Source organism: Ambystoma mexicanum, chromosome 9 (genome assembly GCF_040938575.1).
Source record: "Ambystoma mexicanum isolate Mex_15411 chromosome 9, UKY_AmexF1_1, whole genome shotgun sequence".
In the NCBI taxonomy this organism is placed as follows: Eukaryota; Metazoa; Chordata; class Amphibia; order Caudata; family Ambystomatidae; genus Ambystoma; species Ambystoma mexicanum.
The window spans coordinates 243,410,421-243,554,599 of NC_090931.1; the positions used below are offsets into that span (position 1 = coordinate 243,410,421).

Sequence of the window (144,179 nt, forward strand, 5' to 3'; positions counted from 1 at the left end):
CTCTATGAAGAGTAAAATGTGCCCCACAACCATTCCATAATGGTGAGCACCCTCTGACAGATGCAGTCTAAATTGCATTGCTGCGGTGGGTGTGGGCCAGACCTAGACTATTGGGTGCATGGCCTACGGCCTATGGCCTTTGGCCATGCACCCAATAGTCTAGGCTTGCCCACACCCAGTACAACGTAATGCAGCCATGCATGGAAACATGTGCCCAAGTACCACACTCCACACACGTACCACAGCCACTGCCACTGCTACCCAAACTCCGCACCTTAATACTGCTATGCATGGAAACATGCAACAGTTAGCAGATTCTACAAACATTCGACAGCCTCTGACCCCCATACCCACTTTCATTCACACATTATGTTGTTACTCCCAACCGAACCAACAAAATGTCTGCAACAGTGGCCCTGCTCCCAGCACTCTATTCACTACACAAAAGCAATACTCATAGTGCAGTATAGTAGTCAGCACTCCGTGCAACGGACACTACACAGTCATATGAAATATGCAATTCACCCCTATCCACTTCTCTGAACACACTATTTGAGTATTGCACCCAATGTCTGCAATGCTGATGAACCACACACAGAAGGCAACAAAGTCAAACCTAATTGCACCCATGGCACATAGTTGGCGGTCCAAGGCCTCCATCCATGCATCAAATGGGCTACAGGCTTACCATAAGCAACACACCGGAGTACACGGTATGTTACAATGTGCAAGTCGTGTGCATTGCACTACCCTTCTGCAATTGAGCTCCCACCTGTCACCATTAAAAGAGGTCTGTCTGCACACCAGCTATTGTGCCGTAACACAGACTGCCTACATTTGGCACACATGGTAGTCGCCTGTGCAGAGTCCCGCAAATTGGCGCTGTACAAATGGATATTGCAGGCACATCAACGTCTTTGTTCACCTATTGACGTTTCTCAGATGAAACACTTCTCACTCCCCCACCCTTTCCATTCCGTCTTCCCACCACCACATGGTGTACTCCATGCAATACACAAAAGTAATACCTCATAGTGCAGTACAGTAGTCAGCACTGCACACAATGGACACTACGCAATCCTATGAAATATGCAGTTCACCCCTATCCACTTCTATGCACACACTATTTAAATATTGCACCCACTTCACACACTGCAGTATCCATGCACATAGAAGATGCACTTCAACCCTACCCTCTTCTATACTGACAGTATTCCAACACTGCACTCAGCGCACACAATGCAGAACTGTTCACTGCATTAGCTGCAGCCATGGAGTGAACACTGTAGGATGTGCTAACAAGCACCACACCCATGGAATCAACAATGTATGCAAAGCTGACGAACCACACACAGAGAAGGCAACAATGTCAAACCTAATTGCAACCACAACACATACTGGTCGGTGCAAAGCCTCCATCCGTACATAGAATGAGCTATGGCCTTACTTCATGCCACAAACCAGAATACACTCTATCTTACAATATGCCTGTCATGTGTAATGCACTCCCCTTCTGCAATTGAGCACCCACCAGTCACCAGAGAAAGAGGTCTCCGCACCAGCTGTCCTGTTGTACCGAAGCCTGCCTGAATTTAGCAAACATTGTAGTGCCCTGTGCAGAGACCCGCAGATTGGATGAAAACTGCCAGCACAACAACGTCCACCTATTGACATATCTCAGATGAATCACTTCTCACTCCCCCGCCATTTCCATCCCTTCTTCCCACCACCACACGGCGTAATACATGTTTTCCAATGCACTCCCCTTCTGCAAATCAGCTGCCATCAGTCACCATGGTAAAAGGTTGCGGCACAAGCTATTGTGCCGTAACGAAGGCTTCCTGCATTCAGCACACATGGAAGTCGCCTGTGCAGGGACTGGTGAATTGGCGCAGTATGCACGGATACTGCAGGCACACCACCGCCTTCGTCCACCTAATAATCACACATCTCAGATGAACCACTTCTTTCTCCCCTGCCCTATCCATCCCTTCTTCCTACCACCACATGCCTTACGTTATATTTCTCAGTCCCTTTCAGCGCTGCACTGTCCTCCGATACACCATGGCGGTGTTTCCCAAAAATGTTGACGCACACCAGGCTTTCCTCCAGCCAAACGCCGGCCGCGTCCTAAGTTCGCCGACATCACGGCCTACTCCAAGCCAATGAGACTTCGGTCCGCGGAGCGAACAGGGAAATGGGTCCGCTGAACAGAACCAGATATCACTAATTTTTTGAGACGTACATTTCAGTTCTTTGCAACTAAAGTACTGGCTGGATTTCCAGCAAACACACAAAAGCACGCTTTCAGAACCAAGCCGCCACTCCTGCCGCAAATTTGGTGAAAATCCATCAGCCATTCGGGCTGTAGCCATGCGCAAAGTTTTTGCCCATTCAATCTATGGGAAAAAAATGTTTGGAACCCCACTTATAACTTCCCCCCGGAACGAAACCTCACCAAACTTGCCAAACAAAATCAGAATGGGCCATATACTTATTTTGCAAAGTTTGGTGAGAATTCCTCCAGGGGGAGCAAAGTTATAAGCCGCCAAAAAAGTGGTCTTCCTATGGGTTTAGCAACTTCACCATAACTATACAGCCGCTACCGCAGGCCCTGTAATATATATATATATATATTTATATATATTTGTGCATGGGCACAAAGGGATCTGAGTTTTCTTTTAACGTTTTCTTGCTGTTTATGTAATAGGGAACAAAGTGTCAAGAGCTGCCTACATCAAGACATTAGAGAGGCACAATGCCTTCTCCATTTTTGTACCAAACTGAAACTTCTACCAGAGAATGCCAACGTTGCTAGTTCCTCTCTCCATCTTATTGCTGCCACCCATCTTCCAATTCTCCTCCGCCTCTACCCAAAGACAATGGCATTGCTATGTAACCAATGCTGTACTATCAACATATCTGCTGCTATTCACCAGCTGATGCATCATCAACATACCCACTGCTATGTACAGCTGATGTGTCATCAATCTATCGATACATACTAGCTGATGGATGCGTCATCAACATATCCGCTGCAATGTAACCAAATCTGCTTCAGCAACATACCTGCTGCTATATACCAGCTGATGCGTCATCAACACATCCGCTGCTATGTATCAGCGGATGTGTCATCAACGTATCCGCTGCTATGTAACCAACGCTGCATCAGCAATATATTTGCTGCTATGGAACAGCTGATACAGCATTGATATATATATGCTATGTACCTGCTGATACTTCAACAACATATCTGTTTATATCCGTTTTTGCATCAGCACCATATCCCCTGCGAAGTACTGTTTAATAAGTCAGCAACTTACCTGCTGTTATGTTATGCAGCAGTACAACATCAGTATCATCTTTAATGACCCACCCTACACATCTCTGATCGTCAGATCTACAACACTCCACGTCATTGCTTAACTAGCTGTTAGAGTCAACATTTACTTGTGGTTACTGTGCAAGCAATAAAAGCAAATACATAAAAAAGTTATTAAGCACACTTTGAGCAAAACTTAATTTTTCACCTCAGGCAGAAATATTCATGTAACATGGATTAGAGAAAAAACGACAGCGTGTGCCATTCCATATTAAACAAGTAGCAAAAGTGGTGCTAAATTAATTTTGTTCTATTTTTTCACCCATGTAATGTGTTTGTCTGTGGTTTACAGACACTTTGCACTAGTGCAAGTGCAAGATTGCACGGTATTAGTAGTTGAACATACTTTTTCATCCTGAAAAGCCCATATTCTTTCAATGACTTTTGGCACCAGGGCAATTTGCCCACATGCTAACACCATGCCATGGACTAATGCAAACATTGCCTTGATGCAAACATGAATTGATAGCGTATGATGTGTGCACTATGGCAATCTTTTCACTAGCGCTACTGACATACGTTGCCTTAATACACTTGTACCAGTGCAAAATGTATGTAATAAGAACCCTTTTTAAATCCCTCCAATTTGCTTCACCGTTTTTTTGCATTGCACATGTCTGCACGGCCGAGCTGGCATATAGGAAGCCTTGTTGATAATTATCCACATTCATACGTCACATTTAGAGTAAAGAGTATAGAAAAGAGTTACAATGAATGTCAAGTTTTTATTAATAGTCACAAAAATGCCAAAAGAAAATTCCTGTTGTTGACTATTGGACCCAGCTCCTTTAAGAACGAGAGGACGTCATAGCGGGGGAGGCGATGGGGAGGGAACGGGAAGGGGAGGGGACAGGGGAAGGGAAGTTAGTATGCACAAGGTTAATAAAAGGATAAGACGTGCGTGCCTGTCTCCCGTCGAGTTATTGAGTGTGTGAGAAAGTGAAGCATGACAATTCCAACACAAGGAGTCACAAAAATGCCCTGTTTCACGATTTAACTTGAACAATGTGCATCTCATCATATGACTTGCATTGACAAAATGCAACGTTGCACAAGTAGGAGATCTGCATGTTTTGAGGGTAGTGGGATGCAGACATACGTGCAGCAACGCATGCGAATGCCAGCAGATGTAAACGTTGGAGCAGGGGCTGGAGCACGCAACATGCCAAAAGAGCATGTCCCTTCACTTTTTCTTTTTGGCTTTCCCACTCAAATTTAGAGGTGTCAATTCAAAGCGCATTCTATGCATTAGCCGTTCTGTACAGGTCAGCCGAGGCAGTCAAGGATTTGAAAACACCTCTGCCTTGTCGAATTACTTGGGTCTGGTTTCTGCCAGACCCAGCCATGGGAAGCCTTGACACGAGGAGCACCTTTCTAAACGCCTTCTTCATGAATTAGGGATGCGTTCGGTAACATGCATCGTGCACCATCCTATTCTGTGGTGTATAGTGTCCAGAGCTGGGAAAGCAGCCCTTAGTCTGCTAGGAAGGAGAACAAGAGTGAAGAAAGTAGAAGGGGAAGTGAGGAAGGAGGTTCCAGGCATAGTTGGGGAGCCACCAGGAGCGGGATATGCTTTGTATTCGTGTGGCTGTTGTTAGTAAACTATTGTGTCTTTTGGACAGGGAAATGCTAGATGTGTTGGGTTATTGTATGCAGTGAGATTCCAAGGAAGCTATGGAAGAATAGCATGCTAGAGTTCAAGAAATGTTAGGTGCACGAGGGGCTTGTTATGCATCCAAAGCTACCGGCATCAACATGAGGGCTCTGGCCCGGCAGTGTGTGAGGGCCCCGGCATGTGCGCTGCACATAATAAATGACACCCAGCCAGCTTGGATGCTCACTCGCGACTGCCAATTCCCTGTGCTGGTGTCTGACGTCACTATGTTTATTTCCTACGTCCTGCTCTAACCCACTGATGTGGTCCCAGATATAACATCCCTCTTCTTCCCCCATAGTAACCATGAAGAAATTTAGCTTAAATGGCCGTCATTCACACAAACAGGCCCCTGTTAACACACTTGTGACTCCTTACGACCTTGCTGGTATCCTGGTGGTACATCCACCAGGATACTGGCAAATGCTATTACTGTTTCCGTTTCCGGTGGCAGTATCGCTGGATTACGAGTGCCGGACTGACGCTGTAAATCCCCGTTCATGGAGTGCCATGGGGGGGATTTGCCATCATTACCAGCACCAGCAATACCGGTGCTGATAATAACATCATTTTTTGCCGGTAAGGCGCCTGCCTTAACTCCGGTGCCCCACCCGTAAACCTGTAGTCATCCGGTCCGGTAAAGTGCCGGTATATGTTAATAATGGATCGGCTGACTTATAAAGTGACTAGTCACTTAACTTCCCTGGGGACACTGAAACCGCCCTCATGTGGTACCGGCTGTGGTAGTAGGCCACCGGTTAATGGAAAGTGCTGGTCAGCCGGTCTTCTCCTGGAGCTGGGATCAGCCTCTCTAATTCAGTTGCCTCTTCAGTTGGGCTGGGGGTGTTCCGCACTCCACTTTTTCAACCCATTTCCGCTTCAATTGTCCCTTCGTTTCCCATGACCTCTTCAGTCGAGTTGATCGAGGTTCTCTCACCACACTGTTGTCGGGATCCACTTGAACCATGATGCGTTCCTCATTATCGTCTTCCCGTCATGGCCAGCTGTGACCATTGTCCCTTTCCATCGGGTCATCATCCAGTGGGTGGTGTTGAAAGGGCTTGCCAGTTTGACTTTTGATGAGTTCTGGAGGACCAACACCTGATCCACTGCTTTGTGGTGGGACCCCCTGACCCGACACTTGTCGCTCATTTGTTCATTTGCCTCGATTCTCTTTGCACGTGTCTTCCATTTGTCCAAAGCCTGCGTCCAGTTCCGTCAGTGGTATTGTATGGCGGAGTGTAGCACCATCCCGAACATGAAGTGTTAACCGATAGTTTATAAGAAATTGGTATAGTTCAAATTGCCAAAGGGCATTCTGGGCCTTTGCAATCCAGAGGACATTGTTGATGGTTTTTATAAACCGTTTGGCATCCCTGTTTGCCTGGAGTCACCACAGTGCGATGAGGTGATGTACTATTTGGAGGTCATCCAGATATTTTGCGAATTCACCCCCTTCGAACGGAAACCCATTGGCACTTTTTATGGACTTGGGTAACCCATGTGTCCCAAACATCTTCACCAGGGCCGGCAACACTGCTTCTGCTGCCGTCGATCAGACTACTTCCTCCTCCGGATACCGGGAGTACTCATTGATGGCCACAAGGAGGTGGTTCTCCTCCTACACCATGCAAAAGTCTATGCTGACTGCCTCCTATCATATGGTGCCTCTATGGGTGGACTTGGTCGGATTGGGTCTCAGTGGTGCCCCCATGGCCTAGCACGAAAGGCATGACATGATTGCTTCTACTCTGGCATCCACCTGTGGGAACCGCATTCAGTGTTTTTTTTTGTGCTTTTGTCCTGACAATGCCTTGATGGCCCTCATGTATGAGGGCAATGACCCTGTTCTGCAGATTGTGTGGCACTACGATGCGTGTTCCCCTCAGTATGAGTCCCTCGGTTGTGATGGACAATTTGTGGCGGACCGTGAACACCCCAGCCAAATAGTATTTCACGGCCGTGGTGCGGATGTGATTATTCTGTAGAAAAGTGTTCCATTCTCCCGCCAGGATTGCATTCTTTATCAGGTTACAGCAGGGGTCACTGTGTGTGGGCTCCTCTATGTCTGACAGACTGACTGCCTTTGGCTTTGTTGATTGGACGACAAGGCAGATGTGTTCCTCTGTTTCTGCAGACTCAGTTATTGTTTCCACTATTGAGGCGCAAGGGTGTTTGGACAGGAAGTTGGCAGGCTTTTTTTGCTCCTACCTGGTAGATGAGGTCAAAGTCATACGGTTGTAGGTGCAACAGCCACTTCCCAATGCGTGCGTGCGGTGGAGCACGATCCAGTGAAGATGGGAGCCAGTGGCTTGTGGTCCATGTAGGTCTTAAACCTCTGTCCCTACAGGTACAGGTGAACGTGGCTGCACCCCCACATGATGGTGATGGCATCTTTCATGATGTGCATGTATCATTGGTCTATGGGGATCAGGGCCTGGGAGGCGCATGCCACTGATTGAATCTCTACTGCCGTGGAGTTTTGTACTAGGATGGCCCCCAACAACACCAGGATTGCTTCAACGTATAGCTCAGTTTGGAGGCGGGTTTCATAGTGTGCCATAGTGGTACTGGCGGGCAGCGATTATTTGATACCATCGAAAGCTTCTTGACATGGCCTTCTCCACTTCCGTTTGGTGCCTGTTTTGGTCAGGGCTTGCGGCGGTTCTGAGAGTGTGGCTAAGTTGTTAATCATCCTTCCGCAGTATGTGGCCATCCTCAGGAAACTGTACACCTCAGTAGGCATGGTGAGTGGAAATTCCCCCTTAATGTCGGCAACCTTGAGAGGGTCTGCTGATACACACTTCCAGTTGAAGACATATCAAAAGAAGGTCAGCTCTTCTTTGAGGCACTCGCACTTGTTCTTGTGGATGGTCAGACCAGATTTGTCTAGCCGGTGTTCCATCCGGTCTTTTTGAAAGGATGAGGATATCATCTCTGACATTCAGGACCCCCGGGAGGCCTTGTAGGGTGGTCTGTATGGTCTTCTGGAAGATGACTGCTGCTGAAGAGATGCCAAAGTTTAACCGTTTGTACCTCGTCAGCCCCATGTTTCTCGAGAACGTTGTGATGTACCCCGAGTCTCTATGCAGTTGATCTGGTGATAGCATGTATTTAAGGCTATCTTTGAGAAGATGTTAGATCATGTGAGGTCTCCAATGATCTCGTCCAGCGTTGGGGTGTTGTGCCTCTCCCAGATGATTGCAGTGTTTGGGAGTCGTATGTCATTGTATATTCGGATCTTTCCTGGTTGTGTGGGCTTCTTAGTCATGGCCATCGGGGAGACACAAGGTGTGGGCTCTGTCACTTCTTCAATTATTCCGGCTCTTTCCAGCTCATGCAGTTCTTTTGTGACCAGATACCTCATTTGGAAAGGTGTTCTCTGATTTTGCGCCGCCTGTGGCTGCATGGTTGTGTCAATGTGGAGCTTGACCACCTTGTCTTTCCGGCACCCGATCCCCTGGAGTAGACTGGGGTGCTTTGCTAACAGGTCACATATGTCATTGATATCCATGATGTCGCAGATGAATTGATCAGCCGTAGGTCCTTCGCTGAGCTCCAGGTGAGCAGACACTCAATGCCTGCATCCACGACATACAACTTGGAGTGTATCATGGGTCCACCTCTCCTGCTGAGCACAGTGCAAAACTGCACCATCACGGGTAGGGGTTTCCTGCTGCCATAGGTGTACAGCTGCATGCTGTTGTTCTTCAGCTGTTCTTCAGAATCACACTGTACTGTCATGCAGAAGTTGAATATCTCATAATCCGGGTTGAGTTGGGGCATAAAATGGTTGGTGGGGGTGTCCTTTGCTGCTTTATATTCATCATCGTCCAATGTACTTGGCAGCAAGTTGAAAATGTGTAGTATGTCGGCCCCCACATTCAGCAACAGGTGAGACTGCCTCTTCCTTGGTGTGGCAACATCCCTGCAATTCATGGTCATCTCAAATTTCTGGATTCACATGGCCCATCTGGGCCCAACAGAAGATGGTTCATAGTATGGTCAAACAGGGCCATCACCATTCCCAAACTGCCATATGCATGTGTTGGGGGCCGAATGGGGGTGCCAGTCTGGCATGGATAAATGGGCCTGGTGTGACTGCCATCATCAAACGCTCTGGCGTGGGGAGATGCCCCCCCCCCCATTTGATATAGACCTGGGGAGTGGATGCCTTGGTTTTGGCCCTTCAATCCGCTTCCACTGCAATGGTGGTGAGACAAGGGCTGGGTACTGAGATGGATTTACTGCTGGTAGTGGTGGTGAGATGCTGACCGTGTACTGAGATGAATTTATTTCTGGTAACTATCACATGCATTTCTTTCTTCCCATTTCAGGCTCTGCATCATTCAGAGGAGATGGTTTCTGCTTGTGTGCCACTCTTGAATGGGCCGTAACTTCCCTTTGTCACCAGCGTTGTAAATCAAAAGCTACCGGCATCAACATGAGCGCTCCGGCCTGGGAGTGTGAGTGGGCTTGAATGCTTGAATGCTTGAATGCTCACTCACGAATGCCGTTCCCCGTGCGGTAGACCGACGTTGCCACGCTTGTTTCCTACGTCCCGCTCTAACATGGTGACGTGGCCCCAGATATAACAGGACTGAAGAGTGCTTCTTGCCAGATATGAAGATTAAAATACCTATTGGCAGGTTTGCATAGGGCACATGGGCAATTTGCCAATTCGGCCATGGGCCAAATAAAAAACAAGGTACAATGGGCTGGTCTGAATACCTTAGAAATGGGCCGTTTCTGTCCAAGTTGTTTATTTTAACACTAGAGTTTTCTCCTCTATGTGCTTAAGAGAGATCAGGAAGAGGTGACTTCTTTGCTCTGTGTAGCCACAGCAGGTTACCTGGCAACTGAGCAGAGCTGAAACTCCTGGGCCTGTTCATTTTCCTGGCTGACAAACTTTACTGAGAGACTTGTCTCTGCCCTCGGAGTCCGACTATGCTAAATGTAAGTTAGAAAAAGAGATGTAACGTGGGTATGATGCTCTTGTCGCGCTCTACCCTGTTAAGCTTATTAATGATTAAATTACTGTACCTGCTAGAAACTCTTAAATAAATCACCAATTCATTCAATTGTATGTATACATTCAGTTAATACAGTTCAATGTTATGATTGTTGATCAGCAAACACGTGTTTCGACAAAGAGTTGTTTTCAAGGCTGACATCATGAGGCAAAGTAAATATTTTTTTGGCATTATATCACAAAATATATCATGTTTGATGCACATCTTAAAAGGAAAATTACACCAAAATTAAAATAAGAAAAGTTAAACATGAGTTATTTACATACCAAAGTTGCATCAAGGTGTACAGAAGGTGTAGAGAGAAGTCCAGGAAAGAGCAAACAGAAAATGTTTTTTGTTGAGAAATGTTAAATAATGTCAATATAACAAATACATATCAAAAGACTCAGGTGTTGGGCTTGTGAGGAGAGCGAGCTTAAGTGACAACAAAACTAACAGCCCCGCCTTAGTGGAATGTTAAATCAATGTGACAGATATAATTGCACAAGTGGAGCGTGTTTTCATGCTGAGCACCCATGGTTGCTAACGAGGTGTATTGAATAAAGTCACTTTTCGTACCCATTGCTGAATAGAATATTAAGCTATGTTCAGATTCAAGACTCACTTATCTTATTTCTAATGCGTTCAAAAGTGGAACGTGTTATCATGATGAGCACCCGTGGTTGTAAATGAGTTGTGTTTAAAAAAAAAGTGACTCTTTGTACCCAATGCTAAATAGACTATGAAGCTGTGTTCAGACTCAAGACTCACCTATCTTATTTCTAATGAGCGCACTAACGTGGAGGCACGATTCACTCAGTTAGATCTTGATGTGGCTGTAGGTAAGGTCAATATTTAATTGTAGATCTATTTCTGATAAAAGTGAAGGAAAATAATCTAAGAATTACTGAATTCAGGGTCTAGTGTTTGGTGTAACATATACGTGTATAGATGGAGCCCGAACTTAATAAAAAAGTGAACTTACCAATGACAGCATTTTGTTGTTAAAACGATGTACTAATGAAGCGACATTATAATGGCTTGGCGTATTGGAACAACTATCGTCAATCCCATCGGGTAGAATGTTGTAGCAGTGAACCTGACAATAAAAATATACTTTTAATCTTAACTATCTGCAGTTTGGTGTGTCTACACTGCTGTTGTGCGCTCAAGTCATTCTTGTATAAAACCACTCACCTGATTTGGAGATTATATAGAAATGGCCAACAACCATCTGGCCACTCCTAATTGCTACAAATCTCTACGAGCAAATCCCACTAAAGAGGCAGTGAAAAATATGCCAGCTATGATCAATGAATGACACACTTTAGGTTTTTTGACTGACAATGAAAAGCAATATCTGAGCATTACTGAACCTACCATGCCCACTGCGTATTTTTTGCCTAAAATTCACAAAACCTATGATAGATTGCCACAAGTCAGACTGATTATGAGTGGGATATGATGGGCATATCCCAATATTAAGACAATGGGCCTCATTACACGGTAGGTGGTAAGGGATTATCGGCACCGTTAAGGTCACCGGTGCCGGTAATCCCTTACCACCCTATTCCGAGGTGCCTTAGCGGGTCCCTTCCTCAATGCCTGGTTTTACCAGGTGTTATGGATGGGACCCGTTAAGGAACTTCAGAGCTAATAACGGTACCGCAATTTGCGGTACTGTTATTAGCTCCATCCCCATTCCCATTGAGCCCTATTATGGTGCTCGAATGGGAATGGGGAATGGTTCCCGGAATGGGGATTTACCGGGTCTTCCAAGGTTGGAATGACCCGGTAAGTCCCTATTTCTGGAACCCGGACCCAGAATGCGGTAAGGGGGTAGCCATGGTGCTAATAGCACCATGCCTACCTCCTACCGTGTAATGAGGCCCAATGCGTTGAAACAGTTTGTCACAAAGATACCTTTGTATATTAAAGACACGACACATGTATTGCACATATTTTTCCAGATCCAATGGCAACAGCATTTCCTGTTGGCCACTCTGGATGTGTGTGCACTATATACCAGCATAGACCATACCTTAGCAGAAGCCACCTTGGATTACACTTATCGCAATGAATCAGCATCACACCACACGCATATTACTATGCTCAAAATGTTCCTTACATTCACATCGGAAAGCAACATTTTTCTGTTTAATGAACAGTAATATGCCCAAGTTAAGGGCGTGGCCATGGGAGCCAAATACGCTCCCTCCTCGCTAATCTTTTTATGGCCCAAATGGAAGAGAGTCACATACTGAACAATACCAAGTACAAGCTTAACATTGCTCTTTGGAAAAGGTTTATAGACGATGTGTTCATGATATGGTCTGGATCAGTCGCAGATTTTGAACAATTCCTTGACTACATTAATAACAACACTTTTGGAATCAAATTCACAGGACATTGCAACACTGATTCCATAGATTTTCTCGACCTTACAATCTTTATAGAGGATGACAAAATCAACACTAAGGGCCTCATTACATGGACGGCGGTGGACCAAGGTGCTATTAGCACCTTGGTCCATGCCGGTAAAATACCGGCACCGTCTTTGTGGAAAGGGGAATTACCGCCCTATTCCAAGGTTGGTGGGGCGGTAATTTCCCCTTCCCCATTGCCCTTCCCCATTCCCATTTTTGCCCCATAGGGCATAATGGGAATGGGGAAGGTGCTAATTACGGCACTGCAAATTGCGGTACTGTAATTAGCTCCCTGGTCCCTTTGCGGGTTGGTTTTTAACGCCTGCAAAAAGCAGGCGTTAAATTCTCCAAACCGTAAAGGGACCTCGTAGTAAGGCGGTAAGGATTTACCGGTACCGGTAAAATACCGTTACCGGTAAACTCTTACCGCCTACCGTGTAATGAGGCCCTAAGACTTTTTGTAAACCAACGGAAGCTAATTCAACTCTCCATTCCACTAGTTGTCATCGTGCATCTACCATACAAAACATTCTGAGAGGAGAGTTTTACAGAGCATGCAGAAACTGCAACAAAGATGAGAACTTTGTTAAAGAATGTGAATCGCTGTGAGAGAGGTTCAAACAAAGGGGTTACTCTAATGAAGACATTAAAAGTAGTCTTACTAGGTATCGAACAATAGACAGAGCTACTACCTTACAACGATCTAAGTCAGAATCCAAATTACACAACACTGTAGACATTATGACCAAGTTCTCAAGGGATTCCAATGATTTGTATAGGCTAGTACAAAAACACTGGGATATCCTTCTATTAGACAATGATATCAGACCTTATTTGACAGACAAACCTAAATTTGTTTATACCATAGCAGCTACAATACGAGACAAAGTCAGTCCTTCATTTTTACAACTCAGTCATAACACACTAAAGAGCAATACCACATGGTTAACCCCAACCAAGGGCTTCCACAAATGTGGAAATTGTTCTATGTGCAGATTTGCACATACTAATACTAACAGATTTACAGATGGCAATGGGCAGGAAATTTTGATAAGAGACTTTATCAATTGTCGCACCAAACAAGTGGTATATGCGCTAAGATGTGTTTGTGATATCATTTATATAGGCTCCACCATAAGGTTACTGCGAATCAGAATACGAGAGCATTTGGCAAGTTTGGGAAGCCAGGACCGAAAAATTTCCCCTGGCTATGCACTGGCAAACTAAACATCAAACCAGCAATAAAGAAGACATTCGCTTCATTGGTCTACAGAAAATAACTAAGTGGAAGAGGGGTGGAGATATAGTTCTCCAATTGAGACGACTGAAAGCTAAATGCATTTGCTTTTTTCGCTGCACACATGATGGTCTAAACTCTGGCAATGAGATGCATGTTTTTCTGTAGAATGTTACATTCCAAGTGCAATTCAGAATTCTCAAACCATGTCTGTACTCACATTATAGTGTTTGGCCTGAAAATTCACCAAAAGATTACGTATAATATGGTCTGGACTGTGTGGTAATCGCTTAACAAATACTGTCTCATTCAAAGTGCAATTTAGAATCTATTACCATGTATACTTGCACATTATAGTGTTTTTGTTGGGCAAATCACCAAAAGAGTATTCAAAACAAGACAGGACTGAGTGGCAAGTGTTCAACAAAGACGGCTATGTTACAAGTGCAATTTAGGATCTGTAACCATACATGCATACACATTACATACACATTACAGTGTTTGGCTTGGGAAATCAGCACCAGACTACTTAAAATATGGTCTGGATCAGGTTGCAATTGTTTAACAAAAACAGTACATCAAGATTGCATCAGTGATTCGTTCAAATACTAGAGCATTTTGTCAAAGACAAAAAGAACAGTATAACACAGAAGTGATTGTCATTTTAATACTGCAAATATTTCAATACTTACAGTTATGGTGAGAGCTAGCAGTGACGAAAGTACAACAAACAGTTTCTAAATAATTAAACACAACACATTGTTAATTATAAAACGTATTTTGAATTTGTATCAACTCGCTATAACTCTTTTATGTGCTCGATAAATATGTGAGGTGTTGCATATATCGATAGGTATAGTGTCCTTCGTGTCACCAAACACGCATGTGCAAGCCGGTAGTGTTCAATGCTACTGGGCATGCGCGATAGATTAGTGACTGACATGCGCAACTGCAGTCAATACGTATGCCAATGAGGGACTTACACGCATAGCATAGACAGCTTTATCAAGAGGAGCCCAACACCCGTGATTGCACTAATAGCATCAAGCACCGATCAGGGATTGAGCCCTCCAAATCAGGTGAGTGGTTTTATACAAGAATGCCTTGAGCGCACGAACGCAGTGTAGACATACTAAACAGCAGATAGTTAAGATAAAAATTATCTTTTTATTGTCAGGTTCACTGCTACAACATTCTACCCGATGGGATTAACGATAGTTGTTCCAATACGCCAAGCCATTATAATGTCGCTTCATTAGTACATCTTCTTAACAACAAAAATGCCGTCATTGGTGAGTTCACTTTTTTATTAAGTTCGGGCTCCATTTATACACGAATATGTTACACCAAACACTAGACCCTGAATTCAGTAATTCTTAGATTATTTTCCTTCACTTTTATCAGAAATGGATCTACAATTGAATATTGACCTTACCTACAGCCACATCAAGATCTAACTGAGTGAATCGTGCCTCCACGTTAGTGCGCTCATTAGAAATACGATAGGTGAGTCTTGATTCTGAACACAGCTTCATATTCTATTTAGCATTGGGTACAAAGAGTCACTTTTTTTTAACACAACTCATTTGCAACCACGGGTGCTCAGCATGATAACACATTCCACTTTTGAACGTATTAGAAATAAGATAAGTGAGTCTTGAATCTGAACATAGCTTAATATTCTATTTAGCAATAGGTATGAATAGTGACTTTATTCAATACACCTCATTAGCAACCATGGGGGCTCAGCATGAAAACACGCTCCACTTTTGCAATTATATCTGTCACATTGATTTAACATTACACTAAGGTGGGGCTGTTAGTTTTGTTGTCACTTTAGCTCGCTCTCCACACAAGCCCAATACCTGAGTCTTTTGAAATGTATATGTTATATTGACATTATATAACAATTCTCAACAAAAAACATTTTTTGTTTGCTCTTTCCTGGACTTCTCTCTACACCTTCTGTACACCTTGATGCAACTTTGATATGTAAATCTCTTAAGTTTAACTTTTCTAATTTTAATTTTGGTGTAATTTTCCTTTTAACGTGTGAATCAAGCATGATATATTTTGTGATACAATGCCAAAAAAATCTTTACTTTGCCTCATGATGTCAGCCTTGAAAACAACTCTTTGTCGAAACACGTGTTTGCTGATCAACAATCATAACATTGAACTGTATTAACTGAATGTATACATACAATTTAATGTATTGGTGATTTATTTAAGAGTTTCTAGCAAGTACAGTAATGTAATCATTAATAAGCTTAACAGGGTAGAGCGCGACAAGAGCATCATACCCACGTTATGTTTTCTTTTTACCAGGTGTCAGTGGGTACACCTGGCCCCTGATGCCAGTAACGCAGCTCAATCCCACACATACTCCAGAGGTTGGCAGAGCGCATACAAAGGCCCCTTACCCACCATCATAGTGTTTACTAAAAAAAGAGATGGGCTCTGTCCCCATCTGTTACCCCAACAAGTGTCAGACCCAGCCCTGGCTGCTGCTGGCTCGATATCTACCTTCTCTTGGCTGTTGCAGAATAAAACTAAAGGTGAGTTCGAAAAAATGTAGTGTTTTTAGAGGTGCTTTGAATTATTATGCAGTTTGATTGTGAATAATTGTTTGTGCGGGTGTATCTTGTGCATATCTGTATGAGTGTGTGAGTGTGACTGAGTGCCTTGTAAGCATTCCTTTTACTAACAGTGTGCACAAGAAAACATTATATATATATGTAGTCTGTTCTGCACTGAGATTGAGGCTATAAGATCATTATCAGCGTGCATTTTTTGGACGCTACAACTTGCATCAAGGTGAGTTATTTTGCTGTTGTGTCCTTGTGTTATTATGTGGGATGGCCGACTCAAGGGACTCTGGAGTGGCTGGCCCACTGTGTACAACTTTACTGTGCTATGACTGATCGGAGAGACCTGTGTATGCAACACTTTGTCCAGGGGAACAGGCCACATGAGGCCTGTACTTTCTCTCATGGCACAGTTAAGTATGTACGCGCGCACCCGCACACACACACACACACACAGTAAAATGGTGCGCTGCCATCATTTATGGCAAAAAATAAAGGAGCCCACACCATCAATGGGCCTGTATATGTGAAAATGTGAAAGCCGCTGGACCAACAGATTATTCTCGTGGTTCCATTACAGGGGCATAAACATTCCTGGAACATGTTTAGCAGCCAGCTTTGTTACTGATTGCAATATTTAGGACTGGGCATTTTGTGCTTGTGTAAACACTCACACACATGGATTGCTAGTGTTTCACGGTTTATAGTCATAATGTCGAAAAAAAAATGTCGACTTACAAAAATCTCGAAAAGAAAATGTTGAAAACAATAATGTCGAAAACTTATACATATAATGAAAAGAGTCAATTTTTAGAAAATAAAATGTCAAAAAAAAAATGTCAATTAGCACTATCCATAAATACATAAACAAGAAGAGTATCATTTACTAGGGGGGGTCCCCCCAATCCCCTTCACCCAACACCCCCCGCTCAGGACCCCCCATACTCAACTCTTGTTTATGTATTTATGGATAGTGATATTGAATTTTTTTTTTGAAATTTCTAAATAATGACTTTTTCATTATAGTTAAATTCGACATTATTGTTTTCGACATTATTGTTTTGTAAACATTTTTTTCGACATTTTGACTTTCGACATTATTGCATTCGACCATTATGACTGACCACCGTGTTTCACTGAGCAGTGAGAAGTACATTGTACCAGTGTATGTCGTAGCCACAGAAGGATAAAAGGCTAGTTTGGCACATGGTTGCATATGACCCTGAAAGCGAATAGAGAGCCAGGTAGCAAGGCATTAACACACTGAGTTATATCACTGAAAAGGGCGTAGCGCGGGCTCTAGGATGGAACCAACCTCGCTGAGCTCTGTTAGTGGGGTTTCTTAGTTGCTAGTGTTGCGGCAAGATCACAGGTTTAGGTTTGAGGTGCAGCCCACACCTCGTATGTTTGGTAGAGAAAATGAAGGAAACATGGATACCTTGGGGTCGATTCATGGAGCAAACGTGTGCCGAAAATCCCAGCGCAAGCAGGCGCAAGGTGGCGCAAGCGTGAGAAACCCAGCGCACGCGCACGCGTGCAATTCAAGGAAGACGCTGTGCGTGTTTCCCGCTCTCTGTGCGCCAAATCCTGCCATGGCGCACACGGGCACACACGGCGTGCGCTACGCGCACAGCAAAAGCGCACATAGCGCAGCGCACACAACCAAAGTGGGTGGAACAGTGGGCGTAACACGTGGAATGGGGAATAACGCGTGAAAAAGAAGGCGTAACTGGGGAAGTACTGCAGAGAACTACACGGAACGCCCACACGCACGCGAACAACCCGTATTCATGGATTTGAATACGGGAAACCCGCGCACGGCAAAAGACGCACACAGGCGTCAACGCGTCCACCAGACGAATGCAGGCGGAAGCGTCCCCGCGCACAGTATAAAAGTGCGTGCAAACAACAAACACGTATATACAGCTACGATGAATGCCCCATTTGTCGCAGCTCTGATCGTGGGACACCGCAGGAGGAGGAGAATAGCCAGGGCACGCATTTTCGCACCACAGACAAGCCTTTTTGGGATGCCTGACGACCAGGTCTATGGCAGGTATAGGTTTCCACCCCATATCATCCTAGACCTGGTCAGGGAGTGGGAAGATGACCTTACATCCCCCACCCTTTGCTCCCAAGCATTGAGCCCCTTGGAGAAGGTGCTCAATGTCCTGCATTTCTTGGCCACTGGGTAATTTCAGGGGACTACTGCCATAGTGGGGGGGTCTCACAGGCCACGCAGTCACGCTGCCTACACCAGATACTGGCAATCATGACAGCGCGCCCCTCAGTCCCGAGCACATATACATGCCCAGACCACCCGCAGAAAGGCAGGCCGTTGTCCTGGATTTTTTCAGGGTGGCACACTTCCCCAAATTGCTCGGTGCCATAGATTGCACCCATGTGGCCCTACGTCCACCTAGGGCCACTGAGCACATCTACCGAAACCGCAAGCACTGGCATTCCATCAATGTACAGGTGGTATGCGATGCAAAGGGAATTATCACCTCTGTCTATGCAAACTACCCTGGCTCCACCCATGACAGTTTCATATACAGAATGTCCGCCCTGAGCCGGGCCCTGGAAGCTGGGCAGCATGGTGACACCTGGCTCGTAGGTGAGTACAAATGCCCTTGCACATGCATGCATGTCACACACACACACACAAATACACAAACCCCAATAATCACAACCATTTACACCTCCCCAGGGGACAGTGCGTACCCTCTGAGCAACCACATGATGACGCCAATCCGGAACCCCACCACACCACCCCAGGTAAGATACAACGCCGCCCATATTGCAACCAGGGCCATAGTGGAGCGCACATTCGGAGTGCTCAAGTCACGTTTCCGCTCCCTTGACCGCTCTGGCGGGCAGCTACTCTATGCACCCCCAGTAGTGTGCAGGATCATAGTGGCAGCATGTGTCCTGCACAATGTTACAACACGGCAGGGCGTACCGGTGGACATGGTGGTGCCCCCACATCCCCAACCACAGGCACAGGCGCTGCCCATGGGAGGGGGCAGGGCACGTGGCAAGGAAGCCCGGACCCAGCTTGTGGCCACATTTTTCACCTAAACTCCCACCCCTGCGGAGTGCACACAGGCCTGGCACATACCAGGTGACAATCGATGATGACAAAGAGACAGTCAACTGTCACAACCCTACCACCCTGAGATAGTTGCCATGGAAGTGCCACATTGTCTGCATCCCTAGCTACTTAAACAAAAGCTATCCTGTGTGACCGAAAGGCACACATATGACATATGACATGACATGATATGGCATTTGTAACGTGCCTATACACAAGTGTTTCAAGGTGCGACGAGGCAGGGAGGGGGGAACCAGGGAAGACAGACAACGATACTACTAGGCCAGGTGTCATTTAGATTGCGCAAGTGCAGGGGTAGGGGGAAGGGAAAAGTGCAAGGGGAAGGGGAGGGGGGGAGTGCAGTACAGGGTAAGTAGAATAAAAAACAAATAAATAGGCCAGCTGGTGGCAACTGCAAAGGTAAGTGCAGACAAGTGCTGGGAAGGGGGGGCTGTAGGGATAGAGAGACAGTCCCGCAGTGCAGGGGTTGCCAGGGAGGCAGTGCGAGTGGAGAGTGGCTGGGCCAGGGACCGAGGTCGGTGAGAGTGGCCCAGTTGCAGATCCAGTGCAGTTCCAGTGAAGAATTTAGCAAGGGAGAGGGAGAGAGAAAGCAGAAGCAAAGAGGAAGGTCCTGAGGTGCTTCCGGAACCGGAGACGGTTCTCCTCAAGTTCCAGTGAGGCAGGAAGGCTGTTCCAGAGGGAGGCCCCTGCGGCGGAGAGAGATCTACCCCCAGCTAGTTGCTTTGAGAAGCGGATGACCCTGACATGCAAGGTGTGAATCACACACACCTGCAAAACAGGCCATGACCATCACTGTTATGTCACTCAAACCCTCCCAAACCACAACATGACATGGCAAGCAATAGCCATACACCAACACAGTACCAATAAGGTACACATTGCCATGTCAAAAATGTACAGTGGCATCAGACAATGATGCCTGACATGGAATCAGATGAAATGACTGACCAACAACCTCCCACCCAAAATAAGTAATTCCCAAATGCATTACAAAAGTTGTAGACGTAACATAACAATGAATGCCTGTCTACATGCTGTGTCCAAATCCTGAAACACACTGCTCAGCGCACAGCACAGTGAACAGCTATTGTGTGTGATGCACACCCTGAGCATCACATCTAAGCGACAAACCACATCAAAAAGCAAATTAGGCATTTACAGGATCCATAATTGGTCACAGAACATGTGCTGCTGGGACACAGTGGGCACCAGAAGGCAAACAGAGTATACACGTGGATATCCAAGGGTGGTTGTACATGTAGTGCATCATAGTGCAAGTGTGTGGGTCAGTAAGTGCAATCAAGTGACCATCAGTGTCCTCTACACATCACATGTGAACATTCACCATGTGTACACCCCAGCATGTCAAACCACAACTATCCCCTCACACCTGAAAGGTAAACACAACACATGAACAGGCATTGATCAGCAGAACACAACATGTACATAGGATACCACAATGTCAGGGTTCCCATCACACTGCAGGGCAAGGCAACTATCAACAACAAAACACCCCCCCTCCCTCACAAATGAGCATGACCCACTGAACAACTGCACCTGGGTCATGGAGCCTTCAACCCTCAATTTCACCTGGCCACAGGATCACCCTTCCCCTTCATCACCATCTCCCACCTTGTGTGTAAAAAGGTGCCTGCACCCTCAGAGTCCATCCTCATTTGCAAAATCACAAAATCCAAGCCAGAAAAACGAACCAGAACACCTTCCAGTAGATGACTTGACGTAGCAGTACCTCACAAAGGCCAAGTACTACCACAATGATGTAACAACCAAGGTAGCACAGTAAAACAATGTCACAACAGGATGTGAACCATGTGTGGTACATAACATAGAATGATGCACCATGAACGGATGTGTACTGTCACAGGTCCCTTGTACAGGCGCAGGAGTGGCACGAAACAACCACCCCCACCGTGCCCCGGGTGCCTGCAAGGTCAAACTCACACAGGCCTCTGAGACCCTGGTGGGGAAGGAGGGTCAGGGATATGCAGTCGGGACAGGTGTTGGCACACTGGATAACTGGAATGAGTGGCAGGAGAGGGGAGGAGGAATGACACATGAAAGTAAGGAATGCACGAAAATGTACTACCTGCATGAACACATACACAATCCGAACAAACTTGGACATCATTGTCATGGCCTTCTGTAGTCCAGGCTTAGGAGTGGCACGAACCAACCACCCCCTCTAGGGTCTTGGCGCCTGCAAGTTTGGGGCTTACACAGGCATCCGCAACCCCAGCGGGGAAAGAGGGTTAGGGAACGTTGCTTGGATAGGTACGGGAAGCAGGAACACCGGGTAGAGGGTATAGGGTTCAAAATTGGATAGGACTCCGGGTGAATAGGGGAAAACAAACATACCAATTTGAATTACACATTCATCCATGCATTAGTGCACCCCCCAGCAAGCCTATGCAGAGCAGTTTGAAAGAAAAACAACAAGACACTTAGCTCTGGCCTCCTGCCTGCGCACTCTCAGGTCCGGTTACAGGAGCACTTCAATGCTGCAAAGAGAGCCACCGTTAATAATCTGTCCGTGCCCATAACACAAAAACACACCACCAAATATGCCCCATAGCAACAAACTACTCTACAAACAGACAATCTGGTGTAGATGCTTCGTACCCATATGTAACATTACCCCTGTGATGGGTCATACACAGTCAATGCAGTAAGTCAGCCGCCGGTGGGTGCGTGGCAAATGGAACACCAATGTGTCACAATTCACACAACATGCAATGTTCCCTGGGTAAGCAGACAGACCCATATAGCAAGGCATGACTTCAGAACAAGTTGTGTTCCACCATGACCAAAACAAAGTAGGCAGTGCATGTTTCAAAATGTACATGGAAATGAAATGCACTGCACCCGAGTATGTCCCTTGCTGTATGTCCCTGTGAGCTGCCCCTTTTCATGTCTCGGAAGGCTACATGGTTGATACAAGTGCCTCAATGGACCTTGGTGTACCGGAGGGTATGTGCCACTGACCCTGCAGATGCCCCAGACAACCTTAAGCAAAAACAAAGAGGTGATGGCTGGAAGGTTTAGACTGAATCTTAACCACTGGCATTGCTCGGGGCAACCCTCCAGACCATCGTTCTTCGCCTGCCAAGCCATTACAGAAGGGGAAAGACCATATGCAAATCAGGCTTGGCACCACCCCAAAAGGGGAAGTCCAGCCCGAACTGCTAGGTCACATCCCTTCTGCACGAGACCACAAGCATCCCCAAACATGTTTCACCCTTGCCCCAGACAACCTTACAATCAACAGCCATCAGTCCACCAACACATCTGAGCTGTATTGTGTGCTTCAACACCAATATTCGTCCAAGCTCACCCTCAGTGCTGTTACTAAGCCTGCATGTGCAACTCACCTGGTGCAAGCTTTGCTGTGTTGTGGCTCACCTTGCCTGGAGTTCCTTGGAACACGTCAGCAGTTCTAGGATGTAGGTCTGCAATCCCTGTGCCTCTGCTTGTGCACACATGTGCATGTGGGCACCAACAAACCTGTCCAGAATTCAGACGTCCAATGGGCCATGTCTGCTGGCAAAGGTGGTCTGGAGGCTCATCCCCCTGCAGAAAGGGCATGAAACACATGATTAATGCTTTAAAGTCATCTGTGTGTGTCTCTTCAGGCATCTCATTACTGGACCATGTCAGAGACTTACATCAGAAATCACACCATCAGTCCGTCTTTCACATCCAAAGTGTGGAGCACACTATCTACGGCATGAATTGCAACAAGCACGTGTACAGTAAAGATAAGAAACATACTACACAATGCATAGCAATGAATGTACACATTAATCATGAAACACCCCATCTAGCAAAAGCTGAACAGTGGACAATAACACCACAATCATCCCCACTAGGGGTGTCAACACAAGTTACACAGCACCAGACATGCCACAGATATGACAGTCCAAAGCCCTTGTGTAATAGGCTGTCACACCGAACCATCCTTGCGAGCCCATGGATAAGGGAGGCAGGAGTGGCATATGTGAGTCAAGGACCCCAAGCAGCAAACACATACACAAGACAAGCCTGAAGGGCCCAGCTGGAACAGACAGTGGATGCCTTCAAAAGCCACAAAGCACCGCACCGTCACATGAAAGCACAATAGACAAGCAATTTTAAACTATATTAACTAATTACACTAACTATGAAAAAACCTACATTACCTAATCAAACTAACTATCAAACAGAAACTTAACTAACTAAACTAAAAGAAAAATCAAAAATGGCCACATACGACCCGGGGGGGAGGGGAGGCACCCAGGAGGGGGGAGGTACAGGGTGCTGCTCAACACCCACATGCGATGATGCTGAGCCCAAAAAAAAAACCTCCATGGGCTCAACGCCTGCACCGCCCAACCTATGTGGGAGATAGATGGTCGTCCGAGTCTGGCGCATCCTGGAAAGGAGGACGTGGCACAGTAGCCTGGCCACGCCTAGCCGCAGCTTGCCCCTCGTCGGCAGCAAGTCTGTTGGACGGGTGAGCCTGGTTCTGTGTGGCGATGTGACGTAGGTCTGCATGCAGAACCTCACGTGATACACGTGCTTCCTCTTGTAAGGTAGCACGTCTAACACAGAGTTCCTCCTGCAAGGCCTGGCTGGACAACCGCTGCACCTCTCGGTAAGCCTATAGCTCAGCCGAGATGGTACGCTCAAGCTGTGCAAACCTCTCCTCTGCCCGCTGCCTCTGGGACATCATAAGGACACCCAGAGTGGATTTGAGGGAAGCATACTCCTCCCTCAGGGCATCCATGTGCGCCTCTGCATGAGCAGCAATTGCTTGACGCAGAGACGACATTTCAGCCTGGCGTCCCCTGTCTGAGGCCGCCATGCCCAGCCTGAGCGAGCGGGCCGTGGACCGTGCCGCCTACTGCTGGAGAATCACCTGCCTAGCAGGGGGGAGCACAGATCGGGCCACACCCTCCATGCTCTCAGCGATGTTCTCCATTGCTGCCCCCTGCCGTTCTGAATTGGCAGTCATGTCTTGCTCCCACTCAGTATACTGCAGTTGCACGCAGCGACCGCGTTGCTGGGCTTGACCCCTGCGGGACCCAAGGACCGGGTGTCCTCGCTGTGTTGGCACCGCCCGCGGCTTCACGACTACATGCCCCCGTCGACGTGATGTCCCAGGCACATCAGTGACTGGTGTGGAGGGTGACCCTGCGTCCCGATCCACCACGGGCGGAGGAACCAAGACTGTCTGATCCCTCAGTGCAGGTGTCACGGACAGAGGAGTGTCCACATCAGAATCACTCACCCCTGACACATGGACTTGATGCTCATCCAACTCGACATGGACATCAGAGTCGTCATCAAGGCTGGACTCATAGGCAGCCAGATACAAGATGGACTGTAGCACTTGGGGGTTTTCGTGGCCTACCAACCCACGACCCCCACTTGTGCCGGGTTGATGTAGTGGTAACAACCCTGTGTCTGGCATGACAACACCATCCTCCGCCTCCATTGCGTCATCACCTGAAAAATAGAGAGAAAAAAGGTCACTACACATGTCAGAAGCACACAACACACACACACACACTGACAACAAATGCATCAGGCAGACATGTGACACACAACATATAACCTGGCATGCATGCTGGGTCAACTTTGAATTGCTTCTGTGATCAGACCTGTTGAAAGGTGGCAGTTTCCATGGATGTGGGTTTATGCAGTGCAGAAAATGTGTACGCCACTCACTACCTACATGTACAAGGACTCCATGGTGTGTGTCAGGAAATGTGAAGGCAGTGCAAGGACAAATTCAGGCATCACGTGCATCGTGCATTCAATGTGTACCATATCTAGAAGCCAAGCGCCCCTCCACTCAAGTACAAAAGCAGGGATGCCTAGCATGGTATCAAAAGGCTGACCATAGACCTGTGTATTGACAGGCAGTGTTGACTGGCATCAACAGCTTAATGTGATTCAAGTGACAACACTGCAAATGATGATGGGACAGTAAGCAGGACACTTGATGAAAACTCTGGAGGCCGCCCACGTGTGAAGAAGACACTACAACAGTTGGACAGAGTCATTGGCCATTAAACAGGCTGAGGCCTGTGAGCCACACAGATTGTCAGACCCTAAACATGTGTGCAACGCAGTACTGACCCACAGTTGACATGGGAAGGCTGATGAGATGCTATGCAAGGTATGTCACCCAGGACTTGTATTACAGTGATCATCCAGTCAAGGACACATAGGGGCATGCGTGCAATGCACATGGAGCATGAATGGGCACTCATGTCCCTGCGGGACATCTGACCTATGCACAGTACAAGTGAGATACCCTGCATCAAGTACTAAGGCTGTACCACACGGCATATGTCTGGCAGATTGTACGCTGGAAGTTAGCACAGGGGTTCTACACAGGACGCATGAACAGGAAAGTACACATTGGCAAGATTGAAGCAGACCAGTGCAAAGGTGGAACTGGGGTGCAGAGTGGCGGAGGAGGGGCAAGGGAGCATGCCTACATGGAGTCCCCGCATGCAGGCAGAGGAGACATGCACGTCAGTCATGCAATGACATTGTGCCTGGGCTGAGAGGAAGGTCACCCCATGCCACATGCAGAAGGGCCAGTGAGCTGGAACATGGACCGGAGGGGCATACTTGTAACCAGCATGTCAGTAGGGTGCAATAGTGGTGATGCGGACAGTCCCCGTCTGCTCCACATGTCCACCATCCAGCAGAGCAGACATGCATCAAGGAAGCATTGCATTACTTACACATCAGAACAATGTGCACGTCACATGTAGTGGCAATCATGCACAACATATCCCACAAGTAAAACACACACGTCCTCAACAAACAAGCATCAACACTCACTGGACTGGGCATCAAAGTCCAGCATCTCTCCCACTCCTTCGACCAATTCAGGTGGTATGAACTCCGCAACGAGTGCCTCATGCGGAGTGAGCTCTTCCTCCTCTGGTGCAGGCCCACCGCCAGTCACCAGAGTCAAGTTGTAATTAGAGTCACGCTTAGCCTTAGTGCTGCGTTTGATGTCATTCCAACACTTTTTGCACTCTTGCGCCGTGCGCACCTCATGGCCGAATGAACTGACATGTTCCGCAACATGCTTCCAGTGGGTGTCACGTTGGGCAGCCGTAGTCTGACTATTGGCACCCACTAGCATGTCACGGCTGTGGCTCCGCACGTAGCCCACGAAGAAGTCCAGTTCCTGCTTGCAGAAAGGCTTCTTCCCCGACGTGCAGGAGGTCGTGGCTGTGTGTGGGGTCCCAGCCTGTGCTGCAGGTGCAACCTTCCTCGTCTTGGACTGTGGCGCAGACCCTGGCTGGCTAATGCCGCCCTGACCAGTATGGCCAGTGGGTTCGGTGGATTGAGCCAAGGGAGTGGCAGGTGGAGGGACGACAAAAGGCCTGACTTGTGTCAGTGGCATCTGGGTGCCCTCTAATGGACCCTGCGCAGCAACATCAGCTGTGGCAGGGTCATTGACCGCAACGGTCCTGGTTGGCAGACTCACAACCGGGGTGTTGTTGGGTGCATCTGCCCCTGCACTTGTCAACACCCGGCTGTTCGGGGCAGCAGATGACATAACTGCCCCAGGGACACGTGTCTTGGTCTGAGCAGCCCTGCCTGCCCCTATGGTTTCCCTCCTGGCTTGTTGGAAATCTACCAAGGGCTCCTCAAGTGCCAACGCAGCCTGCGCTGGCAGACCCTGAGCCTGGGTGGCGGTGTCCACAGCTGCACCTGCAGCTACCACTACCCTTGGGCTCGTGGCAGTCGATGGAACGGACTGCCGGTCACACGGGCTCCAGTGCCAGATGCAGAAGCTGCATCCCCCGGAACCACAGGGGGTGGTGGCATGACTGCACTGACACATGGCACAACATTGTGCTCAAGTGGCGCACCCCTGCCTCTTCCCCCTCTGTGGCCGCCCTGGACACCCTGGAGTCCCCCTACTCCCTGGTCACCACGGCCACATCCCCGACCACGCCCGCCACGAGGAGTACGCCCAGCTGAGGCGCCCCTCACCTTTGGTGTCCTCCCAACCATGGCACAGATGTAGTAGTGCCGGCACAGATGGAGTAGTGCCAATGGGAGGTGTACACCACAATTGACCTGGGCAATTGGGGTAAAGGGGGTGGGAAGCAAGATGTTAACAGCCCCCCTGCACCTGCAAGGCTGTATGTGACCCCTGTGATGTAGTGACGGGTCAAGCAACGCTCAGGCGCCCCAAAACTGCAGTAAAACCGTGCATGCAACCCTACAGCCTACGTGCGTGGAATCAACCTCCCGCAGTACGCGGTGGCACCCAGTAACACGAATAACACGTATGCGTGGGACACGCAGGCTACTATGATATCGAAAATGGGTGCGATGCACAGGGGCACCCGCAGTGGGAAAAATAGCGTGTGCGACTCACCGTCTGACTAGCGCGATGCAGAAAAACACGCGTAGCCAATACCCCCGCCAAAAGAAGAGATACGTCCTTGATAGCTGTGAAGTTGTGATGGCGCGCGAAACAACAGGAAGCAGCAACACACGTCGGTTGCCCCCACTCACCTTTAACCCGTGCTGAGGGAAACGCACACGCGCGTCACGTCACTTACGTGCATGGGCCCTTTCCTCGGATTACACGCATTCGCACGCGGAAGTGCAGTTTTTCACGCGCGCTGAAACGCCCATGCACGCCTGCGCGCATCACGTCACAGAGGCGCTTGCGCTTGAAGGGCCTTCTGTCCAATGAAATCGCGTATGCGTGCAGACGTGCTTACGCGTTAAGGGCCTTTCCTCGAATTACACGCTGACGTGCAGAATTTTCACGTGCCAAATCACTCCGTATCAAGCTGGCCACGCGTAAGCACACGGAAGACCATGCTCCTGCCCAAAAGGCCGAATTATTGCCCCCCCGAGCCCCGAGCAGCCTCCCACGAGCCATCTGCTGCTGCCTGCCTGCCTGCCTGCCTGCTGCCACCGTTCCCTGCCATTTGGTGCCTACACATCAGCCATCTGCAGGGGTCCAGTTGCTGTGTCCACCCCTGCTGGAACAGAAGACACCCGACTGGGATACCATCGCTCCACAGCCCAGCCCCAGGACCCAGTTGCCCACCCACGCCTGCCTCGGGGGTCGCCATGTCGGGGCAAACACCATCCAAGACCACTGGCGACCCCCAGCCAGAGGGGCAGAGGGCCACCAGCTTCAGTCAGAAGGAAGTTGGTGTCCTGGTGGAGCATGTCCTGGGGCATTATGATGCCCTCTTCGGATCATCACGCGCCGACAAGGATGGACGGGACAGGATCTGGACGGACATCGTGACTGCCATCAACGCGGAGGGGGTGGCAGTCCGACTATTACATCATGTCAAGAAGCGCTGGGAGGACTTCAGGTCCAGGACACTCAACAAGGCCCGGCGCCTCTTGAAGGCAGCGGATGCTAAGGGGAGCCGGGGCCACTTGTCTGATGATCAGATGAGGGTCCTGGAACGCATATCCTCAGCGCTCCACGTCCAGGTCCTTGAGAGGCAGACCCGTCTGGAGTCGAGCGGTAAGTGGCCAGGCATTGCTGTGTGAGACGGGGCATGTTGCAGTGTGCTGGTTGTCTGATACTTGCCTGTATGTGTGACATAGGCCATGTACGCGTGTGTGTGTGCAGGGACATCATGGTCATGCATGTGAGACCAGTAATGTATGAAGCACACGGTTGGTGTATGTGTTTAAATGCTACATGGGGAGCCCTATGCGGAATGGACACATGAGAGCATGCCAGTCTCTGTTCCTGGACATGGGTGGGGGTGAGGGATGGGTGATGATGCCATGTACATGTATGGTTTCCATGTCTGTGTGTCTGACCTGCGTGTCTGTGACTTGTTAATGCCATGGATGCATGACACATGTCTGTGTCAATGTTCAGATCCACTGATGCAGCCTAGCCATCCTTGCATTCACTGTGTCTGGGGTGTACGAGTCCAGATGGATGAAAGTACGGTAAAGTGTGTGAATGTGATAGGCATGACCCATGATGCATGTGAGTTCAAAAACAACATTGTATGTTTCAAGAGTCCCTTGGACATGTTTGCTTATGTCCATAGCATACGCCATGCCTGTTACTGCATGTGTTTTGCCTGCACTGACCCATGTGTTGTGGATGGACATGATGGAAGTGATCTTTGACATTGCCACTTATCTGCTATTGCTTCCTGTCTAGGGGACCATTGTACAGTACCCTGATGCTTGTGTTCTATGTCTCCCTCTACACAGCGCAAAGTGAAGAAGAGGGCGGAGACGGCGCTGTGGAGCAAAGCAGCGGGGATGCCCCCACGGCTGCAGCGGAAGGGGTGGGTGAGCCCCCACAGGGGCTTGCAATGGCAGAAGACGGTGTGGAGCCATCCAGGTTGGTGGTTTCCATAGAGGAGGAGGAGGTCGCTACTGAGCCGCACATGGGGCCTGGTGGGGGCATCCCTGCTGGTGCAAGTGGTGCAGTCCAGGGGCAGGGGAAGGAGGCAGCACAGGTCGCCGTGGAGGTGCCTGTGCATGTCACTGTCCCTGACACTGTGACTGCACCACCATGCACCAGCAGGGATGCCCCATCCTAGGCCGGTCCGCAGGTAGGGGGGATGTCCATGTCATCTGACTCCCCTCCACCTGCGGACGAGGGGACCCCTGGCCGTATGGAGAAGGTCCTGATTGGTGTCGCGTTGCGCACGGGTGTCATTCGTGATGAGGTGCGTGCTTCCCGGGGGGAGCATGCACGTCATCACGAAGAGCACCGTGCCAACGTGGCCCAGTTGGGAGCGGTCGTGGTCGGGGGTCTCGTACATGTGTCGGGCACTTTGGCGACCCTCTCCTCCTCTGTGGAGGCTATGCGCCAGTCGTTCTCCATGCCGTCTTCCGGCCCAGATGCCACCAGGGCCCCCTGTGGACCTGCCCCGACCAATGCAGCCAACTCGGTGGGGATCCCATCCCTGCCACAGTCGGGAGTCGGAGGTCCAGCAGGGGTGGACACACCAGCAACTGGACCCCAGCAGATGGAGGATGTGACGGCATCATCGGGCAGGGCACGTGCACGACGGCGTCGGTGGATTCCATCAGCCTGGATGCCGTCGTGCTGGCACAGGCAGTTGCGTCGGAGGCAGCGGCAGGCTCGACGTGGGAGGCATCATGGCTCAGGGCCATCGACATCAGGGGTGCAGGCATCGGCCGGAGGGCAGGAGAACCCTGGAATGGGAGTGGCTTCCGTGTGGGAGCGGTTGGGCCAGCAGATAGGTGCGGAGCGGCAGCGGGCAGAGGAGGAACGGCTCACAATGGTCAGGGCGGAGAACTCCATGCGGAGGGCGCTGAGGCGGGCTGAGTGCCTCGAGGGTCTTCGCAGGGAGTTGGAGCTGGACACTGCTTTATCCCTGCGAGACCTCGGGCCAGGGAACATGCCTGCCTCCAAGCCATTGAACTGGAGTTCGATGATGCCCTGGCCCATGACAACATCCAGTGAGCCGTTGGACTAGCCCGCTGCCCTTGTAAATAGTTATGTAGTTAGTGTTAGGTTTCCTTTGCTTTTTTCTTGATTTTGGACCTTTTGGACAATGGCCAACATTTTTGTATATAGTTTTTTTATTACGTAGTATTTTTAGATAGGTTTCATTTCTTCAGTTGGGATCATGGACCCTGGATTGTTTATCTGTATATAGTTGACTGTTGGATTATGGTTTTTTTTTTTTTGATTTACCCATGGAGAAATGGTTTTTGGTTTTGTTTTTCCCTTGGATGTACTTTTTTGAACTTTGACTTTGGACACCTTTCCTTTGGATTATGATTTGTGGTTTTTCATTATTTTACGGACATGCTGCTTTTTTGTTTTTAATTCCCATTGTCGTTTGTTTATTTTTAATCCCATTTATGTTGCTTTTAATACATTTTTTTCATCAAACTTCAATGTGTAGTATCATATCATTGGTTTCATGCATGTCATGATATGGGTTTTGACATTCACTTACACCCATTGTGTGTATGTGAGGGACATGTGTTCATTTACATACTTGCCATTGGGGTTGTATCATGTAATTGGCAATTCTGAGTGGGTGGATGCAATACTTGGGTGGGTGTTTGCCATGTGGAGGCTGCCCATAAGGGCCAGGGATCTAGATTGTGATGACGTGTTGGCTGGGGGACATGTGTCAGGGCCTACTGGCAGGTGCCTCGCAATGCTGGGGGGTGGGGGTTCAGGGGGACATGAGTGGGACATGAGGGGGGCCTGCTGGCAGGTGCCCCACAGTGCTGGGGGTGGGGGTGCAGGGGGACATGAGTGGGACATGAGTGGGGGCCTGCTGGCAGGTGCCTCGCAATGCTGGGGGGTGGGAGTGCAGGGGGACATGAGTGGGACATGAGTGGGGGCCTGCTGGCAGGTGCCTCGCAATGCTGCGGGGTGGGGGTGCTGGGAGACATGTGTGGGGGCCTGGTGGAGGGTGCCCCTGACTGGTGGGGGTTGGGGGTGCTGGGAGACATGTGTGGGGGCCTGGTGGAGGGTGCCTCGCAATGCTGGGGGGTGGGGATGCTGGAAGACATGTGTGGGGGCCTGGTGGTGGGTGCCCTGCACTGCTGGGGGGTGGGGGTGCTGGGAGACATGTGTGGGGGCCTGGTGGAGGGTGCCCTACACTGCTGGGGGGTGGGGGTGCTGGGAGACATGTGTGGGGGCCTGGTGGAGGGTGCCCTGCACTGCTGGGGGGTGGGGGTGCAGGGGGACATGAGTGGGACATGAGTGGGGGCCTGCTGGCAGGTGCCTCGCAATGCAGGGGAGTGGGAGTGCAGGGGGACATGAGTGGGACATGAGTGGGGGCCTGCTGGCAGGTGCCTCGCAATGCTGGGGGGTGGGGGTGCTGGGAGACATGTGTGGGGGCCTGGTGGAGGGTGCCCCTGACTGGTGGGGGGTGGGGGTGCTGGGAGACATGTGTGGGGGCCTGGTGGAGGGTGCCCTGCACTGCTGGGGCGTGGGGGTGCTGGGAGACATGTGTGGGGGCCTGGTGGAGGGTGCCCTGCACTGCTGGGGGGTGGGGGTGCTGGGAGACATGCGATGTTGATCAGTAGTGCAAGGTGACATGTGGCTTGGCTGGGGGGCATGCCCATGGTGGATGGGCTGCCTGCGGGACATGAGCAGGGGTGATGGGTAGTCCCCGTGGTGTGGGCTGCCTGCAGGGGCCGTGGAGGTTGTAGAGCGAACACCTGGGAGGACCCACACGGCCAATTCACGTGTAGTACTCCCCGGAACCCCTGAAATACACGTACCCTGCTGAAATCGCGTGTGAAACTTCCCACGCACCCCGAAATACACGTACACAGGACATTTGCGTGTGGAACTTCCCGCGCACCCCTGAAATACACGTACCCTGCTGAATTTGCGTGCAAAACTACTCGCGCACCCCGAAATACACGTACACAGGACATTCGCGTGTGGAACTTCCTGCGCACCCCTGAAATACACGTACCCTGATGGAATCGCATGTGGAACTTCCCGGGCACCCCTGAAATACATGTACCCTGCTGAATTTGCGTGTGAAACTTCCCGCGCACCCCGAAATACACGTACACAGGACATTCGCGTGTGGAACTTCCCGCGCACCCCTGAAATACACGTACCCTGCTGAATTCGCGTGTGGAACTTCCCGCGCACCCCTGAAATACACGTACCCTGCTGAATTTGCGTGTGAAACTTCCCTCGCACCCCTGAAATCCACGTACCCTGCTGAATTCGCATGTGAAATTTCCCGCGCACCCCTGAAATACACGTACCCAGCTGAAATCGCATGTGAAACTTCCCGCGCACCCCAGTAATACACGTACCCCGCTCGCACAGGGCCAATCGTGTGTGGAACTTCCCGCGCACCCCAGTAATACACGTACCCTGCTCGCACAGGGCCAATCGCGTGTGGAACTTCCCGCGCACCTCAGTGATACACGTACCCCACTCGCATAGGGCCAATCGCATGTGAAACTTCCCACGCACCCCTGAAATACACGTACCCTGCTGAATTCGCGTGTGAAACTTCCCGCGCACCCTGAAATACACGTTCACAGGACATTCGCGTGTGGAACTTCCCGCGCACCCCTGAAATACACGTACCCTGATGGAATCGCGTGTGGAACTTCCCGCGCACCCCTGAAACACACGTACCCTGCTGAATTTGCGTGCGAAACTTCCCGCGCACCCCGAAATACACATACACAGGACATTCGAGTGTGGAACTTCTCGCGCACCCCTGAAATACCCGTACCCTGCTGAATTTGCGTGTGAAACTTCCCGCGCACCCCTGAAATACACATACCCTGCTGAATTCACGTGTGAAACTTCTCGCGCACCCCTGAAATACACGTACCCAGCTGAAATCGCGTGTGAAACTTCCCGCGCACCCCAGTAATACACGTACCCAGCTGAAATCACGTGTGAAACTTCCCGCGCACCCCAATGATACACGTACCCCGCTTGCCGTGCTGGTACATTGTTAGCGCAGCCCTTTGCGCTGGATTGGGGATTTTGATGGCTTTTCCCTGCGCAAGGGGCGTTCTTGGGGGAGTAACTGGCGCTGCTGCAGGGTCGCTGCGCCACTGTGCGCCACGGCTGGTTTTGGTGGCTGGAATCCATGAATACGCTGTGCGCGGAAATGTATTTTTGCGCACGTGGCTGGCGCAGGGATTCGCTCGCGCACACTGTGCGCCAGCCGCATGCGCCACTTGTGCGCTGAATTCTATGAATTACCCCCCTTGTCTTTGTAATATATTTTCCACACACTTTTGCGTTTTTAAGTGCTGGCTTGTAGCATGGTTTGTTTATTTTCTTAAGTTATAGACACCCTTGGTGGGTACACAAGGGATTCTTAAAGCCCCATGGGGTCAGCCGACCCGTGCTTCGACCCGTAGGTCCTTCTCAAGGCTGATACATATTCAAAATCATTTTTAGTGACAACTAGTGTTTAGTGTATTATTGAGGTGACAGGATATACATTACATTTGTGCATAGTGCATAGGGTGGAGTGGAGAGCAGTGTATGTCAATTTGTCAAGCTATTACACATATACACATATACACGTATTGGTCCCATCATGTTGAGGGATGGGAAAGAAACAGTGAGAGGGAGAAAGGGAAGAGGCAGAAGGTTAGCTAGAGATCCATAGGCCAAGTGGAATTCAGTTGGGGTAGGGTCTCGGTGATCCTTATCTATGTTTTTCGGTCCGGCGCCCCCTGTGGGGTTCTGTTTTCATATAGGTGGTCCTGTGTATACAGTGGCTCTTGTTGGGCCCTGTAATAAACAACGAGAGGTTCCTAGAGTAAGCGTGGTGGGGAGTCTGTGTGACTCCTTGCGGTGGTGCTGCTTTCTTGGGGCAGTGCCTGGACGAGGGGTGGCGACATGGTGCCCTGGTGGTTGGGCTGGTTTCCCATCCCGTGGTGGTGTGTAGGAGTATCTATTTACATGTTGTGCATGCTTCTGTTTGTGATTTGATTAGTGCCTGGTTTGGCGTGCTTGAGCCTACCAGGTTGGGAACCAGGTTCAGTGTGGTCTCTGTTGTACCAATGGCTCAGTATTAGCCTTGGTGTGTTGTCCTGCGTTTCCAACTTGTCTGTGTGGCGTGCTTGAGCCTTTCCACGTGGGGAAACTGGCTCAGTATGGACCAATTATGGGGTCTGTGGCTCGCGGTTTGCTCTTGAGCGTGTGTCCGGGTCCTGCGTTTATTGGTGCCTTAATGGTGTGCTTAGTGCATTTCAGCGTTGGTACGTGGGCTTTGTGCAGGCCAATGTGTACCGTAGGCTCACGGGTCGCCCTTGAGCGTGGTTGCTAGCTCGGGGTTCCGTGCAAATAGGTGGGTTTGTTTGGTCTGTGACGTAGAATGGACTGTGTCTTGCTGGCGGGTTTTGTAATTCCTGCACCAAGTACTGGGAGCGAGTTGGCTTGGTGCGTGTCATGATAAAAGAGTTTGGGGGAAGTGAGTGGCTGGCAAGCTATGAGCGTGAGGACTCCTGCAAGTTCGTGCGTGCTTATCTGGAGTCTGCAGCTCCTTCAAGATCCGCGTTTGGCTTACTGTGGTGGTTTGGCTAGTCAGCTTGTTTAAAGCTGTACGTGCTAGCATGAATGCTCATGTGCGGGAGGCGACTAGTGCGTTGTGTCTTCCTACACATGCGCATTGCAGTTAACGGCTTAATATTGGCATCTGTGCACATCGGTGCTGCATGGTGCTGTGGGAACTGTAGTGCCCATGTGAGCAGGGAGCCAAGGGGACCGGGTCCTATGTGGGGGTTTGGGGGTGGTAAAACCACCCCAGGTGCAATGGGAGTGGCAAGCTGGGCGAACGGTAGTCAATGTTATGAAGGGTGGGGGGTATGCTCCCTCGGGCAGTGTCCCGGGGCCCTGTGGCCCATGGCAATTGTGAAGTTATGCGGTATATTGTTTGACTCTGGAGGGCTTCTCTGTGGGGCGATGCTGGTCGTTTGGTGGTAGGGCTGGGTGGTACTGCACTAGTAATGATGGCTCTTTGTGGTGTCTCGTGGTTTTGTGTGCCAATGGGGACTGGCATTGGTGTGCTGATGTTGTGTTTGTAGTAGTGCTGCGTTGCTGTCTTGTCACTTGGAGACGGGGCTGATTGTTTCATGAGGAGGCAGGTTGGGCCTCTGTGGATGATCCATGTTTATATGTTGGGCACCGAGGTACTGAGTGCCTCATATTGGTCAGGTGCGGTGAGGGTGGGGTAGAGACGGGGCTGGTTGTCTCATGAGGAGGCAGGTTGGGTCTCTGTGGGTGATCCATGTCTATATGTTGGCCACTGTGGTACTGAGTGCCTCATATTGGTCAGCTTGGATTAAGGTGGGGTGGAAGGGTCCTGATGGGAGGAGGGGTGGTGATTTAACAGAAATCATAGAAATACATTGAAGTCATGTTCACTGTTCAGGCAATTTTTCACACATCTATAGCGACAGATGATTCTTGCTTCTTCTTGTAGTAACTTGAGCATTCTGTTTCCTCCTCTTGCTCCCATCTTCACTGTTCATAGTCTGATGAATCGTATTTGTCCTCCATTTGGTGGTTTTTCTGCCAGTGATTGGCCTGGGGAAATTTTGGGTCCTCTGAATGGATGTTGTTCAAATGTTCTCTTATTCTGATCCGGACCTCTCGGATAGTACTCCCTATGTAGATGTTATTGCATACACATATGAGGGCATAAATCACATATTTGGTTTTACAATTCAGGTGTTCGCTGATTTTGAACGGTAGACAGCCTCTAAAAGTTGCACTTTTGGTTTGTGTTGGATATTTGCACATAGAGCATGTGCCACATTTAGTGAATCCAATTGGTGTCTATTTGCTGAGCCAGTCTTTTGCCGTGATATTTTTCTGTGATAGGAATGACGGGCTCAGTATGTTGCATAATGTCGGGGCTCTGCTAAAGGACAGGCTCAGATGTGGTTTTAAGCAGGGTCTAATGTGCTCATCCATCAGTAGTAGGTTCCAGTGTTTGGCTAGTATTCTTTGGATTTTGTAGCTGTCCATGTTATATCTGGTCACGAATCTAATAGATGTCTCTGTACACGTGGCTTTCCTTTTTGGGATCCATAGTGTTTCTCTTGGTATAGCTGATGTTTTCAGTTTGGCTTCTGTGAGGTTTTTGTTGGAATAGCCTCTGTTCCTGAATCTTATATGTAGAAGATCACATTCTTCCTCAAAGAGAGTTCCCGGGTGTTGCAATTACTTTTGGCTCTGATGTATTCGCCTTGTGGGATATTTTATATTACACTTTTCCTGTGGAAACTGTTTGCGTGTAGGACTGAGTAGATCTCTGTTGGTTTTCCGGAAGGTTCTTGTAATGATTTTGTTTTCTTTGATTGTGATTCTTAGATCCAATAAATCGATTTGGTCAGTGCTCATGTGACTGGTTAGTTCTATTCCATAGCTGTTTCGGTTGAGGTAGTCAACATATTGGCTTAGTTCCTCTGGTGTCCCTCTCCATATGAGGATAACATGGTCTATATAGCGTGACCATTGGACGATTAGGTTTGTGAATCTTGTTTCTTACATGGCATGTTGCTGTTCGTATGCATGCATAAAGCAGTTGGCCAATGCTGGAGCATAGCTTGCTCACATTGCGATCCCCCTTGTTTACTTATAGTACTCGCCGTTGAAGATGAATATGTTGTTGGACAGTGAGAATTTGAGAAATTCCTTCGTCATTTCCGCTTGTTCCAACTGTGATGCTGATTTGTTGGTTAGTAGATACCCCAGGCTGGTGGTAGCTAGTTCATGGTCGATGGATAAGGCCTTGATATCTAATGTTGCCAGTAAGAAGTTTGACTCCCATTGTATTTGTGAGAGTATGGCCTAGGTATGCATGGAGTCTCTGATGTATGGTGGTATGCCGGTGACCAGTGGTTCGATGACGTTGTTAAAGTTTCTTGCAAGTGTTTCTGTTAGGCCTCCCATTCCACTCAAAATTGGTTGTTCTTCTGGGATTTCATCAAATTTATTTTGTATTTTTGGCAAGAAATACAGGGTGGGCATAATTGGAATGTCTGTTCTCAGGAAATCATGTTCCTCATCTGTGATGAATCCTTTGGTTTGGTAATGTTTCAATAGTTCTCGATGTTCTGTTAGGATTCTTCGTTGTGGGTTGGTGCCAAGTTTTTCATAGCTGCCCGGTGTCTTAAAGTGGTTTTGCGCCATTCTAATATAGTCAACCTTGCTCATAACAACAATGTTCCCACATTTATATCACCGAAAAGTAGAAAGTACACATAGGCAAAAGATGGATACCATTATTCCACGTCAGTGAACTTCTGATTGGTTGGAAAGTTTTCCACATTTCAAGGCAGGCAGACACACGGTATGGCCTCTATGAAGAATGGAAGATTACTTGACAGGCCAATGGCCTTAAAGGCCTATCAGGCTGTGGAAGAGTATGTTGTTGGAAGTGAGATGGGCTCTTCCCCTTTTAGCACGTTGACTGACCCATAAACTTCTCTATAAATGAGTCCATCTCTCACTGGAGGGACTGCCGGCGTTGATGGGGTCTACCTCACAATGCTAAATATGGCCATGATAATTATCTGTAATGGATTTGTTGGTCATAACACATTGAACCATGGGGTGTTGAAAAACAGTGGGCCTAGTTACGATTCTGGCGGTAACCTTGCTGGTAAAACCGACAGGTTGCCGCCAGACTGTAGGGATTTACCGGCTATGGACTTGCCGGACTTACCGGGGCATTACAGCCCCAGTGGTCTAGGACTCCATGGATTGGGGGCCGTGGAAACACCGGCACCATGTGGTAATGGTGCCAGTGTTTCCCGGTCCGTCTGCAGCCGGTGGCATTAAGCCCACCAGGTTAGACTTGGCGGGTGTAACACCACACGGCCACAGACGTCATAGTTAGCCGGGCCGGAAAATGGTGCCGATATGGTTTTACCAGCACCGTTAAATCCGGACCGGCTAACTTGTAATGAGGCACAGTGTCCATTTCCCTTGGGACATTGCCAGCTAAACGGGTGGATTATTTGATTGAGAACAACCTATTAAACTCTGCCCTTAAAAAGCTGCAGAACTTTCTAGGACACAAAAACTCCCATTTGCTAAATGGCCACTATAGAATTCTATGTGAAGGATCTGAAATCACAGTTTCCAATCCCGGCAGGGCCCGCCTCTGCCATACATCCTTCAAAGGTTGATCAAATTAGTGGTGTTAAATTGGGTATTAAACCTTTTGTAGTGCTTACACGAAGGAGGAACCTCCCATTTATCGAAGTCCTTCCCACGTGTGTAATGCTGAAAGGCTAACCTGTTTACAACATTATTCTAAGCAGTCTGCAGCTGTGTAATTATTTGGACAAGTGTTCTTGTTGCTCTAATTTTATGCCCATAAGCAAGTCTTATTGATATCAAATTTAGCAACCTCACAAATATTTATGGTAAATTAGTTTTTAACTTCCTGATTGTTACATGCACGCAGTTGTTTCCCTTGTTAACATTTGACTTTGGGTTGCAGTATGAAACACAACACAGACCTGTTTTAATTGCGTTTGACAAATTTTATGTATATGGATTTTCTTTTGTGCTCTATCCTCCTTTCAGTGGGCATCATGCATGCTTTGCACTACACATTACTGTAGATGTTTCTTATATCTTGTGTGATTGACAGTTTTGTAAATTAGTTTTCTTTAACACTATATTTTAGAGAAGGCCTGAAAAAACAAACATGCCAAAACCATTACATTTTGCTTAAAATGAGAAGATACACAGGAGGAGTTGTAATCTACTGTGAAATTTCAAAGGGTGACTCCAGAAGAGCTGGGCTCAAATCCCATCTCGCAACTTCACCAAATGATGTGATCCTGGCCAAATTACCTTATCTCGCTGCATGCACTGTGCTTTATTTTCACTAGCTGCTAAAACTGAGAGCATCTTGAGGTGGTTTACGTTAGGTGATCACTATATAAACAGCCTCACTCATTCAGTTTAACACATTGCAGTGTTGCTTCAGAAAATCACGTTATAGATAGCAGCACACAGACTGAATTGCTTTTTAGCCCACTCATGACAACTTCACCTGTGATGATGAGCCATGGTTCCCTTAAATAAAAGTCAGATAAATGATGGACTATTAAAATGTTTGGTGAGTTGTGGGGTGGCACGTTCCTTGGGTATCAAGTAAAAATGTAGTTTATTAAAAATCGAGAAAAAAAAGATTAATTTACAAAGACTAATCTGAAACCGCACAGAGTGGTTTTTCTAAATCAAACTGCCATGCCACTGCTGTATACGAGTGCGCCCAGGGGTTTGACAGCTGTGGACAGGAGAGGAAAGGCACATAGAGTGAGGTAAGTCTGTTTAATGTGTGTGTTTAGGAAGTAAGTGTTTGTTGGGTGGGGAAAGGGTGGTGGCTGAGGAAATGGAGTGTTTGGGGGGTTAACCCTCCCAATTTACAGGCAAATCAGTGGGAGAGCGTGGGGGTGGGGACAGGATTGCCTCCCTAAAGGGTTTGGGGGGCAGTATTTTATATTTCACCATTTAAAGGACACACAAAAACAGCATTAAAATCAGTCTTTTTTGTCTTCAGACTCTTAAATGCGTAAATATCACATTGAACTGCTTCCTGTGACCTTAGTCTAAGAAAGACAAGATAAATAAATTAGACTTATGTTGCTTCCTGCGGCAGATGGGATTCTGTAATTGAGTTTTTGTTCTGGTCATTCATTTTTGTGTCAAAATGTTTTAGGTGGATGTACAGAATTTGCGACCAGGGAACCTGGTTTCCAAAGCCAGCAGGAGTAAAGTTGCGTTGCCCTCAGCAAATCACCATATGCTTCTGTGTTTTGATCCATTTATCTGGCAAAATTGAGAGTGCCCATAACTACTATGTGCTTTATTAAATACTTAAAAACAGGACTATTCAGTGTTGTCTTATGTTTTGGGATGGTTGAAATCTCAGTGCTGTGCTATGAACAAATCTCCTCACTTCCTGCTAAGATAGCTCATAAAGAGTAAGATTTCTAGACGTAACCCTGGCCCAACTTAATGTGCATGCACAAACGCTGCAAAGACAAAAAGCCGTCACGGGTGGGGTAGCAGATAGCAAGCAAGAGAAGCGGGCACTTAAGGATGTTTCCGTTCTAGGATGACCAACCCTGATCATAGTCATGGCATATATGCGGTATGTCAGTTCACTTTTCAACGCACTCTGATCCACTTTTGAGCACATGATATACTCAACTAATGTACAATTCACTCATAACGTGATAACTCATTAATTATATTTGGTCGCGGATATACATATTACTGCAGGAAAGAATGCTCAGAGGTGTAACCAAAAGTGTATAGTGTAGTGCATGATGCTCCTGGAATGTCTTAAAACATGAATATGTAACATATAGCTTTGTCCAAAGCAATGTATGGTGGACCGTAGTACAGAAGGCGAAGCAGCACACCCATTCTGCAGGTGAACAACTTGCATGTCATCTCTGATCACTGACCATCACACTGTTTGCATTGAGCAGTCAGACCCTTGGTTGCTCTGCTCATCAGACAGATATTATGTGTATCACAGTTCATGCCTTTTTTGTGTTTTGGTGTTGGAGCCAGCCCTTGTCTTGGTAGCCACCAGTAGTATTGAGGGCTCAGTCGAACACAATAATACCCACAATTAATGATGCTGTAGCAGGGGAATGTACCTGCTATTCTGCACTTGGTTGTTATGGTGTAGGTTTCAGCAGCATAATAAAGTTAAAGCCTGGACTCCTCCACCCCCCCCACACAATAAACTCTAAAGATGTCAGTGCTGCCCCTCCTCCAGCTTCCCAAATACTGCATTGCAAAATGTCACAATTCACTGCAATTATTGGATATGGGCCACTTTGATTGTATGGGGTCACTTTTTTGTTGTTGTAGAACACTTCATTTTATCTGTCCAGGTAACTTCTTTTCCCAGTCTGACCCTGCTTATTGTGTCTACTTAATCCTACCATAGGTACGTTCCTGATTAGTAATTCTGGGACTGCCAAGCCGTCTCCGGCAGGTGGTCTTGTCCTGGATTATTAGGTGCAAGAAGGTGACTTATGTTGATAAGGAAAAGCTAGGGAGTGTGATAGACAGAATTAATCAAGTAAAATGTGATTATCCCTGGCCGCTATATGTAAAGATGCATGATATTTGGGTGTTCTTCTCATTTGGCTTATGAGGTAATGCAAATGAAATATGTGATGTGGCTAGTATACTGCTTATGATCCAGGGATATGGATATTTAATAGTGAAAATTAAGAGAGCCGATTTTAAGGGAAACTAACCTCTAGCTAAGCTCCTTGTGGGCATTATTATCTCTTTTTCCTAGCTAGAGGCAGTGGATGATCTTCCAGAGCTAGGTGGCGAGGGGAATGTTTTTTTACAAAGTGTCCTGAACAACGTAGTTCCTTGTTCCAATCCTATGACATGGGCAGGCAATGCTGAACAGTTCTATCCTGATTTGCTAGCTGTTGTGTTAATCTGACAGTCGGCATCATTTTAGCATTATGTACCCGTTCCACGGTCAACACCGGGGGCCAATGGCCCGCTGCCCCAGTTATCGCCCGAATGAATTAACGTGGGCCCAGGGTCATTACCCCCCACAGTGGGTGCACCTGGCCATGGGAGGCTGAATAGGGACGGAGGGAGACGGGAGTCGGACTAGGGCTGCTCCACGAGTTGTCAGGCGTTCCCTTCCCACACCCACATTGGATTCGATACTCGACCATGGCAAACAGAAAAGAGACAGCCAGCCTCTCATGCCATAGGCTGGCTAAAAAAAGTACACATAGCGTTCTGAAACCGGTAAGAGAGGCGAATATTCTAATTAATAAAAATAAACAATATCTAGCCACAATTCATGACAACGATCCTGCAGCTTTATCCTGTAATAACAGTGCCAAGAGGATAATACACAATTCTGGTATTAATTGCAGCGCTAATCTCGATCTAGGTATTGTTAACAGACGCTCAGTCCCCTCCACTCCCACAGAACACTCAGACTCACTGTGCAACAGTAGATGCAGTGGCCCCGTGCAACCAGTCACTAGCACTCCAAATGTTAGCAAGGACCCACTAGCTGGATTCTAAAAAGTGAGGCACAAAGACGAAGAAGGGGGCAAATGCTTTAATATACCAGCAATAGTGCATATTCCCCAAGATGATGGCACTAGCAGTTCCAGGGACATCATTTGGGGGTCACCAGGCATCGCATCTATGACCCATGTGGTCTCCCTTGCTACCCCTAAAAAAAAAGAAATATATATACATTTTCTTTAAACAGAACCTGTGGCCAGCGCCATGTGGCTCTTTGTTTCTGGAGTGACTGGCTTTCTTGTTCAGGTTTCTTAAAAAAAACAGGGGGTTCTACAAGTGTAACACTTTGAGCAGTGACCCTAAATAAGAAAGAATAGTAATAACCAATAATTTGTCTTTCTGGAATTCTATACAATAATTGCTAGACACATTAAAGGTTTATTTCAGACACACTTCAGGGTGTTAGTCACTGATTTAGTCTATTCTTAAACACCTAAAATTCACAATGCAGACAAAAACGTCAAAAAAAGCATTTAGAGTACAAAAAGCATCAATTTCGAACTATGTATTTTCCTTTTCACAAGTTGTAGTTATAGCATGTTTTTTTTCTGCCGTGGTCTCTTATACGATCATCATAAGACATTGCATCTCGGTGTCCTCGGTCACTTGACAAAATCCTTGTGCCTAAAAGCTTGTGTACAGTGTAGAAATGTTTGACCATAGAGCATAAAGTTGCCCTTAATTTAATTGTGCCACAATTAACACTTTGTTTTAATGTGTCTCTCTTTCCTATCTCCCTGGCATGCTGTTGAGGATGTTTGTTGGCATGTATGAGGTAACGAGTGCCCAGAGTTCGGGGATGCCATGTGAGTGCAATGCTTTCCCTGCAGTACTCTAAATGCTTTAACACACAGTTATGAACCCTCACAATGGCATGTATCTTGCCAACCGATGAAGCCTGATAAGTAAATCCACGCAGGCGTGACATGTGGCCAGCTTTGCACCAGACCTGCAGATTAACTGGCCTGCTGTTAAATCAGCTACCAATTTAATAGCATCCACTACAGAGTGTAATTTGCTTTCTGACTTCGAGAACATTCAGACATGTAATTGCCCGTTTTATTATAGCCGGTAAGATAGCTATAGCTGCTAAAATAGATCAGTGGGCTGGCGGTTCGCTGCTGCAATGTGCGTGTGATCTGCAGGTTGCAGGTTCGAATCCCAGCACGGTCAACTCATCCTTCTGAGGTTTATAAATAAGTCCCAACACATGTTGGGTGATATTGCATGTCTATTTGTTCAATATAAAGAGCTTAAACGTAAGTGCTATGTATTAACACATCATTATCATTTGGCCTTGCATATGGTCTGCTTGCATTCAAAGTAATTTCGTAATATGGGCCTATACACACTGATATTAACGATACTTATGGTAATCCATTCTTGTATGAAATGTATATCTCATTACAGTGATTTTGTAACCATATTATCCCCAGTGTACCTAGGAACAATGCTATGTGATGCCACTTCCTGTTGTCAAGGAGTGAAAGGTCATGTTCCATCGCTTCCCGGGATGTCACTTTGGGGTGGGGTCAAATTACATCACTTCCTGTGATGTCATTAGATGTCAACGGTAATAAGATGTCACTTCTGCTGTCTCTGGCATTTTTCTGAAATGATGTCCGTGAGCAGCTCTCACGTAAGTTTGACCGATACTGTCATTAACTCCCCTAAGGTTGGTGCTAGAAGCTTTCCGGATGCACCGCACATGGAACATGCTACAACATCCCAGCAACTGACGGAGGACCCACCATCAATCAACTTACAGGTCAAACAAGCATATCACCCAAATCACCCAGAACCATCTGTGGCAGGTGCAGCCACCGAGTTTGCCATATCAATTTCAAATAGATTCACCCCTCTACCTGCCACACATAGGTTAGTATGTGCTGGTGGCATTCCTCCATCTCAAACGTCAGTATGCACAACCAATCCGTTGAGAACCCCAGCTCAGCATACTTAGAAAAGGAAAGGACAACACCTGTGAGGAATTCGACCATCTGCATGGTGGGTGTGCACTCACCTGGGCTTTTTGAAATTTTTAATTACATGGGGCCTCATTACGACCCTGGCGCTAAGTGGTTAACAGCGCCGTAAAAGGCTGCCGTGCCGTTAACCACTTAGCGCCTTACTACGAGGTCCCTTTGCGGGACCCGTCCTGAACGGCTGGTCTGGACCAGCCGTTAAAGTAGGGACCTGCAAAGGGACCTCACGGGCAATTACAGTACTGCAATTTGCAGTACCGTAATTGCCGCCTTCCCCAGTCCCATTGAGCCCTATGGGGCAAAAATGGGAATAGGGAAGGGCCATGGGGAAATGGGGAAATACCGCCCCGCCAACCTTGGAATGGGGCGGTATTTCCCCATTTCCCCATGGCAGACTCGTTACAACACCGGCACCAGCCATGGTGCCAATAGCGCCATGGTTTTGCGCCGGATTTGTAATGAGGGCCATGGAATGATGGTAGACCAACCTTAAGAAAATGTGTGGGGCTAATCCACACACATTTTCCTATGCTCACACCATGACAAACGCATATACCTGTGTACTCATATTTAGTTGGAATGTGACAGACATGAGTGCATTATGTCATCTTCATGAAGGGGGAGGACCAAGCTATGCCCTGCCATGGCCAGCCTGATTAACTAACAAAAGTGCCATGGATCCACCCTGCTCTTTTGGTAGGCCCTGCAGCTGGTGGCAGCAATTAAAATACCAATGAGAGGGTACTTCAAACAGGCCCACAATGGGCTTGGCTGCAGAGATCAACAAAGGAGACCAAGCAACCTTTCATATGTAACTGTGTCAATCTGAAGCCAGGTCCCGCCCTCAGTATCAATGGCAGTGAGTTGGCATGTCTAGGACTGTGTGTTACAGTGGGCCACCCCGGGAGGGGGACCCCATTCATAAGGTACGAGAATGTGGCTTGCAGGAAGCAGAGAGTCAGGTCTCGTGGCAGCTCCAAGGGAGATCTGCCGATTTAAAATGGACCCACAGAGAGATCAATTAACCAGAGAGATTCTTTGATCAACAACAGACAAGAAGATGGGTGGGAATTGGTATCACAAGTTTTCACCCCATTTACCTTTCCTGTTGCAAAGCACTCTGGTTGACCTCATTCATACAGGAGATTGCTAGTAGGGACCTCAGTATAAGTTCATTAAGGTAGTCTTAGCCTACACCAATCAGTGTGGCTCACTTGGCTTTCAAAGAGGGTGGACCCTCTTTTGACAGATCATCTGAAGAGTTTACTTGAACTAACAAAGAAGAACTCAACCATGGATCCTGGCTGACGGTACAGTCTGCCTTACATCTTCCATCAATGAAGGAAGGCCAGGATTTCCTAAGAGGGAAGCAAGATCCATCCAATAAACATCTCCCAGGGAACAGAGGGAGATGAAGAACCCAGAGGATCCTTCACCTGCTCCAGAACCAGTACTCAGCCACCAAACAGAATGGCCTCATAGGCTCTGCAGCAAGCTTCCTAGGTAGGAAGTGTCAGAGGTCTCTGAACCTACAACCATGGACAAGTCAACTGCCTGCAACACACTCCTCAGCTTTGGGCTATCTACCTTAAAGGATGACACATGCACATTGAAGAAGCTGGGAGAAGTACCTCAACGAGCATCCATGATGTCTGCCTTAAAAGACATTTTCAAGCTTGTCGAGTTCCTCGATCTGCAACCGACTGCAATGCTGATCGTAGTCAAGCCATATTTGCTTAAAGAAACCTGAGATGTTTCGACCAGTGCTTCAGAATCGCTGATCAGCCTTGAGATGATGATTCCTGACCCCTTCACTTGATGAACCGTCTTGCTGCCTGAAACCTGCAGCTGACTCCTGTCTTGAACTCAGTCGCAGAAGATGCAAAGCGCCTTGAAGCCGACTCGACCCTATTGAGCACCAAGAACATCTACAGTACAAGGTATATTTTGATTCTGTCCCCCCAGTCCTTCTCAGAAGACCCCAAGAGACATTTTAAGACCCATTGCTCCCTTTATGCTGAAGCTAATAAACCTTTAACTGTTGTGGTTATTAACCATACCGACTATCCTCCTGTCAGTATACAGAGAGCATCTTCTTTAAAACTATCTGTCCTCTGCATTCCTTTACAGGGTGGGTTGTATTTTGTAGTGTTGTTAGATTGTCTGCTGTGATTAATAAAGTAGATATTTTTAATACAACCTTGACTGGATAGTCCCTTTCATCATTGGGTAATAATTGTATTTTTGCTATGTTGCAACTAACCAACGATCAGCGACCTTTTGAAGATAAGCCTGTCGTTACGTCCACATTACCAAAATTGGACAAGGAGGTTTATAATTTGCTTGTTATTTCAATCTGTTTGGATCCCTTCTGGTGTACTAGAGATGTGGCGCTGATTGATGGTGGTTTAGAAACCGATATTCTCCCCTGGACCACTGGTACCCAAGAAGTTGATTTGTTACAACCCCTTTTGGAACAGTATGGATTTATAATTCTACCAACCACTCCTATAGAAGGGCTTCCTCCTAAGGGGCCTTGCAATTGTAAGCGTAATACTGTACTCAAAGAATGGGGGTATGTAAGGAAATTAATTTAATCTTTAATTGCTGCATTGCAGGGGGTAAAACACATGAAGCAATGTATCATTCATAACACTGCATCTACAGTGGTTGCACCCACAAAGTGGTGCTCATAGAAGCCAAAAATGTGGATGTTATCACAACTACATCAGGCTTGGGTCTATATACCCTGGTAGCATTGGGAATACATTGTACAGGGATAAACCAGCTCCTGTGCCTTACGCTTTCAATCAAGTGGAAACCAACACACCCAACCCTAATTCGAACACTCAACAGCATTAAATCCAACAACTAAAGTCTATGTCATTCCCTAATAGGTCAGGTCATACCGGTGTCATGACATATGACACAGCAAGATAAGATACCGTACGGTCCTGCACATCCAACATGAGTGCCATTGGGCATAATACACCTACAGGCACTCTCCTAATTACACCGTAGGACACAGGCTCCACATACCTCAAAGCAGCAGGATTTTTCTACACAAAGTACATAATTGGCCCCCAAACAGATCAATCTAAGGAGGGCTTGATACATAAATGCACTCAGTGGTTGCGTTTTGTGCAAGGGTGTACTTCAGCAATACGTGATGAGATTTTAAGCATTTCCAGGAGACATTCACAATGATGAGGCTCCCTAGATTGCATTTGAGTGGAGCTTAGGGAAACATTCGTGGCTATGCAGTTATTGGGCATTGAATGGAGATCTCTACCATCGCCCAATTGTACATTGGAAATAAGAGCCTACACCCCTGGCCCCCGCACTCCGACTAGCCATCTAAAACTATCCGACAGACTCCCTATAACTGACAGGTGTCAGACTAATCTGTAGAGCTAAATCAATCCAACACCTTTAGAAGGGATCTCCCTGCAACAGATAGGGAATATCCATAATGCTGAAGAAGGAGCTGGCCACGATGCATTAGATTGACCATGCACTCCTTCCCAATCACCCCCTCCACTTCCAGCGGAGGAGAGTGTGCCAACCCAACCATCCATCTTACCTACAGCTAAACCACGTCTGGCCGACTGGGAACTGGAATTAGATAGACTGCTTTCCAGGAACATAGAGGGTCTGGCAATTAATCTGTCCAACAGAGATTGGGTAGATTACATTAGAAAGTATCACATCATTGGTCTCCAGGAGAGCTGGCCACTAATTGACCATCATCTACAGCCATATAACTCCTTCCACATTCGGGGAAAAAGGGAACCAGAGGCAGACCCTGGGGAGGACTCACTGTAAGGGTACATTCTACATGTAGTTGCAATATTACATCCTTTGGCACAGGCTGTGACAACCTACAGGAAATCCACTTTACTAAGGGTTTCCCACAGATGGGAAGGTAACCATCTGCTTAACATTTACAATCATCCAACTGATAATCCTTTTACTTATCCATTCCATACACTAGCACTTTAACATCGAGATGTTATCTACAGTAGCTACCGACAAGCAAAGTGATAAAAGGAATACTTTCCCTCTGGTAAGATAATTTTCAGGGAGTCATTTACTTCCTGGCTCTTTTGTATGAAGCACTGCCACTGATTTTATTTATTATTGAGATTGTAAAGGTATTATTGCCTTCCTTCTTAATATATTGAAATGTTTCATATATGCATATAAGTGCATGCTCATGCTTTTATGGCTAATTTCCCGAAATAAAGCTATTTTGACTAGGAGATTGATGGTGTGTATTCACAGTTTATTTTGGAGCTAAAGTTTACATATGGAGCCGTTCATATTTTGAAACCCCTGCTTCATAAATCCATCCTCAGGGATACTTTCCAACGTTCATGGCTTGCCAACCATGGTCTTTGGATCAATGTTGGCTTGTGATCTCCTCTTTATTTCAGTCTTAATGGCCATCAGCTTTGAAAATATTATGTGGGTTCAGTCAATTTCCATGAGAAGTTCTTGGGCTTGTGGGTCCTCCACATTAGTTAAATTGCACATTTCTCTTTTGACAGATATAGCAGTAGATTATTTTTGTGTCTGACAATGGTAAACCTAAGGGTATTGCCTCTGATATTTTGTTTCAAATGCTTTGAGACCAAATAGAAAAAAGAACCCTTTGTTGATTGTATTGTATTTAAATGGTTAAATTCCCAATAGCTGCTGTCCAGGCCTGCTGTCACATTTAATGTCCCTGTTTTAGTATTTCATGAACATTCACAGAGCCAGTTAAAGATGTACTGTACATGCAACCCTCCACACTACTAGTTTATATTGCTTGTATCGGGGTACAATAATCCCTTCGATCCTACTATTGTTGTATGTCCTTTTTTGCAAGGCAATTGGCCTCATTACGAGGTTGGAGGTAGCCTTGCCGGTAAGAGCGGCAAGACTACCTCCATACCGGCATGAAAGTCTGGCACCCGCGAATGGGCAATTACTGGGGTATTCCAACTCCATCGGAACCAGTAATTGCCTTTTCACGGGTGCCGGTAGATCCCCTTCCCATTTCAGCCCCATAGGGCTCAATGGGAATCGGAATGCCTGTAGCACTGGCACCGTTCCGGTGCTACAGGCATGCTGTGCTCGCAGGTGCCTTTCATTCCGCCAGGGCAGACCTGGCGGAAAGAAAGGCACCTGCGGCACAACTCGGAGTTTGCCGGTCCGATAACAACGGTACCAGCAAGCATACCGGTACCGTTGTTACCGGACCGGCAACCTCGTAATGAGGCCCATTATGTGTCACCAGTATTACCAGAGAATGCCCAAACTGTCAAGCTATGCCTAGAGTTACAACCTTTTCAATTCAAATATAGTGACAGATAAACAACGTTTCTTTGAAAGCCTCTTAGAAGTTCACAGGGTGGAGGTGTTCAGGACTAGTAACACCAACTGATGCACAATGCACCATTTTGCTGCAATACGATACGTTGGGGCTTGCGGAGCAGACTCAGTCATGTTTATTTTTTCTTGCCCTTCATCAGTAGGCCTAGAGGGGGTTCTATGTTCATTTTCCGGCTGTTTTCTTTTGTGGCACTATTTCCCGAAAATGTGCTGTCGAAAAAATCATAGATTTTTTTATTTGTATTTATTCGGGGTGGGAGGGGTCCTCTCGCAATCCCCCCTCACCTATTATCTATTCCCTATACACCACCCACCCTACCCCTAATATGCCCCCATATTTTTCAATATTTCTTTTTGGCAAAAAGTGCTGCGGAAAAAAAAAGAGGCGATGAATGAACGTCGTACCCTAAAGGGAAACTAACTGCAACTTTTCAATCTCTCCAGAGTGTGACACACGCTGCCTATGCATGTGGTTCGAGCCATACCCAAAATGTTGCTTTTGCCCTGCAGAGTGAGAGTTAATTCTATTCTCAAGATGACACTAGGCCTATATGGTCATATTGTGATGAACTTAGGTATATAAATATATGTATATATGCGTGTATCTATTTTTAAAATTCTAACGACATCTCTGGTAGTGTAGAGGTTTCAACACAGCTTGAAAAAGGAGCTGAGTTTGAAGTTTTCCTTCAATATTTTTTTATGTGAACTGTCATAGCCGAAAACCCCCTAGAATTGCTAGTATCGATTCAAATTGAAGGCATGGATTAATACTTCCCTGTGTAGCTAGGACACCAGAGGGAGCAGGTTGTGGGGTAAAGCTAGATATACAATCAAGAGATTTGTGGAGTTAATGTGTAGCAGCTGCTATATGTCTGAATTTTAAATGTTCGGTTGTGTATTTTTTTGTTTTGTTTTGCTCTGATGGTATGCTATATGAGTTTTGTTTTAGCATATTAATACAACAGCAATGTGGGGGTTGATATTACTTACTCTTTTGAGCATATGCGACACAGGGGTAGAAGTTGCTGAAGACAATGCCCTCAATTTAGGTGTGTAACTGTTCAGTAAACATTCTGCAGTTTTGCCCAATACCACATTAAACTGTGCAATGTGGATACAGACATTTTCGTGATTTGATGTTCATGTATTTATTGGTGGTATTGCAATTATTCAAATAGACTTCTAGCAGGGGCGTTGCTAGGGGGGGGGGGGCTAAGGGGGCTATAGCCCCTGATCTTTTGGTTGTAGCCCCTGATAGAATCTCAGGTGCTACAGCCAAAAGACTAGCTAGCCCCCAGTCCCAACAGTTCCGACATCAGCTTAGCCCCGGGTCTTTTCCAGACCTAGCAACTCCCCTGACTTCTAGTATATGAGAACTGGAAAACATACCCAACACCGTTTAGACGTATCTGTTGGTTTAAAGACTGAAGCGCACAAAATGCATACAATTTACCATATTTGATGTTGCTGTCATTGGTTTATAACAATATGAACATTGATGTCTACGTGACTTTTCTAAAGATGTGGGTGCAAGATACACATTGTCAGTCAACGGATCACAATGAATATCAAAGACTTCAGGTTAAAACAGGTATTTGCCATAGATACGAATGCGGGACACTGTTTAACCTCTTTGAGTGCTGTTGCACGCGATATTGGCGGTCAGATACAACAGTCTTAAAATATGTATTACAATTTTAAACTATGTATTGAGTATTGGTGCATATGTACGATTTACTTTTGAGTTATCAAGGTTTGCTTTAATTAAATACATGATTGTTGATTTTGAAGAGTCATACATTTATGAAGATGTATTCATATTCGAAAAGCATAGCGTTGCTCAAATTATGTTTGTCTTACTTCACAGACAAATCATACATTCATGAAGATATAAGAAAATTGCAAAGAAAAGAAACATATTGGAAATACATTCATGAAACTTTTCCTCATACTGAGCGTGCAGTCTATTGATGGGTCTCCTGCCACAGGACTACAAGTCCCATAAAGCATTTGGTGAAAAAATTAAAGTGCAGAAAAGAAAGTGCATACTGCTGTAGTGCTTGTGCTGTGAAATTTGCAGTGGATAACCATGCGCAAGCCCCTGCAAAATGTTTGTGTATATGATTTAATTGACCATGGTGACATAGTATTTGACACCCATTTTTGAGTGCAGAATCGGTAAGTTGATCAGAAAATAACAGCATTTATAACCGTAGAAAATATCTTCTGTTTGCATATATTATTGTTTGCATTATGAAAAAACATTGGTGCGGAGCATCGAAATCCCAACTCCTGGGAGGATCCCATATTAGGGGCCCGATTACTGGAATTGTTTGCAAGGTAAATAGGGACTTTTGGCGCCAAACTGTGCGCAAAACCCTGTTTGTCGATTCATGGAATCAACCGTGCAGCACTTTTTCGTACTTTGTGTTGACTTTGGGTAGGCTCAGAACGTCTCTGCGAGCGGCCGAGTGCTTTGCGCAAGACACCACACAGAGCATGGGCATGGCTTGCACAGAGGACAGGGAAAGGCACAGAACTCGTAAAATGAAGCAGAACAAGGGAAAATGTGGGCATTACAAGGGACGGTCTGCGGGCAGTCCATTGCACGCCCACTATTGCATGCACGGAACCATGCACATGGATCTGATTGTGCAACCTCTCTACAAAGAAATTGCCAGGCAAAGACCTCATTCTATCCGCCAACCAAAGGGAGGCTCCTGGGCCTTAACTTGTAATATCTTGAGGCCCTGCTGCGTCTAAATTTGTAATATTTTGGCTCTTGCCTAGTGCTCTCTGCGCGTTGTACCCACTCCCTCCCACCCCTCCCGTGCATCCATTTCCTCCTTTCCTGATATCTCCCGCATCCCAGCCCGCCCACCTCCCCTGATTGGTGGCTTTTTGTGTGTTGCTTGTGGTCTACCAGCCCACCAAGCTCCCGACTTTGGTGTGATACAGCAGGTGAGTGAACCGTTGCATGAGACCCTCCTTGGCCTTATCTTGTAATATCTTGAGACCCTCCTGGGCCTAATTTGTAATATCTTAGCTCTGGCCTAGTGCTCTCAGTGCCGTTGTACCCACTCCCTCCTCTGCATCCATTTCCTCCTTTCCCGATCCCTCCCGCCACCCAGCCTGTCCACCTCCCCTGATTGATGGCTGTTTGTGTTTTGCTTGTGGCCTACCGGCCCACTGAGCTCTTTACTCACCAATTTGGCGTGATACAGCAGGTGGGTGAACTAATGCCTGAGACCCCCTGGGCCATAACTTGTAAGATCTTGAGATCCTCTTGGGTCTAATTTGTAATATTTTGGCTCTTGTCTAGCGCTCTCAGCGTCATTGTACCCACTGCCTCCCACCCATCACCTGCATCCATTTCCTCCTTTCCCGATCCCTCTTGCCTCCCAGCCGACCCACCTCCCCTGATTAGTGGCTGTTTGTGTGTTGCTTGTGGCCTACCGGCCCACCAAGCTCCCTACTAGCCACTTTGGCGTGATACAGCAGGTGAGTGACCTGTTGCCTGAGACCCTCCTGAGACTAATCTTGTAATATCTTGAGACCCTCCTGAGCCTACATTTGTAATATCTTGGCTCTTGCCTAGCGCTCTCAGCACTGTTGTACCCACTCCCTCCTCTGCATCCATTTCCTCCTTTCCGATCCCTCCCACCACCCAGCCTGCACACCTCCCCTGATTGGTGGCTGTTTGTGTGTTGCGTGTGGCCTACCAGCCCACCAAGATCCCTACTCGCCACTTTGGCGTGATAGAGCAGGTGAGTGAACCATAGCCTGAGACCCTCCTGGGCCTTAACTTGTAATATCTTAAGACCCTCCTGGGCCTAAATTTGTAATTTCTTGGCTCTTGCCTAGCATTCTCACCGCTGTTGTACCCACTCCCTCCCACCCCTCCCCTGCATCCATTTCCTCCTTTCCCGATCCCTCCCGCCTCCCAGCCTGCCTACCTCCCCTGATTGGTGTGCTTGTTGGTCATCCCTGACCTTCACAGGGCACCCCTCTGCCCGTGCAACCCCTACGGCTAAGGGCCCCCAGACAAAGGGCGGCTCCTACAGAGGTGGCTCCAGTTAGTGTCTGCAGGTGTCAGCAGGGGAAGCCATTGTCCAGTCATCAACCAGCAGTGACTATTAAGGTAGGAGCGGCCGGGTGAGGAATAGAGCAAACACTCTACCCTGATAACCCTGCCACATAGCAACCTTACCTTCACTAGAGTAATACTGCGATCATTAGCCTGTGCCATGCTGGAATAGCGCTGTGACATTTGTGGAAGTATTTAAATTGCATTGTGGAAGTATTTCAATTTCACTGTAGAAGTATTTAAATTGCATTGTGAAAGTATTTAAATTGCATTGTGGAAGTTTTAAATTGCACTGTGGAAGTATTTAAATTGCATTGTGAAAATATTTAAATTGCATTGTGGAAGTATTTAAATTGCATTGTGAAACCTAGGCCTTTTTCCCACTTACAGGACTCTCAGACCTAGGTGTGGTGTTCTGAGTTATTCAAACTGCATTGTGAAAGTATTTAAATTGCATCGTGAAACATAGACCTTAGTCCCACTTACAGGACTCTCAGACCTAGGTGTGTTTTTCTGCAGTATTTAAACTGCATTGTGAAACTTAGGCCTTTTTCCCTCTATGCGGGACTCTCGGACCTAGGCGTGTTGTCTCCGGTGTTTAAACTACATTGTGAAAGTAGTGCTGTTCTCTGGTTTTGCCTTCTTAGCAAAGCATTCTTCTAGCAAACTGTTCTACTATTGTCTGAGCTCCTTTCGTCTTGTTCAGTTGTCTACTATTGTCTCGTCTCATTTTGTCCCATCTGCTTGCACCCTTTCTTGTGCCCTTCCCTTCGTGTCCCCCCGCCCACCTCCTTCCTCTTCTCTCCACTCCCGACCTACTCTATGGTGCTCTCTGTTTTTTCTCCTATCTTTTCTAACTGCTTCTCTATCGACTATCCTGCTCTCCTCACTAAATCAGGTAGGAAGAAGTTTAAAAAGGGCATCCTGGTCTCCAACCCAGGGCTCCCTATCGCTGACACCTATATCAGCGCTTCCTCCAGGCAAACCCTCACTGACATTCTCTTTGTCATTCCCTTGTCAGACCTATGGACTCTCCATATGGTCTCTATGCTTTCTCCTTTCTTTTCTACTCCCATTAATGCTGGCATACGGTTAGAGGCCCTCCTGGCCTCCTTCCACTCTTCTAAGGTAATCATTAATGTTTACCTGAATAGTAATGTCTTGTTCCAAGGCCCGCAGGCTAACTGTCTCCTCTTTGATAGACGCTTCCCGCGCCTCACCAATTTCCTTTCTTCTCCTGCTGTGCCCTATCTTCTCTCCACAGCTTCCTTGCCTCCTTCTGCTGTCTCCTCCTTGGCTACTGTGCCCAATCCTCCTTCCTCTTGTGCCCCCGCTCGGGCTTCTTCTACACCTGCGCAGGACGTACCTCTGATTTGTACCCCTCCCTGGAAGTTTTTCAAGGATGGCAACCTTCTCCATATTACACTCTCAACTCTTGTCAGCTGTCAAACACTCCTCGGTCATCTGCCACCTCCTTGAAGAACTTGACCTCGATGTCCTCCGTCTCACTGAGACATGGTTCACGGCTAGCTCTGTCACAAGCTTTGACACTCTCCTCCCTGACGGCTACAAGATCCTCTCTGTGCCCAGGTCCAATCGTTCCAGAGGGGGTGTAGCCCTGATCTTCTGTGAGTGGATTCCTGCAGCTGTCATTTCTATGCAGGGCTACTCCTCCTTCGAATGTCTCATCTGCAGGCTTTCTCTCTCTCCTTGCCATTCCCTCACTGTGGCTACCATCTATGGGCCACCTGGTCAGATCGCCTCCTTCCTTTCTGAATGGGCGACTTCCCCTCTTCCCTCCTGGTCTCGACCACTCAACTTCTCCTTCTTCTAAACTTTAACATTCACCTGGATGCTTCCTGTCTTTCCTCTGTACTCTTTCGCAACCTCTGCGACTCTCTCTCACTCTCTATCCTCCCCTCTGGCCCGACTCACTCTGCAGAGCACACTCTGGATGTTTTGATCTCTACAGACCTTTCCCTTTGTATCCCTCTCACCACTCTCTCTCCGGGAGTGATCACTATCTCCTTTCCCCCCAGCTCACTCTCTCCACCCCTCAGACCAAGCCAACTCCAGCACTGCCAACTACCTTCACTGTTATCCGACCCATGAAGTATGTTTCAGTTGAGGCTTTCAACGCCACTTTCTCACCACCCCTCCTCCTTCGGCTGACTTATGCCCTGACACAGCCCTTACTATTCTCCGCCCTGCTATATCCAGGTCTCAAGTCGAGGGTACACGTGGGGGGATGGAGTCCACCAACTTTATTCAGTCCCCCACAGCTAAAATGAGAAATATTGAAAGTCCTCTTTGAGTTTATGAATTTAAGCGACCTCTGGGATCAAACCGCAGTCGGCAGATTTGAAGGCCGGACACTTCACCAATACACTGTATAACCTGATGAAAAATTACAAACAACTAAAGGTGAAAAGTCCCATTTTGGTACTGCAAGTCCCAGGGAAAACATTTTCATTGGTTCTTGGAGTTTAAAACATGCACACCTTTTAAAGTTTTCAAAATCTCTATTAGAAAAAACTATCCTCTCTTGGTTTTGTGTGTGTATTGTGGTAATGAAAGGCAAACGCCATTCGTCATATTCAATTTGGGTGGTTATGCAAAGCCAATTTAATGAAATATGCATATTTCACCCTGATATGCTAATTTTTGGCGACATCCCATCCCATTGCGTTTGTTGATGAGTCCCCCCACTTTATTTTAGGACTTGACCTCTGGCTATATCTGATGTTCTTGCCCATGTCATGAGGATCCGCTTGAAGCCCAAAGTTAAGTACAATTGCTGGTGCGACTCAGACCTAATCACCCTTAAAGCAAGTGCAGGGTGGCTGAGAGGAAATGGCATGCTTCCTTTACACCCACTGACAAACTGGTCTGCCGCCTGCTCCGAAGGCAATAGAAGCTTTTTGTCTGCACCAAGAAGAGAGCCCTCATCTAAGCCTGCATCTCTGCGCCATCCAATAACTCGGCCGAACTCTTTAAAATCTGCAAGGAGCTGGCCAATCCTGCTGCAGTCTCTACCTCTACTGTCCCCTCACATGCCCTCTGCCCAGCCCTGGCTTCTCATTTCATCTCTAAAACTCAGGACATCCTGTCCTCTCTCTCTTCCTCTCCTCCTCCTCCCTCTACTACCCTCTCTTCCTCTGGCCCTTCTGTGGCCACCTCTCCTCCCTCCTTCTCTGCCTTTCCCTTGTTCTCCCCAGACAGAGTTTCTATTGGTACTCTTGTTCAGAAGGGAATTGGCATAGCATTTCGGTGCTGGACTGTCCATGACTGATATGCAAATGGATATTTCCCATCCCTGAAAGGTACAGTGAGCAAAAAGCGATGGCTGGGAACTCTCAAAGTGGGAAAAAACCACAAAACAGGTTATCATGCCATGTTATTTCTGGAGAGGGATGTCTGCTACCCTTTTTGAAAATGTTTTGCAAGGAACTTGGGGTTGGTCACCCTGAGTTACCTGGGGGAACCCAGACGTGGACCCCCTGCCCACTGTGCTCAGAGAGGCACAGCTCCACCTCACTGATGAGGCCCAACAAGGCTGAAACAGGTGTGTGGGGTTGCTGTTGGTACTCTTGGTCTGAAGGGAATTGCCATAGCATTTCAGTGCTGGAATGCCCATGTGGGCGGGACACAGACTGATATGCAAATGGGTATTTCCCATCTGTGAACTCTGCAGTGAGCAAAAAGTGATGGCTGAAAACTCTCAAAGTAGGAACAAATCACAGAACAGGTTATCATGCCATGTTCTTTCTGGAGAGGGGCGCCTGCTACCTTTTTTAAAAATGTTTTGCAAGGACCTGGGGTTGGTCACCCAGAGTTACCTGGGGGAACCGAAATGTGGACTCCCTGCCCACTGTGCTCAGAGAGGCACAGCTCCACCTCACTGATGATGCCCAACAAGGCTGAAACACTTGTATGGGGTTGCTGTTGGTACTCTTGTTCAGAAGGGAATTGCCATAGCATTTTGGTACTGGACTGCCCATGTGGGCGGGACAAAGACAGATATGCAAATGAATATTTCCCATCTGTGAAAGGTACAGTGAGCAAAAAGCAATGGCTGCAAACTCTCAAAGTGTGAAAAAAACCCATCAACAGAACAGGTTATCATCCCATGTTCTTTCTGGAGAGGGGCGCCTGCTACCTTTTCTGAAAGAGTTTCTAGACAAGTCTGATCTATAAAAGTCTCGTCAAAACAGGCTCTTCCCCCGTTCCTCTAAAATCATCAAGGACCACATTGACACCCTGGCTCCTGCTTTGGCTGACTTCTGCAACCACGCCTTCACCACTAGAGTCTTCCCTTCCCCCCTGAAGCACTCCCTTGTGCACCCTCTTCTCAAGGAACCATCAGCTGAGCCCTGCTGCCCTGCTAACTACAGCCCAATCGCCATCACTCCTTTACTGGGCAAACTCCTGGAAAAGCTGGCCATCTCCCAGCTTAATCTTTACACCAAATTGGTTGGTTGTCTGCATGACGATCAGTCTGGCTTCAGAGCTGCCAGAAGCATGGAAATTGCTCTCCTGAACATCCGTGAAGACCTGATCTCCAACCTTGACGCCAATACCCCATGTGTCCTCATCTTATTTGATCTCTCTTCTGCCTTTGACACGGTCAACCATGCCATCCTGCTGAACCGTCTCTGTGATAACCTGGGTATAACCGATCAGGCCCTGGCTTGGCTGACGTCTTTTCTCTGTGATCAAGACTCCAAGGTCCAACTTGGGTCCTTCCTCTCCTCTATCTCTATCTCTACCTTTGGTGTTCCCCAGGTTTCTAACCTCTCTCCCTGCCTGTTCAACCAATACCTGGCACTCCTTGCCCACCACATTGCTACTCTCTGTCCCAACTTTCAGTGTTATGCGGATGACACTGAGCTCATTTTCAGGCTCCCTTCAGCCACCTCTTCTCCTTCTCTCATCTCTGCCTGTCTGTCCGCTATCCAGGAGTGGTGTGCCACCAACGATCTCTGCCTTAATGCCAGAAAGACTGAGATTCTCCTCATCCGCACACCTGCTCCCTCCTTTCCTGTTGCTCCCTGGCCAGCCTTTCTTGACCATCTCTCTTCTCCCACTTCTGAGGCTAAAAACCTCCGGGTCATCTTCGACTCCATTCTTTCCTTCTCTCCTCACATCTCCTCACACTACCAGCTGCACCTCCTCAGAGGTATTCTTCCTTTCCTCTCCTTCCCCCAGAAGCTCACTGTCTCCAGAGCTCTGGTTGTATCTAGGCTAGACTACAGCACAGCCTCTTTATAAATCCTCAAGCCCAGGGATCATATCTCGCAAGGACTAAAGTCTCTGCATTGTCTCCCAATCGCTGTGAGGATTAAGTTCAAAACCCTCTGCATTGTCCACAAAGCCTTCTGGGGCCTCAATACCTCCAACTCTCTGTTCCTAAATATCTTCCTTCTTGAGGTCTTCGCTCATCCACCTCCAACTCCCTCAGGGTCAGTCGCTTCTCCAAGCAACGAGTTGGTGGTAGATCTCTTTCTTCCGCTGGGGTCTCCCTCTCAAACAGCCTCCCTCCTCCCAGAAACTTGAGGAGAACCATCTCCAGTTCCAGAAGCACCTCAAGACCTTTCTCTCCTCCTCTCCCCTGCTGAAATCCTGACTGAAACTGCACTAGTAACCTGGTTACCCTCTGATTCCGAGCCCAGGTCCCCTCCCCTGCCATCTGCACACCTGCACTGCCTCCCAGGCAACCCCTGCACTTGGGGGCTACTTACTTTGTGAAAACAATTTCATGAATGCTTGCAGTGTGCAGAAAAACCTCTGTGCGCAGGCTCACTTAGAGTCGTTCTCAGTGCGTGGGCATAGCAGGATCTCTGCACACTATTACACTATGCTGGCAGACTTAGTATAGAAAAGAGCATTGGTTGTTGAACTTTGGCCTTGTTGACCAATGGAAGAATGCCCTGATTTCTGGCTAGACTACATTCCCTGGCATTTCTAGTTTCATAGCCGGCATTGATGACACAGGTGCGGTCGAACTAGAAAGATGGTAAATATACAAGTGAGTTCCCTGTCTCAGCCAGCTTGCCTTGACTAGCAATATCCTCTGCACTTAGACATTCGGGTTTGAAATACATACTGTGTGCACATTTACTGGAATGGAACACCTTCTTATATATGTAGTCAATGTCTGAAGTGCAGTGGAAGACCCATGTCTTTCTAATTTGTCTTTTATAGCACGCTTAATACCAGAGAGCAGTCTCTAAGCACAGGACAATAATTCAAACCTGTGTTGTTCTGCATTGTCTTGCTTCCAAGATAAACACGCTGCCCCAGAGTTATCCACCCAGCCATTCTGGTAACACATATATTGTAGAGGTGTGAATTTAGGTAGGGAGATTATATGAAGGGTTTAACAGAATACATTTTTCCTAAAAGACAGAGATGTGAACCTTATTTTAAATTTCACAAAAAGGCAGGTTTGTCAAGTTTTTATAGACCAAGGGCTCTCTCTGGCCTTCTTGAGGTGGGATGGACATCCCTTCCCTGATGCCATTGTTCCTTGGTAATACAACCATGGATCTGTAGCACAGGAGAAGGACCACATTCTATGACAATAAGATTCAGCTAGAATATGCATCCTACTTGGAATATTTCAACATGATTAGACATCTGAGAGCAGAGAACTGAGGATTATGTGACAAGTAGATCAACAACATACTGTACCTCTGGAGAAGGGTATACCCAAATGTTCGGTGTACCTGTGGTGGGAGTAGCAGACTCGGGTACAAAGTACACTAATGCACAGAAACTAGTACTGCTACTTGGAAGGGTTCATCTTGATTATATGTCATTGAAAAAAGCATGACTTAATTTATGAAATCAAGGAGCCTTCACTGGTTTTTTACTAATGGAATATATCGTCAATGAAATATTTTACCCAAAAAGAATAAGTCCAGAAGGAAAAACCCACATACACACTAGGGGTTTGTGCAAATATATAACTTGTATTAAACACAAGTATTTACAGTTTTGTGTGGGACATTGAGCATTGATTGCAAAGAAAAATAAACCATGATGTTTTCAAATAAAGCAAAAATACAACTTGAACATAATGTGATAAAGAGAATTTTAAAAAAAAATTATTCAGGACATAGAACAGAAAAATTATTACTGATTAACAACTTATACTCTTCATGAGTTTTCACAATGAAACAAATTGATAAGTTGATCCAGTGGTCTTAATGCTGTCCATCTGGGTAGATTGCGTCTAACTCACAATGGTTGGATGTCTATGCTGAAAAGTTATATTGGGACAAAGTGATCCCGACTGGTTAAATACCAGATAATTCCAACTGGATATGTGCCAACTGGTTAATTGCCAACGTCGCAGGGGGTTGTATAAGTGGGGATCCCACTTATAGAAGTGTAGCAATCTATATACAGTATTGTATCACTTGACCAAATTAAGTTGGTACAAAAGTCCCCCTTGCTTGAAAACTGATGTTTCGGCGGCCTTGGTGTCCATCATGTATCAAAATTAGAGAGACGTGGAAGCCGCCTTCTTCAGGGCGGTTGAGTAACCCCTGTGGAGGAGAGACCGAGAGAGAAAAACATGGCTCAATTATTCTCATGGTACAGTGGTGTTTCCCTGCTGGACTTATAAGGGTGAATTAGTAAAAGGTTGGCTGAATCAGAACTCGGAGGGAAATAATTCCCAAAATGGCACATGCTAAAGGTAAAGGGGTGAAGGAACCTTTAATGGGAGATAGAGTGAACTTTGTGTGGACTCTTGTCTCTATAGGGCTGTGGTTGGCGTAATAGGTAAGTATCTCACCACAGAACCCTTGTGGACACTCTCTTAGTATTGCAGACTCTCCGGACTGGGCATCACAGGATGTAGGGATGGTTGCAGTGGTGGTGCGTGGGGGGGCAAGCGGGAAGAACATTTATTTCCGTGGCTGCCTCACTGGGCTGCTGTGTGCAGCTCGCACCCTCGGGATAATGCTCTGTAAGGTAGTTGCAGAGAAGAAAATACATCAGGAAACGGAAGGGAGGCATGATTCTGCTGACTTATGTGCCTGTGCGTGTCTAAGAAAAGGAAAGTAGAGCACAGTACCTGGATGTGAATATTCATTAGATAATCCAGGTATTCCTCTATAGTCAAAAAAAACTCCCAAAGTAGGGGAGGTTCAAACAGTGTGAAGCCGTCTGATTTCTTTGTTTCTGTAGCAAGAGGGAAGGAAAGAAAAGGCTAATTATAGAGGTTGATTTTTAGCCAATTCACATATCAATGTGAAGTAGAGTACACTAGTAGGTGGTGCTAGGCCGCCACTCGTGCGTCGTGGGGAGCACAGAGCTCGAGGGAGATTTACCTGTGTCTGGAGAAGGGGCCTAGTAAAGTTGCAACCCACCTTCCTACCATATGGCAGCACTTTTATACCTTTTGGTGTGACCTGCAATGCAAATTTAAGAAACACTTGGTGGGGGAAGGAACAGGGGAACAGATAAGCAGTGGCTAGTCATTCATGTTGGGAGACTGTTATCCAGAAAAGTTGTAGAAATTGAGTTTCCCATAAAATAAATCTGTTAAATAAATCAAATAAAAAGAGGGTATTAGTGATGGGGCTGGAACCAAGAACTCCTGTCTGTTTGCGTCTTTTAAACAATTGATATATATAATTTCGAAACTGGCCAGCAAATACATAAGTAGATGAATGTACACAGACAAAACATTAAGCAACAAAGTAACGACACACCCATGCATCACCACTGTTTGGAACCAAATCACACCCTGAATGACTTTAACATTGATGTGCTGAAAGATAACTTTGGGACAGAAAATGCACGAAATACATACGAATACAAATGCATGCATACTTTTAATACACTTGAAAATGGTTGAAATGGATATTGCGGTTTCATGAGTCACAATCCCGAATAATGAATTCCCATTCTTTGCCAGAGGTCAAAACAGATGGACTTGTTTTTAACTATAACATTTTCTCTGTCTCTTTACCGATGCTTGACTGACACATCCCCAGCCCCATCTGCTTCTCTGATGCATTATTTTGCTAGACTCATTCCTGCCCGATACCTACCAGCTCATTAAAAGCCCTGTCTCATAAGCTTCCCAGAGGCTGGTTAGTGTTCCTGTTGCATGCCAAACAGTCCCACCTCCCCCCACCCCACCCAGATGAAAAGAAGCACATTCTGAATACGGCAGTATCCTTTCTACACCAGCCTTCATAAGCCAGAGGGTCAAAACATTACTAACGGTTCCCCAATCTTAATGGCCTTCTCCGAGGACAATACTGAAAATGTGACCTACTCCCTGAAAAATTTTCAGAATACAAGTGTTCAAAAAATAACTTGCTGGATTTCCTATCCCAAGCTTAAACACAGGTGGGCATGGCAGGCAACAGCCGTATTGGAGATGGACATGAAACTGACTATGTCTAAAACATAAAAGCCCTCAGTAGGTTCTCACATACTATGACTGGCACTACCCCATTCCTACATGCTTCTTTGAGAGCAGCCCAGCGCTGAATGTGTTTGTCCTCTTGCCTGCTGCCATGTCATTTTCAGTGCCCCAGTTACATCTTTGTGACTGGAATGCGTAGAGGGACTTATGAAATGTGAGGCTCCTTGTGAAGGAAACCCATCAGAAGCAGGCACAAACTGATGAGACATTCCGAGAGCTGTCCTGCTATTCCATAAGCTTCATTCTCTTCCTATGCCAGATGAAGTAGTTTGAAAATTACAAAAGCCTGCAAATAAATGACTTTGTTAGCCTAACTAAGGTATCATCTTGTCTTTTTTGGAGCAGCACACATTTTATATTATCATTGGCTAACAATGTAGAAAAACACTGAACTCTCTCTCTCTCTCTCTCTCTCTATCTCTCACTCTCTCTCTCTATATATATATATATATTTTTTATTTTTTTATTTATTTGAACTTTACTCAGTAACAACTAAGTTTTTTCAAAGACCTTCCCTATCTACAGAAGCAGTTCAGAAAGGGACGTTCGAACGCCTCCTCAACTTGCTGGCCAGATCTTCTAACTCGCTGGTGGGCTAGTTCCTTGAAGGATCACAGTGTGATTTTTATTTAAGCTGCTTCTTGATCTAGTACAGATCGACCATTGGGCCGTATCTGGTTGATCTGGTCAAACGCAAGTTCTATCAGTTTGGCCAAGGCTTGAGTCCATCTGGTGTTCTCACTCGAAATTAGTCTATATATATTCAGTGAAAAATTCTTATGGTTAAGATGCACTAATAAAAACCTATGACATTCAGTGAAAAACTTTGTTAAAGGGAGGTTATGGTTACAAGTAAAATAAAAACAAAAAAAGAAATTTGCCAGTTATGGTGAGCTAAGCAACCATAAATGGTACCGCCACTGTGCACTGCTAAGACTAACACCCAAGACATCAAAGATGACAGCAGAAATGTCTCATAAACAAACAAGGTACATTTTTGTCAAGGCGCACCGCCCAAACTACTGGACGGATTTGGAACAGGTCCAACACAACTTTGCCACGAAGCATTGACTCATGATCCATGAGTGGTTTGGGGTTATTCCGTGCGCTAGTTAGTTAAATATTCAATGCAGAAGGGGGTGCCCACTTCTCAAAAATAGATAGCTTTATCTCTGGGATTTACCCAAAACCAAGTGTTTTTAGAAATGAAATAGCCACCATATTGTTTTTCCCTCAATGTGAGAGATAACCGTGGTTATAGCCGAGGATAAGGGGAAAACAAATGTAGTTAAAAAGCTATTTGTAGGTTAATGTAATTGCAAATGACTTTAGTCTAAAGGTGGGGAGGTTGCTGGAGGACGCCACGTGAAATTTGGGAGTTATAGGAGGTCCAGGGACTGAGTTTGCAACACAAAGCTTTCTGTGGCTGCGGCTATAGCCTTGAATAGTCGACATCTCAAAGCAAACTGCATCACAGAAACAGTGTGTGTTGTGGAGGGGAAGGGAGCGGGCAAGGGAGGTGAGGAGGCCGTCGGGGGGATTGGGGGAGCTGACACAGATGAAGGGGCCATTTGGTGAGGACTTGGGGGCAGGAAATAATTTTATTTTTCAGCCATTTTTCCGATAATCGTGGCTATATCCAAGGCTATATAGGACTACAGATAGCCACGGGTATGAGTAGTTCTGTGCCCTCAGCTACAGATTTTGGGATGTCCATGTTTTATTTCTTTTTAAAAGATATTTGAATAGGTATAGTGAGGTTGGGGTGAAAAGGTACTGGCCATGGCAAAAGGCCAAGGCCAGTGACGTGGTAGATATTTGGGAGTCTTATCTATTTTGACTGTGTGTTTTCAGACTTTCTCATATGTGAGATTGAGGAGAAAAAAATAATATTGTTTAAAAAAATCAATACAAAAATTTGAGCACCCTACTCTAGTTTTAGATGCCCCATGCACTGTATGCCTGTCTATTCTCGCCCATGCTATTATATCTTGTGTAATTGTACCTGATAAATGTATCCCCACCTACTTTACTGTCATTTATTATACTCTGCTTTCTTTATCTTTATCTACCTTGCATAACTACATGAGCAGTCTTTTACTCTATTGATCTTTTAACTTCTATTTTATTATAAAACCCGAAGTGAGCCACCCCCATTTAACAAACAATTTGTAACTGTGGTTATAACAAAATGCAATGAAGTTTTGTCCTTCTGATTGTAGAACTCTCTATGCACTACACTACCATTGTTTGTATGCAACCCATCCTTTACCTGTTTTTTTAACTTTATCCACCCTACCTAACCCCAATCTTCTATATCGTAAGTACTATGTATACTTTATCATCAACCACTTTAAATAACTCCATGAGCAGTCATGTATTGTATTGACACCTTTTAAGTACCACTTTATTACTACTGTCTCTTTTGTTATTCATATTCCGTACTCAGATAAAAAAAAAAGAATTCTGATAGCCGCAGCTATACAAAAAGGGGAGTGATTGGTGTATTGAGAATCGCGCCCAGCAACAACAATGACTGGGGTATTTATCCGCAGCTATTCAGTACCCACTCAGTACACAGCATTACTACCCATGGGTAAAAGTGGTGCCCTTTTCAGCCGCAGCCATATGTGGGCAAACAGCATGTTGTATGTTTGTGGACGTGTGGTAGGCGCGGCTATCAGAAAGTTTGGGTGGTGTAGCTTCATATATGCATTGAGTGTTTTGGGGGATTGGGAGAGACTTGGGGAGCGGAAGAGGACAATTGGGAGTGGAGGGGGGGCTGTCATCCATAACATTTGTGATGTCATCTTTGATGTCATGGGTGTTAGTCTTAGCAGTGCACAGTGGTGGCACGAGTAATAGTTGCTTAGCTTACCATAACTGGCAAATTTCTGAGGTTTTTCGTTTTTACTTGTAACCATAGTATGTATACATTGTTGTTAGTGCAAAGTAACTGTAACGCCCCTTTAACAAAGGTTTTTGCACTGAATTTGCTAGGTTGTTCTTAGGGCAACTGAAGCATAAAATCCCTTTACCAATGTTTCCTCACTGAATTTGATAGGTTTTTAGTAGGGCACTGTAACCAGAACCTTCCTTTAGCATAGTTTTTTCAATAAAGGGGATAGGCTTTTAGTAGCGCAACTTAACCATAACGTCCCTTTAACAATGTTTTTTGTTACTGAATTTCATAGGTTTTTAGTAGGGCACTGTAACTAGAACTTTGCTTTAACATAGTGTTTTCAGTAAAGGTGATAGGTTTTTGGTACCGCAACTCAAACATAATGTCCCGTTAACAACGTTTTATCACTGATTCCTTGGCTGCCCTCATGACGAACTTGTTGAAAGCCCAAATTCCCATGTTTATGTATCCATTCGTGCTACCCCTTCCCTTTCCTAATAGTGTCGATGTAACTTAGGAAATTAAAGGTGTACATGGTAAGTGTTGGTGAGTGTGTGAGTGTTTTTTGTTTTTGTATTAACATTGCATGGTGAGTCTGTGCTGCATATTACTGTCCAAGATGACTGCAGGTAAGCAATCTGGAGGTTTCCTAGGGAGACTGCACCTGGCTGGCATATGTGCAATCACAATGCAGATATCTGTAAGACTCCAGTACTGGCCACATGGCCACATCTTCTAATGCACTTTTAATTAGTTGTGGGAGCGCATGTCTGTCCGTTGCACAGCTATGCACATGCATAGGGCATCCTCTGTGTGCTGGTAACACTGCCCCTGTTGCCAGCCCTGCTGATTCATACAGAAGGCTACCGCATTTCAAGTAGTCCTGGTGACTGCATGGGTGCTGTGCAAACCTACCAATTCATGGCTGCTGCACACCTGGCTGTATGAGGACCACTGGAAAACAAGGAACAACAACCTCCAGTGTACAGTGGGCGTGTTAAATGTCACATTAATTTGATTGATGTGCTGCTTGCCTTTCCTTTACCCGTGAAACAGACATACCGTCTCTGCACTGAGCACTGTGACAGAAAGTGTAAAGGGTTTGCCTGCGGGTCGTAGATTTGGAGAAAACATTTAACTGCAGGTGTGACAATGGGAGTATGCAAAATGGCAAAGCTGGTCCGGCTTGGTCACTCACATACTAGTGCATGTAAAGAGAAGTAAGCAAACAGCAGATTCTTCGGAGCACAAAGGATATCAGTGGTGGTTAGAAAAGTACTGTAACCGCATGAGTCTTGCTGAATAATGATCTTCCTGCTCCACGTAACGAAGCCGCGTTTCTCGTTGTCTCGTTGTTGTCAGAATTTATTCATCTCTGTGAATGATGCTCCAAAGGCTAATGCCAGGCCATTAAGTGTCCATACTGCATGTGACGAGAACTGTAATCGAAGCACAAGGGACCAGTGGGCAGGTTACTGCCCTACCAACAATGCAGTAGGGTATTTTCATGTACAGCATTCTCCACATATGCTGCGGGCAACTAAAGGGACACTCCTGTAGGGCAGCACATCTTTAAAACATCCTTGCAGACCATATGCTGCGCTACAGACCCTTACCTGGCAAAGGTAATTGTATTGTGCATGTACTGCGATGCGCTACTTGGAAGTGCTTGGTAAGGGTCAGTCCGGGAGCATGACAATGACTGCTGCCTATTTAAGTAAGGGCCACCCAACATTTCCCTTTCTTTGCATGTCCCCTATGGTATCCTTGTAGGTGCTGCCCCTTCCGTACCGGCCCTAGCCTTCCATTCCTTCTGTGTCATGTGTTGCAAGACCAAAATAAATAGAAATCAACTGGAAAAGAAAAAAGTTAAATAAAGAAAGTTCATTTCAGAGTTGAACAATGGAATTTCCAATGAACGGATGCAGGGTGCTGCGCACCGTTTACCCTCCACAGAATGTGCGCTAAGTAAAGAGAGGAGTGGCACTGTGGATTACACTGTAGCGGAATCAGGTAGAAAGGGCTTGCTGAAAAAGATTTTATTTTACATGTTGCAGTGCGTTTTGAAGAATTTAACTGTGCAAAACCTACTACAAAAAAGAAGCGCAGCAATGCATTTTGGATAGGGGGTGCAGAAATCGGAATGGCAGGAATAGTAAGATGAACGCTATTTGTGGTAAAAAACTGTTTGTGCTGTAAAACATCATATTCCCATTTTTGAAGTACGGCAATGGCACGTGTCGTAAAAAGGCACACATACACTTCTTCACAATGTACAGCGCTTTCTCCATTTCCGGACCAAATAAAAAATAACACAGCCACATCTGTATCTGCCTAATGTGATAAAAAATTATGCAGGAGATCGGAAACAGATGCATGAATTGGGCAAGTGCCTCCTTCATCGAAAACGGCACTGAAACTTGTGTAACATGTTGTGAAATTTTCCATCCACAATGAAGAACAATAATGTTGGCATGATTGCGTGTCACCAAAATCTCACAAAGACAAACCAAAATCAGTCACTTCATTGTAGGTACTCCATAGCAGTACAAGTCCACATGATAGAATCCAAAATGAGCAGCCGCTGCATAGTGTTTTCCATTCAATTTCAATCGATGTATTCAGAACTCCACCAAAAACCGTACGCTGTGGCTCGTGAAACACACAGCCATAACCGCAGCTTCTGCATTTCTGTTGACAAGTACACTGTGTACCACAGTTGGTGCGCACACACCACACCCAGAAGCCTTATTGAGCAATCCCGTAGCCACCACAGGCCCATTTCTATGGCCGCCTTCTGCAAAAGGGCCGTATGAGACACGTGCAACCCTGAACCTATTGCGATGTCCGTGGACTTTTCGTGCTGTGCGTGTGCGGGAGAGGGGCATTACATTTAAACCAGGGTAGGGGACTTCGTTAGTGGTGGTGGCTCTGAAAAGAGCCTTTTTTTAAAGTGCTTCCATAGAAACACCTTTTTTCCATTTTTTATAAGTATTTTTGTATTTTGTAGTTCAGCTCACATTCTTACAATAGGGTCTTCAGTGCAGCTTGTAGATTGTAAAACAAAATATCATTGCCACTGGTCGACAAAGAAATGCCATTTGCATTGAAAAGGTGTATATATCGAGAAGCAATGTTGTCATTCTCACAGGAGAACATCCCAACACTACTCAAGAAGTCACAGTTGCTTCGGTTGATAAAGCCCCTTCCGACCTCTGGCTGGCGACAACAATCATTGGAATAGTGCCATACTGTTCTTGGTGGTATACATGAGAAAAGCAACTTGGCAGTGGGAAAAATATGCTTCACTGCTTTCATCAACTTCTTCAGTTGACGGTACACACAGGAACAAGCCGTGGAACCCAAATGCAACACTCCATAGTGCACGACCACACCATGTACAGTCACAAAAGTGGCAACTCGTCGACATTCTGCTAGCATAATGCCGAAACTACACATATTGCCACAGCACCACAAAGCCTCCACTCCCTCCAAATCGAAATTGCCATAAAAGCCTTTTTTGGCGGAATACTGGAGCAGATCTTCCACAAAGGCATCACCATCTATCAAAACAGTGCATCTCTCCATCTCTGCCTGCCACCCTCACTACACAGAGTAATGAAAAAAAATAATGCCACCCTTTCCTGTGACGCACACCTTGAGCACATGATTGGACAATCCCCACAGTCCCATTTCCATTGGCCAGCATAGTGAGAAGCTTAAAATGTGGCACGTGCGCTTCCCAAAGTGCCGTGAGGGCCGCACCTCAGTAAAGCAGGAGCAGTCCTTATTCCCTGTCCACTATTTTTTGTCCATTGCTACCTCATTGGGTACTGTTAAATAGTCACACACACATCCACCAATGGCTTCCAAGACGTTAGCATCTAACACTGTCACTTCTGTACAATACTTCATATGTTTCGTTGCACATTAAGCCTCCAAGTGTCGTGCCATTGGAAAGCATGTCCAGTAAAAGAATGCAAGAATTGTGCATCAACATTCATTCACATGAGCATGCATAACCACAAAGTGGAGGTATGAAAACCTTTTCTACAATATGTTTACTACTCCATTATAAGTGTTTAAGAATTGGTAAGGCAGGCGCTCTGTTGGCAGTCAAGTTTTCCTGCATTAGCTTCTCCTCCAAACGCATGTTTTCATGACTCCATCAATCTTCAGGGAGGCTATGTTTGCTTTTTCAGGCGTGTCTTCATTTCTTTTTCAGGTGTGGCAAGTTAATTGACTGTAAGGATTCTGGTACTTGTTTTTTTCACACTTAATTTTTCTTGCAGGTGGCTGGAAACAACTCCCTCCATAGCACAAATCTACCAGCAAAGAAACACAGCCTTCCTGAAGATTGATGGAGTCATGAAAATGTGTGTTTGGAGGAGAAGCTAATGACTGGTAACAGAGCGCCTGCCTTACCAATTTTTAAACATTACTCCATTATAAGTGCCTGTGCACACGGTATCTGCCAGTGAGTGTCCATTACGTTCTTAAAAAGGTTACTGTTTGCTTCTCCCATCCACTACCGTCAAGTGGCACTTCAATTGTATATTGAAACATTTCCATTTACCCATATCACCCATTGCAATATCGAAATAGGAACGTGCTTCTTTACTTCCGACAATAGTATGATTCATTTTTTTCCCACTAAAGCATCTCCTACATAAATCGTAAAAATATGGCACCAAAACCAGCACTTAATGTATGATAACAACCTAAAGCAACGTCCGAAAAGTTCACAGTCTCCATCGCTGTGGATCTCTTTAGGCTAGACTATTGGAACAGCCTCATTTTAAATTTGCCTGCTTGTACTCTCTGCCCCCTGCAATTCATCCAGAAGAAGACTTCGTGCCTTGTGCTTGGCCTCAAGCTCAGGGATCATATCTCTCCAGGACTGCAATGTCTGCATTGGCTCCCAGTAGCTGCGAAGAATAAGGTCAAAACTCTCTGCATTATGCAGAAGGCCTTCTGGGCCCTGGGGCCTCAATACCTGCAATTCTCACTTCCTAAATATCTCTGTCCTCAAACTCCCTCAGGGTCACTCGCTTCAGCTAGCATCCAGTTTGTGGTAGATGTCTTTCTTCGGCTGGGGCCTCCCTCTACAACAGCCTCCCTGCCTCCCTGAAACTTGAAGAGAACCATCGCCGGTTCGGGGAGCACCTCAAAACCGTTCTCTTTGCGTCTGCTTTTCCGCCTCCTCTCCCCTGCTGACTTCCTGGCTGAAACTAATTCTGCACTGGTTACCTGGCCCCCTTTTGATCTTGGGCCCAGGCAACCTCCCCTCACCAGTCACACCCCTGCACTGCCCTTCTGGCAAACCCTGAACTTGGGGACTGTTTTCTGTATCCCTAACAGTTCCACCACCTGATGTCTGCACTTAACCTTGCACTTGTCACCATCGGGCCATATTTTTACTTATTCTCATGTTTTTTTCTTCCCATGTACTGCACTTTCTCTCCCCCTCCCCATGCACTTGGGTGATCTGAGTGGCACCTAGCTTAGTAGGTTTGGTGTCTCTGTCTCCCCTCTGAACCCCTTCATTGCCTCGGCATGCCTCCAAAAGCTTGTATATATATGCAGTATAAATGGCATATCATACAATACCACATCATATGATATTATACACACATTGCATTCATAACACCAGGATGCCTGTTGCTTAACTTGTACACGTCACAGCATTTTTACCACAGAACCCCACTTACTGAAACGTTCTGAAAAATGATTGCAGAAAAGCAACACTAAGGGCCTCATTATGACTCTGGAGGTAACCATGGCACTATTAGCACCATGGTTGCCTCCAAAACCTTACCGATTCCGCCATGGTGAATGGAGCAATTACCGCCCCATTCCGAGGTTGGCGGGGGCGGTAATTCCCCATTCACCATGGCTCTTCCCTTTCCCATTTTAGCCCCCATAGGGCTCAATGGGAATGGGGAAGGCGGTAATAACAATACCACAAATTGTGGTACCGTTATTACCTCTAAAGTCCCTTTGCGGGTCCCGTCCTTAACGGCTGGTTTTAGCAGCCGTTTTACCAGCCATTAAGGGAGGATTCGCAAAGGGACCTCAGAATAGGGCGGTAAGGGATTACCGGCACCGGTGCCCTTAGCGGTGCCGGTATTCCCTTACCGCCCGGGTCATAATGAGGCCCTAAGTGTATGTTAGCAACTTCAAACAAGTACATACAGTGCATGCATACAAACAGGTTGCCTGCCCCTTAGCTTGCACACGTCCACCATAGTCTTCTGCATTTTTCTGCACAAAGAGACCTTCTGCCGCAGTTTTGCCATACACACCACAACCAGAAACCTTACGGCGCAATCCCTTTGCCTCCACAGTCCCATTTCCATGGCTACCATCCTGAAAAGGGCCCGATGTGGCATGTTTAATCCTAAAACTACAGCGGAATCCGCAGTTATCGTGCTGAGTAGGGGGGTTGGGGGAAGAAGTGTGAAAAAGGTTAGGGGATTGGGTCTTTATTGGTCCCTCAAAAAAGATGTTTTTTTTACGTGCTAAAAAAGAACCATTTTGTTTTTGCTCTTTATCTGAGTTTCTCTTTTGTTTGCCTCCTTACATTGTTACAGGATTGTCTTCAACACTTTTTGCACAGTATAAAACAAAACAGCATTGCCACTGTTGGTAAAAAAAAAAGGCATTTACATGGACCTGTGCAAATTTCGCTCATTAATAATGTCATAGTCGTTGGAGAACATCCCAGCAGTGGACATAAATTGACACATGCTTCTGTTAATGAAACACCTTCCGACATCTGGCTGGGGACACATTACGCCGGCATGGTCCCATGCTCCTCTTGGTGGTAAGCTTGAGAAAACCACCTTGGCAGTTGGAAAAATCTGCATCACGTCTTCCATCAACTTCTTTAGGCGATGGAGCAAACATCCTCACGACATGTACCCTAAATGTAGAGCTCCATAATGCAGTACGACAACATCAACAGTACTGACAAAGGCCACACATCTGCAAAGGTCAAGCATACCGCCAAAACTGCCATCATAAACAGTGCTCCAGAAGGCCTCCATTCCTTCCAATGTAAAATTATCAGCCATGCCTCTTTGCACGGCATACCTGTACAGATCTTTCAAAGGTATCACCCACTATTAGGACTTTGCATCCCTCCATCGCGGCCTGCCACCCTCACTACACAGACTGATGGGGAAAAATAGTCCCGGCCCTTCCTGTGAGGCACACCCTTGACACCTGATTGGCTAATTCCCACAGTTCCATTTCCATTCCCATCATAATTAAAAGGACAGGATGTGGCACGTGCACTCTCCAAGCTACAGTGAGGGCCGAACCCCAGTAAAGCAGGGACAGTCCTTCTTCCCTTTCCACTCCAGCCATGCATCCAAGGCGCTAGGCCCTCACCACAGAGAACACACCATAGTACACCCTGTGGTTATAAATCATGGGCAATGCACTCCCCATCTGCAATTGAACCTGCCAGCTTTCACCCTGGCCACATATTTGTATGCATGGCTGCATAATGTTGCGTGAGGTGTGCTGAACGCTATGTAGGTGCCTGTGTACATTGGCCATATTTTACATGTGTGCTGCTGAGCACTTCCTTTCATGCTGCGATATCTTAAAGCACTTCCTAAAGCAAGGGTCTTATAAGGGCCTAACCAAAGCAAATGCAAATGGTCACATGTGGCTCCCTATTGTGCAACAGGTGCAATGATCTACACCATATGCTAATCTAAGAATAGCAGCTCAATTCTGCTGTTCTACTAAGTCTACAATGTCCTCCACAACCATTGTGTAAAAGTCACCAACTTCAAATACATGCAGAGTTACAACTGCATGCCTGCATTGTGTTGTGGTGGCTGTGGTGAAGGGCTAGGCTGTTGGGTACATGGCCTACGTCCTACGGCCACAACATAAAAGAGCCATGCAGGCGAACATGTCACCAGGTTCCAGATTTCACAAAGGCAACATTGGCACTTCTACCCAGCCGCCGCCCTATAATACAGCGATGCATGCAAACATGTTCCAGTTACCATAATCCACAAACATTCCACACTAGTCGGCACCCCTACCCACTTCCATTCACAAAGCATTTTATTACTGCCAACCAAACAACAAAATCTTGACACCATTGGTCCTGCTCCCAACAATCTTTCAAGTGCATAGAACCAATACTGCATAGTGCACGACAACACTTACTAATCTGCGCAAAGCAGACTACCCAAGCACACATAAGAACCAGTTCAACCGTACCCTCTTCTATATGAACACTGTTCCAACACTGCACCCAGTGGACACGCTGCAGCACTGCTCACTGCAGAATCTCCAGCCATGCACCAACAACTGTAAGATGTTCTAACAATCACCACACCCATGGAACCAACAATGTATGCAATACAGGCAAACCACACACACAAAGCAACAAACCTATTTGCAATCAGTGGACATACTTGTCGGTGCATGGGCTCCAGCTATGTATCCAATGCAACATTTGAAGGGTCTTATAAAGGGCAAACCCTAGGAAATGCAAATGGTCACATGTGACTCCCTAATGTGCAACATGTGCAATGACCTACACCATATGCTAATGTACGCATAGCAGCTCACTTCTGCTGTTCTACCAAGTCTACAATGTCCACCACAACCATGGTGTACAGGTCCCCACCTCCGAAGACATACAGAGTTACAACTGCATTGCTGCATTATGTAGTGGTGGCTGTGGTGAAGACCTAGAGCTAGACTGTTGGGTGTATGGCCTATGGCTTACTGCCTTCGGCCATGCACCCAACAGTCTAGGCCTTGCCCACACCCACCACAACCTAACAGAGCCATGCAGGCGAACATGTAGCCATGTGCCAGAATTCACAAAGGCAACATAGGGACCAGCACTTCTACCCAACCGCTGCACCATAAAGCAGGGATGCAAGCACACATGTTCCACTTACCATAATGCAGAAACGTACCCAGTGTTTGGCACTGCTACCCGCTTCCATTCACATTGTATTAATGCCAACCAATCAACAAAATTGTCTCAACATTGGTCCTGCTCCCAACACTGTAGTATGTGCACAGAACCAATACTGCATAGTGCACTACAAAACTTACTAATCTGTGCAATGCAGACTACCCAAGCACATATAAGAACCTGTTTAACCGTACACTCTTCTATGTGCACACTATTCCAACATTGCACCCAGTGGACACACTGCAGGATTGTTCATTGCAGTATCTCCAGCCATACACTGACAACTGTAGGCTGTTCTAAGTTTGTAAGTTTGGTGAGGTTTCGTTAAGGGGGGGCAAAGTTATAGGGGGTCCCACATTTTTTTTCCATATACGCAAAGGAAAAACAAATGTGCTCATGCCTAAAGCCCAAACCGCAGGATGGATTTTCACCAAATTTGCGACAGGAGTAGCGGCTTGGTCCCGAATGTGCATTTTTGTAAATTTGGTGACAATCTGTCCAGTAGTTTTCTTTTAAATGGGCAAATTGTAGGTTAAAACAAATTAGTGGTATCCGGGTTTGGTCCACAAAATCACTTCCCTGTTCGCTTCACGGACCTGCTTCAGATTGGCCCAGGGGTCAACGTGATGTCTGCAGACACCAGACACACCCGCTGATTGGTTGGTGAAAAGCGTGATGTGCATCATACTCTTCTGAAACGCCCGACATGTTCTATTTGCGGATATCCGCAACTGTTGCAGACAGCGCAGCAGGAAACAGGGCTGGGAAACATATTTTGGGTCATTTGGTGTTGGAAAGAGGGCCTGGGAGGGGCAGGGGAGTGAAGGAAAGATGATATGGGGCTATTTGTTTGAGTGGAAAAAGAGCGTGCGGGGTTCGGCGGTCTGCAGACACCGTGGTAGTCCGTGGACAGTGACTTGGGCGGGCAGATTATCTGATGACTGCAGGCAGGCTTTATTAGGTTAGGGTAGTGGAATGTAGATGATTTGAGGATGGGTTAAAAATAGGCCATGCACCCAAGAATCTAGGCACTGGCACAACTACCACAGTATAATACGGCCATGCAACCAAGAATCTGGCCACAACCATTGTAATAGTAAGTGTTTGGTGGGCAGTTGGAGAAACACGTTTGGGGTTATTTGGTGACTACAAGAGAGCTTGTTAGAGTAGGGGAGTGGAATCTAGATGATATGGCGATATTGCTTTGGTGATAAATAGGTCTGGCGGTCTATTTTGATGTCTGCAGATGGCGTTTGAATTGGGAAATTAAGTGCAAGTTGTGGTGTGGTGGTTGTGGCCAGTGCCTAGATTCATGGGTGCACGGCCATGCACGCAAGAATCTAGATACTGGCCACAACCACCACAGCATAACATGGCCATGCACCCAAGAATCTGCCCACTGGCCACAAGCATTGTAAAAATATGTGGCTAGGCATTGTATAGTTTTTGTAACATAATGACACAATACCATTGAAGTGGAAATAGTACTTTTCATTGATGTAGCATTGGGCTACAGGTTGGCTTTGTAGTACATGGTAATGCAAGAGAAATCTTTGATTGGTGCTCTGTAAAAAACATAGCATAATATGTTAGGTAGGATAGTTCACAATGTCAAATTGCATACAATCTCACATATTCATGTACTTTTTAGACACTCATAATTAGTACATTCCAAGTGCAATGCTTCAAACAACATTGCTGTGCATTTTGAACAGTTGCTGTGTTTGGTTGCATAATCATTGGGTCTGTAGGAAACAAAATCCATGTAGGATTAATAAATCCCTAGTACATTTATTTGACATTACATGTCACACTATGTTTGTTTGAAGTGTGCAGTACTTAAAATAATGTTTAAGGTGCACAAATACGTGTATTTGTTGTTACAAGCAGTGTTGTAGTAGGAAGAAGTGTAATGGTGTACATGTTTTGCTTTTTCTTTTTCGAAAGTGCTGGTGGTCTGGCTGCAGTTAGATACCAGTTGGTGTATTTTAACTGTTTATAGTTTTGCAGTTTTGAAGAGTATGCTTTGATGCAGTTTGATTCCTGTTGGTGGATTCTAAGTATTTTACTATTGGAAACCAATATTGCAGTATTATGAGTGCAGTTAGATATCAGTTTCCTTATTTTAACTGTTGATAGTTTTATAGTTTTGAAGAGTATGTTTTGAAGCACTTCCATTCATGATGGTGGATTCTAACTATTTCACTATTGGAAAGTAACATTGAAGTATTAAGGGTGCAGTTAGATAGCAAATGGCGTAGTCTAAATGTTGATAACTTTACAGTTTTGAAGTTTATCTTTTGAAGCACTTTTATTTCTGTTCTGTTGGTGTATTCTAGCTAATTTGCTATTCAAAAGTAGTATTGGAGTAGTATGGCTGCAGTTAGATACCAGTTGGCATATTCTAACTGTTTATTGTTTTACAGTTGTGAAGGGTATTTTTTGAAGCACTTAGATACCTGCTGGTGTATAAAGTGCACTAATTTACGATAGTTGTACAGGTCAGTGACTAAATTTAGGTTTAAGGAATATTAAGTAGGAATTTGTTAGATTTGGTCGTGATCTTTGTTTTAGAGTAATGGTAGTGTGATTGAATTCAAACCAACACCATCTTTTTTTAATGTATACAGTATAGTGACCTGCTGTGGTTGTGGCACCAGTGTGGTAGATTATGCCTACTATTGTGAAGGTTTTCTTGCCAAGAGATACTTGCACGTGTGTGAAGCTAGTAAGCTTGCAGTTGTTTTTGGTACCATCTATGTTGTACCTTAAAAGCATTACTATTACATATTGGCTATAAGAGTTTATGTGTAAAGTGGAACAATTGTATGAATTGCAAACAGTGCATTATGCTATGATTTGCATTTTGTACCAGCTGATGAACTGGAATGGATTCACAATTAGGTACAGATACATAAAAAAATCGTTCATTAGGTATGTGCTCCTGTGCAACATGTTTGCACAGAGTGCATGTACGCTTCCATGTGCATTAAATCTGGAAGATTTCATACATAGGTAGAATTTTGCTTTCTGGTACTTGCAGTAAGTATATTAGACATTCTTGTGGATCTTCCTGTGTGTTTATGGTGAATCTTACCATTCCTGCACAGTAGTTCAATTCTTGCCTTATTCCTGAGACACTGTAAGTGTTGTCTCGATTATTTGTGGTATTTCTATGAAGGACGAGCATCTGCAAAACACAACTGGTCTGAGCCGTTCAAGTAAATGTTTTGAACAATTTGTGGAAATTGGTACAGAAAATTGATTGCTACATTTGCATAGCAATTCACACCAGTTGTGTTGGAAAATGTAAATGGACCGGAGAGTTATGTCTCTGTGTCATTTTCTGGAACTCCACTTGTTTTTTTTATAAGACCTATTTCTCTTTTTTCTGCTGTTGGATGGGCACTTGCATTTCCACTAGATAGTGTTGTGCTACTTGATGGAGTAGCAGTTGTTTTTAGTTTCTTTGGTTGCACTGTTGGGAGATCTCTTATAAAATGAGTTCTCTGTATTGGAAATGTTGCCAGAGATTTACATTTCCTATGCTGCCAAGTGTGTTGCGGCATTGTTTGTGTCCTTAGGTTTTAAAAATAGGTTCACCTTTCAAAGGTGTTAATTGTACGAGATCTCCAAAAACAATAACGTGTTTTCCTCCAAAGAGTTCTTTGTAATCTGTTTTAAGGACTTCTTGTAATCTGAGGAAAATTAAAGCCAAAATTTGGTTGGAGACCCTGCTCCCCTTATCTAGGAGCATTTTCATTTGTTTCAGAATTCTGCGTAGTTCAGTAGCAGCTTCTGTTGATAGTTTGTAGTACTCTCTACTGGAAGGAGCAGTAGTCAGTGTAAAGTAACACCTCCTATGTTGTAGGCAGCTAAACCTGTGGGAGCAGTTACACCAGCTGAAAGCTTGTTGTTTGTTAACTTTTGGAGGAATTTGCTGATGATTTTTATTAAGAATGTTTTGCCTGAACCAGCTTCACCACTTACATAGAGGAGTACAGGTTTATATTTTAGACAGCTACAGGTTTTACTTTCATGCTGCAAACCATGTTCAATTTCTTTAGTCACTTTAAGGAAAATGCTAAATTGCTCATCATTTATTTGTAATTTCAGCAGTGTCAAGTTTTCTTCTGATAGCTCATATTGATACATGGTATTTTCTACTTCAGTCATGGCTAATTCTGCTTCATTTACTATGGGCTTCATTACACGGACGGCGGTAAGGTTTTACCGGTACCGGTAAGGGTACCAGTGCCGATAAACCCTTACCGCCTTACTACGAGGTCCCTTTGTGGGACCCTACCTTAATGGCTGGTTTTACCAGCCCTTAAGGACGGACCCGCAAAGGGACCTAGGAGGTGATTACGGTACTGCAATTTGCGGTACCGTAATTACCGCCTTCTCCATTCCCATTGAGCCCTGTTTGGGCAAAAATGGGAATGGGGAAGGGCCATGGTGAATGGGGAATTACCGCCCCCACACACCTTGGAATAGGGCGCTAATTCCGCCATTCACCATGGCAGACTCAGTAAAATACCGGCGGCAACCATGGCGTTAATAGCGCCATGTTTACCGCCGTCCGTGTTATGAGGCCCTATAAATGGCTCTCAAAGTGGTTCTTGGCTTCCTGTACCAGAACGTTGACTGCCCTCAGGAGGGTCTTCATTTAGTTGTGCTTGAACTTCTTCCTCTTTTTGGCGTACATTGTCCAACATGTTTTTGTATTGCTTGAAATGGACATTTGTTATATGGCTTTCATTTGCATTGAATGAAGCTTCAAATGAGTCATGGATGCTCAATAAATCTTCTTCTTTTCTCCAGGGTTTACAAAGTTGGATTATGGACATGTAGTAAAGTTCTCTATATTGAGGAGTTTTAAATGATAACTTGATATGATTAATTAGGCTGGGTTTGGTAAGTTTGACATGGCTGCTTTCACAAGTTCTGACTATGTATTTTCCACTTTTTTCATCTGGTTTAACATTATTCTTGTAGGAGAAATGTTGGGCTATGTGGTATCGGCACATGTTTCCAAAGCACTACATCTATGTTTGTATTCCACAAGAGGGCAATGATTGCATTGTAATCATTGATGTACTTTGAAGCTTTGTTTTTTTTAATGCAGTACGTGTTTTTAGGCGATTTGCCTTTCATACTGTGTCTAACAGAAGAGATTAAGGTGTTTACTTGTCATTTTCCTGAAGCTTGTCTAGGAAACCAAAGCAGCATTTGATATAGTAGTTACCTTTGTTTTTATATCTGCGTTATCAATATTTGCCTCACTTATGTTTTTGGAAGCGTAACAGTTGTGTATGTGGCTCACTATGTGTGCTTTCTGAAGGGATGTCGCAAGTTTCATATTTGTGAATAAACTGCAAAACAGTGGCATCACTTTCATGACCAAAGTAAGGAGCATCTTTTATCCACAACAGCATGTGGATATATGGTGCTCCTCTGGATTGATATTCTTTTCTCCAAAATAAGTGTTCCACTTCTCTGAGGGGAGGAATGGTTTTATTACAGATGAAGTGCAGCATGGCAATAAAGTGGTGTTGAAAGTATCTTGATACATTTACAGGGTCAAGAGAGCAGAGTTCTCCTGGTGTGGTGTTTTTGTGCCTATCCTTTCTTTGTTTTGGTTTGCTATGCGTAGGAAGTCGTGCAAATCTTCCCATGCATATTCTGTACAAATCAAAGTGACAAACCATGTGGATGGGCCAAGGTTCCTTAGCATGCAGCGTACATCAGTGTGACGTCAGAACCAGTATTCTTTTGTACCACACATGTTTGCCAAGAGATTAGTGATACTTGAATGGAAAACTTCATCTTTGTCTTTTATCTTTTGAAGTAGGCGGGTAGCAGACATGTTTAAAAAATTAGAACCTGTTTTCAATGTGTGTACAACTCTGTACAACTAGAGTTGCTAGTTCACTTTCTAACAGGAGGTGGAATATGTATTCAACATTTTGTCTGAATCTGGGGTCTTCATAATACATTTGTAAAGAACGGGATTCTGATGCTTTTATTTGTGTGCATCTTTCATCATATCTTCCCCTTTTTTCCTGTAGAAAAGATAAGAGGAAAAGCTTGTGCTTCTACATTTTTTTCCCATATGCTGATTGGAAATCCTTTGGCTTGACACATTTGATATGTTTCTAGTGCATTGTCTATGGTGCCTTTGGAGTGTAGTGGGTGAATTGTATACTGGTCTAAAATATTTGGATGCTGTAATAGGGTCTACAAGTACAAATTGGCCAGTTGGTGAGGAATCCTGAATTATTTTGGTGATTTCCCTTAGGTTTTGTTCAATGTTTATTTGTTTGTAGTACTCATTGTTCTCTTTAAGATATTGCAAAATTTAGCAAAATATAAAAAATGCATTAAAGCACTTTTTGTAAATATAGAAAGCATTTTCCAATAGGTGGAACAGAAAATGCATGGAAGGAAGGATGGTGAAACAAAATGCCTAATGTTGGGCAAGTTGCATGGATAAGTTTAGTTCAGTATAATGTTGTTTAGTTTACTTCAAAACTTGAAAAAAACTTTCCCAAAACATAAAATACAAAAAAGGCTCTTTTCAGAGCCACCATTTTCTCATGCAAAATAGTGCAATGGTTTAGTTACTGCCACCGCCCAAATTTTTGGGATGTATGCACTGTCCACGGACTTCAGTAGGGGCCTGCGCCTTTTTTATTGGTATTTCTATTTATGAACTATGAAAGGTGGTTCTGAAAAGAACCTTTTGGGGGGGATTTTTTGTGTTTTATCATTTATTTTGCTTTTTTTCACAGGACACTGAAGGGAGGGGAGGGAAGGGAAGAGAGGGTAGGGAAGAGGCACCAACCACAGTGACAAAGGGGCAGGTGGAGAGAGGAAGATGTTGTGTGGGCCTTAATTACGTAGGGGACAGTGTTTCTTATGCTCCCAGACCACAGCCTTGAAAGCACTTTGAAACTGATCCCCCCTACAGAGAGGTGTGTCACAGTGCGTAGAGAGCACTGTCACACTCGAAAGTTAAGGATGGACTGTGTCATGTATGGCCTGCAAGGCTTCCGCAGGGATCCTCTGCCCCAGAGGAGTGTCAGGAGTGGATAATGAGGATGTGACAGTGGATGCCAACCTGCTCGCCCCTTTGAAAGGTAAGACCCTATGAACTGCTCCCTTGTGATTCGACCTTAGGTGTCACTGCATGGAGGTTGTCCCGCAACTATACAGACCCAGTTTTCTGTGACTGAGTACAACTTGCACTCAGTGAATAGAACCTTGTCTGCACATGCCTTAGGTACCACCCTAACAGCGTTAAAAAGCTTCAACACCCAAGATTCACACTGGGAGCTGTTGACAGAGATTTCCTCTACCTCTTCCTCATCTTGATCCACCTCTGTATGTCCATGCCTGTTCCCCTCTCCAGCTCCTCCAGATGGTGGTGGTGGTGTTGGTGGGGCAGCTGCAGTGGGCATGAATGACATTATCTCCAAGTACAAAGTAGACCAAGTACAAAGTAGAGATCAAATATATCCCAAATATGCAGCAAGTGCTCACTCCTGGACTGCCAGAAACACGATGAGGAGCAGCAGTGGGTGTGTCCATTTAGGGGTGCTGTCTGCAGACTGCGCAACTGTCCTCAGACACTTTGATCCACAGGTAAGGCTCAAATAGTTACAGAAAGTCGCTAGATCAACTAGGACATGGTTTAGGACCTCCGAAAGGGTGAAGCTTCAGCTTCAAACACCCTGGATTGGCCAAAATTCCAGTTTTAAACTGTCCGGGGGTAAGGACAGTGTCTGCGGATACTCCCGACGTGCAGCGTGGGTGCAGTCACATGATGATGTCCTGGATGACCGCGGATAGTACGGCTGTCCTACGGACACTTATTGCTCGGGATATGGCATGTGCATGCGGATAATGCGGATAATGAGGACAGGGGTGGGGACCCAAACTAATTAAAAGTGCGACATGTGCATGCAGACAGCTCTGGACAGGCAGAGTGTTCAGGGCACAGCGAGATCAGATGCGTATGCATCCAGGTGTCTGCAGGACAGGAGTGGGGCCCCCAAACTAATTCAAAGTGCGACATGACCTTGGGGAAAACTCTGGACAGGTGCAATGTTCGGGTGCACTCTGGGATGGTGGCGCAAGTGCCCAGGTGTACGCAGGAGAGGGGTGGGGCCCCCAAAATATTTAAAAGTGCTTCATGACTTTGCGGACACCTCCGAATAGGCACGCTGTTCGGGGGCACCTCCATTTTGGTTGTGGACAGCCCGGACAGTCGCACTACCCGTGGACTTCAAACAGGGCTTTAATTAAAAAAAAACACACACACACCAACTGTAAACATATAGGGGGTCATTACAACCCAGGCGCTAATTGCGTCAACTTTACCACCATTGTGTAAACTATGTTTACACCATGGTGGATGGCGGATTTACCGCCCCATTCCAAGGTGAGTGGGGCGGTAAATCCCCATTTCCCATTTTCCCTTCCCCATTCCCATTTTTGCCCCATAGGGCATAATGGGAGTGGGGAAGGCGCTAATTACGCCACCGTAAATTACGGTGGCGTAATTAGCATCATGGCAGGTTAGCGCCATGGATTTTAACGGCTGCTAAAAGCAGCCGTTAAAATCAGAATAGGCGTTAAGGGTTAACGACAGCGTTACCAATGACAATTGTAATGTCATCTTTCATGTCCTGGGTGTTAGTCTCAGCAGTGCACGGAGGTTGCCAGGCAATATGGTTGCTTAGCTTATAAGTGGCTAATTTCTGGGGGGTTCAGTTTTACTTGTAACTATAGAGGTCCCTTTAAAAAAGTGTTTTCATTGAATTTCATAGGTTTGTATTAATGAAACTTAACCATAACGTCCATTTGACAATCTATGTTCATAGAATTTCATAGGTTTTTATCAGTGCAACATAACCATAATTTCTCTTGAAAGTTTTTTCAGTGAATTTCATAGGTTTTTAACAGTGCACCCTTAATTTCCTACAACTTACTAATATCATACATACCACAATATAGCAAATATTTGTCCAATTTACAAAATGCCACCTTAAAACTCTGCCATTCCCCACCTTCTAGTATCATTTTTAACACGTCTATAGTCTTTTCCCACTGTGTTTGCGTTCATTGACGTTCTTGAATGTCTGACGTCATCTCAGACTTTTTGGACAGTTTCACGTGACCACGGGCCTGTACTTCACGAACAGTTTGGAACTGCATTTTCAGCAGCCTTATGCGGTAATGGCCCGCAGTCAAGCGGCTTGTTGCCATTAGTACCCCTGCATGTTGGACCGGGGTACTAATCGTGGTTTTTTTTTCAGCTGCCAGAAGCATTGCGTTTCGCAGCTGAAAAAAGAAAATCTCAAAAATGGCATTCCCGGACAGGAAAACATAATCTGTTTTCTCTTTACATGGTGGCCATAGTAAACAAAGAAAATGCTCTCCTTGGAACAGGAGAAGGGACTACACGCAGTACCTTCTCCCTTTCCATGTTGGCCATTATAAGTAATGGTGAAAAAGGTAAATAAAAATGGCCGCCATGAAACAGGGAGAAGGAACTATGTGTAGTACCTTCTCCCTTTTAATGGCAGACCAAACACATTTGTGGAGAAGGCAAAAGAATGAAGGGGACCACCATGAGTTCTCTGCCGCAACGTGAGCGGGACTTCCACACAGTAAGGCTCGGAAAAGGAACAATCAGTGAATAGAGCAAATGTTCTTTATGGTGCACCGTGTACTAATGGACAATTGTATACTAGAGAAAAATATAACAGGACAGAAACAATTTTCGGTCCCAAATACTTTTCTCTCGTATACAATAAGGACCATAATCAATGGACCTTTATAATTATCCATGGTCTCCACATTCCCCTTGCCAGGCCATGGATCATTAAAAGACATGGATGACCCAAGCACACCATCGCACATAGCAGCCCTTCTACCCTTTTTAATTTGATATGTGCAAAAATCCCTCAATGCCTACTTTCAAACAGTCACACATCATTCACCAATCACTTAAAAAAACGGTACATATAACCCTATGACCATATTACGCTTCGACATATCAACTGCCACTTAAAACACCTCTACATATCTTTTGCATCTGCATTTACCTTACTTATACACATAAATTGTACACAGTACTCCTATAAATGCATACATACATTGTGTAGTAAGAGTGCATAAATAGAAGGGGCAGTATGGCTAGGCAAGTGCTCATGAGAACCCAGGAAGGAAATGCCAAAGGATGCAAGGTGGGATGCCACTGGTTAACTACTGGAGCAGAGGAGTCCCAAGGGTGGGATGCATCTGAACCCTAACATCACTAACATCCCTTTAACAACGTGTTTTTCTGCCAATTTAATAGGTTTTTATTAGTGAAAATGTTTCATGGTGTTACATCACTGTATACAACTTTTTAATAATTCCTCTGTTCATATATATGAAAGAACTATAAACCTCCTTTAAGAAACATATTCTTTTCAACACATACTTATGCCTGTCGTTATCAGCAGCGTAGGCTGGGGATTCTAATCATCGTTCAATTACCTACCGCATAAGGCTTCACCATGACCGTAGCACAACCAATCCATCCATATTATTCACTGCACCTACCCTGCATCCTAGCTCAGTTTCCACTATACCATAATAATGTAAGCAATGGCCAGTGCTCATGGCTTGCATCCATGACCAGTCTCAAAATCCATGGGGCATTGGCTTTGGCCATGACACATTCCCCAATAAGCACATCAACCTGTACCCAAGAGCAGAATTGTTTTCCCTATTCAAACCTATCCCAATTTCGAAAAACCTTACCACCTAGTACCACCATGGTGGCCATGCCCACTTTAACCCATTGCTGGTCCCGCGTGGTCATGACTAGTAGCCAGATTGTGCGGGTCATGCCCTTTGGTGATGAACCGGACAATCTGGCCACTGCCCATGGTGACAGGCTATACCTCAGTCACCAAACTTATATCACTATTTTGTGTACCTACATTATGGCACTTTTAAAAAAAATCAAACTTGCACACATTTGCAAAACCGTGCTTTCAGGTCCTCCCCAATGCTCCTTACAGAAGTTTACTGCAAATCCGCCAAGTTTTATATTTTAAAAAGTGTCAAAATATACATACATAAAATAGTCGTATAACTTAGCCCTACTTGACAAAATCCATTCAGACTTGGCCCAAACTTTCAAGGTTGGGTCTATAATCTTCATGAAAACGTGTGTACACACTCGTCACATGGCAATAACGTTATAAGCCATCTAGAAATGTGGAGAACCCCCCTCTAATTTTGCCCCCTGTTGACAAAATCCCACCAAACTTTGTAGAAACAATCATATCTAGGTGTACAATCTTTTTGCAAACTTCTGGGCAGATTTGTCAAATGGCACCACATTTATAAGCCTTTAAAATATTTTGGGACCCCCCACTAATTTTGCTCCCTCTTGACAAAACAGCACCACACTTTGCAGAACAATTCAGTCAGGTCTAGAATGGAATTCCAGTATTTCATGCAGTTTCATTGAGTGGTGCCAAAGTTATAAGCCATCCAAAAACTGGTTTTCACCAATCCTGTAATGCAGAAATAGGCAGAGATGCCCCCGAACATCTGACAGGGGCTTTTTAAGGCCATATACAATCCCATCCTTATCAACCCTCACCTCCCCAAAGATTGTTTCATTAGTTTGACAAGTGCAATGTTGTTTTTTTTTGTATGTTTTTACTGCACTGTCTGCGGTCAACAGCGACTGTTTGCAAATCCAACATGGCACACATTTCCAAAAATCTGATGCATCTCACGCTTTTCACCACCCAAACAGCGGGCGCGTCCAATGTATGCAGACATTACATCACCCTATGGACCAATCGGAGGCTCGTAGGCGGGCCCAACAGGGAAGTGAGCCCACAGACCGAACCAAGATATCACTAATTTCTTTTTACCTACTTTTCGGTCGTGTTAAAAAAAACTATAAATTAATTTACACCACACTTTCGGGACTAAGCTGCCACTCGTGCTGCAAATTTGGTGAAAATCCATCCAGCGGTTTGGGCTCTAGGCGTGAGTAAAAAATAATTTCCATATGGGAAAAACAACACATTTTGGGATCATCCCTATAACCTTGCCCTCCCTGCACAAAACCTCACCAAACAATGCAAAATCAATCTAACAGGGTTGAATATACATATTTTGCATACTTTTGGGACGATTCGTCCGGGGGCGAAGTTATAAGCCACCAAAAAAGTGCTCTTCGTATGTGTTGAGCAACTTAACCATAACCATAACTAAAGGTACGCTACCATATATATATATATATTCAGTGAAAAAACTTTGTTAAAGGGACGTTATGGTTCAAAGTAAAACCGAAAACCCCCTGAAATTCGGCAGTTATGGTAAGATAAGCAACCATAACTCGCGCCACCGTGCACTGTTAACACTAACACCCAGGACATCAAAGATGACATCATAAATGTCATTGATGACATCACTGATGACATCACATGTGCATTTACTTTTCATGAAAACTCTGTACAAGGGATTCTTATAATGCTGACCAAAAACTGTCAAGGATCATTGGGATAAATATCATGAGCTAATTAGTGCATTAAGCACTGCATTGATATAAATAGCATTCTATTATGAAGTTCTATCCAGTATACTAAGCTACTCATGCAGAAACATAGGCAGTGTGTGCAGCATACATGATAAAGGTGCCATATTCATAATCTTGCCATGTTGAATAGTGAAATGATAACTGCTTTCTTATTAGAGTTTTGCGTACTGTGAAACATGTAATAAGTAGATAATAAAACCCACTTAATACATAATTATTACAGACAAAACACAAAGAGACAACAACACATACAAATATGAGTATATACAGGGACAGTGAGGTAAACAAAAAAGCAGAAGTAGTAGCAGAAAGAGTTCATAACCTAACTGATTGTCTTTATGCAGACAAAATATTGCTCTGTTTCAAAGCTGCTACTTACCATATGTATGTGTATCACATGATGTGACTGCACCCAAAGGAAAGGAGAGTGAGTACAATGTATACAAATATGAGCATATACAGGGAAGGTAGAGTAATAAAAATAAAACTATGAGAAAGTGCTGATAACCCTAATGATTATCTTCATGCACAGAAAGGATTGCTCTCTTTCAAGCCTGTGTCTTCCGCTATGTATATGTTTCATATGATGTGACTTGACCCTAAGTCTACAAATATAGTACCTTTTCAATTTTTACTTCCTGACTGTTACTGAAGAAAACTATGTGGCTTAGATATGCAGTAAAGGGAAAAAATGGAGAGCCAGACATGTGATGTCATCAGTGATGTCATCAATGACATTTGTGATGTCATCTTTGATGTCCTGGGTGTTAGTGTTAGCAGTGCACGGTGGCGCGAGTTATGGTTGCTTATCTTACCATAACTGCCGAATTTCAGGTTTTTTTTGGTTTTACTTTGAACCATAACGTCCCTTTAACAACGTTTTTTCACTAAATTTCATAGGTTTTTAGTAGCGAAACTTAACCATAACGTCCCTTTAACAACGTTTTTTACTGAATTTCATAGGTTTTTAGTAGCACAACTTAACCATAATATCCCTGACTTTAAATACATGTAACATAGAACATACTTAACCCCTAGCTAGTGATTCCGATGTCCGCGGACATATCGAAAATCTAAGCGTGGTGAATGTAAATTTAAATAGTGTGCCCCATTTCCCATTTGAGGTTGGCTCTGAAAAGAGCTGTTTTTTTGTTTTTTTTGCAGATGCTTGACAGACACCTGTTATTTTGTATTTTTTTTTCTTTTTTTCTTACTTTACTCCTAAAATCTTCACATAACCTTCTCCAAAGCAACCCTTACATTCCAGAATAGCATGGCATTTCCCATAAAAGATAAGGAAATGCCATCTTCTTTAAAATAAACAGCATTACTGGAATCAATATTCTCATTATTACAGAAGAACATACCAGCTCTAAGCATGAAGGCACACATGCCTTGGTTGATTACACACCTAGCATTGTTTTGCTGAGGACAAAAAACTGAACTGTTGTCCCATATTGCCCTAGCTAGTAATCCAGAAAAAATTACTTTGGCATTTGGAAGGATGTTCATTACTGCTTGAACCAAGTGTTCCAAATCTGCCAACAAAGTAGGGGCACTGACATAGCCCAAACGGAAAGCACCATAGTGCAAAACTACCACATGGGGACTGTTGATCCTGCCCATATCTTCACAAACTTGTACAATTCCCTGTACATTGCAATCAGGCACAGTGCTCCACACGACCTCCACTCCTTTAACATAAAAATTCTTTGCAACATGCCTGCATTGAGCATACTGTTGTAAACCAGTCACAAACATATCTCCGAGCACCAACACCTGACTTTCTCCACTTCTGCATCTTCACTACACACAGTCTCTTTCAACACAAATCCACAACCTCAACATCTGATTCGCTGATCCCTACAGTCTTCTTTCCACGCTGGATTTGCAGGAAAACCCTGGGTGTAGCACGCCCTGTCCACAGACAGCCGCAGTGTCCGCGGACCGCGTAACTCTTGGACAGCCCTTCTACCATTTCCACTTCACTCTCTGTGCCATTCCCTCATTGCATACAGCTAAGCAGTCACACAATACAGAGAACGTCCTCAGAACACCCCCATTTTTCTTTATTTTTGAACATTTCAGGACACCGCGAGTGTTCTTATAACACATGCAACTTGCCAGCGAACAATACGGACAACGTCCTCAGAACACCCCCATTTTGTTTATGTACGAACATTTCAGGACACTGCGAGTGTTCTTCTGGCTCACTCTTTTTTCTTTTGCTGACATATCTAGGCCACATGATTTTCTTCAGTAACAGTCAGAAACTAAAAATTGTATTTTATTTGTAGACGTATCCTACAAGTAGGTTCTTATAGTAATTCCCTTAGAGTCCAGTCACATCATATGAAACATATACATAGGGGAAGACACAAGCTTTAAAGACAGCATTATTTTCAAGCAAATAAATGATAATTTCTCTGTTTCAAAGCTGCTATTTACCCTATGTATATGTATATTGGTATGTGTTCTTGTCTCTTTGTGTTTTCTCTATAGTAATGCAATTATGTAATACATGGGTTTTATTAGCTACTTATTACATATTTCACAGTACACAAAAATCTATTAAGAAAACAATTATCATTTCATTATTCAACATATTAAACTTACGAATATTATACCTTCATCTTGTACGCTGCACACAATGCTATGTTTCTGCATTAGTAGCTTAGTATACTAGATAGAACCCCATATTAGAATGCTACTTATATCAATGCATCGTTCAAAGTACTAATTAGGGTATGATATTTATTGCAATGATCCTTGACACTTTTGTTCGCAACATTATAATAAGAATCCCTTGTACACATATTTCATGAAAAGTGCATACACGTGATGTTATCAGTGATGTTATCAATGACATTTGTGATGTCATCTTTGATGTCGTGGGTGTTAGTGTTAGCAGTGCATGGTGGTTGCGCGAGTTATGGCTGCTTAGCTTACCATAACTGGCGAATTTCAGGGGGTTTTTGGTTTTACTTGGAACCATAACATCCCTTTAACAAAGTTTTTTTATTAGCACGCAAACAATCTACAAAGATGGAGTGTAAAAAGCAATTTCTCAGAGATGGCTGTTCACAAAATGTTGCAAACTAAGAATTTATGGTCGTTTACAGTGAAGGTCAGCTGCTTCCATTTTCTGCTCGCGTGCCGGAGAGGCCCACGACTCGCACTATAACTATTGTTTTTTTTACCTTGACAGACAGGTATCGTGCTAAAAGACTTCTTTTGAAGGAGTGTTGCAAAAACATAAGACATGATAAGGATGACATTTCTGAAACAAAACCACTTTTATATGTTATATCACTATGAGAAAGATCGTTGGCACAGACAGAGTCGTATTTTGGGACTGCACTACGCTTAGACAATGGAAAATGCCAATATAATGTAAGTAACCCTTTAGATTATTTTATACCGAAATATAATAACAATAGCGTGGCGTTAAAGCCCGGTTAAGTTGTACTTGTTCGTTCAATGTGGCATAGTGTTTTCTACCGCGCACTATCACCACCGAATTGGTCCCCTGTCACTTAGAGGGCTCTGAAAAAGGCAGAGGGTGGGTTAATGGGAATAAGTTAACATACTCCGTTGCACTATCCTCGCTAGCAAATAGTTTCACACCCTAATAAATAAAATGAATATTTTTAATGAAGATCGGCTGGTGAGACTAATTTATGTTTTTTAAAACAGGTACGTCCTTCCGTACTGTCAATGCGACGATTTTCAGACCCCGGCCGACTGATTTTTTAACTGCCAGGTGAAGCTACTTCTAAACAACTTCATGACCCTCACCATTTTGTGGGACAATCGCCAAGGACCAATATGCCCTTACGCGGTAACAGCGACTAGAAGCAACATACCAACCATTATGGTGGTCTAATGCCTCGTTGTTGGAACAGCCTTCCGATTATCAGTGCAACCATAGTGCTTCTTTTATCATAAACCAACACCCTGTGTACCACAAAGGGACAGCGCATGACTCAAGATGAACTTTTGCGGATCGACAGCAAAGACAAATGCAAATCGCTGAATATTCTCTAAACATTTGATGTCAAATAAAAGTACTTTACGAAATGTACAATCTCGTTGTTTGCTTTTAAATCACAGTTTAATATTCCGTATTGTTGCGCGCTGTGTTGTGAGATGATCTGTGTTGTTTTCCGGGTTCTGTGTAAAGTCGCGTAGGACTGGAGACGACTGTGCGCGTTTGGCTACGCACTCTGTACCATCACGGAGAGAGACGGGAATATGAATGCTTTGATAAAGTCAGGCTTAGGGGCGGGAGAATTGATTTAGTGTCGCAAAAGCAGGTCAGCCAGGTCGATGGGGCAAGTGATAGGGTTATCACATAATGTCGGCGCACAGCAGCCTGATTTATCGTTTGTTTAGTGGACAAAAAGTCGGGTAAGGCCCATAGGAAATTGTAATGTCAACGGACATAAGGAGGGTTCTTAGAACACTTTCAACCTGACGACGAACAATACGAACAGCGTTCTCAGAACACCCCCATTTTGTTTAATTGCAAACATTACCTCCACATCCACTCTTCCTCGTCCCAGTACTTACTTCATGAGGCCCCTGCCCCCGACACAGGACCTTCTTCTATTTCTTTAAATTCCTATAACTCCTCCTCCACATCCACATCACTCAGTTTCATATTACCAAACCGGAGCATGGGACCTTCCCCGCAGGGAGGGTGAGGAGGGTCGTCAGTACTGTGACGAGGAAGAGTAGGACTAGGAGTAATGACGATTACGGTAAGTAATCAGAACATTTCAGGACACCGCGAGTGTTCTTAGAACACATTCAACTTGCCAGAGTACAATACGGACAGCGTCCTCAGGACACCCCCATTTTGTTTATGTACGAACATTTAAGGACACCGCGAGTGTTCTTAGCTCAATTTTAGCTTGCTTGCGAACAAAACGGACACATGTTCCATCCTCAGAACACCCCACCATTTAGTTTATATAGAACATTTCAGAACAGCTGTGTTGTCTGCAGACAAATCGAACACAACAAAAGTGTCTAGCATATAAAAAAAACAGAACATTGAACCTATCTCATACTCCCCCACCCTCCCCAAACACTCTTACACACCAACACACTCCACTAAATACAATTTTTAATCCAAGTTTCACCACGCTGTCCGCGGTCGTCCACGAATGCAGGATGGCGGGCGCCACAGAAAATCTGACGCGCTTCACGCACCACGCCGTCCAATCAGCGAACACGTCGCATGTCCGCGAACATCACGCAAGCCGCTCGGCCAATCACGGCCCTGTCCGCGGAGCGAAACCGGAAGTCCGTCCGCGGAGCGAACTGAGATATCACTAATGTTTTTGCCTTACATTTTGGTCATTTAAAAAAAAACTACTGGACGGATTTAAACCAAATTTGAAAAGCACACTTTCGGGACCAAGCCCCCGCTCCTGCCACAAATTTGGTGTAAATCCGTCCAGCGGTTTGGGCTGTAGGTGTGCGCAAAGTTTTTTCCCATTATGTCTATGGGAAAAAACAAAAGTTTTGGGACCCCCCCTATAACTTTGCCCCCCCTGGACCAAACCTCTCCAAACTCAGAGTGGGCCATATACTTTTTTTGCAAAGTTTGGTGAGGGTTCGTCCAGAGGGAGCGAAGTTATAAGCCACCCAAAAAATACTCTTCCAATGGAAACACCAACTTAACCATAACTACATGGACACTACCGCGTCCATGTAATATATATATATATATATATATATATATATATATATATATATATATATGATATCCAGTTAAAATGTTGAAATTAAAATGTCGAATGACAAAAATGTCGAGAAGAAAATACAGAAAAAAACATTGAATTTATTATTTTTTTAAATTACATTTTTTTTTGGGTTTTGCGAGTAAAAAAAGGGTTTAAAAAAAGGGGGGGTTGTGGGGGAAGCACCCATTTCAAACAATAAATAACAAAAAATAGACATTCGACATTTTTTTTTCAGAATTATTTTTTCTACATTTTTGCATTTGAAATTATGAATTTCTAAATATTAACTATAAGCCTATTACACAGCCACGCTAGTGGCTGTGTAGTTATGGTTAAGTTGCTGTTTCCATAGGAAGAGCACTTTTTGGGCGGCTTATAACTTCACTCCCCTGGACGAATCCTCACGAAACAGTATATGGCCCACTCTGAATTTTTTTCCAAAGTTTGGTGAGATTTGGTACAGGGGGGGAAAAGTTATAGGGGGGGTCCCAAAATTTCTTTTTAGACATAATGGGAAAAAACTTTGCTCACGCCTACAGCCCAAACCGCTGGACGGATTTACAGAAAATTTGCGGCAGGAGCGGCGGATTGGTCCCGAAAGCGTGCTTTTTTTATTTGGTGTAAATCCATCCAGTCGTTTCTTTTTAAATGACCAAAATGTAAAGTAAAAAAAATGCGTGTCCGCTCCGCGGACTCACTTCCCTGTTTGGTCCGTGGACTGGCCCCTGATTGGCTGTGCTGCCCGCAAACTGGCCTCCGATTGGCCAGAAAAATGTGCGGACTTTTGCGTAGTCCACGAACACTATAGGGAGAAAATCTTTGTTTTAGCACCCTGGGTTCCCGCTTTGGGAACCAGGGTTGCTAATGGCCTTTATCCCCCTTTTCAGGGGCTGCAATGGATGATAATGATCCGTAGCCCTTATTTATTTATTTATTTATTTATTTATTTATTTATTTATTTATTTATTTATAATGCACCAATGCCTGCAGACATCAGACTGTATGGTTACAGTATTTGTTGAGGAAGATGAGGTGGAGGAAGACAGCTTACTACTTACTGCGAAAAGAATAACCTTTCTGAGAGCATTGCGGTCATTGGATTTGGTGTGGCGGCGCATGGAGGTGGTCCCTGATTGGATGGTGAAAAAACGTGAAAGGCGTCTGTTTTCTTGAAATGCCCGCCATCTTGGTTTCACAGACTTTTTTGGGGTCCACGAACAGCGCAGTGAAAACATTTTTTTAAAAAGCAGCATTTCACTTGTCAAACTCGACAAACAATCTCTGGGGAGGTGGGGGTGATGAGGATTCGATTGGATATGTCCATAAGAAGCCAGAAAATGGGTTGTTTCACCCCCCAAAGGTCCGTGAACACTCTGGATGTCTTGGGACAGTCCTGTGGTGTTTGCGGACACTTCAGATGTCGTAGGACATCGGTACCTATTTCTGCATTACAGGGTTTGGGAAAAGCAGTTTTTGGATGGCTTATAACTTTTGCTCCACTCAATGAAACTGCATGTAATTTTGCAATTCTATTCTAGAACTAATCCTGAATGGTTTTGCAAATTTTTGGGGGATTCTGTCAAGACGGGGCAAAATTAGAGGGGGGGTCCCAAAATATTGTAAAGGCATATAAATGTGGTGTCATTTGACGAATCTGCACAACATTTGGCAAAACGATTTTGGATCTAGATTTAAATGGTTTTCTAAAGTTTGGTGGGATTTTCTCAAGAGGGGGCGAAATTAGAGGGGCGGTCTTAACATTTTTTGATGGCCTATAACTTTGTTGCTATTTGACGAATGTGGAAAAACGTTTTGAGAAAGATTATAGACCAAACCTTCAATGTTTGTGTAAAGACTGAATGGATTTTGTCGAGTGTGTTATTTGACTATTGTATGTACATACATTTTGACACTTTAAAAAAAAAAAAACATGGGCGGATTTCGAGCAAACTCATGAGGAGCATTGGCAAGGACATTAAAGCATGGTTTTGCAAATGTGCCCGTGTTTTATTTTTTGACAAGTGTAATAATGTAGGTACAAAAAATAGTCATATACCTTTGGTGACTGAGGTATAGCCTGTGGCCGTGGGCAGTAGCCAGATTGTCTGGGTCATGGCATAAGGTTATTGCACGGACAATCTGGCTACTGGCCATGACCGCTAGGGACAAAAAATGGTGTTAAAGTCGCTATATCTACCTGGGACCAGCTATGTGGTTAAGATATTCGAAGGTAGAATAGGTTTGAAAGGCAAAAAAAGTGCTTGTGGTAATATGTTGATAGGGTTTTGCGGGCTGCCATGGCAAGGGAAGAGAGGCTGTGTATGGAGCCCCGCCTTCTCTTTCCATGTTGGCTGTCTTGGAAAAGGATTTTCCTTCCTACAGCGGGATGCTGCAGGCGTCCCGCTGTAGGAAGAAAATCTATGTTTTAGCACCTTGGGCTCCCGAATTGGGAACCAGGGGTGCTAATGGCCTTTATCCCCCATTTCAGGGGCTGCAATGGACGATAATGGTCCGTAGCACTCATTATTTATTTATTTATTTATTTATTTATTTATTTACTTATAACGCACCAATGCCTGCAGACATCAGACTGTGTGGTTACAGTATTTGTTGAGGAAGATGAGGAGGAGGAAGACAGCTTACTACTTACTGCGGAAGGAATAACCTTTCTGAGAGCATTGCGGTCATTGGATTTGGTGTGGCGGCACCTATTTCTGCATTACAGGGTTTGGGAAAAGCAGTTTTTGGATGGCTTATAACTTTTGCTCCACTCAATGAAACTGCATGTAATTTTGCAATTCTATTCTAGAACTAATCCTGAATGGGTTTGCACATTTTTTGGGGATTCTGTCAAGAGGGGGCAAAATTAGAGGGAGGGGGTCCCAAAATATTGTAAAGGCGTATAAATGTGGTGTCATTTGACGAATCTGCACAACATTTTGCAAGACGAGTTTGGATCTAAATATAAATGGTTTTCTAAAGTTTGGTGGGATTTTCTCAAGAGGGGGCAAAATTAGAGGGGCGTTCTCAACATTTTTTGATGGCTTATAACTTTGTTGCTATTTGACGAATGTGGAAAAAAGTTTTGAGAAAGATTGTAGACCAAACCTTCAATGTTTGTGTAAAGACTGAATGGATTTTGTCGAGTGTGTTATTTGACTATTGTATGTACATACATTTTGACACTTTAAAAAAAGAAAAACATGGCCGGATCTCGAGCAAACTCATGAGGAGCATTGGCAAGGACATTAAAGCTGGTTTTGCAAATGTGCCCGTGTTTTATTTTTTGACAAGTGTAATAATGTAGGTACAAAAAATAGTCATATACCTTTGGTGACTGAGGTATAGCCTGTGGCCGTGGGCAGTAGCCAGATTGTCTGGTCATGGCATAAGGTTATTGCACGGACTATCTGGCTACTGGCCATGACCGCTAGGGACAAAAAATAGTGTTAAAGTGGCTATGTCTACCTGGGACCGGCAATGTGGTAAAGATATTCGAAGGTAGAATAGGTTTGAAAGGCAAAAAATGTGCTTGTGGTAATATGTTCATAGGGTTTTGCGGGCTGCCATGGCAAGGGAAGAGGGGCTGTGTATGGAGCCCCGCCATCTCTTTCCATGTTGGCTGTCTTGGAAAAGGATTTTCATTCCTACAGCGGATTTGCCGCAGGCGTCCCGCTGTAGGAAGAATAATCTTTCCTTCTTACAGCGGGACGCCGCAGCCGTCCCGCTATAGGAAGAAAATCAATGTTTTAGCACCTTGGGCTCCCGCTTTGGGAACCAGGGTTGCTAATGGCCTTTATCCCCCATTTCAGGGGCGGCAATGGACGATAATGGTCCGTAGCCCTCCTTATTTATTTATTTATTTATTTATTTATTTACTTACTTACTTCTAAAGCACCAAAACCTGCAGACATCAGACTGTGTGGTTACAGTATTTGTTGAGGAAGATGAGGTGGAGGAAGACAGCTTACTACTTACTGCGAAAGGAATAATCTTTCTGAGAGCATTGCGGTCATTGGATTTGGTGTGGCGGCGCATGGAGGTGCTCCCGTAGGAGTACTGTCCAGGTAGTTTGCTACTGAGTACAACTCAGTGCATTTCACTTTGGTAGCTTTAGCCTTTGGCACACTCCCAACAGTAGCAAAGAACTGGTACACCCATGATTCGATCTTGGTGATAGAAGCAGGCACTTCCTCTACCTCATCTTCTTGGTCCTCTTCATTGTCTTTGAAAGTACTGTGCTTTTTTTGTTGTGAAGGTCCCCCAGCTGGTGGTGGTGGTGACTCTTGGGGATGAAGGATGGCAATAACTGATGCCATTTTTAAGATAAATAGCAGTTTTGATAAAATTCTTCCAAGTATGTACTGTGTACTAGATTGGTAATGGATAATGAGTACGAAAAGGTGTTGGAGGTGTGAAAGGGAAATTTTGTAGTTGAAAGTTCCTAGATCAGTAGAAAATGCAGTTCTGAACTGTCCGTGAAAGAGGGAGATTATCGTGAAGTGCAGACAGGTTCTCGGACACGTCATCATGCCGCACGCCAGCGTATGGTCCTGTGGCACTGTCTGGAAGGTCCGCAATGAAGTCAGATGTTCGTAGATATCTATGGATGCAAAACTAGTTGAAATAGTTGCAAAAAGTGTATAGAAGTGTTAACAATGATTCTAGAAGGTGGAAAATGGCAGAGTTTTAACGTGACACTTTGTAAATTGGACACAAATATTATTATATTTGGTAAGTATGATATTAGTAAGTTGTAGGAAAATAGCATGCACTGGTAAAAACCCATGAAATTCACTGAAAAAACGTTGTTAAAGGGACGTTATGGTTAAGTTGGACTAATAAAAACCTATGAAATTCAATGAAAAAACTTTGTTAAAGGGATGTCATGGTTAAGTTGCTCTAATAACAACCTATGAAAGTCAATGAAAAAACTTTGTTAAAGGGACGTTATGGTTAAGTTGCACTAATAAAAACCTATGAAATTCAATGAAAAAACATTGTTAAAGGGACGTTATGGTAACGTTGCACTAATAAAAACCTAGGAAATTCAGTAAAAAACATTGTTAAAAGGACGTTATGGTTACAAGTAAAATAGAAAAACCCCTGAAATTCACCAGTTATGGTAAGCTAAGGAACCATAACTCGCGCCACCACGTGCACTGTTAAGACTAACACCCAGGACATCAAAGATGTCATCACAAATATCATTAATGACATCACTTGGCGTTTTCCTGTTGATGTCCCCCATAATGCCATGTCCCCCATGATGCCATTTTGTATGTCATTTTGAATCCCTTCTCTTATAATATGTATGTGCTCATCGGGAATGCGCCAAGTTAAGCTGGTCTAGACTTCCCAAATGCTCTGAATTTCTTTCATTCATTAAAATGTATTGGGCATAAAAAAAAAACATAAAGTTCATTTAAACAATGACAAAAAATAGAAAATGGAAACGCAAAAAATTCATAAGAAAGAGAAAACACACTAAAACACCAGGCAGAATAGAAATCAGAGCAAAACGTGCTTACGACAAGTTAGATTTAAGAACAGGGAGAGTATACCCGCAGCCCCGTGATCATACATAAGCTGCAGAATTACAGCTTTTCCTAGCATATGCCTCTTTGTTCAATACTGTTGTTAAAGTCCTCATTTTTAATTATTTTCCATCTGCACAGCCATGCCTGATGGACATAAAAGGTTATGGAATTCACACTATGACTGTCTGAGCTTCTTTTACAGGTTATGGAATTCACACTATCACTGTCTGAGCTTCTTTTACAAAATTCAATTGCTTCTGCAATTGAGCGGATACCAGACTTCTGAAGCAACGGTTTCAAATGCTGAGCTCTCAATGGTTTTAACATAACAGAAACAAACAGGAAATGCATAGTAGTTTCCTCCCCTAAACCTCCTAAGGGACACATACTCAACACATAAGGTTTCCAAGACTTTTTGAAAGCAGCAATCTGTAGTGTCCCAAATCTGAAACTAAATATAGAGCTCTTGCGTAAGGTGGGCATATATAATCGAGGTAATACTCTAAACACAAAATCTAATTTGCATAGAAGGTAATGTGAACCAAATTGCGGATTATTGGCTGCTTCTTTCATTTTCTCCCTGACCATGCCAAGTGCTGTTCTCCTAATCCTATTCAGGCCCGTCTTGTCGGCATTGAGTGGTTCTTCTCACAACCAAACTTAATTCAACATAAACAAAACCTTTTTCACATGGGCCACACACGGAATACTTTTACCCCCTTCTAAATTCAAACGTAGTTTCAGAGCATCTCTGTATTTCCCCAGACCCTGAGTGCTCCATAACCTATAATATTGGGCTCAAGGAGAATTCTTCTCCTATTTGATGTACTTCCACCTTGAGATGCTGAATTTCAGGGGTTTTGTGCAATGAATTTGGACAACTTAACTAAACTTTAACTAAAGTTTTTTTCAGTGAATTTCAAAGGTTTTGTTATACCAAAGTTTTTTCGGCACCGCATTCTACTTTAGATTTTATTACACTATGAAGCCACTAACCATGGCCTGTGGCCACGGCCTTTGGCCTTGTCCACTGTATAATTGACAAAATTACCAAGCCACTAGCCATGGCCTTTGGCTGTGCCTGTTTTATATTTTACAACATTAACAAGCCACAAGCCATGGCCTTCGGCCATAGCCATTTTACACGGTCTTTGGCCGTGCACACTGTGTATTTTACAACACTACCAGGCCAGTGGCCATGACCTTGGGCTGTGGCCACTATACATGTGTATCCGGACCAATAGCCAGGGCCTTCTGCCCTGACTAGTGATCACAGCCTTTGACCTTTCCCACTGTACATTTTACAACATTACCAAGCAAGTAGCCATGGCCTTCGCCTGTACCCACTGTATATTTTACAAAACTACTGGCCGGCGCACGTTCCCACTCTATTGTTTAATACACTACCAGGCCACTTGCCAAGCCCAATTTGGCCATGACTAGTGATTTTTCACCCCTACCTCCTTGTAGCTGTACAAATATATATATATTTGTTTTTACTTTTCCCCCATAACTGCAGGTATATCAACAATGTACTAAAGATAGCTGTGGTTATTTTCAGTTGTTAGATACCTGTGGATATTGAGAAAAAACAAACCAAATAAATGCTTCCCTGCCCTCCCAGGCACTAACCAAGTGCCCCTCCCCATCTGTGCCTGCTCCCCCACTCCCATCAAGGTCTCCTCACCTCCCCAACCCTCTCCAATTCGCCCAATGCTCGTTTCCATGTGACGCACTTTCATTCCCATTTGCATTTTCTTACATAGCCGCGGTCATCCTACCATATAACCGCAGGTACAGGAAACCGTTTGTGCTCTTAACTTGGTCCCTAGCCCACCTCCAACTCCCCAATTCGACATGGTGCCCTCAAAGAGATTTCAAAGAATAGGGGCCCACCAATCACCTTCTCCCGCAAATAGCACTGAAGGTAGCCTATCTGGGCCCGCAGCCTTTCCTGGTTTTACTTGTTCAATTGCCATTAGGACCTACTCCTCGGTGAACCAGATTTTGTTAACAGGGCCAGCCATTTGCAAATCTTTTACCTCTGAACCTTCTGTGTAAGAATCATGACAGTTGTTGATAAGTGCATCTATAAACAGTTCTAAAGCTATCAGTGTTTCACTTGTGTTATACCCAGCAGAAAGTAACACTGTTTGAGCACTTTTTCAGAGCTAAAACAGCCAGTGAATTTAGACCTGTTCAGATGGGGTTCCTATTCGTTCCTGATTTTGACACTACTGGGATTCCCTTGATTTTAGTTAAAGGACTAAAGGGAAGTGGCCATCTTCCCTTCTATCTTCCACCCTGAAGTTTGCCCCCGATTGAAAAGATGCAAACATGTAATCAATGATGGATGTGTAAGGACCTTTGGCGAATGTCCTCCGAGGGGGATCATCACCAGCAGTCCTGCCATTCAATTGTACCAAAGAAATTTCAGTAAGAAATTGTGCCTGCTCTTTGCCACAACTGTCAGGCCTATCAAACACATAATTCCTCTTTGGTATGCTACAAACCTCTACCAAAAATGTCATTTTGGGGGTAGTTTCAGTAGACTGACCAAGCTTGGCATTCCAGTCACCCATCACAACAAAAACTCCAGAATCAGCACCCCTCATAGCTTGTTAAAACAGACGCTCAGCTCTCCCACCACTCTCTTTCCTTATTCTGGGTGAGTAAAAATTAACAACAGCATACAGCCTTGATTTTGTTTAACTGTCTCACCCCACCATACAGACAGTCAGCAATGAATTCCCAATAGAGCTCACTCTGGACAACTCCCTCTTGAGTACAGAACAGAGTGATCAGCCTACCTTAGTTCCTACCTTTCCAGCCACCTTCTGCACTCACAATATATGATGTAGCTTGGGGGATTCATTCTGTGGTGGCTCAGAATCATAGTCCCAATATTTAAGAAAGGCAATATAGATGACCCAAACTGCTAAGGCCCTATCTCGCTTCTGGGCATCTCAGTGAAGATTTATGCAAAATGCATTGTAGGCAGATTGGAAGATTGGGTCCTGGAGAACAACATACTGAATCATGTCCAAGACAGCCTCAGTAGAGGCTTTGCAACAATACACAGTTCAGTGAGTTAAAACGTGGTTGTAGACCATCCTGGGTGGAAGAAATTCCATAGAACAGGGTATTTGACCCGTGTTCATTCTCAGTAAAGGGGCTCTCACACTCCTTTGTAATTTTGTAAAACATGTTGTTTCACCCTAAGTAACCCAGAGTAATCCAGATGTGGACCCCTTGCTCACTATGCTGTACAGTGGCTCAGCTTAGCCTCACTGAGGAGGCCCAACAAGGCCAAAACATGTGTCTGTGGTTGCTGATAGTACTCTTGTTCAGAGGAGAATTGCCTAGCATTTTGGTGCTGGACTGATCTTGTGGGTGAGACAAAGACTGATTTGCAAATTAATATTTCCCCTCTGTGAAATGTGCAATGAGATAAAGAAAAATTGGGTTAGACCCTGCAGGGTGGAAGAAATTCCATAAAACAGGGTATTTGAACCTTGTTTGTTCTCAGTAGAGGGGCTCCCACACTCCTTTATAAATTTGTAAAACTTAGGGTTCCACCCTAAGTAACCCAGGTTAATCCAGATGTGAACTCCTTGCTTACTATGCCTTAGAGAGGCTCAGTTTCATCTCACTGAGTAGGCCCAACAAGGCTGAAGCATGTGTCTGGGGTTGCCAAAGGTTAGTCTTGTTCAGAGGAGAGTTGCCTAGCATTTTGGTGCTGGACTGCCCTTGTGGGTCGGACAAAGACTGATATGCAAATGAATAGTTTCCCTCTGTGAAGGGTGCAGAGAGCTAAAACGTGGTTGTAGGCCCTCCTGGGTGGAAGAAATTCCAAACAACAGGGTATTTGAGCCAGATTCATTCTCAGTAGAGGGGGCCCCACACTCCTTTGTAATTTTGTAAAACTTGGGGTTTCACCCTAAGTATGCCAGAGTAATCCAGACGAGGATCCCTTGCTCACTGTACCTTAGAGAGGCTTAGTTTCACCTCACTGAGGAGGCCCATTGGCCCAACAAGGCCTGTAGTATAATTTAGCGTGTTTTGGAGTGCAGCGCCACTGCATGAGATCACATTATTACTGTGCTGTGGTACAGCAAGCCTTGTGTTGCCAGGGTAACATATGGACATGTATATGAAGACAGGCTATCTATTTTTAAAAGCACACCATTTTTTTCACATTTTTTCTCAATACCTATTTAAAAGCACACCATTTTTTTCTTCACGTGAAATGCCTAATTTACAGGAGACACATTAGCTACTTGATTAATTAACTTAACTAACAAATACTAACACGATTCTAACTACTTAACATTATAATGTGTTCTCCATGTGCAAAATGAGGCAGGCTGAGATTCATTTTTAAACGGGCAATTTTTCTTTGCCCTGTTCACTGTCTTTGCAGGAAGCAAAATTCGAATGCCAGGAAATCAGTTAGATACAGTTGCTTTCTGTAAAAGTGAGCTATTGTTGAGGAAGGAGGAGGCAATAAACTACGTAAACTTAGGGGAGGTAACATAGGTTTTTTGGAGTGTCTCTAACAGAATTACAAAGAGAAGACATTTTGCGGAGTTGCAGTGAGGTTGCCTTCGTTCTGCTGCTGTGAGGAGCTGGACCACTGACCTTCAGAGACTGGGGTTTCCTAGTCACTTGGCACCGGCTTGAGAACTGCAGATTGCAGATTGAACTGCATGTTCTCGCTGGGTGCTTTAAAGAAAGAAAAAAAGAGAGCCCTGGGTCACTGCTCAAAGACGACAAGCCAGGAGAATTTGCGTACTGAAAAGCTACAAATAGATGGTAAATATACAAATGGAGTGAGATTGCTGTGACTTCCGGACGAATGATCTACTATTAGACAGGCAGTGTAGCAATAGGGAATTCTCCTGTGTTTAACTGCCATGTTATAATGTTGCAAGACACATGATATAATCTCTCTTTTACTTGTTGAAAATGTAAAATGAAATTTGTGGTATTATTGCATTTGTTTCTCTTATGTTTATTTCAGAAAGGATTGTCTCACCAGAATGGTAATGTATCATTTTGAAAAGAAATTGTGATAACACAGTCTGCCTGAGAGTATTCTTGCTTCCGTTCTTCATTTGGTGCCTATAAAAAAAAATAGGAGGGAATGATGTTTAACGTGCCAAGTTTCTTATACAGATGAAGCAATGTCATGAGCCATTGTAAAAAGGTGTGCGCGTAATTCCACTCAGGGTATGTGTGTGTGGCTTCTGAGTGAAATATAATGCAATAGTCTGCTGAGCGTATATGAATCAGCAGAGAGAGGCCTATGGAAACATAGTCTCACTAATGTAAATAAATTAATGATAATACCACATGTCATTGTGAATACCCTATGGAAACATAGGCTCACTAATGTAAATAAATTAGTGATAATACCACATGTTATTGCGAATACTCCATGGAAACATAGTCTCACTAATGTAAATAAATTAGTGATAACAGCCATAGGTGGCACTCCATATGAAAATGTGGTGTTTCTGAATAATGTAGAAGTCTGAGGCCTCTAGAGATCACAAGAACAGTCTAAACAAAAGAAAGGGGTTTTGTATGTTGGGGCCACAAATAAAACAAAGAAATTTTGCTCACCAAAATGCCACCAACAAAATGTATTCCACTATAAAGCCAAACCCAATCTGAATGCAACAAATAGTCACTGTCAAATTACCATTGTTTTTGGCGGTAAGAAAATACCGCCAAGCCCCAATTTTATACAAAATACCCTACAGGCCAAAACATATGTCTGCGGTTGCTGATGGCACGCCTGTTCAGAGGAAACTGCCTACCATTTGGTGCTGGACTGCGCTTGTTGGTGGAACAAGACTGATATGCAAATGGATATTTCCCCTCTGTGATGGGTGCAGTGAGATAAATATGGTTATCATGGGTGGAAGAAATTTCATAGAACACAGTAAGTGTACCATGTTCGTTCTCAGTAGTGGGACTCAGGAACTCCTTTGTAATTTTGAAACAATTGACCACTGCATTATTTTGTCCCTAATTATTGACAAATATTGTAAACTTCAAGGTGGAGTAGTGTATGCTGCCTTCCAAGACATGGAAACGGCCTTTGATGGAATTGATAGAAGGACACTATGGAAAATCTAGCAATACTGGGAATCCCATCAAACCTATTGAGACTAGTTCCACTATGTAATGACTAAACCAGGTCGGTGGTCAGATATGGTGGAACAGGGAACAACTCTGGTTTGTTTTAGACAAACAGGGAGGTAAGACAGGGTTGACCGCTTGCTCCACTGCTTTTCATACTCTTTGTGGCTGATTTTGACCCTGCAAAACATAACAATAGGGTATGCCCACCGAGGTTGGGTAGCAAGGTATACACCGCTTTGTTTCATGCTGATGATAACGTCATCTTTGGGCTCCCCTAGCAGGTCTGGAGCAAGGGTTTAAATACGCCACAGATTTCCTGGAAGTAAACAAATTAAAGTTAAATAAAGCTAAAACTAAAATTGTGACTTTGGGGGAAGAAGAAGACAGTAAAGTGGGAATTAAAAGGGTCTACAATAGAAGTAGTGGAGCCTACATTTACTTTGGATTGGAATTTTCAAAAGAATGTCATTGGGCGACACATATCAAATACTAGGCAGAGACGGCTAAAACTTGCCTCCTAGGTGTAAAAATCTTTTATTTTAAATCTGGTGCTTGTAGACTTGACAAGTGCATAGAGGTTTTGAAACATAAAGTGTTAACTCAGATGTGGTATGGCAGCAAGATCTGGGGTTACTGTTCCTGCCAGCCTCTCGAGGTTGCCCAGTTGCATTTCTGGTGCCAATGTCTAGGGCTTCCTCCAGGTTGCCCAAGCAGTACCCTGGGAATAGAACTGGGGATTCAAAGCATTACATGTCAGGGACAAGCTAGACATATGGCTTATTTCACTAAAATGAAATTAGGTGATTTAAAAAACCCAAATTTACTACTAGGATTTTCAATAATGGAAAGCCGCTCGGAGGCACATAAGCCGATCTGGTACATGACTGGACATTGTCTCTAGGACTTGTTCCTAGCTGGAAGAGAACATCCTAACCCTGACCAAGGTAAATCAAACATTAAAAACAGGTTCAGAGAAACATCACTAGCAGCAGATAAATAAAAAAAAAACTCAATTCTTTACCAACACTCTCAGTTAATGTGGAATATAAGGGATGTTTGTCCTGGACTTACCGGAGGGAAGAACACTTTTAATTAAGACCAGGTTAAACCTACTGCCTCTGGTAAAAAGAACCAGTAAAATTCTATTGCTATGTTGGTGCATACGAAGATTTGGCCCATTTCATTTTGATCTGCCCATTTTATAGAAGGAAGAGGGTGAGATGGTTAAAACCCCACTTTTTAGTGCAAAATATCATAATCTGTAAAGAGGTGATGGCTTTAATTTTGTATTGTACTGTAACACAGTGGGCTTCATTATGAGTTGGGCGCAAAGGGATTACCGGCACCGGTAAGGACACCGGTGCCGGTAATCCCTTTGCGCCCTATTCCAAGTTCCCTTAGTGGGTCCCTTCCTTAACGCCTGGTCTGACCAGGTGTTAAGGACGGGACCCATTAAGGGACTTAAGAGCTAATAACGGTACCGCAATTTGCAGTACCGTTATTAGCTACTTCCCCATTCCCATTGAGCCCTACTGGGGCTCAAATGGGAATGGGGAATGGTTTGGTGAATGGGGACTTACCGGTCCTGCCAAGGTCGGACTGGACCGGTAAGTCCCCCTTTCACCAAACCAGAGTCAGTACCGGTATGGGAGGCAGTCATGGGGCAAATAGCGCCATGACTACCTCCATACTCGGAATGAGGCCCAGTTTCTTTTTGATCTGGTCAAGTATCTGGACCAGGCTTTAAATGTGAGGCTATTGAAAATAAACTCAAGCAAGGAATTTTAATGAAGACCATCCATTACGACCTGGGCGGTAAGTGAATAACGATGCCGGTAAAGGATTACCGGCATCGCTTACCGCTCCGCACGATTAGGACACGCCAACCCTCTATTAGCTGCACCATAATTAACGGTGCCGCTAATAGCACCAGGAGTACAGACACACGACCCTTCATGCCGCCAATACTGCCATGGCGCAAACAGGGGAACATCACAAGTCAGGCGGACATGCAAATAACACCCTACTGAAGCCCGAAAAGTACCTTACCGGCATGGAGCAAATACCGGCATCGCGGACCACCCGTAAACGGCCATGTGCAGTGTTCCCAACTGCCACAGGTGCACACAATCAGCACAGGTGGAGGCAATACAGACTGGGCCAGCACAAAAGGAGCACACCCCACCCCTTCCCAAAGCCAGTCACACTCCAAAATGATTCCAATACTACTAGAAATGCTGGGGCTGGAGGACATGATTGCAGTGGAACTGCTGCAACAACAACAGGCAGCACAGAGGAGACGCAGGAAGAGAAGGAGGGCGAGGCAGGCCCAGCATGCCCCACCAGTGCTGCCAGTGGCACCATGCAGGCAGCCCCAATCCCTCACAGCAGAGCTAGTCCATTCAACCTAACCCCTGAGCAGATCCACACCCTGTACCGTCTGGACCGGGACACCATCACCACCATTGTGGACATGATACATGACGACATTGCCAGCCTGATTGAAACACGCACCGCCATCCCACCCCTACTGAACGTAGTGTCTGTGCTCCACTTCCTGGCCACAGGCACCTATCAGCACACAGTGGGGCACATGCATGGCATATCACAACCATTATTCTCACGTATGCTGAACTAAGTGCTTGATGCCCTCCTGAAGCACACAGGCGACCACATCTCCTTACCACGGTCTGCCCAGGAGATCTCAAACACCAAAGTTGGTTTCCATTCACTGGCCGGCATCCCTGGATGCATTGGCGCCATCGACTGCACCCATGTGGAACTGGTGGTCCCACATGCCATGGAGGTAGCGTACCACAACCGTAAGCTATACCACTCAATCAACGTGCAAATGGTATGTGACTCAAACAAGATCATCACACATTGTTGTGCCCGATACCCTGGATCAACCCATGATTCAATGGTCCTGCGGAACTCCACGATACCACGCTACATAGAGCGACATGCAGGGCAGAGATCCTGGCTTCTCGGTGAGTCGCATGTTAGGCTCATGGAAATGCGATGTGGGTAGGTGATTGGGGGAGAGATGCATACTTCACCTGGCTGGGATGGGGGGGGAGATGCATACTTCACCTGGCTGAGATGGGGGGGGATGCATACTTCACCTGGCTGAGATGGGGGGAGAGATGCATACTTCAACTAGCTGAGATGGGGGGCGAGATGCATACATCATCTGGCTGAGATGTGGGGGGAGAGATGCATACTTCATCTGGCTGCGAGTGCCTGAGAGAATGGACCATGCTCATACCCCAAAGCAGTCCAGACCGGACCTGACACCTGACCACATAATGCAAGATGAAAGCTGCCCTACCATGTAAATGATGCAGTGTCACACACAACCATTCCATAGCCATCTACATGTGCACTGTGCTCAATCAGACCGTATCCCCTTCAACACAATGCAGCTACAAGCAATTACTATGGCCAATACACAGCACCAAATACCATCAACTGAAAGGACAGTCCCCCATTACTGCGTACAAAGGAGTCACATGAGGGCCAATTACATTAATACACCACTACACTGACACAGAGGTCCAACACAAGTGCATGTCACCATTTGTTGTGCATAGTGAGATCATCATGAGGCTGACATCAACGGTGCCAGGATGAAAGCATACAAATGACTGGACATCAGCCAGATCATGGAAACAACCGGCGTGGACTAACACAGTACATGAGCACTCACAAGGAACTGGACCCCCTTGCGCCCACTAGTTGATGGCACGCACACCAGTCCATAAGAGGAATACACACATAGCAGTCACATCATGTGACTCCATTCATGCATGGGAATGTGGTTGCAATCAGGAAATCAATGCATGCTATGGTGTCATTGATACAGGTCCCATATGATGTGATGACTTACACATACACATTGTTGCCCACATGCGGGTGATGCAGGCTATCCCTTGAAGAGGTGGCTTCTTACCCCAGTCCGGAACCCACAGAACAGGCACAAGGAGCACTACAATCGTGCACATACACGTACCCGTGTGGTGATTGAGCAGACATTTGGCCTCTTGAAGGCACGGTTTCGCTGCCTCAGCAGGTCTGGTTGGGCACTCCTGTACCGTCATGAGAAGGTGGCCAAGATCGTCATGGCATGTGCCATGCTACACAATATGTGCATTAGACGGAATGTGCCCCTGCCCCCGACGCTGAACTGCAACCACCTGACGATGAGGATGAGGAGGGTGGGGATGGGGCAGCACCTCAGGGAGGCAGCGATGCACAGGAGGGACGTGCCATGCGTCAGACTCTGATCAACCAATGTTTCTAGCACACATGGACGGGGAGTCTGACATGGAGGTGGCACTCGGGGCACTGGGTCTGTCAGGCACATGGACACTGTAGACCGTTCACCAATAAAGCACACGTACGCAATAAGCAATGTCCACACATGTGAATCAAGATTTACCAAAAGGTGTATTAAAGAAATATAACAAAGTGCACGAGCCCTCCACCCCACACACCCTCTTCCCCCTCCCCCCTCAACACCCCCACACACCCTCTCCCCCTCCCGCCTCAACTCCCCCACACACCCTCTCCCACCTCCCCCTCAACTCCCCCACACACCCTTTCCCCCCTGCCCCCTCAACTCCCCACACACCCTCTACCCCCCTCCCCCTCAACTCCCCCACACACCCCCTTCCCTCCCTTCTCCCACCTTGACTTCCCCAAACATGGTGTGCACTGGCATGCACCATTAGTCCACATGGGACCAGTATGGCTGGCTGTACCTACAGCCCTCCCCCTCTACCAGCACCAGACCTACGCACGGGGCTGGTCCTAGTTGAGCTGGCATTAGATGATGTTCCAGATTGCCCTGGCAACTGTGGTGGATACATGGCCCGCATTGCTGCCACCATTTCCGAGAGGACATGCCGCACTGCTGCCAATTTGGCGCAAATGTCCTTCGAGGTGGACTCGATGGCTGTTTTCAGGGATGCAGCACAATCCCTAATGTCATCCCTTGCCTGGGCACATTCCATTATATGCTGCGTCAACAGCCCTGTGAGTTCCTCCTGGCGCCTCTGAATAGCCCTGATCCCCTCTTGGCTGGTTGTCACTGGGGTGGATGTCTGAGGGGTTTCCAGCATGCTTTGTTCATCAGGCCCAGTTGGTGTGGGGCTGAAACTTGACAGCCATGAATCACCAGGTGACAGCCCATGCATGCTGCCGTCCTGCACGCTGCATGGGGATAGTTGTGGTGAGTGCAGGGGGCCTGTGGCGGGTGTTGCGCCATGCAGCTGTACGTCTGCCTCATCGTCCGATATGGCTGCTGTGGCAGCTGTCTCACCGACTGTGCTGCTGGCAGCCGATGCTGTGCCCTCTGCCAATGCCTCCTGAGTGATGGTGGCTGGTGTGGGTGCTGTTGTGGGGGCTGTGGTGAACATTGGTGCTCTGGCCTCTGTGGTTTTCTTGGCCTTCCGCAGTAGTGCAGGTTAGCCTCTGCCCCTTGAGGTTGAGGGGCGGCGTTCTCCCTCCTCGGCCCTGGCCTTCTTTTGTGGTGTGGCATCTTTCTCCCTGGTGTCCTCGTCACCACTGTCGGAATGTGTGCCTGTGGGGGACCAATAGAGGGAGAGGGTTAGTGATGGGTCTACAGGCATCGGGCATGCATTGGGCTGGCTGCATTAATATGGAATGGTAGATGATTAACATTGGGGGAGTGACATACGGGTTGCTTTACTTTTGGGTGGGTGATGCATGGTGGTGTCTGGGTTGGATCACATATGGGGTGCATTATGCATGTGGACAAGATGATGCTGTGCCATCGTGGTGGTATTAGCATTGTTTCATTTGGGACACCTACCTGCATCGGCTGATGACGGGGCTCCTCGCTCCATGTCCCCGACTCCCTCAATTGCCCCCATCCCTATGGTGCTGGCGCATATCCCCTCCCATGGTTGCAACTTGATGGGGGAGTCCGCACCTCCTCCTGTCGCCATCCCCAGGTTGCGGTTGGCGGAGAGGATGCTCCGCACGCGCAAACGCAGATCGTCCCAGTGCTTACGGCAATCTTTGGGAGTGCGGGGTGTGGTGCCAACAGCACTTACTTTCTGGGCGACCTCCGCCCATATTTGTTTCTTGCGCTGCACTGCAGGGCGGGACATGTCAGAGGAGAACACGACATCAGCGTGTTCCTGCAGCGTCTCTGCCAGCATGGTCAATTCCTCTCAGGAGAAGTGCTCCTTGCGCAGGCGATCGGTGGATTTTTTAACAACTTTTGGCATGGTGAGATGCAGCAGGTGGTGTTGGAGGTGTGAGAGAGTTCTGGGGGTCAGATGGCTCCTGGTTGTGGATGGCAATGGATTGTGTTTTTAAAGATGGCCGCGGTGCTCTGTCCCGTTCCTGTGCGATGACGCTACTTCCGGTTCCACTTATTATCGGTGACCGCTAATAGCGGTTAACGCTATTAGAGGTGACCGCTATTGGCGGTCACCGCTAATGCCGATGGCTTGGATGCCGGAGGAGCTATTTGCACTATGTACGGTGCCCGAAAGGGGGGTTTTTCTCAATTTTGCGGCATGGCGGTGGGGTCATTACCGGCATGGCGCAAAGCTTGTGCCTGCGTTCTCGTAATAGGCCACTTTTAGCGGTCTATTGCCAGCACGGACACGGTACTTGCGCCATGCCGGTAATGACCGGTACTTACCGCCTGGGTCGTAATGAGGGCCCATGTTTTTAGATTTTTATTTTATGGTATATGCTGACCTTGGTTTATTGGGATTGGGTTTGGTTTCTCATTTTATATTATATTGGGAATGTTTTTAATTGTGTATTCTTTGCTGACTTAATACTTGTTAATGGAGGAATCTGAATAAACTTTGAGATGATGATGATGAGATGGTGCCCTCTCTCTCCCCACCCCACCTTTAGAATGATACAATTTCACTGTTTTTCCACCAACAAATAACATTATTCTGACTTTTCTTTTTTCTGGTATCTGCGCGTGTACCCGTGGTTATCTCTTGCATCAAAAAAAAAGATGGCTGTTTTTCATTTCTGAAAAGCCGCTCTGCTGCAATGCACTAAGGGAGATAGCTTCATAATTTTGGGAGAAGAGGGCACCCGTTCGCTGTAAAATATTTTAACCCCAGACCCACAGAGGATCACAAGTCAATACTTTGTGCCAAAGTTGTTTCATACCTGGTCCACTTTTGTCTAGCAGTTTTTGCTTTGCGCTCGAGCAAATATTGACATTTTTTGCCTATGGGAAACTGGGCCGAAACTGCATATTTGTTTTCTAATTACTTAAGAAAATGTTAATGGATCTTTCCCAAAATTCCCTGGCGGTGGGGGCAGGGTGGAGAGTTTGCTACAACATTTCAGCCAAATTCGTCATACGAGCCAATGTTATTAGCAATTAATTTTTTTGATTTCCTATGGTACTCAACATACAACTTGTGGTGACTACTGCACTATAATATATAAAAGCATTTTTTAGGCGGCTTATAACTTTGTCACCGTTTGACAAATGTGCATGAAACTTTGTAAAAAAAAACGTATACAGCCCACTCTTAATTATTTAGCAAAATTTCATGTGATTTCACCAAGGAGGGGGAGGAGTTATAGGGGACGTCCCAAAACATTTGAAATCTGGATAGACATGAAAAGAAACAAATGTTGTTCATGGCTAAAGCCCAATGGCTTGACGGATTTGTGCCAAATTTTTGTGAGGAGCGGCAGCCTGGTCCCGAAAGCGTGCTTTTGCAAATTTGGTGTTAATCCATCAGTAGATTTTTTTAAATGGTTGAAAAGTAGGTCTCAAAACATTTGTGATATCTCCGACCAGTCCACAGACTTACCTCCTTACCTAATGTCCACGTACCATGTGAACACCTTTGAAACGGACACCATGTTGGAATTGCAAATTGTGTCAATAGTCTGTGGACTTTGCGGGCACAAAGAAAACTCTAAAATACACATTTCTGGTTATTTTGAGGATGAAAGGGTGCCTGTGGAGGGTGCGGGAGTCTGCGGCCAATGTGGACATCCCCATGTGTCCGTGGACATCAATTGAGAATGGTGGAGTTATGTTGTATGTTACAACAATGCTTACTTTGGGTTTTATACTTATGTAATGAAACTAGTGAGACTAGTGAGTGTCACTAATATTTATGTGCATTTCAGGTTATTTTGAGGATTAAGTACTGTCTGTGGAGGACAAGGGAAAGAAGAAAAGGAAAAAGTGTATGTGTTATGGTATGTTAACATTGCTGTTGGTTTGTTGGCGAGTATGGATATAGTAGTAGTAGTAACAATACATATTGTTGTGGCCATGGTCAGTGGCCGGATTGATGGGTATAATAGTACATTTACTTTGGGTATAAGTAGTAATAGCAATACATATTGTTGTGGCCATGGGCTGTGGCCAGATTGTTCGTGGTATAATCTGGGCACTGGCCATGGCCATACTTGACTGGCTATGGGCACAACAAGATGTTTATTTGGGGTTGAATGCCTGAATGAATGTGGCTACTGGCTATGTGTGTAATAGTATATTTACTTTGGGTGGTAGTAATAACAATGTATATATGGCATGGCCACAACAAATATGTTTAATTTGAACAATATGGCTATGACTATTGAGACAATAACAGGTTTACTTTGGATTGAATGTGTGGAACAGTGTGGCTACTGGTCCTGATCACAACAATATGTTTACCTACTTTGAATGCTTGCCACAATGGGTCAATGCCTGGAAGAATGTGGGTAGTGGTTATTGGCAGAAAAAAAGATGTTTAATTTGGGTTAAATGAGGGCAACAATGTGGCTACTGGCCATTGTTAAATAGTGTGCTTGGTTGGACATGGTAACAAGGGAATATCTGTGTTTCTTTATTTGTAAAGAAAGGAAAATATAGTTAGTTGTAGAACATAGTTTGGAAGATATAAATACTTAAGGTTTTACACATACATTTATTTATGTTGTTCCCGCATATGATATGATATGATATGATATGATATAATATGATATCTTATTTGTATCGTGCAAGTGTTTCACAGTGCAACTACGCAAGAGAGGGGAACAGGGGAGAACACAACACAACTACAACAGCAATCTTTCTAGGCCCAGTGACAATGAGAGCGCACAAGTGCATGGGAATGGGAAAGGGAAACAGTGCATGGAAGGGGGAGAGTGGAAAGTGCAGAGCAGAGGAGAGCAGATAAATAATACATAAAAAATAAATAGAAAATGGGGGCAATAAACAGTGGTAGTGCAGCCAGCAAGTGGCAAGTGCTGTGTTTAAGGCAGTAGACTGGGTAAATCTGATAAGTGCAGAAAAAGAAGAAAAATGGGGGGACTGTAAGGGTACAGATACAGTGCCTAGTGCAAGGAGTGGCCAGGAGGCAGTGCAGGAGGGTGGCAGGGTGAGCAGGTTCCTGGGCCCAGTGGACAGAGGGTGGCCAGGTGCACAGTGCCAAAAGAGAGCAGATCAGCAGGGGAGAGGGGGAGCGAAGGCGGAAGCAAAGAGGAAGGTCTTGGGGTTCTTCCGGAACCAGAGATGGTTCTCATCAAGTTTTAGATTGGCAGGGAAGCTGTTCCAGAGAGAGGCCCCAGCCGAAGATAGAGATCTACCCCCATCTTGTTTCTTTGAAAAATGATTGACCTGGAGGGAGTTAGAGGTAGAGGAGCAAAGAGCTCGAGAGGGGAGGTATTTGCGGAGGGATAGCTGAAGGTATTTTGGGCCCAGGCCCCAGAAAGCCTTGTGGTCAATGCAGAGGGTTTTAAATTTAATCATTGCATCCACTGGGAGCCAATGGAGATATTTCATGGCTGGAGAGAAACAATCCCAGGGGTTGAGGCCAAGGACAGGTCTTGCAGTCCTGTCCTGGATAAGTTGCAGAGGGCGGAGAGTAGAGGCAGGTAGATTTAGAAAGAGGCTGTTACAATAGTCCAACCTAGAGAGAACCAGAGCTTGGGAGACAGTGAGCTTCAGAGGGAAGGAGAGGAAAGGCAGAGTACCTCTGAGGAGGTTCAGTAGGAAGTTTGATTTTTTAGAGACCTCAGAGATATGGGCTGAGAAGGAAAGTGTGGAGTCAAAGATGACCCCGAGGTTCTTAGCCTTGCAGGTACGAGTAGGAGGGGGGCCAAGGGAGGCCGGCCAGAGGGTGAGGGAGAAGGATGGAGATGGTGTACCAATGAGGAGAATCTCTTGCTGGCATTCAGACAAAGATCATTGGCGATACACCAATCTTGAATGGCAGTAAAGCAGTCAGATGAGAGAGGGAGAGGAGGAATGTCATGGGTTTTTAAATAAAGTGTGAGGCAAGGGAATTGCAGAGAACCTGGGAGGCAAGAGGAGGTGTGGATACTGCCGCAGGGTTGGCAAGCTCCTTGCAGATTATAAAGAGTTTGGCCGAGAAGTAAGATGCCGCAGAGACACAGGCTTGAATGTGGGCTCTCTTCTTAGTGCGGACAGACAGTCGCTATTGCCTTTGGAGCAGGCGACAGGCCAGTTTGTCAGAGGATGAACAAGAAGCCCTCCATTTCCTTTCAGCGGCCCTACACCTACGTTTAAGTGCAGCTAGGTCGGAGTCATACCAGGAATTGCACTTGGCTTTGGACTTCAAGTGGATCCTCATGACAGGGGCAAGAGCATCAAGAGTATCAGAGATAGAAGAGTAGAGAAGGGAGTTGTATCGGGGTGTGAGTCAGCCAGAGGAGGAGGAGGGGGAGAGAAGGTGGCAGCAAAAGCCTCAGCTGACACACGCTTCATTGGTCGGATGTCTGAGAAAGTAAGTGGCAGGGTTGGGGTGGGGTTGGCTTGGGGGGAAGAGAGTGAGAGATGGGAGGGGAGGAGGCAGTGGTCACTCCAGGAGAGAGGAGTGGTCAGAGGGATAGAGAGGGGGAGGCCAGGGGAGAACAAGACATTAAGTGTGTGTCCTGCGGAGTGCGTCGGGTCAGAGTGGAGGGAGAGGGAATCGCAGAGGTTGCAAAAGAGCAGAGATGAGGGACAGGGAGAAACGAGGTGGATGTTGAGGTCACCAAGGAGGAGGTGTTGAGTGGTTGAGGGAGGGAGGAGGAGAGTCAGCCCACGCATAGAGAAAAGAGGTGATTTTCCCGGGGGGCCGGTACAGAGTAGCAACAGTAAGGGAGTGGCTGGGAGAGATTTAGAGCCTGCAGACAAGGCATTCAAAAAGAGGAGTAAATCTGAAATGGGATGATAGTGGCGGGAATCCGCTCAGGAATGATCAGGGCTATGCCCCCTCCAGGTCGAGTGGATCTGGGTGCAGAGAGGATCTTGTAGCCCTCAGGGAGTAGAGTGTCAAAGCATGTGACATAGCTGGCTGTGAACCATGTCTTCGTAAGACCGAGGACATCAAGATCCAGTTCTTCAAGGAGGTGGCAGATGTCAGAGGAGTGTTTGACAGCAGAGTGAGAGTTGAGAGTGGCAAGGCGAAGAAGGTTGCTGGCCTTAAAGACCTTCGGGGAGGGGTACAAATCAGTGGTACGCCCTGCAGAGTTGTGGAGGTAGCCTGAAGAGTGGCAGAGGAGGAGGAAAAAGTGGGCAAGGTAGCCAAGGAGTGAGAGGAGGGGACATCTGGAGATGAGAGGCAGTTGATGAGGAGAGGGAAGCGCCTATCGAAGAGGAGGAGATTGGCCTGAGGACCTAGGACCATGACAGTACCATTTAGGTATACATTAAGGATGACTCTGGAGGAGTCAAAAGAAGCCATGAGGACATCCTAGAGAGTGCCACCATTAATTGGAGAGGAGGAGACAGGGCAAAGCACAGAGGTCATATGGGGGGTCCATAGATACTGCGAAGGGACAACAAAGAGGATGTCAGTGAGGGTCTTTTTGGAAGACGCGCTGGTGTAGGTATCAGCGATAGGGAGACCAGGGTTGGAGGCCAAGATATCCTTTTTAAATTTCTTTTTTCCAGACTTAGTGAGAAGGGAAGGATAGTTGATAGAGAAGCAGTTGGAATAGATGGGAGAAACAGAGAGTGCCGTAAGTGGAAAAAAGTGGGGGCAGAGGGAGGAGTGAGTAAGTAAAGCAGTATTGAACAGTCTCTGGGCTAGCAGGTTACAATCAATGGCCAAAGTTAGATGCAAAAAATACACTGAAGTTTAACTTTCAACTTAATGCAAACATACACTCAGGTTTGACTTTCAACTAAATGCAAAAATACACTCAGGTTTGACTTTCAACTAAATGGGAGACCAGTAATTAAGGAATTTAGAGTGGTAACTCCGATGGTAGAGGTGAGTATAGATAAAGCTTCAAATGAGTACATGACAGGGAGAGTTGAGAGTACTCTCTGAGAAGGAAGTACAGGTAAATCAAGAAGGAGGGAACTAACCCAAACAGAAAATGGTAAGAGAGTCATGGCCGTCCAATAGTCCAGGGGTATCAGCCTCAGTGAGGGTTTGGTTGTTGCGGTAATCTCATGTTGCATCCTGTAAAGCAGACAGGGACCTTAAAAGTGGACCTTTGACGGGGTGGGCCGGCTGAAGCCTGCCGGTCCACCACAGGCCAATATGATACTGCAGATGAACTAATAGGCAGGCAGAAAAGGCACTTGCTGTAGGCGACAGGGAGCCTTCAGTGATACTAAAATACGGCAGCCATGTTTGAAAAGACACGTGGCCTCAGGAAAGGCTATCTGAAGTGGCTCTCACCTACAGAATGAGCATGCGGGCAGCAGACAGGAACATGTGCACACATGGAACATGTGCAGGATAAAAAAAAGTGTGTGCTTTTTTGTTTTATCCGAAATTTGCAAAATAAATTCAGATTTTTCTTTTTTTTGCCCAGGACAAAGTTCGATTTTCGAGATTGATGGCTGCAATGCTCCTACCTCATGTTCAAGGGGCAGGTACAGTCTGTAGATGCTCCATCACCAGTCATAAGTAGTAGATTGTATGTACTATGTTTTCTACAACATTTATGTGTGATACACTGTTGTTGTATTAACATGCTCTGCGGAATAAATCCGAGGTGGATTGAAAAAAAATAAATCTGCATGTACTGTTAGTGGAATTTACATTTTCTTCAACTTTTTCTCCATTTCTTTTCAGAGTGTTACTTTTAATGAAAAGGAGGCACATTTTGCATTAGTAGAACGTACAGTGCAGTGGTTGTATGGGTTTATTAACTAATTACATAGGTGCTGGTGTGTTTTAAGGGTAATGTAATTAAAGAATATTTGTTTTGTGTGTTTGCTTATGTTTGAAGTAGTTAGATACCCATTGGCTTTTTCTGATTGTATAGCATTGTAAAAGTAGTATATTGGTAGCATGGATGTATTAAATAATTATTAAAAGGTCATGGTGCGTTTTAAGTGTATTGTATTTAAGGAATATTTGTTTTGTATGTTTGTTTATGTTTAAAGTAGTTAGATGCCAATTGGCATATTGTAACTGTATTGTACATTTAAAGTGTAATTTAATAACTAAACTTGGGTTCAAGGAATATTAAGTAGACATTTGTTTGATTTGCTGGTAAACTATGTTTTTGAGTGTCGGAGGTGTCGTTACATTTAAAACAACCACCACTTTTTCACATATGTATTATAGTGTCCTGAATTGGTTTTGTTACCAGTGTGGCGTATTAGACCCACTGTTGTGAATGTTTCCTGCAAAGAGATACTTTGGTGCGTGTAATGTTAGTGAGTTAGTGAGTTTACAATTATTTTATCTTTAAAAGCATTAATATTACATATTGGGCATGTTAATCTATTTGAATGTTGGACACGTTGAAATGGAAAATAAGCATACTCTGCCATGCTTGACTTTTGGAGAAGTAGTTGAAATGGAATTGAATTAAAAATAAAATTTGATTTAGGTACATACACAAATTGTTCATTAGGGATATGCTCTTGTGAAACATAGTTGCTGTTTCCAAATATATGAAATTTGTAAGATTTCATTAATAGGGATGTGCTGTGTCTCTTTTATTTTACTTTTATAATTCCAGGAATTATTGTGGATCCTCTTGTGTGTTTATGATGAATTTAGCAATTCCTGCGCAGTAGTGCAATTCCTGTTTTATCCCTGAGATACTGTAGATAGTGTTAGGGTTGTTAGTGGCATTTGTGTGCTGGTTGAGCATTTTTAAACATAGATGCTCTGAGCCATTTCAGTGAACATAGTCTGCAATTGATGGCAATTGGAATAGAAGATTGATTGCTACATTTGCATAGCAATTTACTCCAGTTGTGTTGCTGAATTTAAAATCAGCAGAGAATTTTCTTGCTTCCACTTATACTGTGATACGTCACTTTTATTTGTATCTATTGATTTTATGCTCTTTTATTCATTCTTAAAATATATTACAGTTGTCAGTTTTAAATGGTTATTAACTTCCTAATGGATGTTAAATTAATTGTGCTGCGATTTGGTAGGTTTTAGTGTGTTAACTTTAATAAAATCCCTGTCTTGCTCTTCGCTCTGTGTCGGAACTACAAATCCCATCTGGATTTGTAGTCCGATCGTGCTATTTCACCTTTGATCAGGCATGTCAGCGCTTCATGGCTTAGCAAGTCTGTGCTATACGCGATCACACAGACTTGTTAGCAGGTTAGACACAGTTTGGAACCGTACCAGGTTGGGTACATTTGTTTATCTATATTTATAGCTGCTACTCGAAGCATTTAACACCATGGGCTCATATCCACAACTATCAGCAGCCCAGAAACGACCACGCAAGGCAATTGTGCAGAGGTATGTTAACCGGGAATCTGCTTGCTCACAACCTGACTCAGGGATACTTGGAATGTCTACTCCAGACATGACAAATAAAGTAGCCAATCAAATTAATTATGCTACCGTCCTGTTGGCTCTTACTAATAGAGATAAGACCGATATAATAGATAATACTAGTGAACCTAGGAAGGTGGCACAAAAAAATATGAGTCAACTAGATTTACAGTCAAAATACATTGTTGCGGAGACTGCACAAATAGTGAATAAAAACAATACAACAGTTAAAGCAGTGATAGATGAACGAACCCTCGATATATTTCTGCACAATAAATGATTGCGATGAAGAACTACAAACCCAAAATATTACAGATATAGGGAAGTCTTTTCTATACATCAAAGATAGATTTATGATGGGAGGACACATACTCAAAGTTTCACTGCGGATCACTCACTCTTTAGGGCATGCAATAGATATCCATGTTTATGTCCTTGACATCATATTCATATCATGTGCATAACAGAAATCTGGCTAAGGGACTCTAGTGGTCCAAATATCCATTTTGCAATCCCCTTAGGGGGCCTTGCCATTCTGATAATACAAGAGCTTTGCCTCTTCCAGTTGCTTCTGAAGGGTGCAAAATCATGTTCCTGAAAGCTATCCTCTCTCCTAATAATTGGGTTAATATGATCTTGTTATGCCGTCCACCTAATGAAACACCTGCCTTTAACCCCTTAAGTGCAAGGAAGAGTATGCTTCTCTTTTTTGCATAGACTTGCATAATAGTCTGGTAGTTAAGGGGTTAATGAAGACATAACTAGTCTTCTAGCTTCTAACAGACTAAACTGCTCTACTATAATTTTGGGAGATTTTAACCGATGTCCAGGAAACACCACAGATCCAATTATACTTCGGGAGCAATCCCCTTAAAAATATTGAGGTTTCTAAACATAAGAGAGAACCTACCCATAAAAAGAGAAGTGCTCTGGACTGAATGGAATCTAGAGATATGCACATTAGTCCCTTGGATTTTAAGCCTTTGGTCGGACCACTACTTTGTTAGCTTTCAATTTATGCTGCCTGAGAATACAGCGCAGAAAATTAACATACTAAAAATAGTTGGTAGTAGAAGTCTAAACAAACTGCATTAAGGTGATCCAGAGGGCTGTATTTATGGATTCATTAGTGCTACTTTGGATTCCGATTCACCCTATGTTTTGGCCACCTGGTACGAAAAATATTTGACTGAATTGTAGACCAAATGGCCCCTATGAAGTTCAAGACAATTCGAGAAAGATTGAATCATCAGATTTGGCTCACATCTGCCCTGACCACACTGAAACAGAACAAAAGATGAGCAGAATGAATCTCGGGAGAAACAGAACATAGCAACATAAGATGACATGGAAGTCCTTGGAAAAGCCGTATAGATGGGTTACATGTCTTTATACTGAAAACTTTTATATTGAAAGACCATATATCAAATATTTTATAATTAAACATTTTATAGTGAATGCACTTTTTTGGGGGGTCTCCCACAAACCCCTGTTTCCCTCCCCTAAAAACCTCAAAACCCACCCCAACCATTTCCCAAAAATATATAAACCTTTACCACACCCCTAAATACATTCACTATAAACGTTTTTATTATAAAATATTAGATATATGGGCATTCTATATAAAGGGATCGATATAAACCCTGTATACCGTATAGACAAGAAATTTATGAAGCAAAGAACAATTTTAATGCACAAATTGAAAACTATGGCAACAACACAAAGAAACTCTTTAAAATGCTCCAAAAATTGGAAAAACCTCATATGCAATCGCAATAATGTGTTCCTACTAAGGAAGAATTTACTGAGGTTCAACAGACTTTTTCTGATAAAATTAAACTAGCACATTTAAAGATCACCAGCAGTATGCTTCCTGACATCTTGCCTAATACATCCGACCCATTGAGAAATATGTCACAATCTGTGTCTGAGATGGAGAGTGTTCTTACAAAGATGCACCCCAAAACTTGCTCTGGGGATGTAATTTCATCAAACATTATTGTGAGCAATTTTAAACTATTTGCACCATTTCTTTCACGCTTTAACAATATGACCTTTCGCCACAACATTGTTCCAGACATTGTCAAAAATGTTGTAGTTACCCCTTTATTAGAAAAACCTCATCAGAACCCAAAAGTATGCAGTAATTTGAGACCAATAACTAATGTCCCGTTTTTATTGAAAATCATGGACAAGATTGCTACAATGCAATTTCAGGGGGATATGGATCAATCTAACATTCTGCATCAAAGGCAGTCGGACTTTCGATCCAACCATGGCACCGAGAGTGCACTGCTGGATCTTCGCACCCAAATGCTGAGTGTTGTCAATAGGAGTAAGACGGGGCTGCTGATGTTTCGAGACTTATCAGCAGCCTTTGATCTTCTTGATCACGAAAGGCTCTTGGGAACTCTCATCAATAAAGGGTCAGTTCCTTTCTCGCCAATATAAAATCCAACATTTGCTGGCTGATGCTTTCTCGGCCCCAGCACCAATTACATGTGGAGTCCCACAGGGCACATGCCTTTCACCAGCACTTTTTACCATCTACATTCAACCCCTTTGCGACCTGCTTGAGAACATGGGGACGCAGTTTACAAACTACGTTGATGACACCCAGCTGCTGATTGAATTGAGTGGTGATTATTCAAGTGACATGAACAAGATTTCTAACATGCGACTATACAAGCTTGGAAGTCAGCAAACTGGTTGTGTCTTACTAGTACAAAAATGGAGCCCCTTATATTTGGCTCTCCAGAAGCAATGGCTAACCTGGATCTTTAATATTCAAATTTCCTAATCAATGATCATCATATCAATGTGTTGGAAAAAGTCAAATCTCTGGGAGTTATTTTTGAGTCCTCACCTGGTTTTGATGCCCAGGTTGACAGTACTATAAAAAGAAGTCTCAATACCATTTGAGGCTTCTGCGGTTAGTTAAACTGAATGTATCCTCAAAAAACTGCAAATCTTTAGTAAGGGCTACCATTACGGTGAGAATGGAGTACTGCAATGCACTCTTGAGTGGTGCCAGTAAATACTGCATTTGCAAACTGCAGACTTTACAGAATGACAGTTTGTGTTATCAAGAGTCTGCCAAGAAGTGAACATATTTCCGCCCAAAGGAAAGAAGTTCATTGGCTGCGTGTTGCAGACAGAATTTGTCTACAAATGAATACTCTTATCCATAAATGTCTTCATGGGTCTGCTCCCTCCTATATTAGCGAGAGCTTTGTGCAGCATAACGCAGTAAGATCAACACTGTTAAGCAGTACTGTATACTTGACATGTCCTAAAGCTGAATATGTGAGGGGGAGCGGCTACTCCTTTCCTGTTCAGGCGGCAATAGCCTGGAATCAACCCCCAGTTGAATTGCATCAAGAAGAAAATCTGTTCACCTTTCGAAAACATCTTAAAACCACCTTGATTAATTGAAAACCACCTTGTTAATTGAATGGTCCCCTTCTTAATTGTCCTGTTATGAAGTCCATAGTGTTTACGTGTGCCATGATGCCTGTGGCCAATAGCATGTAATAAATGAATACATAAATACATCAATGCTGTCCCTGTTTTGTTTGAAGGTCCAGCATTTGTTTTTTTTGTTTTTTTTTACTAGGATTATGCGGACATCTGCTATGTTTTCTGTTTGTACTAGTTGTCTTTTTAGAGGTTTTCTTTTCTGAGGTACAGGGTACACATCCAGATGTGGAATGCACAGTGCATGCAGCCTGTTAGGCTACAAGGAATATCAGTGTTGACTTTGTTTGCCTCAAAGTTAACTAAGAATAGACCAGTGAGAGTAAGAAAACGTAAAGTGCAACATAACTCATGCCTTTTTTGAAGATTATGCTGTCAATGGCTACAAGTGTGTGGTTGTGGGTTAGCTCTTGTGACTTGTGAATGGTAACAACATATGCAAGAGACAGAGAGAATTGCTCTCAGCGTATGTACATATTTTTGAAAAGAAGAACACGTGGTGTGGTACAGTGATTTTTTTAGTTTGTTCAAGTTTGTCCAAACTGATGATGACAAGCTAAATATCGTTTTCGTTCAGATGTGTTTGAAAGCCAACAGCTGTTCCAAGTGCTCTATTGACAAAACCTTGTTCTATGTTAGGGTTGTCTTTTATTATCACTCTGCAGTTTAGACACAGAGTTAATAATCTTTCCAATCCAGCTTTAATTGCAATAGATCATTCTAGTTGATTTAGTCGTTCTGCTGCTTGTTGACACATAGGGAGTGTCAAGTACTACTAGTTTGTCTGAGCTGCTGATATGGACTATGGGTTGCATCTCTTTTGTTAGCATTGCTTTGTTAAATTAGTTATAGTTTAAAAGGTTTGGCATGAAGCACATGCATTTTAGATTTTGTTGAGTTAATTTTTCCATTACATCAGATGCCATGGGTGTAATTTTTGGGTGGGCATGGGTGTTTGACCGCCCCAACTTTCAGGTCACACCAATTCATTTTGTCACCCTCATTTGGCAGGGACCCCTTCCTTTAGATATCATATCCCCCCAAACATTTCCAACAAAGTTACACCACTGTCAGGGGTAGATGTGTTTTGACTATACAGCTATTTAATTAGTCTACTTTTCAAGGAGTATACTTCTTCTTCAGTAAGCACACCAGTTCCAATGCTTTTCAAAATAAGAGCATATGTTAGATCTGCATAATGACGTGTGTTTTGTGCAAGTTCTCTGTAGTGAAAATGTTACCACAGTTTGAAATTGCCTATGCTGTGTATTACGACATTCTTTGTAGCCTAAAGTTTTAAGTATGGATTGACATTTCACTGGTGCTAACTGTAGGAGGTTTCCAAAAACAATAAAAGGTTTTCCTCCAAATATTTCTTTGTATCATGTTTTTAGGACTTCATGCATTCTTAGATTAATTAAAGCGTATATTAGGTTGGAAACTATGCTTACTTAATCTACTAGGAGGACTTTCATTTGTCATAGAATTCTGCACACTTCAGTTGCAGTTTCTGCTGACAATTTGTAATATTATAATTTGTTTTGGTGTTCTTCTGGGAGGAGGAGTAGCAAGTGTAGAGTTACACCTCCTATGTTGTAAGCAGCTAGACCTCTGTGGGATGTTACAACAGCAGAATGGTTATTTGTTTTGTCTTCTAAACATTTTCTGATTGTTTTAATTCAGAACGATTTGCCAGAACCAGATTTTACCACTTACTTACCAGAAGCCAAGGTTGTGTAATGTTTACAAGTGCAAGCATTGTTTTCATGTGTTAGTCCATGTTTAATTTCTTCAGTGGCTTCTAGGTAAATGGTGAGCTGTTCATAATTTAATTGTGATTTGAGCACTGGGAAATCTTCTTTAGATTGTTCGGATTGATAGTGTGCTCTACCCCATTCATTGCTATTTCTGCTTCAATTTGAGTGAGTGGTTCTCCAAGTGGTTCTTGGCATCCTGTATGAGAAGGTTCACTCCCTTCAGGAGTGTCTTTATCTAGTATTTGTTTCTATTTCTTCTTCTTGTCAGCTTTCATTTTCTGACATTTGTTTGTATGGTTTAAAATTGTCATTTATTATACTGCTTTCATTTGCCTTGAATACAGTTTCAAATGTGTCATGGTCACTTAACAATTTTTACTCTTTTCTCCAAGGTTTGAATGAAGGTTTGAATAGTTACAGTAGGCCTTGTAATAAAGTTCTCTATGCTCTGCAGATTTAAATATCATTTTACATGGCTTATTAAACTGCTTTAAAAAGAATTATTAGTATTATACAGTTACAATTATTAACTTGTAGTAAATACCACTTCATCACAAACACATCTTTCAATATCATACAACTAAAACTTTCCTATTCTAAAATTGATAATATCTGAAAAACATTTCTCTACAATTTAGCAAAATGTATAATACATACTTTGTTAGTTGCAGAAATAAAAATTGACCAGCGATCTTCAGCACTTATATACACATCTACTCAAACAGCTTGAACAGCTATTTGACGTAACAGATTCAATGCAGGGCAAACACAGAGAATATGGGGAGCAGATTCTATTTCGAAATTGCCACAGAGGTGATAGTATCTTTCGTTCCTTGGGAATTTTGTGCAGCCCCAATGATCCCATATGTTTTCACAGCATTAAATTTGATACGCATGTAGTCCCATATCAGATAATTTCCAATAAAATTCTTTGTATATGCTGGGACCAGCTGTCGTTAATATATATGCAATGAACCATTGGTCAGTAGATTTGGAAGCTAGATTAACGATCTGCTGTTCAGTGGCCACAGATTTTCACAAATATTTCATTATTCCTTTGTATGCAATCAAGGACATCGAAAGAACATCACAATGTGTTCTTGAAATCGATTTATCGGCTTCCCGTTTCATCAATGCTAACACACTAGTCTACATATAAGTGATTTTGCTGCCAATTGCTTCAAATAGCCAACTCATGAGAGTTTTTTTTCCTGCATGAGCCATCTTCCGGTATAGAGTTAAGACGTTAAGCATGACACTTTCTTTTATTGGAAATAGGTTAAACTCCAAATAAAACATTTCAGATGTGATAAAGGGTGGCAGCTTTAAGGTTTTATTTAGTGTCATCATTTCCAATTTTGAAATTGTTTCCAGACTTCCTACTGCCCACTCCTCTGCCACGTATATAATAAGAGGCAGAATTGTAGTGCAATAAAGGAGAGTCAGTATCCTAACAGAGTATTCTTCCGCTTTATACGAAAGGGAGCTACTCCCACCAATTGTTTGCACTGTTCTTACCCTGAGACAATCAAGATGAATGGAGTCCATAATCTTACTCTCCAGGGTAATACCCATATATGTATATTGTGTGACTTCCTCAATAGTCTCCCCATTCATCCTCCAATCAGTTTTTGCAGCCTTTTTAGATTTATAATCAAAAACCATTATCTTTGTTTTAGATGTATTAACTTTAAGGAATTGGCGGCCAAGTAAGTGTGTAGACCATTCAATGCAGTTAAATGGAGGAGGACAATATTGTCCGCATACCCCATCCATTGTAGCACATCCACTCCCAAGTTAGGTGGTATGCAAGACTGGTTAGCTAATGCTTTCCCCATGTTGGATAAATATAGGTTGAAAAGCATGGGAGCCAAGGTCCAACACTGGTTAACTCCCTTTTATGCGTGCAAATACAACTGGAAGTCCCACCGTTACCGACCATCCTTTGACCCAAGTCTGATCATGCAACTTCACATTCGGTTTTTATAGGCCAAGAGAAATCCCCCAGCTGAGTAGCTTCGCCATAGTCTTGCTCTGTCAACAGTGTCAAAGACGGCATTATAGTCTATGATTACTACATAGACCAGTCTGTTGCGTATGAGCCATGGCTGCTGCATCACCGTAGTAAGGGCAAGAATAGTGGTTGCAGTGCTGCAAACCTTACGATAACCAGTTGGGTTCAGTGGCATGATGTTTTCAGCTTCAACCCAATTACTGAGTTCCTCAAGGAGAAATCGAGAGAAGCCCTTGGCTGAAACATCGAGTATCGCTGAAAGATGATAGTTACGAGGATCAGCGTGGGTCCCTTTCTTTAGTACAGGGACTAAAATACTATCATGCCAAGATTGAGGGATCGACTGGGTGGAACCTATACAAATAACAAGCTGATGCTGGACAGTTGTCCATAAATTAGAATTGCTTCTTATTACCAGGATGCATAGACTATCAGGGCAAGGAGCATGGGAGGATTTGCTGGAATTAATCAATTTTTCAACCTCCTCTCTATTTTTTGTATATATCCAGGCTCCTAAGACAGAATCAACACTAGTCTCTCCCAGTACTTGTCCTCCTAGCGTGCTACTGATATAAGCCATCCATTCTGACTCAGAAAACCCATTCATATCGCTGAGGCATGTATGATTCCCATTAATTATGCTCCAGAATTTACGAGTATCGTTGGTTAATGTGGTTTGAACTAAGTCTCTCCACCGCTGAAACTCCTACCAATAGTGTTGGAGTTTCAGTCATCTAGCATATTTGGCCATAATTAACTCCAGGCCAGTTGCATATGTATGGGGTCAGATTCAGAGTGAGCCAAAGCAAGTATCTCTCCGTCGTTGGCCCTTCTTATTCTTGGATCACTTTGTCAAATCTATGTCAATGTTTGTTACTTTGACCTATGGCCCTCCTGCTATTACCAGCTGTTTTAGGTAAATGGTCTTTCGAATAGACAATAAACATCTTTGATACTTTGTCCGAATAAAAACACCTAACAAAGGTGGCAGTTTAGCTTGGATATACACTCAACTTGCACAACATCTGTAAACACTTTCCGCGTGGTGCAAGCAGCTGCTCAAGTTTAGGAGATGTCCAGATGATATGACATGATGCTGAATTAATCAAAAAAGTCCCAGAAGTATGAGACTGAGACTATGAACCCTCAATATCAAGATTAAGTATTATAGGAAAATGATTACTCTCATTTCGAAAGTAAATACTAATGTCAACCACCAGAGATGGGTTATTTGCCACAAAGACATAGTCAATAATGCTAGAACTGCTAATTGAAGTCCTGGTGAAATGTGGAGGGCAATCCTAGGCTTTTGCTCCATTTATCATACTAAACCCTTTCGAGTAGAGCAGGGCTGCCCAACTAATTCCAAAAGGACAGGTACAGTCTAACCAAGATTTAGATGCTAGAGAGGAGAGCAAAGTGTCATTAGCTTGACTGTCAATATTTAGATTTCTGGGAATCTTAGAATTAAAGCCCCCACACACCAATATCGGTAGAACAGAGGCCACTCTGCTAAACAGGGCCTCCCATTCTTGCATAACAATTGCATGCAGTCCTGTATACATTGTGAACTGGGGGTCCTCTTCCCATCCCATCAAATATCTGGCATCTATGAACACTCCCCAGAGAGAGACAAGAGAAAATCAGACGCCTGGAATCATTTCCATCATAGTCTTTATTTGTTGGAATGACAAGGCACACTCTCAAAGAGATGTTGCCTTTCCCCTGATTTTATAGCACCAAGCCCTCATTAGCATAGCTAGCATCCACAATTTTCTCTGACACATAAAACAGATAAACTTATTTTAGACTTGGCTCCTTCCTGCAGTTCTTCAATTCTGATGTATTACTGGCTATTTTGAAATTGAAAACTGCATCTCCTGATGATGCTATACCACTTGTTCTTCTAAAGGAGGTATCTGTTGATCTGATCAAGCATATTACCACTGCTGTTAATATCTCCTTCTCTAATGGAGTCATTCCCTCGTCTCTTACGCACGCCCTGGTAGTTCTTCTTCTTAAGAAGCCCTCTCTTGACCCTGATGTACTGTCTAACTATCGCCCTATTTCACTCATGAAGCTGATGGAAGCACTGGTGTCCCCCCTTCTGTCTAATTTTCTCAAATCTTCCCACTTCTTTGACTCATTTCAGTCTGGTTTCCGGCCTGTTAGGGGTAATGAATCCGTCCTGAATTCAGTACTCAACGACTTGGTGTGTCTGGTTGACAAGGGTGGTGCCGGAGCAGTGCTGCTTTGAGACCTGTTGGCTGCTTTCAACACAGTTGATCACTCCATCCTCCTCTCTTGTCTCTCTGACACTGGCCTCTCCGGCCAGGTCCTTGACTAGTTCAGTTCATTCCTGTCTGATCACTCCCAATCTATCTCTCTTCCTCCTTTTTGTTCAGAGCTGGTCACACTTCTTTGTGGTGTCCCTCAGGGTTCTCCTAATCTATTTAACATTTATATCAGATCCCTTTGTTTTTCTCATCCAGGTGCATGGGTTTCTTTACTATTCCCATGAGGACCATACACAGATCCTGCTTCGCTTGGACCTTACTGAAGCCGACACTGCAGCGCGGCTCAGGAGCTGCCTGGAGGATCTGGGGCGTTGGATTAGGAGAAACTGGCTACAGCTTAATGGCAGTAAGACCGAGGTCCTGTTGTGGGCACTACATCTCCCCAACTATTTTGGACCTCGCATTTCTGGCCCTCAAGTCTGGGCCCTTTTCCCCTCCCGGTACAATCAGTCTGGAATTTGGGCGTAAAAATCTCTACCTTTCTTGCCTTGGATGACCAGGTGGCCAGTGTATGCAGGGCCGAGCATTCCAAACTCTGCATTCTGCTGAAAGTCCTTCTATTCGTTCCTGCTGAATTCCAAGCACCGATAGTGGCAGCTCTGGTTCTTAGCACCCTTGATTATTGTAACTCCCTTTATTTGGCTCAACCACGCTACCTGATTAATAGGATTCAATTGCTGCAGAATGCGAACGCTCGCTCCATACTTCACCCTCCTTTTGGATCCCACCTTACCCCCCTGTTAAAAAAAACTGCACTGGCTTCCTGTGGCCAGCCGGATCCTGTGAAAATCCCTGTGTTTGGAGCACCGTGTCTTTTATGGCATGGGCACCCAGTACCTTCAAGCTAAGTTTGTTCACTACATCCCGACTCGTCTGCTGAGATCTCAATCTGCATCTTTTGTCACAGTTCCCCGCTATTGTCTGTCGCGCAAGGGAGATCGTGCCATTTCTGTACTTGCTGCCAGAGCCTGTAATGCTATTCCTATTGCTCTTTGTGCCACTGAAGATCAACTCACCTTCCCCAGATTGCTGAAAACGACTCATTTTTAGTTTGTTTTTTCTGATGTGGTTATGCTATCTGTTTTCCTTCCAGTTGCCAGAGCCAAGATGCTACTGGGTGTACATGCTCATTACTAAGTTTCCATAACATAACATAATAAACAACTATGACAGTGCTCAACTTCTGCCAAGAACATTTCCATGCACCGATATCTAATCTTTATCTGACTGCTGAGGCCCTGCCAAGTTAGTTAATGCTTTATACTGTTGGAAAAATAGATATACTCTACTATATGATGCCAAATAATATAGTTAGTCTCTCAGAATGGTCTGCATGACACATGTGCCCTTTTCAATAGGAATATAGATACATGTATCTATGCTTCCCTTGCTTTATCTGGCTTCATCATAATCTTGACAGCTTTTCCTCCGAAATTCCAATTTTAACCCCACAAACCTAATTACCTCACTGCAAGATGCTGCCAATGTATCAGCCTCTGTTCCTTGTCTGCAAACCTTCCGCATGAGTCATAGGGCCGCATTCCAAGTCTGGCAGTAGCCGTGCCGCTAGAACCGGCAGGCTGCCGTCAGACTTGCATATTGTTCCGGCAACTGGCTTGCCGGTAACAGCAGGGGATTCTAATCCCACCGGTCCAGAAAGTCAAGTGCCATAACACTGGTATTCCCCATTCCCATAGAGTCCTAAAGGACTCTATGGGAATGGGGAACACGGAAGCACCAGCACCATTAAGAACGGTGCTGGTGCTTCCATGTAGGTCTGCTTACCGCGGCCGCTGTGCCCGGCAGGGCCTGACCTGCCGACACAGCAACTCCGGCAAGCAGACTCGTAGTGTGGTGGTCCGGTAACAACAGTGCTGGTAGGCTTACTGGCACTGTTGTTGCCAGACCGGCACATTTGTAATGAGGTCCACAGTCTTCCACACAGGTCTTAGGACTCGAAACCATTTTGTACTTGAGTTATGCATTTTGAAATATATTTTTGTCTGACACTGTATTTATTCTTCAGGGAACTATCTATTATTTATTTAATAAAATATATCACATGTTGTATCCTTTATTCATAATACTTCCTTATACAGTTATGGTATGTGTGTGATATTTAAAGCACCCTTCATTTCCTTGGTCATCCTAACCCAAATATGCACAGGACCATGTGCACTTTTTACCTTAAATAAAGTGACTCTAATCCCGATTCCTTCAATAATGGAACCATTTGATCTTCCTATCATGTTATCTATACTCATTTAAGGGGGCAGGGGTTGGCACCCTCTATGCAGATGGGTCATATAAATTGATGAGATACACTGCCTTTCTCTTCTCTGCATTTTTTGTAAATCATTATACCTAAAAGAATGTTAAGAGAAACATGATGGATTTCAGTTAGCTGAAGGGGTGTCTTTACACATAATACCAAGCATTCCTTAGGCATACTAACCTTTCGTTTGACAGGCAGTTTATAATAATGCTCCAGCCATCCAATACCATGGGTTCAAGAAGTCAGGTCTCCTGTAAGGCTAATACACTAAGATTGTTGATATGATCAAAGAGACCATCTTGCTCATACCAATGCTGATGACCCCTGGTGTTCCAACACATCAACAAAAAAGGGAAGCTAGGAAGACTGCTACTTATTCTGTCTTGCCATCTCAGCCAGCCATTCCCAGTGATTTGCTTCACAATCAGTAAAGTGGCACCTACCCATCAAATGATGTGGAGCTAAATGATCATTCAAAAATCTAACGGCAAGTGTAATGGCTGCCTAGCCAGGGACATGGATTAGATCAGCAGAATTGTATTTTGAACAGAGGTTATGTCATGCAGTAGACTAAAACATCCTGCATTCCAAAAGTTTGCAATCCCTCAATGTTTCACACCAGTACTCTCAGAACCAACCTAAACAAATAGTTGACGATGTTCTGCAATAAAATCAGTCTTGACGTCCGTGAAGAAATGAACTAATGATGTAACAAACTCTTCCTCTTCACATTGATGAAATATTCAGATGCCACTGCTCCTGATAATACATAATGGGATGATCGATTAGAGTGGGTTTTGAAAGTCTTACTAAATATCCTTATTTAATACTTTTTGCCAGTTGTCGCATTTGGCATAACATTATTTCTGCAGGTATAATTTTGGGCTATATCACAGACACATATGTTTTCCGAAGCAGTACTTCTGTTTGGATAGTATGGATCAATCATATAGTTTTTTATGTTGTCTTGGGAATTGGGATCTTCTTTGGCTATTTATTTGATATATTGGTAGGATTTAAGTACTCTTTTTCGTGATGAAGGGCGAGCAAGGTTAAGCCAGAGAATGTTTTCAGATCTGAATATAATGCTGTACCTGTTAATTGATCTGGAGCTTTGCAGGACCCACATTCTCTGTGTGACAGCATGTTGATACCAAAGCTGTAAAAGGTTTGTCAAAGGGCCTTTTCAGATGATATGTCTCTTTGACAACGCGTCTAACTGAAGACATTACACTATTTACTTGACCTTTGATACAAACTGGTCTAGGGAATCAAAAGTGGAATTTGGTGAAGTGTTTCCTTTTGTGTTTATATGAACATCTGTAGTTTTTGCTACATGTGTGTCATTGGAATGTAAGATTTGTGTCCTTAGGTCTTTATGTCTGTCTTCTGAAGGGATGTGTTAGAGATTTTGTCAGGGTGCTATATCTATTCTTGTGGTATTCTCTCATGGTGTCAAAGTGGTATGGCGTTATTCTGGTAATGCCCCACATTGAGTAATAATGCTCCCCTGAGAATACTCTAAAATCTGTATTTTATCCCCGGTCAACTCTAAAGACAGGTTACAAGGCTTATTACACTTGGAATTTTGACAGTGTTAACTGTCACCCCCAGCGACTAATCGACAAGGCTGGGCTACTGTCTTTGGCAGATCTGTTCATCTGTAAACATGCACAGCTGAAAGGCCGCACTCACACTCTGTCGAACTACAGAACACACAACAAGTCAAATAACAAAACCTAAACACCATAAAAATGTATCAAAACATGCAGTGATTTTTACAGTGTATGTTTATCATGGCAAATAAACTTACCAATCATGAAAAGCAACATTGAACAGCGATACAATTATCTGTGCAAATGTACATCAGCAAGAATAAACAGCAAGAAGGAAGTTTTCAAAATGAACACAGCTCAATGACAAAATGAAATTAATTCAACGCACTTCAATCTTGGGTCGTGAGATTTGGCAGAAGCCACACTTAAGAAAACAAACATGCAACTTCTTAGAAAACCATTTGCTTCACATTGAATTTTCAATATGAAAAGAACCCTTTCTGTCTGTCTGGAAATACATCCATTTGTACGTGCACCTCACTTATCACAGGTATATTCATCTTGGGAATGGGCGAGATTTCTGTGCTGTTATCACAGTAAACCCTTCTTTGTTGCCCTGCCAGCATTTAGAAGTATCGCAACCTCCACACACTCAGGCCGTCCAGATATAAGGACACGACCTCTATGCCAGGACGCCTGCTCCCCCATCTACACCCAATCTGGTTAGCCTGCTGTCTGCCAGGAAAAGCTTTTCCCCTCTGCACTGTATGACTCTTGCCAGTCTCCTTCTCATCTGTTTGCTGTTTGTCTGTCTACACCACCTCTGTCTCATAAATTGAAGTGCTATGCCTGTCAATCTGACCAGAAAATGCCTCTTTTCCTGACGTGCACCATCACCCGATCTGGCTTCAGTATTTACCCCTTGAAGAATAGTTTTGTAAATACATTTGCAACAATCATTTCCTGCACACAATGGTGCTTTCTCAACAGTGGATATTTTCCTCGCAGTTTGTGTAATGTTGAATGAGATCACTTAGCCCGTAAAACGCCTTTGCACATTTTTATTCCATGGAAGAAAAACACTTCAATTTCTACCGGTCAACTGAGCCTGCTTTGCACTGCTTTGTTAAGGACAGGTTACCAATTAATGGGTAAGGGTGTTAATTGATTAATTCAGGTTAGTATGTACATAGTGCAAACCAGACAGAGGACCTGTTTACCCTGAAGTAGACCATTTTAAACACGTGCTTACTGCAAGAATGTGCATTTCCATTTGTAATGTGAACCAGCAATTTGATGTCTGTATTTTCCACATGAATCACCTTGCCACTATTTATTGCCTCCTCTGAGTGTAATGTCATTGCTCACAAGGTCCCTACAGATGTCACAGGTAATGCAGTTTTCAATAAATTGTAAAACAGTGTCAACACTGTTGTGGCCAAATTTGGGTGCTTTTTTAATGCACAAAAGCATGTGGATGTGTGCTGCTCCGCTGGATTGATATTCTTTCCTCCAAAAGAAGTGTTCTACTTCTACAAGTGGAGGACAGTTAACATTGCAATGAAATTATGGTGAAAGTATCTTGAGACACTGACAGGTTCGAGAGAGAACATAATTCTGCTGTACCTTTTATGTCTACTCCTTTTTTATTTTAGTTTGCAGTGCTTAGAAAGTCATGCAAGTCATTGAATGCGTATTCCGCCCAACTTAGAGTAACAAACCATGTGGTGGGGCCTAGGTTTCTTAACATGCAATGTACATCAGTATGATGTCAGAACCAGTTATCATTTACACCACGCATATTTGCCAAGAGATTTTTTTATTCTTGACTGCCACACTTCATCTTTGTCTTTTATATTTTGAAGGAGTTGAGTAGCTGAAATGGTTAGGAAGTGGGTGCCTGTTTTTAGTGTGTGCGCAACTCTGTAACATAGGGTTGCTAGTTCGCTTTCAAATGAGAGATGGAAACTGTATTTAACATTTTGCCAGTATCTTGTATCTTCAGAATACATTCGTAGAGAATATTCTGATGCACTGATTTTTATGGGTCCTTCATCATTTCTACCTCTATTTCCTTTAAGAAAGGGTAGTGGAAAACAACGTGCTTCTAAACTTTTTTCCCATATACTCATTGGAGACCCTTTGTGGACTGGGTGACATCACGCAAGTGCACTGCAATGACCATGACCGAACTGTAATGTTTACAAACTAATTAAAAGTGGCTCATGTCATTACAGAGATGTTTATTGATAGCGAAATCCACATAGAGTGTTAAAGTCATTGGGATGTACTATTGGAACCGCAAATACACTGTGACATTCGCAAACTAAGTAAAATTAAGTCACTGTTGCTGCGGACGTGGCAACCCTTTCACAAACGTCAGCCACCCATGTGACATCACTGTAATGTGAGGTTGCAAACACAAACATGTATATAGTCAAATTGGTGTTTTAACACAATAAATGAATCACATATTTACATGATATTTACATTAATATACTTTATGATAGGGAGGGAGAATCACTATTGGAAACATAAATAGGGGTGTATATGTTCATGATTGGGTGAATTAGGGATAGAAATAGCATTCAAGCATTGATTGCTAATATCTTCTTGAATTTATTGGGATACATAATGGGGCAAAGGGTCACAGGTACAGGGTCACAGGTACATGTAGGGCAATGAAAATCAATATTTCGAATGACATTACATTTACATATGTAGATAGTTCTGTGATTTGATTAGTCACTTGAGTCAACTCCACACATCATTTCTTTATATGACTTTCAGTGTTATGTAATCTAGCTTCACCGTTTCCCCTTTCTTTTCTGCATGAATAGTTTTTTCTTCTTCTTATTCTACATTGTGAAGTATACGAGATATGCAAACAAGTTTAATAGTTTATGCATACGTAAAAGAATTGTATTGTTTTGTAAAATATATGAAATAATGTACCATTAGTACATTCTCAGTTGCATCTTCTTTTGGATAATATATCTTAAGCTGATGCAGAGTGCTTGCCATTTCTATTATAAAATATAATGTTTATATTCAGTTATATAACATTGTATTACATACTGCATGTTTATAAATCAAATGTAAAGGTACTGTATTTTTGCTAAAGTTTTAAAATGATCTTCCTCACTGCAACAAATGTTGGGCTTCAGTGCCTGTCAGGTGTTGAAGTGAAATGTTTACACATGGTGTACCGTTTTCTTCAATATTTGGTCAAATCTATGATATTGTATTATCATTTTGAAAACACTATTACATTTTTCAAAGCTTTAATGGATGTAAAACATGGCTGTACTGATTGTTTGTGTTGTTGCTCTACGTATAATTTTTCTACGAGAAGCAAAAAAACAATACTGTGTCCCCTTGTATTTTGGGTAATATTGATGCTACCTGTGCCCAGCTACATCCACAGACTAGCGATACTTACCTCAGAAATGATAGATATTACGTTGGAGGGGAGAATGATTTTTAAGCATAAACTTTGGGAAGAGAAATTATGAAGTTGCTGGAAAATTAGAATGCACTGGTAAAAACCTATGAAACCTATACAATTCAGTGAAAACTTTAGTTAAAGGGATATTATGGTTAAGTTGTACTAATAAAAACGTTTGAAATTCAGTGAAAAAACATTTGTTAAAGGGACGTTATGTTTGCAATGTAAAATCGAAAAACCAAAGAAATTCACCAGTTATGGTAAGCTAAGCAAACATACATTGCGCCACCGTCATGCACTGTTAACACGAACAGCCGGGACATCTGCCCCCATTATGTCATTTTGTATGTCTTTGTGAATCCCTTCTCTTATAAAATGTATTTGCTCATGGGCTTTGTAACAGGAACGCGCCGAGTTAAGCTCGTCATGACTTCCCACACTGGCTGAATTTCAAGGGTTTTGTTGAGTTAAATCTCTGCAACTTAACAGCACCTCAACTAAGGTTTTTCAGTGAATTTCAAGAGTTTTGTTATCATATTTTTTTTTTACAGGCCACTAGCCATGGACTTCGGCCATGCCACTGTACAAGTTCCCGCAATATGTTTCTTTTGGACCCACTAGTGGTCACGGGCATAGGCCGTTCCTAAAATACATGTCTCTCAGCCCACTGTATATTACTGTATATTACTTTCGACCATGGCTAGTGGCTATGGCTCAAGGCTGTGTCCACTTTCCATATTGCACCATTCAGTTCCATAAAGTAACCTAGCAGCCTTATCTTTTCAGCCACAACCATTACCCGCCACCTCACTGTAACTGTAAAATTCCACTTTTGTTTTACATAACAGCGGTTATAATAATAAATAATAATTAGGCATTTATATAGCGCTACGAACCCTCAGGTATCGGAGCGCTGCTTATTATTCCCACAGTGTGTGGTGCTCATTTATCGACCTCGGAAGGATGAAAGACTGAGTTTGGCCCCACCGGGATTCGAACCTGCGTTAGCAGGTTCTGCACGGATGTCAAACGCCTGCAAATAGCTGTGGTTATCTGTAAAAAGTGCGCAAAATCCCAAACTTTTCTCAGCCCTTCCAGGCACTTGGTAAGAAAACCTTCACAACAGTAGGTATAATCTACCACGCAGGAGCCACAACCAATGCAGGTCACTACACTGCATATATAAAAAAGAAGTGTAGATGGATAAAATATAATGATACCAACATTACTGTAAAACAGAGAATGAGAAGGTCTGCGACCTACCTCAATAAAGCCCACACTACATCTTCATCTCTCCACCTGCTGAGGACAAAAAACAAAACTATTATCCCATATTGCCCTAGGTACTAAACCAGAAAAAATAACCTTGGCATTTGGAATTATTTTCATTACTGCTTGAACCAAGTGTTCCAAATCTGCCAACAAAGTAGGGGCACTGACATACCCCAAATGCAAAGCACCACAGTGCAAAACAACTACATATGGAATGTTTACCCTGCCCATATGTCCACAAACTTGTACCATGTAAATTCCCTGCACATTGAAACCAAGCACAGTGCTCCACACCACCTCCACTCATTTAACATCAATATTATTTGCCACATTTCTACAATTAGCATACTGCTCTGAACCATGCACAACTTATCTCCAACCACCAACACCCTGACTTTCTCCACCTCTGCCATCTTCACTACAAACAGCCTCTTTCAACACAAACCTCAACATCTGATTGGCTGATCCCTACAGTCCACTTTCCATGCTGAATTTGCTGAGAAACCCCGGATGCGGCACGCCCTGTCCGCGGACAACCGCGGTGATCGCGGGGCGTGTAACACTGGGGCAGCCCTTCTACCCTTTCCACTTCACTCTCTGCACCATTTCCTCATTGGATACTGTTAAGCAGTCACGCAATCATCCACCAATCACATCCAACAACTCTACATCCAACTCTATCATCACAGATCAGCACTTTAGATGTACTATTGATCACTCTCATTACAATTTGGCTGTCACTGCAACAGACCTACAGCAACAACTACTGTAAAACTCCCCAAGATGTCTACTTGCACATTCATTCACATCCAAATGCATGAACATAGACTACAGGTATGAATATTTTCTACACAGTACATGTACAGCTCTTCTAGGAATACATATAAACAGAGTAACCGCCCGTTACCCTTACACTGTATAAACTGTAAAAATGAACTTACTGTCATTTTTCCCATCTGCTATGATGAAGTGTTAATTGCAAACCTGTCTGCTTTCCAAATGTTTGTTTACTCGCACAGCTATCTAAAAAAATGTGATTTCATATTAAAATATGGGAGAAATAACAATATAATTATGAAAAAGGCTGTCCAGTGTGTTATAAAATTACAAACAGCCAAGATGAGTACATGCATCTTCATTCAAGCACACACACAGGCAATATCATTAGAAAGGCTCCCAGCTCAAACAACACCACTGCCTCTATATGAAATCCTTCTGCTTTATTTCCCACACCTTCACAAATGCATACAATCTCTGCCATTTACCCTGCAAAAATAGCAAAAAATGCATATGATTATTTATTCTATCTCTTAACATCCAATAACATAACATTAAAAAAACAAGTGAGCTCTATACGTTTACTATTATACTCATTTGTAAAACATATTCAACTAACAGATTCTAAATAAAATATACAGGATGCACATAGGCAAAGGAAAGTGCATATACATACTCTGCTCAGTTGTAAGAATACAGTACTACTACTACAAAAAAAAACAATGTCTACATTAGCAATATAAACGCACATATTCACTAACTTCTTTCTTTTACAATTGCAGTGAAGACCACTCTCCTGAAAAGCAGCAGCGTCTGAAGTACGAACAAGGATTTATTTATTTATTTATTTAGTTATATAGCACTGAAAGCCCGCGGGCATCAGAGCGCTTACAAGAAGACGAGACAACAGAGATTAAAACGGGACACAATGTGTGATGGTCAGTGTTACATTATAACTTTAGAAGAAACCTACTCTTTCCATACAAAAAAGTAAGTACAATACTAACATAATGTTATAATTGTTACGCAAACACACTAGCATTTTTGTATTGTAGAACAAAGAAGTGTATTAACCCTTTCCCATTAGATGTAGTATTAGTGCTCCCCTTACCAGTTGCATACTTTATATTGTCATCTGAAGCCCAGTATAGTAACACACAAATACAAGAATAGCTTTCCCAACTTGATGTAGATCCCATTCACAATCACACACCTCCACAATCATCCTTACCATCATACTCAGACACTCATGCACAAAGCACGCATACACTGCACACAACCCAACCCACACTTTCTTGTTTTCTCCAACAGACCCCAAAGAATGCCTACCAAAAAGCAACTCCATAGAAAGCAACGAAGAAGTAAAGCAAATCAAAATAAAAGTGTCCAAAATAAGCATCCATCTCTAGCAGATTTTGTACAAAATGTTCAAACAAAACAGCTAATACAGTCATTAAGCGAAACAAAATAAGCTTCCAGTGCAGAAACTTTGTCTCCTCCAGAAAAATGTAAAACTAAACAGAAAGTGATTAACAAGACTTCTGCTACCACTACTTCTAACGCTGCACCTATAAATATTGATATAGTGGCAAGTAACCATAACAAAAAAAATCTACAAAAAATTATCCGCCACAGAGTCCTTCAGAACAGTATAAAAATAGGAGAGAAGTTATGCACAACCCTTAAAACCTACCGTAGAAAATTAATCCTAGAATCTCTCACAGACAGTGCAATCCTTCTCAAAAGGAAGTTATTTATTTTAGTTTTAAACAGAATGAAACCACTAACAAAACTAAAAACTAAAGTACAAAAAAGACTTCTCAATAAACGCAATATCAACAAAAAGAGCTTCTTAAACATCTGTGGAAGTGAATGGAGTCACACCACGACCACAGAACTGTATTTTAATGAAGAAGCATATAAACAAAAGCAAACAAACCCAATTGCCATACATAGCAGTGGACAACGGTATGAAAAACCTCATAACCCCATTATGGAACAAGAAACGCTGCTCACAAAAATATCCCCAGAAAACTCAGTATCACTTCTCCATTCTACTGAACCAAAACGTCCAGTCTACAAATGGCCATGCACATCAATGTGTAAGAGTGCCAAAAAATCTTTCAAATCTTTACGCCAGTTCCTCAATCAATATGGAAACAGCAAAGACAAATTCAAAATGAAACTACTACAAAATATGGATGCCTGTCCAGTGCACAAATACACAGAACTACAAGGACAGTCATTAGCCTGCATTTCAGGACCTATTTGCAAAAGCACCTTCCATCACATCAAAATGATATCAACACATCATTCAACTATAAGAAATCTGGTCCATAAACTTTACTATGCTAAAAGTCCTGCTTTAGCACAAGCCAATTTAAATAAACATCTTCTATATGATACAGCCAAACAACTACTTGTAGAAATATAGCATATCCAGAGAAAATATTTTGGAAGTGAAAGCCACTTTGTCGGGGGGAAATTCTGCCGGGGTCGGCCAGGCCGTCCGCAGACCTCCGGGCAGGGAGGCCCCAACTCCTCCCGTATATCCCAAAAGAGATAGAGTATGAGACACACGCAAGAAGCAGGGTGACTCTGCTGTTTATTTAGACAAAACGGCAGGGATGGGTCAAGGAGCGTACGCGTCCGTCCTGACACACACACAATCGTGGAGCTCGCAGGCCCTTTTTACCTTAGTATGACGCGCTACTTGGATTGGTTACTCGAGTGTTAGGGTTAGTATAGCATGCATATAGAGAACGGTATTAGTGGTTGAGGGTTAGTCAGGTGGTATACCTGGGCTGTCCCTTCAATTTGATACATGAAAATTGTTACATGAAGACCTCTGAGGATTGGTCAATGTTAATGGCGTCAGTGATAGGAGCCCCATGTTCTGATTGGTCCGCTCGCGAGCCTCCCAGTCTGGGACTATCGCTGTTCCCAGCTCGCGGTTCACCTGTAATTTGCAACAATGTTTTAATATGGGTAGGTGTAAACAATGTGAGGATTTATTCATATGTTGGGAGGTCGACTACTCCCACTGCTGCAGATGTCCAATGAGTCTTTTAATTGTATCTGCCTGTGTCTTGAAACGTGGGATTCAGGAGTCTCCTTCCTCCTGGGCTTGGCATCTTGTCAGGTTTGGCTTTGTCACGTGAGGTGGGACCGTGTTTGAGGCAAAATTCAACACAATTAATATTGTTTTTCCTACTGTGTGCCTGGTTTATCTTGCAGGTGCGACCTTGGCATTGGCTTTCAGCGTGCGAGATTGCAACATCGTGCCCTTGGCGGTGTGCTTTCGCCGGGCTCATTCTGCAGGGTCAGCAACCCAGTTCTTGCTCATTCAATGTTCATGGAAGCTTTTGCTTGCGGCCTACTTGGGCCTGGTGCATAGGTGGAACCGCTTGATGCAGAGCGCTTTAGGTTACGGTATCATATTGCTCTATCCTCAGTATTGTGTCTCCGTTATATTCTTCATTATGGTACATGGTTCTTAGAAGAAGCGTGAGCAAGCTTTTTTAGATAAGTTCATGATGCGTCTTGCGTTTCTGCATTTTGAGAGCCTATGTGGAAAATAATAAAGATGCACGTCCGTGAGTATGTCTGTCGCCTACGTCATAGCACTGAATATATTCTTCGTGTGGATTGGTGTGGGAGTGTCCGGTGTGCATGTTTGCACAGGTGTGCTGACCGCTGGCTAGGTTGTCATGGCATCTCTAACGACGTGTAGGTTTAGTCGAGTTGATCCGTGCCGCAGGTGTCAGCATGGACAGGGCGGGCTGCTGGGCAGGTAGATGGGCACATCCGTATGTTCCTGTACCAGGGTATTTGGTCGTCTGGTAGATAGCCAAACTCCTCTCGTGGCGGGTGTCTAGGCCGTGATCCTCTAGGCCAGGCGTGAGAGGGGAAGGGCGGGAGCCTGTTCTTCCATTCTCCCACTTCAGTCCCCCCTCTGGTCGACTTGTCGACCACAAACATATCCTTTTCTTTATCTCCTCTTCCTCTCCATATTTTAGTTATTCCTCCCAAATGTCCATAGTGGTTAACATGGTCTTCAAATGACCAATACATATATTCACAGGTTCCTCCAGGAGTGCAGTATACCCATTTCCCTATGTAGCTCCTTGGGTTTCTTGGGTTTTCGAGCTTCACAGATGGTGGGTCCAGGTGGTTGGTGATGATCTGGTTGCGCAACTTCTCTCTCTCTTTTATGATTGTGCCTATGTGTTGGCCGTCATCTGTTGGCATCAAGAGGTGTATACCAACCATTTCGATCATCTCGTCTGTGGTGCGTGCCTTCCGGGCCTTCCAAAATCTTATTATGATCAGTGCAGCTCCAGCCAAAATAGTACATCCAACTATAATCTTCAGTCCATCTGACAGCCAAGATGGCATCCATGACCATAATATTGAAAACCAGCTCTCATCCTTTTTCACACCTTTACTTTCATCCATCATTTTTGAGTGCATCTGGGCCAATTGTGATACAGCTTCCGTGAGTGTACCATTGTCAGCATCGTTAGCAGGAATGAATGTGCAGCATGATTGTCCTATCTTTGCGCAAACTCCTCCTTCCATTGCTGTGAGGAGGTCCAGTACATATCTGTTCTGTAGTGCAACCATTCTTACTGCTCGCAATTCCTCTTTTATTGCGTTGAATCCATTTACTGTAGAGTTAATTGTCATCATTAGTTCCCACCTAGTTATCTGGA

General features: G+C 44.5%; 1 long non-coding RNA gene across 2 annotated transcripts; it reads left to right on the forward strand.

Moving 5' to 3' along the window:
• Positions 1-14,681: 14,681 nt before the first annotated feature.
• On the forward strand, positions 14,682-92,469 carry LOC138489624 (uncharacterized). Of its 2 annotated transcripts, XR_011274836.1 has the most exons (7): positions 14,682-14,790; positions 14,889-15,003; positions 15,116-15,217; positions 52,257-52,567; positions 71,122-71,233; positions 91,619-91,803; positions 92,107-92,469. It is a non-coding gene; the product is annotated as an uncharacterized lncRNA (long non-coding RNA). The 2 variants fall into 2 exon arrangements; XR_011274837.1 differs by lacking the exon at positions 71,122-71,233.
• The last annotated feature ends 51,710 nt before the right edge of the window (positions 92,470-144,179 follow it).